The 144,179-nt window shown below is 36.7% G+C and overlaps 7 protein-coding genes and 1 non-coding gene across 9 annotated transcripts; 1 reads left to right on the top strand and 7 right to left on the bottom strand.

The window, feature by feature from the left end:
- Nucleotides 1–43: 43 nt before the first annotated feature.
- On the bottom strand, nucleotides 44–5,287 carry LOC122302494. 2 transcript variants are annotated; one of them, XM_043113787.1, is made up of 4 exons: nucleotides 4,247–5,287; nucleotides 4,027–4,034; nucleotides 3,312–3,315; nucleotides 44–2,045 (listed from the first exon to the last, which is right to left on the bottom strand). In XM_043113787.1, the coding sequence occupies exons 1-4, from the start codon at nucleotides 4,349–4,351 to the stop codon at nucleotides 84–86; spliced, it is 2,079 nt and encodes a 692-aa protein (XP_042969721.1). In that variant the 5' UTR covers nucleotides 4,352–5,287; the 3' UTR covers nucleotides 44–83. The 2 variants fall into 2 exon arrangements, with proteins under 2 accessions (XP_042969721.1, XP_042969730.1); XM_043113796.1 differs by lacking the exons at nucleotides 3,312–3,315; nucleotides 4,027–4,034 and having other exon boundaries at nucleotides 4,127–4,252.
- An 18,759-nt stretch (nucleotides 5,288–24,046) lies between these two features.
- On the bottom strand, nucleotides 24,047–26,904 carry LOC122316474. The gene has a single exon (XM_043133011.1). It carries the CDS (start codon nucleotides 26,249–26,251, stop codon nucleotides 24,230–24,232), a length of 2,022 nt encoding a protein of 673 aa, XP_042988945.1. The 5' UTR covers nucleotides 26,252–26,904; the 3' UTR covers nucleotides 24,047–24,229.
- A 3,076-nt stretch (nucleotides 26,905–29,980) lies between these two features.
- LOC122294080 lies at nucleotides 29,981–32,536 on the top strand. Its single transcript, XM_043102568.1, has one exon. The coding sequence runs from the start codon at nucleotides 29,981–29,983 to the stop codon at nucleotides 32,534–32,536; it is 2,556 nt and encodes an 851-aa protein (XP_042958502.1).
- Nucleotides 32,537–41,408: 8,872 nt separating this feature from the next.
- Nucleotides 41,409–48,790, bottom strand: LOC122293988 (UPF0481 protein At3g47200-like). The gene is made up of 3 exons (XM_043102485.1): nucleotides 48,497–48,790; nucleotides 42,577–43,845; nucleotides 41,409–42,295 (listed from the first exon to the last, which is right to left on the bottom strand). The coding sequence occupies exons 2-3, from the start codon at nucleotides 43,459–43,461 to the stop codon at nucleotides 41,768–41,770; spliced, it is 1,413 nt and encodes a 470-aa protein (XP_042958419.1). The 5' UTR covers nucleotides 43,462–43,845; nucleotides 48,497–48,790; the 3' UTR covers nucleotides 41,409–41,767.
- A 26,980-nt stretch (nucleotides 48,791–75,770) lies between these two features.
- On the bottom strand, nucleotides 75,771–75,878 carry LOC122293653. The gene has a single exon (XR_006237328.1). It is a non-coding gene; the product is annotated as a small nucleolar RNA R71 (small nucleolar RNA).
- Nucleotides 75,879–90,866: 14,988 nt separating this feature from the next.
- LOC122316458 lies at nucleotides 90,867–115,519 on the bottom strand. Its single transcript, XM_043132987.1, has 3 exons — nucleotides 115,353–115,519; nucleotides 110,402–110,708; nucleotides 90,867–92,469 (listed from the first exon to the last, which is right to left on the bottom strand). The coding sequence occupies exons 2-3, from the start codon at nucleotides 110,673–110,675 to the stop codon at nucleotides 91,457–91,459; spliced, it is 1,287 nt and encodes a 428-aa protein (XP_042988921.1). The 5' UTR covers nucleotides 110,676–110,708; nucleotides 115,353–115,519; the 3' UTR covers nucleotides 90,867–91,456.
- Nucleotides 110,763–115,359, bottom strand: LOC122316465 (UPF0481 protein At3g47200-like). The gene is given in 3 exon segments (XM_043132998.1): nucleotides 110,763–112,308; nucleotides 112,311–113,201; nucleotides 114,265–115,359. Coding segments are annotated over 3 exon segments (2,052 nt in total). The 5' UTR covers nucleotides 114,385–115,359; the 3' UTR covers nucleotides 110,763–111,267.
- Nucleotides 115,520–134,132: 18,613 nt separating the features above from the next.
- LOC122293837 lies at nucleotides 134,133–136,229 on the bottom strand. The gene is made up of 3 exons (XM_043102306.1): nucleotides 136,098–136,229; nucleotides 135,940–135,949; nucleotides 134,133–134,830 (listed from the first exon to the last, which is right to left on the bottom strand). Exons 1-3 carry the CDS (start codon nucleotides 136,227–136,229, stop codon nucleotides 134,133–134,135), a joined length of 840 nt encoding a protein of 279 aa, XP_042958240.1.
- Between the last annotated feature and the right edge of the window lie 7,950 nt (nucleotides 136,230–144,179).

Raw genomic sequence — 144,179 nt, 5'->3', positions numbered from 1 at the left:
TACATGAAAACCTAATTAATAATGGAAAATACAGTCTGTATAATTGTTAGTCCAAGCAATAAGATAGCCGCCAAAACTGAAAGCTAAGCCCAAGGACTATTGAAATAATTGTGCCTTAATGTTGCCTTCCATTCATTCCAGTCTTCGGCGCAGTGCTTGTTCATATCAATGCCATTTTGAGCATATAAAGTACTGTGGGGATAGTCTAAATCAGTGACATGGCGACAAAGCTTGTTGAACATGCTGGAAGCAACTCCATCATCACCCAACAAATTTTTGATAATTTCATTTTGACGAAGTAATTCAACATCCTTTGGAGAGTTAATGAGATCATCCATGAAGCACGCATAGTGGGTAACATAATGATAATCAGTATCAATGTCTGGACTATATTGCTCATATGCATTTAGATTTCGTAAGAAAGTCTCAGTTTCATCTTCTATTGTCAAAGGCGAAATTTCCAATACCCCGTTGCTAAAATTTATGGAAAACGTTGTATGTTGCTTTGCCTTCTGGAATTTGACTCCACCCTCTTTAAGCTTTGTAGCATTATGTATTGACTTCATCATATTTTTTGTATCCGTAAATTTCTTTGCCTTTTTTAATTCGACTTCAGACTTTTTAAGCTCTCTTCCGTCAGGAATTGAGTTCCAATATGCAATCTTGTTCAGAAAAGGTAGGCGCATAAATTTCTCTACCATCTTGAATATGGTTGGGCAAAGTTTTTTCGTGTTATCTCCATTCCTATTTCGACGAAGTAGGTTCAAAAATTCCTTTGCCTTCTTCAGTTCAATTCCAGCCTCTTGAAATGCAATGGCATCGGGTATTGACACCCAGTCTTTATTCTCCACAAATTTTTTTCTAAATTCCTCTGCCATCTCGAATTCGACTCCAGCCTCTTGAAGTTGTGTTCCATACGGTATTGAGTTCCAGTCTTCAATCCTCTTCGGACTATATGGAAGCTTAGATTTCACTAAACTTATGGCAAAAGCTAATGATTTTTTCTTACGGCCCTTCTTCATATTTTCCATTTTTGCAAGTAAAGGACTTGCAACTCTACTTATCAGGCCAAACAAATTTTTAAATCTCTCTCCCTTCTTGAATTTGACTCTAACCTCTTGACATTTTTTGGCATGATGTAGTTCCATATCAAGTACTGAAAGCCTGATACTTGTATGTATCAGATCAAGTAGATGCTTAAAATTTGCATTCTTGAATTTGTCTTCAATCTGTAGATGCTCCCATATAATTTTTGCAAGTGGAGGAGTGATAGCTTGATTCTTAGTATCTTTGATTGAATAAGAAGCTGATCCATTGACATTCCATTGAAATGGTAATGAGCCATAGAAAAAACGAAGGGCAAGATCACCAAATCGTCTGATCTGGACACTCTGATCTATGGAGGTTGAGCTTTCAAAACAGGTAATTTCATTGTTCTGCTCAATCTTGATGGGGTGCTCTCCTAAATGTTTGGGTTGGTTGGGATGTGGTGTTTGGCTACTCTCAATCATCAAGAACAATTTAGTCAGAACCAAGAATGGAAGTTGATTTTCAAATAACAGTAGATCGCGAGCTATTTTAGGAAGCATCCAATCCAGTTGAAAGATTGGATCGTGATCATCCCTTAGACTCAACTCGTCCCACTTGCGGACCAGCTCAATGATGAAACAACCATCAAGTAGCATCATTTCTACAAACTCATCTTTGTTCTGGCTAATGCATTCTGCATAGCATTTACGGGCTCTCCCTTCTAGTACTCTCAAGACTTTAATGTATTCTTTCACACTGCAGTCATTTCTCCTTTCACGCATTTGCTTCAGATACTGCAATTTATGCTCTTCCATAAGCCCCTGGCCAACCTTGTCGTGGTCATTGTAAGGACCGATGGCAAGCAGCACGGGGTTTGTAAGTAACTGCTCGTGCACTTTAAATATGCAATGCTCTTCAGCATTAATTAAAGTCAAGCCATCTAGCTTTTCATCAATATGAGCAGAGAGAGCATCTCCGTCCATTATTTTGTAGAGAAATATTGCAAGTCTTTGTTCCTAATACGAAGCATACAAATTCTTATTAATATTTACAGATTTATGATAAAAATGCATAAGCTTTTTTTTTAAAACAAATGAAGAGTGCATGCCTCGTATATATCCTAGAGAAATAGTACAAGATCTGTGCCAATTATTTGCATACAAATTTCATTAATTTCTATGCAAGTTTCCATAAAAAATGACATGTATCTAAGACAAATATATATATATATATATACTCACACACTCAAAATACTATGAGCTGCTTCAAGTTGCCCAAGTCCCTATGTACTGAACTTTAAAGCTTAATGGCAAGTTTTTGGTGGGGTCAGAAGCAAGATGAAAGAAAATTGAGTTGGATTAGTTGGAAGAGGATGTGTGAGTCAAAGATGGAAGGAGGTATGGGGTTTAGAAGTATTCAAATATTTAATAAGGCCCTACTAGCAAAGCAAGGGTAGAGGATTATGCATGAAGAATCTTCCCTTTTACAGAAGATTTTTAAAGCAAGATACTTTCCAACATCTAGTTTTTTTGACTCAAGATTGGGTGTGAATCCTTCTTATGTATGGAGAGGCATTTGGGATACTAAGAACAGTTTGCTAAAAGGGTGTAGATGGAGGGTTGGCAATGGTTTATCCATTAATATTTGGTCTGATTATTGGTTACCAAAACAAAAGTTGCTATCCATGGTGGTTGATATTCCTCCTGAAGCAGGGTTACAGAAAGTTTCTTCCCTGATGATGCCAGAACAGAATAGCTGGGATGTTGAGAGGGTGAGAAGTGTCTTGCCACCAAGAGAAGCTGCTGAAGTGTTATGTATTCGATTGCCCATGGATAATATACCTGATATGCTTATATGGGAGCATGAGACAAGTGGGATTTTCAGTGTTAAAAGTGCATATGAATTTTTCAAAACCATTGAGCATAATGGAGATGTGGCTGAAAGTTCAAGAGTAGAAGATGAAAAACTATTATGGAAGCATTTATGGAAGATGCATGTTCCTCAAAGAGTTAAGGTTTTTGCATGGAGAATGTGTAAGAACATTCTTCCAACCTTTCAAAACCTGAAGATTCGAAAAGTGATACAAGAAGCTACTTGTTACTGCTGCCAAACAGAAGAAGAAGATCTGCTTCATGCACTGATTTATTGTCCTGCTGTTGTTGATTGTTGGTCACAGGTATTCCCTTCTCTAATTCAAGTAACTGAAAGGAAGCAAATTATAGAATTAGTCACTGTTGTAATCAGGAGAAGAAGACTAGGAGAGTTAGAGAAGTTTTTCCTACTTGCATGGGGACTTTGGTATAGAAGGAATCAGAGTCTATATGAGGGAAACATTCTATCAATTCAGCAAGTGATGGAGCATGCTTTTACTTTATACCAGGAACATAAAGCACCAGTAGAGGCCACGAAGATCAAGCAAAATTATAAGTGTCAATGGCAGCCTCCTCCAGAAGGTGTCTTGAAGTTAAACATTGATGGTGCTCTTTTTAGTGATCAATGTAAAGCTCGTATAGGGGCTGTGTTGCGTGACAAGGAAGGGAAGGTTATATTTGCAGCAAGCAAATCTGAACCTGCTATAGCTGATCCTATGGAAATTGAACTTCTTGCTATGTTAAGGGGTTTGCAATTATGTGTGTCCCTTGGCATTACATCTCTTCAAGTGGAATCAGATTCTTTGTTAGCAGTTCAAGAGTTGGAGAAGGAAGGGTATTCTACTACCTTATGGGGTGGACTGATTCAGGAGGTTAAATCTTTGCTTCAAAGGTATCCAAATTGGTCCATTCAACATAAGGGAAGAGAAGCTAATGGAGTTGCTCATTGCTTGGCTCGGTTTGCATGGAATTTAGATGACATTTGTATTTGGTGGAACTCAATTCCAGATTGTATTTCCCAAGCTATTTGGGTTGATTCATCTTTGTAATGCTTGAGTTTGATGAATAAAAGTTATACTTTCCTATCAAAAAAAAAAAAAAAAATACTGTGAATTGATAAGAAAAATTAATAATAATTAACTAAGAATCTAGTAATAACTATTGAAACTGTAAAATCCATATACCAATTGATCTTAGTTATAACTTTTTAAAATACTTCTACATACCTTGGAGTCCTCAAATAGTTAAGCTTTAGCACCTCAGAAGATGAAAAGAACCATTTGAAAATTATTCCACCCCAATTAAAGTGAATATTGAAAAGTAAACAGTTCAGCTTTAGCACCTCATCGCGGTAAATCACTTGCTGCAGATTGCTTCTCCTGCTCTCTGAAAAAAATGCTTGAGATGAGAGTTTCCAATATGCAGATAATTATATATATTGAAGGAAACATTGACTTAGGAGGGTGGACTAGATTAGCTAGCAAAATGTTATAAATGTTTAAAAAAAAAATGGTTACAAATCAAGATACAAAGTTAAAAATAAAATAAACCAATTACAAATGTATTTCGTAGAAAAATAAAATCTCGATAAAATCTTAGAGTAATCGATAAAGGAGACATCTCCAGTCTCCTCAACATCATCTTCAGCAAGTCCAAAACATAAAAAAGGAGTCATTAATAAAGCTTAACCAAAGTCTCACTCCTAAAACTAAGCCAAATTCACAATTGAGTGAAGTTTTCCAATAGGCACAAGATTCCTATTTTTACTTTTGTGAAGATTTTTTAAAACTTTGGAAGAAGATAAGGTAAAAAATAAAAATGTAACAAAAATCAACTCACCAACAGTATTCATAAAATAGTAAAATCTGAATAAAACAATACTGATGACCAATACAAGCAGGTCATGATGAGTATTTAATTTATTTCAGGTCCACACATGAAGAGTCTACATCAATAATAGTTCATGCATGATGGTGATGATGATGATCTAGACCCTCATGCATCATGTGATGCATGCATTGTTGTTGGAAGATGAGAAATATTAATACCCCTATGCCCACTTTTCTATAATTTTGAATTAATGCTATTGTCATTTCTTTTAGGATTATTGACACAATCTCAAAATATATAGGAAACTATATAGCATAAAAAAAACGCTTTAAGGAAACGTGCCACGTTCCTCGAAATTGCCTTCTTGGGATCTTCTTCGGTTTCAGGGCCTAGGGCTTGCCAATGGCAGTGCCCCCACCCCCCATGGTGTCTCTGACATTTTCTAGGGGCATCTGATAATGGTGTTTTGGTCAAACCAACACACGCGCAAGTGATAGTGAAGCAGGATTCGTCTTCGTAAAAACTACCGATACGATATCCAGTTGATGTTAATGGTGAACTAGGGTTCATATTTACTAATTTGGAGATGACTAAGGCAGCCAAAGACTTTCATTTTGCTCTGGTATTAAAGTTTACTTGTATTCGTCCTCCAATAGAGAAAGTTTGTCATCATATAATCAAATCTTAGGGGCTATTGGAGATAGCCTTGATTAGCTTCATAGATGTCACCATGTACTTCTTCAGATGCATTCTGGACGCGATTTTGTGCATGCCTAGGTGCGAGAAGGTAGATTGATGGAAAGCTACGTGTTCTGTTTATTGAGAAGTATCACTGCCCCGATTGGTAGATTTTTTAGAAGAGAGACAACCCTACAAGTTGTGCTATACGCATGGACGGTGCACAAGTATGTGTTGAAATGGATGTCTCAAATGATCCCTTGCAAGACTTGTGGATTGGCACTCCTCAGAATCCTCAGCGTTTCTATCAAGTAATTGAATTTGAGAGAGTGAAACCCTGTATTTACGTGTATTTTTATTAAATGAGTGTTTTAATTAATTTAAATATTGGTTCTCTTATTTTAAATTTATCGGATTTCTCATTGGTTTATTTTTATGATTTTTAAGTTGTGAAATTTATTTTGATATGCTTTCTTATTATTAATTATTATTTTGTATTTAAATTTCACTTAAATTTAAATTAGTTTATTTTTGGGCTTTAAAATTATTGTGATGTTGGATTTTTACTATTAATTTATTTTAGCTAATCGTCGTGTTTAAATTATTTTACTCAACTTATTGTTTGAAGATTTCCTTCATTGGATCAATTTTGTGATCCAAGTTGTGAGGATTGGACCTCATTTCTTTCCCCTCACTTTTTCTTTTTTTCCTTCTATTTCTTTTTCCCTCTTCCTTTTCCCTCCCTTGCACCCGTCAGGCTCCCCCTCCCCCTACTCGATCCACTCCAGCACTCATGACCCAGCCGGAACGCCACCACCCACCAGTACAGCTCACCTCAACGACCTCCCCTACACCGGTCTCCACCCCCCACAGCCTTTCTCTACCGTGGTAGCCAGCCCGAAACCCACAGGTTTCCCTCCCTCCTTCGTCTGTTTTCTTCATCCTCTCCTGTGAGCTGCCAGAAGCTGGCGTGGCCAACACCGCGTCACCCATTCACTTCACCTCCGGCCGGCGTCTCTCCCCTTCCAATATCAGCCCCTCTTGTGCTGCCATTAACCACCACGAGAGAATCCAAGCCGCGGCCCTTTTGTGTTCCAACTCTGTCGTCGCGCCGTTGTTGGACACCATATCTTCACCACTTCTTTACCGGCCTCCTAGCAACTCAAACCACCCATCTCCAGCTCCGATCCTCCACCGGTGAAGCTCAACCATCACATTTTTTTATTTGAACTTTTTGGTCTTCAACCGCTGCCTACGTCGCCACCCACGGCCAACCACCTCTACCTTTAAATTCACCAACACCCCTAAGCCCTACCCTAGTTTTCCCTAGTCTTCGTCTGACCTCGTTCAAATTTGGGTATTCAAATGCACTATGGTGTTGCTTTGCCGACGCCTTTTGTAGCTCATTGATCCTCCAAAAATTATATTATAGCTCTGTAAGTATTTTTCAAATAACCTTTAAGATTTAAATAGATTTTGTATTAACAATTATTCTGTGAATTTAGTTGGTTGTGCCGGACTGAGTCCGAGAAGTCGGGGTCGGTTGGAATGGAGAACATAGTTGTTTGTGTGATTGGTTGATGTTGGGATTTGTTGGTTGTTAGATATTTGTTGTGTCATACATTGTATAGTGCACGCATGTTCATGTTTGTAAAATGAAAACTGGGTTTTCACTTAATGGCATGCATGTTCATGTGTATATTTGAAAACTGGGTTTTTATGCGATAAATGATGTTAGGTGTGTTTGAAATGAATGGATTGAACGGTTTGAGAGATAGTTACTATAGGAATGGTGATAAGCAGGGACGGTAGTAAAGTCCCACCTGTGATTCCTACCTATAGTACACGCAGTAGGGATGGTGGTAGAGTCACACCTGTGATTCCCACCTACGGTGCATGCGATAGGAATGGTAGTAAGCAGGGATGGTGGTAGAGTCCCGCCTGTTATTCCTGCCTACGATGCATGCAGTAAGGATGGTAGTAGAATCCTGCCTGAAATTCCCGCCTATAGTGTTAATTGGATAATGGGTCATTTTCTGCAAAAATTGCGAGATTTGATTATGGGCCATTTTCTAGAAAAATGATGGATGTTTTAATGGACTGGTTATGTTTTTAGGCTAAATTGGGATTTTGGCATGTGTTGGAAAATATTCATTTTTGGGAAAAATTATTTTTAGGCCTCTTGCATCTGTCATCATGTACATGCATATTGTTATTGTATGAATATATTTTTATCTTGTGGGTTGTTTGGATTATTACTTACCTGCGGTATCGTTTCTTGTTACCGTAGATTTTGTTGCAGATGTGGATGCAAGGGCATAATGCTAGGATGTGCAAATGGGAATGCAAACATAAGGCGATTAATTGGAAAGCGAGGAATGAAACTGTTAAGGCAGATCTGGTTTGGGCTAGCAAAGAAAAAGTTGTTGATCAACCTGTTGTGGAATTTCAGGAAGGCGAGCCTAGCCCGTTGAAGGAATCTAGTAAATCACTTGGGAAGGATAGGAGATCTGAGGAAATATAGAAGGTTTTGGAGGATAAGGATAATATTGATACTTCCATTTCAGGAGAAGTTAGTCATACTATTGATGCTCACAATGATGTTAGTCCTTTGGTTCCTGAACTTGTTCGGGTTGATGAGCCAATCGATGCATCAATTCTTTGTGAAGCTCTTAAATCTTAGTTGCTTTTTTTTTTTTTGTGAAAAAAATAGATCATCTACACACACTCAGAAGTCAGATGAAAACTAAAATTATAATAATTAATTAAGATCTAGTAACTATGGAAACGGTAATACCAACAAAAAAAACTAACTGTAAAATCCATATATATACCGATTTATCTTATAACTTTTCAGAATATTTCTACGTACCGTGGAGTTCTCAAATAGTTTAGCTTTAGCAGTACCTGAGAAGATGAATAGAATCATTTGAAAATTATTCCACCCTAATTAAAGTAGTGAATATTTAAAAAGTAGAGATACTACAATGCCAACCAATTTTTCTTTCAATATAAGGCTTTGCATGCTGAACAGAAAAAAAACAATGGCCAAATGTTTAAGTATATATGTTAAGAGGAAAACAATCACAAAAAGAAAGCAGAAAAGAAGAAAGGTTAATTAAAATAGATTTTCTGTCTTAATTATTGCATTTAAAGCCAAAGTTTTACACATGCATCTTAGAATACCATGAAGATCCTTGAGCACAGCATCAACAACCACTTACTTTAGTTAATGTCTCTTTCTCTAGGTAGAAAACTAATTGGCTACTGACGACCTTAAACGATGAAATAGGACAATTACATTAGTTGGTTGTAAAATAAAAACCCAAAACCTTTGGTCCTTTGTTCAGATTTTCTTTTTGCTAATAATTCCTTTGGTCAGATACAGAACATAGAAACTCCCAGCTTGTTCAAGCACGGTTTCAAACTAAAATGAACGCTCTTTTCCTTCTATTATTATATATGTAAAATTATTAAAATTATTTTTAAAATTTTTAAAAATAAATACTTAACAAGTTAAATAAATAAAAAAATATAAAGAGATTTACATAAAAAAAAAAAAAAAAAAAAAAAAAAAAAAAAAAGAAAGAAAGAAAGGAGGTGAGACTAGTGAATTAGTAAGCTAGCCACCCCCTCACCAGAGGAGGCCTCTCCCTAGCTCATGGGGTTGGGTGACCGGGATCTTCCCCCTTCGGCCACCCCCTCTATCTAGCTTCTTTTATTTATTTATTTAGTTTTAGATTTTCTTTAATTATTTTATTTTTGAAGGTTCAATAATGCAATATTCTTTTCCACTTACCATGCACTCAATTGTGTCCTAAACTTGATAGCAAGACCACCTCCAAGATGAGCTCTCCCCACCTTCCTAGTGACTCAAATCCATCCTAAGGATCTCCCAACAACCAACTCCTCCCAACCCAGAACAAGATCTCTCAAACAACACCAACCAGTCCTCCCATACAACTGCTCAGATTACACAACAACATCAAATCCTCATCAATAACACCAAACAAGTACATTTCTTATTAAACATCACCAACAAATTAACATTACAACCTAGCACTTCTATCAGAGCTTCACAATCTGTCATTCACAAGAAACCAGAAAGAAAATGATTGCTAAGGTGCTACAGATTGAGGATCTCCCAACAATCAAATCTCCCCATCTTAGAATTAATTCACTTAAACATCATCAACCACCACCATTACCCCTAGCATTGAAGCCTCACTAACCACACCAGAAACGTACAATTCCCATTAATCACCACACCCCATTTCTACCTCTATTTAGCAACTCACACTCGAACCTCTCAAGCTGCCACTCACCAGAAACCAAAAGTCCAACAACCAAACTTCCAAAAACCAAACCTCAAGCCATGACTTCCATCCCTTTTGTGTCAGTCTTCTACACCCATAACCCCAAACTAGAAATAGTTGAATCTGGAACCAGAAACTGAGTTTGCTGCCTATATCTCCAACCATGCCCTCATTGGCAAGATAGTGTCATCCAAACCTCTAAATAAGAATGCCTTACATGCTACCATCAAGGCAATCTGGAGCTTTGCAATTGCCTTAACCATTGATGACATAAACACCAAAACATTTCTATTTACCTTCTCATCTCAACAAGAGAAGAATAGAGTGATGGATCAAAGGTCGTGGAACATTAAGGGCTTTCACATGCTGATACGAGACTGGCCTCCAAGTTTGAGCCTACAGGAATTACATTTTAAAATGTCTATATTTCGAGAAAATGTGATATGGTAGCATTTGGAGAAAATGAAATAGACCAATCACAAAATCACCACTCAACTCCTGCCACAAGGTAGTTCTTTCTACAAGCTCCCAGCAAAGGCAAAGGCGATACAAGAGGAGGCCAGTCAAACAGTAAATCAGAACCTCTATTGGGGTCAAAACAATGATGCAAGGTTTCGTTCCATAAGTCTTTGTTCTGTGGTGTATAAGATTTTTTCCAAGATCATTGTTAATAGATTGACAGGCATTATTGATAAAGTGGTGTCGCATGAACAAGGTGCTTTTGTTCCAGGACGTAGTATCTTTGAAAATATTACATTGGCACAGGAAATGGTTCATTCTTTGAATAAAAAAACTGTTGGTGGAAATGTGATGTTAAAAATTGATATGGCTAAGGCTTATGATAGGGTGAATTGGGATTTCTTATTAAAGGTTTTTAGGGCCTTTGGTTTTTCTGAGAGGTTTTGCAGGTTGATTGGTAATTGCATAAAGTCTCCTTGGTTTTCTATTTTGATGAATGGAACTTTGAAAGGTTTCTTTAACTCTTCAAGGGGTTTACGTCAAGGAGATCCCCTATCCCCTTATTTATTTATTGTCATGGAGGAGATCTTAACTAGACTGTTGAGGAAAAATTTTGAGGAAGGTAGGATTGGTAAATATCATCATCCTATTGGTGCTCCTTTGGTTTCACACCTTTTCTATGCTGATGACGTCCTTATTTTTGTTAATGGAGGGAAATGTTCGATTAAAAATCTTCTGCATGTGCTTGAGTTATATGAAAAATGGTCGGGGCAGAAAATTAATAAGGAGAAGTCAGCGTTATTTGCTTCTAAGAAGATTGCATCAAATCGGAAGCGTAGTTTTCTCAGAATCACTGGTTTCAGGGAAGGTAATTTTCCGGTGACGTATTTGGGGGCCCCTTTGAACTCGGGTAGATCGACAACCAGAATTTTTGAGTATCTTGTGGAAAAAGTGAGAAAGAAAATAGCTGGATGGAAATTCCGACTCCTCTCACAAGGTGGCAGGTTGATTCTTGTTAAACATGTTTTGTCTAGCATGCCTATCCATCTGATGTCAGTGATGAATGTTCCGGTTTCTATTCTTTCCCGTATAAATTCTCTTCTTGCTAACTTTTTATGGGGGGAGACGGCGAATAAACGAAAATTACACTGGATGTCTTGGAAGAAGGTGTGCAAGCCTACAAAGGAAGGTGGTTTGGATATTCGGGATTTTAAAGAGGTGCAAAAGTCGCTTCATATGAAATTTGCTTTCCGTCTTATTGCTACTAATAATTTGTGGACTGACTTTTTCAGAGCCAAGTATTCTCGCAATGCGCATGTTTTAGCACAAAATAGGAGACCCACGGATTCCCGTTTTTGGAAATCTATTATTTTCGTATTACCAGAAGTTGTGGATAATGTGAAGGTTTTGGTAAGGGGTGGTAACGCTTCTTTTTGGTTTGACAGATGGTTATCTTCAGGATTGCTCTCTGCTAGAGCTCATGATATTGCTAATTTGAAATTACGTATTAGTGATTGTTGGACTAATAACTCTTGGAACACGGATTTGTTAAGGGAATTAGTTGATGCTGATACTGTGACAGATATTATTTTACATGTTCCGGTTGGGAAAAGGGGCGTGGATAAAATGGTATGGATGCCTTCTTCTGATGGTAATTTCTCTACTTCTATAGCTTGGGAGGTGTCTCAGAGTAAAGGGCAGTTATTACCGAGTCATGGGTGGTTTTGGCATAATTGTTTACCTACACGGATATCTATGTGTATGTGGAGGAGCTGGTTTAATTCTTTGGCAGTGGATGATTGTATTCAGCATAAAGGGGTATCGTTAGCTTCGGCTTGTGATTGTTGTTTAAGGCGTCAAACTGAAAGTATAGACCATATTTTCTCCTGGGGAGAGGTTGCGACTCAGGTTTGGGTGTTTGCTAGCACAGAAATGGGGATCCCTTCGACAAATCATTGGTCTTGGAAATCCAGAGTGTTGCATTGGTTTAATTATGCCAAGAAATCTTCCATCAAGGGAACGTTGATTGGTTTAATTCCTTGTTTAATTATGTGGTGTCTTTGGAAAAGAAGATGTAAAGCGAGAATGGAGGGGAAGACTGAAAATGCGGATCAGGTTTGGCGAGCTGTTCATGTTTGGATTAAATTGCTGGGTGACACTCTTTGCTCAGCCCGAAATTTCTCAGAACATGATAGAGCCATTTTTGAAAATTTTCAGTTACAATGTCAAAATATAAATTCTAGACCTGGAAGAATTGTTAAATGGTCTAGGCCTCCCGAGGGTTGGTTTAAACTTAATTGTGATGGGAGTTGTCGAGGCAATCCCGGTAATACAGGAGGTGGTGGCATCATAAGGGATAGTCATGGACTCGTGAAAGGGGCTTTCTCTACGTATTACGGACATGGCACCAATAATAGTGCGGAATTAAAGGCCATTGTGGAAGGAGTTCGGCTTTGTAAACGGCTTCATATGAATAATATTATTATTGAAAGCGACTCTAAAATTGTCGTCGACTGGATTCGTACAAGGAAGTGCATGCTGTGGTATCTCTGGGATTTTTGGGATGAGTTATGTGAGGAATTGAGGGGAATGACTTATATGGTTGAACACCAATTCAGGGAAAGAAATTTTGCGGCGGATTTTTTAGCTCGTGAAGGAGAAAGAGGGAGGACGGAAGTTTATGATAGCATTCAAAGAGGCCCTCGTCTCTTGAAAGGCATTGTTCGAACTGATTCTCTGGGCCTTCCTTCTTTTCGCTTCTAGCTGAGTTTGTTTTTGTTTTTTGTTTGGTGGTGTGTTGGTTTTTAGGCATGTGTAGTTTTTTGTTAGGCATGTTTAGGTTGGTCTGTGGTTTTTTTCTTGTTTTTTGGGTTGCTTTTGGGAGGTCTTTGTTTTTCTTGTTAACTCCCAGAGGCTGGTTCTGTAACCACGGTTTCCCTCCGCCATAAGTGAGGATTTTTTAATAAACTTGGGGCGGAGCCACTAATGGACATGTGGCTACCGGCTCTTTCATAAAAAAAAAAAAAAAAAAAAAAAAAAGGCCACATTGCATCCAGCTTGAAGCTCGAGGTGCACCCTTCCAAGCTTCATGGGAATTGGATTCACTGAACTGCAACCAGTAGCACGTAACAAGTATCTAGCTCAGCAAACAAACAACCAATATGCTTTTAAGAACAACAGTGACTATCACATCTGGTCTCTTAGGCAGACACAGATAGTACAAGCTGACCACCCCTTCACTCTAGTCAAGACAATCCAACCCTTTCAAGAAAAAAATGGAGATCATATGGCCAATATCAAGCCTCCTACATTAAAACTCAGCCCTAAAGTCTCCACCCCCATCACCTCATCCTCAACTAATTCACTCACTGAGTAGAACAACACCTCTAATCCCAACCTATTCAAGTAGATCATTTCTCAATTTGAGAAACTTCAAAGCCCAACAATCCTGGACCCAAAGCAACACTCAATCTCACTCCTTGTAAGTCCGTCTGGTAAATCATGCCTTGCAATCAGGCCGACTCCAAAAATCCTTAGCAACCGAGAAAGACTAGGATTTAAAAGCATAACTGACCCAACACACGAGCTCAACTTGTTCTACCCACCTAGTAACATGCATACCTTTTCCAACAAACCAACTCTCATAAACTCATTCATGAACAACCCTTTAAACACAAATATGGGATTGGTTTTGAGCCAAGAGGGACAAGGGGATTTGAGTAACCTTGGAGGGAAGGGACTTAAACTTCAAATAGAGGAAGAGGATGTGTCCATTGCTAAGCATATTCAGTTAGCAAAGCATAAGAGGAATGAGGCAAACTGTAGGAAATCCAAAAGACTCAGGTTCTCTCCTTATCAAAGAGAAGATCACCCATCTGATAATAAGACTCAGACTCAAACTTTTGAAAGGCTGGTGTGGTAGGGCGTAAATTGCCACCAAAGTAGAAATGAAGCTACTTTTTTGGAATTGCAAGGGTATAGCCTGACCCTATGCAATCAAAAGCTTGAGGGCTAACATCAGGACATACAATTTTGATGCTACCTTAATCTCAGAGACCATTTTGATGCATGTGAATATTTCTAGCAATGTAAATAGATTAGCATTCTCCATGTATATAGAATTGCCTGGCAGAAAATGGGGTCTCTTGTTTATATGGAAGCAAGGCTTAGATTTGGAACCAATTAATGTTAATAGTAATATTATGTCTTTTTTTGTGTATTCTGACCCTATTCATAATCCGTGGCTTCTTAATCTTTTTCATTGCCCTACTCAGAATAGTAAAAAATGGAAGTTTTGGGATATCGTGAACCATATTGTTAATAACTTCAATGGACCTATCTTAGATATAAGGAACCTTAACTCAATTCTAAGCCAAACTAAAAAAATTGGAGGGAGACCCTTGGCTTGCTCCTCTAATGGTAATGGACTGAGAATCTATATGGATAACATTGGAAAGATTGATCTCGAATTCCATGGTCCCAAGTACACTTGGACCAACAACAGGCAAGGTCTTGGCAACATAAGGGAAAAGCTAGACAGAGGGCTTACTAACCACCAATGGATGAACCTATTCCCTAATGCAAATCTCCAACACCTCCAAATTAATGCATCAGACCACTCCCCCATTTTGCTTGATACCTTAGGGAGAAAACAACACAAATCCTCCTCTAAATTCAAAGAATTTTGGATGAGGGATCCCTCCTATCAGATGGTAATCCAAAAGGCTTGGAACCTTCACTTCTCTGGAACACCTAGCTTCATTCTCTCAAAGAAACTGAAGGAGGTTAAAAGGGCCCTGAAAATTTGGAAAAAGAATACATTTGGTCATATCCAATCTGCCATTAGACAACTCACATTAAACCTTACAAAAATCCAATCCAAAGACCCAAACATTCAGTCCATGACCATAGAGAATGAAATCAAGAATGAAATCAAGGCTAACCTTAAGGAACAACTTAGAAGAGAAGAGGCCCTCTGGAGGTAAAAAGCCAGGCTAAGTTGGCTAACCACAAATGATCTAAACACCAAGTTCTTCCACATGTCCACCTCCATAAGGAGGCACACCAATTCCATTGAGAGCATTAAAATAAACCCTCAAACATGGACAACTGAGACCTTTGTGATCCAGGATAAATTCCTTAAGCACTTTTAGGACATTTTCACTACTTCAAATCCAATTTTGAGCACTGAATTGAATGACCTTTTCCCCAACAAAATCATTGACTTGAAGAACCAATTCCTTTGTGAAATCCCCTCTGATTTTGAGATTCTTTCAACCCTAAAGCAAACTCCCACTAACAAGGCCCCTGGTCCTGATGGCTTCACTAGTATGTTTTATAAATATTACTCGAGATACTCAAGGATGATTTCAAAGTTGACGTTAAGAGTTTCTTCATTAATGGGAAATAGCTCAAGGAATGGAACCACACACACATTGCTTTGATCCTTAAGACTAACAGTCCTAATACTGTTCATCAGTTCAGGTCAATTTGTATGTCCAATGTATGCTACAAAGTCATTACTAAGCTACTGGCCAACAGATTGAAAAAAAATCCTTCCCAAGCTCATCTCACCTTATCAAACAGCCTTTGTCCCAATGAGACTAATCCAGGAAACACCATGGCTCAAGAGATATTCCATCATATCAAGAGGAAAAAGAAAAGGAAAAAAGGGCTCATGGCTATTAAAATAAACATGGAGAAAGCCTTTGACTTCATGGAGTGGAAGTTTCTTCTTAACATTACATCCAATCTTGGATTTCATAGCAAATGGATCAACTAGACCAGAGATTGTATCTCTACAGTTTCTTACTTAGTCGTCATCAATGATAACCCTTGTGGTTATTTTAATCCCTCTAGAGGACTTAGGTAAGGGGATCCACTTTCCCCCTTCCTCTTCATTCTTGGTACTAAGGTACTTACTCAAATTATCACTAGAGAGGAAAGTCTAGGCCATCTCAGTGGGATATCCATTTATAGAAATGGACCCAAAATCTCTCATTTACTTTTTGCAGATGTTCTGATCCTCTTTGGCTGAGCATCCTAAAACAATACTCAAAAGTTCAAAAACTGCCTTGATAAATACTCTCTCTGGTCTAGCCAAAAAATTCATGCAGTAAAGTCCTCCATTCAATTCAGTTGCAGCACCCCATATCATTCTGGAAGAGAAGTGAAAGAAATCCAAGATTTCAAAACTGCCTCTTCTAACATAAAATATTTGGGTCTGCCCCTCCTTTTCAAAGCTTTGAAGAGATAACACTTTGAGGAAATGCAACAAAGGATCACTCAAAAATTGCCAAGGTGGAAGGCTAAGGTTCTCTCTCAAGTAGGTAGGACCACCTTAATAAGGTCAATAGCAAGTTCCATTCCCTCCTACCAAATGGCCACCCTCTTAATTCCAAAAATTGTCACCCATTTCATTGACAATTCTTTTATGAATTCTAGTGGGGATTTCCTACTCAAGAAACTTACAATTTCACTCCTAAGCCTTGGAAGTCCATCTGCAAACCTAAATCTATAGGAAGCCTTGGGCTCAGAAAAACCTCAGACTTTAAGGTTGCCCTCATAAGCAAATTAGGTTGGCAAATGGTCAATGAGAGTGACAACACCTGGAAGAGAATGCTTACTGCCAAATATTTGTACAATTTTTCCTTCTTCAATACCAAACCTAAACCCTTTGACTCTTGGATTTGGAAAGGGATTCTAAAGCAAAATGTCTTTTTGAAAGAAAGTATCTGTTTTCAAGTCAATAATGGAGTGAATATTAAAGTTTGGACTGATCCCTGGATCCCTACCCTCCCATCCTATCAACCTAAGACCCTGACTTTACAGTTTCTGAACTTACAATGGAGGAACCAAGAAGATGGAATACTATCATTCTTCAAGCTCTTTTTCATCATGACACTGTGAATGAGATCATGAAGATACCACTTGCACAATTTGACTACCATCATCAAAAAGATAGGATCATGCGAATGCATCATAATTCAGGGAATTTTTCTATCAAATCAGCATATGCAGCCCTTTCCATGAACCAATTCCACAAGAACTCCAATGACCATTTTGCTAACTGGAAAAAAAACTTTGGAAAATTTGAATCCAAGACAGACTCAAATTCTTCTGTTGGAAAGTAACTCACAATATCATTCCCACCAAGAATAACATGAAAAGGTTTATCCTCCTAAGTGAAGATGACACCTATTGTCCTATATACAAAACTGAAGAAGAATCCCAAAGCCATCTGTTCTTGAGCCGCCCCTTCACGAGAATTCTTTGGAAACAATCCCCATGGCCAATTGATACCACTAGCTTTGCCAATAGGGACATAAAAGACTGGATAGAATATATTATCACCCCTTATAAGAGTCTGAATTACCCACCAGTGATGAGCACCAATTCCAAATCTTTACTATCGCAGCCATGGAAAACATTTGGTTCCTTAGAAATAAGATAGTGCATGATGACATCCAACCTTGTATTAGCAGTTTAGTTAATGGTACACCGAACTTTCAATGAGCAATATTATGCATTTGGCACTAAACAGGTAAATGAATGCCACCAATGGAGAGCAACACCTAGAGACCATTGTACTCTAATTTTTGATGTGGCGGTCAGAGACTTTGGCAGTGCAGCAGCTACCATCTGTAGATCAAAAGAAGGCATACCAGTCTTTGTCCGAACAAAATTCATCCCTAGAAGCCACAGCTCTACTTATAGAAGTAAAGGAAGCAATGGAAAGAAGCATTGGAAAGGTTGTAATTGCAAGTGACTCCTTAATCACCATACAAGCAGTAAAAGAACTAGAAACCACCTCAATTTGAAAAGTCCAACCTATCATAAATGACACAAGGCAACTCCTAAGCAAATTTCAAAGTTGGCAAGTTAGGAAACTTCATCGAGATATGAATTGATGCACGCATTCTATTGCGCAATGGACAGCTTCCAACAACTTCTATGGAAGCATACCCCTCATTATTATTCCCCCTACCTCCTAGATTTCCATATTGGCAAAGACCCACCAATTTCTAATGTTGCTTCTTCTGGAATGTAATATGTTTCTAATGTTACACTTAGGATGATGAATTTTGTTGTATTATGTTTTCTAGTAATGAAGTCTATTTGCAAAAAAAAAAAAAAAGGGTGTCTGAAACTTTAACAAAGTATAACTTGCACCCCACCCAAAGTGCTAAATTGACTAAGAATTTGAAAGATCTTGAACAAAAGAGTGAAAATTCTACTCTTCCAAAGTTGCTATAAGTACTATTAGTGATGCAGAAGGTTACTTAGATTAGAATGAACCATTATGGCATTGATGATTAGAACAAAGTAGTTGGGTTAATAACTCCATGCTATAACTGATTTCGTATCGATGATCAAGAAATTAAAAGAAGGTATACCTACTTGGGTTAAATTTTGAATCGATGCAGATTGGCTTGGCAAATGATCGTTTCCTTGCTTGCCTTAATCCTAAATGTTACAGCAACTCCATATATAAGGAATATAAATTAGAGATGCAGAGTTCCAAGATGAGAGTTTCCAATATGCAGATGACTATTGAACTATATATACCAAAGGAAAAACAACCCCAATAAGAGGTCTTTTCCTTCGCTAAAGGGTAAGGTAGCTAGTCCTTTCTTGAAGGGTAAGGTAAAGTCTTTGCTTGGGCAAAGTAACGGGTGTTTTAATTGCATATATACAATGTACTAACTGAGATGGTAGATGAATCAGAAATATTATATTAATAAAAGATATAAATATTACAAAAATAACAAGAAAGATAAAAGCAAAGTAAAATGTTATAAATGTAAAATAACAAAAGGTCGAGATGCAAAGTTAAAAATAGAATAAACTAATTGCAAATATCTTTGATAGAAAAATAAAATCTATATAAAATCTTAGAGTAATCAATAAAGGAAACATCTCTACTCTCTGCAACGTCATCTTCAGCAAGTCAGAACACAATCTCAGAATATATAGGAAACAAGCAATTAAAATGATAAAAATATCCCTTTAAAATGATTGTTTTCCTCATTTAATAAAAAGCCTATACATGCTGTATTCTCATAGGAAACTATGTGCACCACGGTAGTACTGTTCTTCGGTTCTTCCTTTTTCTTTCTCTTGGACATTTCTTTCTTTTTTCTTCACAGGCATACTCCAACCATACATACCACATTTTGGGATTGGCCGCTCACACCTCTGGGGTACGGGAAGGTCAAGTCAGTATTCCTTCATTGGATCATGATTTGCGGCCCAAAGGTAGAGAATATCTACAAAAATCATTTCCAACGTCGTATTTTAAAACACTACTTTTGAATATCATCTATTTGGCATTCGATTATTAATTAGTAAAGTGCTTGAAGGCTATTAAAAGCGTTCAATATTACTTAAATTTAAACAATGATTTTTCTAATTTCAAAAAATTAATAAAAATTAAAATTATAGTAATTATGTTAATTTAAAAAATGGATTGGGCTCCTGCTGGCACATCAATGGTGCCAAGACACTATAATAGTTGAATTAAGAAGCGTAAAATAGTTTTTATCTTATGTAAAACTCATCCAACCACTATTCTCCTTCGATAGGACGTCTCCAAATCTCAAACTTCAGAGGCTCCGTTATGGAAAAGGGTGGCACTACTTGCCCCCAATTATCTATTATTATATTAATTGAAATAATATAATGGACATAATAAATAGGATTTAGTAATTCATTGGGAATGCGGCCTTTTCATAGGAGAGTGTCCCCTTCTGCTTTCTTCCCTTTATCTCTAATTCAACACTTTCCTTCACAGTAGGAAAAGAATTTCCTCCAAGTTATTTATAAAATGTCGAGCTTTAAAACAGTGAGAAAGAACATCATTCTTTATTGCCAACGAGTGAAGTTCTAAAAATATGATTCATTAACTTCTATTCCAGTAAGGTGGATTATAGAATCAATCAAAACAAATATCTTAAAGTAAATCCTACTCAAAGGAAAAAAATAAAAAAAATAAAAATCAATAAAAATAAAAAAATAAAAAAGAAGAAGAAGAAGATAAAAACTTCTTTTTAAAAAATTAGTAAAATAATAAAATTATATTATTTTATTCTATCACATTCGGATCGAGATCAGAATTTGGGTCAAACCCTTAGACTTGGTCAACTGAGTAGTCAAACCTCTGACTACTTTAGATTCAAGTCAAGTCGAGTGACCTAGTATTGTCAAGCCTATTGATTGATCGACCCAAATACCAAATGGATCAAGATCAACCCATGCATGTTTACAGGTCTTATGATATGATACGGCCCAATAAAGAAACCCAAATGGATTAAACTCGGCTAGACCCAGAAATGGGGCTAGGCCAATATTGCAAGTGCAATGCTTATATATAACCTTAATTCCAAATCAAGTTGAAGGAAACCTCACCCCAATTAGAAAATCCACAACTTGGTTCCCCTGTATATATTGAGACCCTATAGAAAAATCAGTTGCCACCGCCACTATTCTGGCCACTCTACCGACCAGCCGAACACCATTTTTCCGTAGATCACGACAAGGGGATGCTAGTGAGGACATCGTTGTCTCCTCCCTGTGCCTCCAACGACCTTTTTTTTTTATTATTAAAAACTGAAAAAGTGGTTTTCACCTCCATAAGCGGTGGTTTTGGAGAATATGCCGGCGAGCTGTAAACCGATGACCACCAAAACAACTGAGAAATAACTTTCTAACCACTCAAAAACCAAATCAAAAAATAATTTGAATGGTGAAGAGCAGCACAAATTCATAATCATATTTTACAAATATGAAACAATAGTTTCACGGGCAGAACGATTGAACGAGGAGGCTCTGATACTACTTGCTGGATTTGAAGAATCTAAATACACCAAGATTTTATATCAAATCATTGTAGAAATTCGGTGAAGAGAGCGCATATGTAGCCATTGGAGAAAAGAGTGGATCGGTTTGATCTTTCTTGGGACAGAGCTATGGTTGTATTGGTTTTGAGACTTTTTGCCTGGCCTTACTGGCAACTAGATTTTGCCAATCCTTGTTGGCAACTGGAGTTGAGAATATATGAATATTGTTTTTGGATGTGATTTTCATGGAAAATCTTGTATACTGTTCATATCTTCACCTCAATGCCTTAGTTATGTGATTTGTGAATCTTGGTTGCATTTTAAAATGCAAATATGTTGTTTTTCCCACTTCTTGTTGTACATCACCAGGATTATTAAGAGACTTTTGGCTTCATCACTTGGTATGAAACAGCTGTGATGGTTAATTCACCCTAATCCAAAGTGTTGTTGGTCTCTGGTTTTGGTGTTGAATTTGTGTGGTAAGTCTCTCATTTTACCTTGTGTTGTTCTATGTGTGGTGTTGGAAATGGGTTGTTATTAATTTTGGTCCAAAATTGTGTGTCTAAAGTGTTTGGAAAATGAATGAGATTTTTGTGGGTGTATGAGTATCACAACCCTAAGTCGAAATGAGACATTATTTCGGTGGAGCTCCTCTGGTCCCTCGAGGATGTATAATAACTAAGTGATATCGTGTGAGATTGGCTCAAGTGAGATAGTAATGCTCTCAGACTGAAGTTATTGCCTCTTTAATGGCAGAGGCTAGAGGATGTCGTGATCAAGGACGGAGCATGAAGTCAAGCATCGCTCTGATTAGTCATATGCACAGTCGCAACCTGGCATTGCGAAAGGAGCCAGGGTGTTCGAACAACCTCTTAAGGAGAGATTGTATATTAATAAACTGAGTTTTTAAAACTGTTTTATGTGCTTAGAAGGCCTGGGGTCCTCGGGCTAGGGAACCGTGCTAAGTGCTTTAAGTTTTAATTGCTCGATAAACCCTTGTGTGAAGCTTAATTGTTGCTTGGGTTTGATTTCATTTCCGTGGCCTTATTATTTTTCACGTAGGCCAGTTTAATTTCTTGTGCCCACCTTGAAAAGGTATGTTGCCCAGGGGATGCTATGCATTGCTCGAGATTATGGTGTTATTTGTATAGCTTACAGCTATTTCTTATTTCTAACTTCCTATCTTGCATACACGATGTTACGCTGCTGCCTTTGACTGGGCTTTTCCTTCTCAGGTCACATCCTTGCAACTAGCTGGAGGGCATGGCCACTCTCTGCGTGTTCTTGTCAAGGTCAAGGCACCTCATTGTGATCCTTGCTCGTGCATGTGTCACCCTTGACGGCATGGTCCTATCATTATGTGCATGGGTAGGGCGGTGTTAGGATGCCCGTCACTCTATAATTGCTTTCTTATCACCTAGGTTTTGGGCTTCTTCTCACTCAGGCCCTGGACTCTTACCCTTTGAGCAACTTGTGGGTCATTAAAGGGCCCTATAATAAACTCGGCCTAGCCTAAGAAGGAGACAAGTATCCCTCCCAATTTGGCCCAGCCCAATAGGAGATGTAACATCCCTTCCAATATCCTCCAGGCCAATCTTACCATGTTTGTAAGGACAAATACTAACCAACACGGGTCTGTCAACCTTTTCATTTACATTGCATAACTTGTGATGCAATTTGAATATATAGCACTCGAGAACAATTGGAGTCAAGCCAGCAAGCTTTTTGTCAATAGGAATGGAGAGAGCAAACCTCATTTTCAAGAGAAATAGTACAAATCTCTGTTCCAAGAACATTCTAACTGGTATTAACAAATCTCTTATATATATATATATATAAACCATGGATCTACTATATATAAGTTTCGGCTAAATTTTTTTGTTTATTTTTTTATACATGGGGGAGGGGGGATTGATCCTTGGTTCTCTTAGTAAGAAACCAAGGTGTTGCCAATTAATTCGAAACATCTTCCCAAGTTTCGACTAAATTAGATTAGAGGATTATGTTGAATTGTCGATTTAGAGGCAAACTAAATTTATTATAATAGAATAGAATCAAGGAGCTTTAGCTAAAAATCATCTACAGGTTAATTTATTGCCATTTAATTTACTTAGACAATTGGTGAGCTGGTGGTATTTTTTTTTAAAGGAAAACTATAATCATTTATTTATAAGAGAAACTTACATTCATAACCAGATATATTACAAGATGTTCTCATATCAAATATGATATTCCTTTTATACCTGAATGTGGCTAATTAGTTTCCATTTTCCGGAGTGGTCATATCTTTTATCTTTCTCTTATGTCTACAGAATAGCAGCTGAACTAAATGTAAATATATATTAGCTAGTACATTCCTTTTATATGGAAAATTACCAGAATTGACTTGGACTTTTACTATGCTAAAATAATAGTGAAAATTCTACGTACACTTGTAATCTTGCTATATATTGGGATCAATATTATTAAATTGTCCATTAATTCTTTGTGGTCACTATTTTTATATAAATGGTTTCGATCTAATAACTTAATCAGAAGGATACAGTGAATAATTAAAAAAAAATAAGGACCTAATTAATTATAAGTAGTATTGAATGGATAATGCCAAAGATAATTATTGAAACCGCAAAATTCATATTTTGCTTGATTTTAGAATTTTTTGAGAATAGTTCTTTCTCTGAGTTTTCAAATAGTTCTGCTTTATGCTTTAGCACCTGAAAAGATGAATAGTGAACCATTTGAAAATTCACAAAAGATCGAAAGCAAAACATGAGAAGAAAGGTAAAAGAACTTTTTCGTTTAGACCAGAGGGTGGCCAAATCAGGCCCCCGACACCACTGTGAGTCTATATTATAAAAGTCATGCGCTATTCATGTAAGGGAGAATTTTACAAGCTAGCTAGCTATTTCAAGGAAAGTTTATCTTTATACATTCAATTACTGGTTGTTTGGATATTTAGGGTTGACCCAAAGTTCTACTTCCATGACTATCCCCCCCATCTGTTGGTCAGTCTCAATGCAATATGAAGAATCAAGCATATGTAGTAGATGTGTCCTCCTCATTATTATTCAATGAAATGTGGTTTGTAGCTCAAACATAAGACTTGGTGAGAACCCACATGACTCATTTAATTTCTAAAATCTTATTAAATTCTACATTATAATAAATTAACTAATAGAAAAATAAGATTAAGACACTACATGAAAACCTAATGAATAATGGAAAATACGGTCTGTGTAATTGCAAGTCCAAGCAATAAGATAGCTGCCAAAACTGAAAGTAAAGCCCAAGGACTATTGAAATAATTGTGCCTCAATTTTGCCATCCATACGTTCCAACGTTTGGCGCAGTGCTTGTTCATTTCAATCGAAGTTTTAACATAAATGGAGTTGCTAGGTGAAGAGCCGACATGGTGACCAAGCTTGTTAAACATGGTAGAAACAACTGCATCTTTACCCAACCGATTTTCAATAATTCCTTTTCGACGGAGTAATTCGACATCCTTTGGAGAGTCAATGAGATCATCCATGAAGCACATATAGTCGATGACGTAACTTGAAACCATGTTTGGATCATATTGCTCATATGCAATTAAATTTCGCAAGAAAGTCTCAGTTTCATCTTCTATTGTCAGAGGTGAAATTTCCAATTCCCCATTGCTAAACTGTATGGCAAACGTGGTATGTTGCTTTGCCTTCTTGAATTTGACCCCACCCTCTTTAAGCTCTCTTGCATTAGGTATTGGCTTTATCACATTTTTTGTATCCCTAAATTTCTTTGCCTTCTTGAAGTTGACTCCAGCCTCTTTAAACTCTCTGCCGTTCGGAATTGATTTCCAGTTTTCAATCTTGTTCAGAAAAGGTAGGCGCATAAATTTCTCTACCATCTTGGATGTGATTGGGCAAAGTTCTTTCTCGTCTTCTTCATTCCTATTTCGACGAGGTAGATCCAAAAATTCCTTTGCCTTCTCCAATTCAATTTCAGCCTCTTGAAATGCAATGGCATCAGGTGTTGTTAACTTCCAGACAAAATTCTCCACAAATTTGTCCCTAAATTTCTCTGCCATCTCGAATTTGACACCAGCTTCTTGAAGTTGCGCTCCATAAGGTACTGAATTCCAGTCTTCAAATGTATATGGAAGCTTAGATTTCTCTAGCTCTATGGCATAACGTCTTGACTTTTTCTTACAGCCCAGCTTCATATTTGCCATTTTTCCAAGTAAAGGACTTGCAACTCCACTTATCAAGCCAAACAAAATTTTAAATATCTCTCCTTTCTTGAATTTGACTCCAACCTCTTGACATTTTTTGGCACGGTGTAGTTCCATATCAAGTACTGAAAGCCTGATAATTGTATGTATCAGATCAAGTAGATGTTTAAAATTTGCATTCTTGAATTTGTCTCCAACCTGTAGATGCTCATATACAATGTTTGCAACTAGAGGAGTGATAGCTTTATGCGGCCGAGAAAGTAGATGCTTAGTATCTTTGATTGAATAAGAACTTGATCCATTGACATTCCATTGAAATGGTAATGAGCCATAGAAAAAACTAAGGGCAAGATCAACAAATCGTCTGATCTGGACACTTTGTTCTATGGAGGTTGAGCTTTCAAGACAAGTAATTTCATTTTTCTGCTTAATCTCGATGGTGTGTTCTCCTAAATGTTCGGATTGGTTGGGAAGTGGTGTTTGGCTACTCTCAATCATCAAGGACAATTTAGTCAGAATGAAGAATGGAAGTTGATTTTCAAATAGCAATAGATCACGAGCTATTTTAGGAAGCATCCAATCCAGTTGAAAGATTGGATCAAGTTGATCGTCTCTTAGATCTAGCGTCTCCCATTTGCGGAACAGCTCAATGATGAAACAACCATCAAGTAGCATCATTTCTACAAACTCATCTTTGGTCTTGCTAATGCATTCTGCATAGCAATTCCGGGCTCTTTCTTCCAAATCCCTCAAGGCAATGATGTATTCTTTCACACTACGTTCACTTCTCCTTTGAAGCATTTGCTTGAGATACCGCAGCTTATGCTCTTCCATAAGCCCCTGGCCAACCTTGCCATGGTCGTTATAAGGACCGATGGCAAGCAGCACGGGTTTATAAGCCTTCTTATTTACCTCAAGTAACTGCTCATGCACTTTAAATATGCAATGCTCTTCAGCATTAATTGAAGTCAAGCCGTCTAGCTTTTCGTCAATATGAGCAGTGAGAGCATCTCCATCCATTATTTTGTAGAGAAATATTGCAAGTCTTTGTTCCTAATACAAAGCATACAAATTCTCACTAATATTTACAGATTTCTGATAAAAATGCAGAAACTTTTTTTTGTTTAAACAAATGAAGGGTGCATGCCTCGTATATATCCTAGAGAAATAGTACTAGATCTGTGCCAATTATTTGCATACAAATTTCATTAATTTTTATGCAAATTTCCATAAAAAATTACATGTATCTAAGACAAATTTTTCTAACTCATATAATATGATCAAGGTGGTTAAGCAAAAACATCCATCTGTTTATCTCGTTGTTTCTTCCTTTCCATTTACTTTGCTTAGAAAATAAAATTGAACAGTGATATTTTTAGTACGTACTGTAGCTTAGCTTTGATTTTTCATCTTGGGAATTATTTTTTATCTTTCTATTTTGGCTTTCGGAAGGGAAATAATAGGCAATTCCTTTGCTAGTGGAAAATTAAGCACCTTGATTGGGTGGAAAAGAGGCCAATGAATTGGGTGTGAAAAATCTATTATTGCTAATGGCACTACAAAAAAAGTTAGTATTTGCGGCTGAAAACATTTCCGGCGGGTAAAATTCAGCCGGAAATAGACCATTTCCATTTTTCCACGTTTATTATCTGTCCATTGTGAAGTGCCGCCGGAACAAGTACTTTTAGCGGCGTTTTATGTCGCTGTAATAAGTTTCGACGCAATAAGTTTTTTATTGTGGCAGAAGAATGCTTATTACGGCGACCTATATACTGCCGCAACAAGTCTTTAATCTGTTAAATGGTGGGAAAACTCCCAACCGGCCCGCGCGTTTTTCCTTTCCCCTAATCCTTTACCGATAGTGAGACTCAGTTCTCTCCGTCGTCTCTCTGCCGTGTGCCGGTTGCGTACGCCGTCGATTCAGCTGCTGTGCCCTCTCGACGCCGGTGAGTCTCTCTCATGTTTCTCTTACTCTCCGAGCTGTCTCAACGATGTTTCTCTCTTGGTACTTAGGGCTTTGTCGGTCTGTTGATTTTGAAATGGCAAAATATTCTGTTAAAGCACTTCTAATTTTTGAAATCGTCCTCTTGATTGTAATGCATTTTTGTATAATATGTAATCGTATAGCCTTTTGATTGTAATTTCTGAAATCGTATAGCCTCTTGGTTTGAGTTTCTTCTTTTTAATGTTATTCTTCTGGTATTTGCTTCATTTACTTTTTAATGTTAGTCAGAGTGACCTGTTTACAACATTGAGAGTGATTGGTGTGGTGAATGTTAAGAAATCAAGGGGGATGAGCGCATACCAGTCTTGTTATGCATATGAGAGTATTTGCCCTTCAAGATGGGTTAGTTGCACATATCATTATTCAACTTCTTTAATGGGCAGATCATTTTCTTTTTGATAAAAGCTATGGCCATAGCTATTAGGTCTCTGAAGACACTGTAATTCTTCAGAACTGTGATAAAAAATAAATGTGCACTTGGGCTATGCCTATTATATTAATACAATTGTTTACTTATCAAAAAAAAAAAAAAAATCCTAGAAGGTCTATATCTAATTTATAATGTAAATGCACGAACTTCATCATCTCTTTTTTCAAAGGATTTGAACTCTTTAAGATGCACCCATGGAGTTCCTTTCAAAGTAAATGTGTATTTAGATTCATGCTTTAAGCCACCCAGTTGTTCACTTATGCTAACTTTCCAAGGTCAGGAATTTCACTTGTTTTGATCATTCTCCAGAAATTCGTGCTGTTTCTGTCCTTTACTCATGTCAGTCCTATGTAAGGTGGATTTTTTCATTTCTGTTGCCAATTCTAGATATTTGAATGTTTCCATTTTAACCTTGTAGTGTTTGCTTTTTAGCAATATATGCATTGTGTTTCGTTGCTCTATGAAATTGGCAGACTACATGTTCTTTCGTTTTATCTGTTTTATCTGTTTCTTCTATTTTTATTTTATTTTAATTTTTTTGTGCTGAGTTTTTTTCTCCTCGATTAATTTTGTTGGAGAGTATGATTTCTACGGGATAGTTTTCTTGACAAATGACCTTAAAAAAGTTTTATTTTTTTTTAACTTCCTTTCTTTTATATCAATAAAGGGATTCTTGAGAAGAACCATTTAATGAGACAAGTTCAGTCTGCTAAAGTATGGCCTGTGCTGATGTTTTGGGAAGAGTCTCAGAATGAGGTAGATCAAATTTGCTCACTGTCATGGAAAGCAATAACTCACTTGTTTAAGTGCGGTTCCTTACCGGATTTCTCTCTAGGTTTTCTAGGAAAATGCAGTTTAAAGAGTGGGAATTTAGGGTGTTTCCCTCGGCTACCTGACTCCTCGTGTCTCTCTCATTTGTGTTAAGTTAAGTATGCACTACATTACAATGGGGTGGAGACGGTAGGTGGGCCCCCTTGGGAGGGGGGGGGTGGGGAGGGTGGTGGTTAGAGTCGGTTTTAATGTGGCTGTATGATTTCTTGGACCTAGAGGAGATCACTTCTTGTTTGAAATGGGCTACAAAAGGTGGTGCCTAAGCTACTGCAACAGGTAGTATGAGTGTATTGAGCTCTAGCTCTGGACTTGCAGCATATAACATCAAGAGATTAGATTTGTGGATCGTTGAATATATCCTACACTAATAGCAATGGGTGTGCAGACTTACTACAAAGTTGGGAGCACACTCTCAAAAGACTTCAGTTAGATGATTGCTGACTGGGACAGAATGCTTCCTCATTTGCAGATGTAATAGGGATTGCTTTTTCCTCTAATGTTGCTTGCTACACTCTAGGAGAGAGACTGGTCAAACTGCTTTGTTAATTAAGCTGTTTCAGTTGAGCCTGTCACTTTCATCTGTTCGTTTCCTTTCCGCTAATTTGAATGAAGCTCCTTTTTATGGTAAAAAAAGAAGCTAAACAAACTAGCAATATGCTTTTTTTTTTTTTTTTTTGTATCTTTTTGTTTTATTTCTTACATTCAAAAGATTCAGCAGTGGATTGGGCAGCTAGTCAGAGTGACCCGTAGATCCAATAGTTTAGACAGTTTCCTATTGAAAACCTTGCATTTCCTTATTTCCTACCACTACTCTACCACCTGCCATTGCCATTGTACAAGTAGGTAAACTTGATAGATGTTTTTCCCATTGTACAGGTTTTAAGCATTCAAATGCTGAAAACACATGCGCCTTCTAACATTACATATCATTCCAACAATTGAACAGGGGATTCTATACTAGAAACTGAAAACATTTCCCTAAACACAGATGTTGGGAATTAGTTTTTTATGCGAATCTTCACCACTCTTTTTTATCTGTGTGGTTAGCAGGTTCTTTTTCTTACTGCATTGACATCATATATGCTCTGTTTTTACTAAATAAAAAATAAAAAGTCAATTTTGTTTGTGGGCTATTGTTTTTTCTCAGGACTAATTCCCAATTCTGTTCATAGGCTATTGTTAATTCTTAGTGAAAATATTATTAATACTAGATGCAGTTATATTGTTTTTCTGTTTGCTACCAATACCAAACTCTTTGATCATTATTAAATAATGATATACCACACTGAAGAGCGATGACCAATAACACTTACCCACACGATATTAGATCGCTATAAAACTAAGTATTCTTCTTCAAAATCTCTTCAAGTGGAACATAAATGGCTGTTGGTTTTATAGGACCATATATGGGTAGAATGGAATGATTCTTTAAAGGATCTTTTTCCCAATTTACCAATTTTTAACCTTTAGGTATTTTTCGTAGATGGACAAGAGTTGGATGAAAATCACTGATAGATTTCGATCCAGTGAATATGCGACAGGCGTTAAAGATTTCATTACTTTGGCTCGATCTCATTCTACAAGTGATGAAATTCGGTGTCCATGTACCCTTTGTTCAAATAATTATTTCCTACCTATAAATCAGGTAGAGAGACATCTGTTCATTAAAGGTATTGAACCAACTTATACGACATGGATATTTCACGGCGAGGAGGAAGATTTACCTTTTATTGATGATGATGACCTTCATGATCCCGAACAAGCTGATCCTTACATTGATGACATTGATGTTATGTTACAAGACATTCGGGCAGGGAATTTCCCTAATGTTCCTTCACCCGAGTCATTCTATGCTGGGGGTTCAACCTCAGTCGGAAGTGAATCAACCATGAATTTTGACCAGTTGTTGGTTGATTCACAGCGTCCTCTTTATGAAGGTTGTTCTAAGTATTCTAAACTTTCATTTTCAGTTAAGTTGCTACACATTAAAACACTTGGTGGCTGGAGTATAAAGTCATTTGACATGCTTCTTCAAATACTACAGTCAGCTTTTCCGAATGCTCTTTTACCGAAATCATATCAAGAGGCACGGAACTTAGAGCGAGGCCTGGGATTTTCTTACACAAAAATACATGCTTGTCCAAATGATTGCATACTTTATTGGAGGGAAAATGCAAAGAAACAAGAGTGCCCTAAATGTAAGTCATCAAGATGGATATTTAGTAACAATAAGCAACGACAAATTCCTCAAAAGGTTCTACGACATTTTCCATTAAAGCCAAGGTTGCAGAGATTGTTTATGTCACGTAAAACAACAGCTAATATGAGGTGGCATAGGGATCAGCGTGTCAATGAGGAAGGTATTCAAAGGCATCCTGCTGACTCTGAGGTCTGGAAGGCATTTGATCAACAACACACTTGGTTTGTGGAAGATCCTCGAAATGTACGGCTTGGTTTAGCCAGTGACGGCTTCAACCCTTTCAATAATTTGGCAAAACCTTTCAGCATATGGCCAGTGATTTTGGTGCCTTACAACTTGCCCCCGTGGCTATGCATGAAAGATCCATTTTTCATCACCTCATTGTTGATTCCAGGACCAAGATCCCCTGGCCTTGGCATCGATGTTTATTTGCAGCCTCTAATAGACGAACTATTAGATCTATGGGAAAATGGTGTCGATACATACGATGCCAAGGCCAAAGAGACTTTTCGATTGCATGCAGCTTTAATGTGGACAATTAACGACTTTCCTGCTTACGGAAATCTCTCTGGGTGGAGCACTAAGGGGAAGATGGCATGTCCATCGTGTGAGCAAGAAACAGATTCTTTGTGGTTGAAATACAGTCGAAAACATTGTTACATGGGTCATCGCCGATTCTTGCCCCTAGGTCACATTTGGAGAAAGAAAAAGAGTATTTTTAATGGCAGCACAGAGCATCATGGCCCACCTCAGCAGTTGTCAGGAGAAGATATACTTAATCAACTGCAGAATATTCCAGATATTGATTTTGGAAAATCTACAAAGAAGAGAAAGCGTACCACTGATGAGTTAAATTGGACCAAAAGAAGTATCTTTTTCCAATTGCCGTATTGGTCAACTCTAAAGCTTAGACATAACCTTGATGTAATGCACATTGAGAAGAACATATGTGATAACATCTTAGGAACTTTGATGAATATTGCTGGGAAAACTAAAGATCATGTCAATGCACGTCGTGACCTTTCCAATCTCAATATAAAAAAAGAATTACACTTGATCCAGGATGGACAACGCGTGAGTATGCCACATGCATGTTACACCTTGTATGGAGCTGAGAGGGCAGGTTTTTGTAAATGGTTGAATGATGTCAAGTTTCCAGATGGCTTCGCTTCTAATATTGCGAGATGTGTGAGTGTTGTCGATTGCAAAATCTCTGGCATGAAAAGTCATGATTGTCATATTTTTATGCAAAGATTATTACCTGTTGCAATTTGTGGATACTTACGACAAGATATACGATTAGCATTGACTGAGTTGAGCACATATTTCAAAGAGCTTTGTGCAAGAACTATCAAGGTTGATGTGTTAGAACGGCTTCAGTCTGATATAGCCGTCATTTTGTGCAAGCTAGAGATGATATTTCCACCTACATTCTTTGATGTAATGGTCCACCTAGCCTATCATTTGCCACATGAGGCGCTGCTTGCAGGGCCAGTTCAATATAGGTGGATGTACCCTTTCGAACGGTATCTTGGAAAATTTAAGAGATACGTTAAGAATAAGGCCCGTCCGGAAGGTTCAATTGCGGAGGCCTGTATTCATGTAGAATGTTTGAATTTTTGTTCCATGTACCTCCATGATGTCGAATCTAGATTCAATCCTCAAGAACGGAACTTTGATGGAGGAGAAGATGGTGTAGGAGAAGGACTAAGTATTTTTAGACAGAAGGTGAGGCCCATGGGTTTCGCATCACGTCATCGACTAGACGATGACCTGTTTCTAAAAGTAAAATGGTACGTGCTTAATAATTGCAGAGAGATCGGACAATACCTGAAGTAAGTGCCTTCAACTAGACATTGACATTATTGTTTTCCTTTGTTGAATTACTTAAATAGATTGTATATATCATATTTAATCACCAATGATGGTCTGTTGTCCAGTGAGCACTACATGCATGTCAGTGAAGAGTACCCTGATAATGTCGACAATTTGCATGCCACAAATTTTCCAAATTGGTTCAAGTCACACGTATGTATTTTACTGTTACATACCTCATTCACACCTTGTGGTTTTACAGCTTTACAACAAATAATTGTTTTGGTTAATGCAATTGTGACAGATTCAAAATCTACGTGTTAATTAGTCCCCCTAAATATTGCTCTTCTTTTTATCATATCACAGAATTGCATTTTTTTGTGATTTTCTAAGTATCTCAATAATTAATATTGCAGTTTAATTATACTTCTTAATTAAGCAACATTTAAGAATAAATCATATTATAGAACACTGAGCTCATGTCACAAGTGAAGAAAAGCATGCATGCACCCATTTTCTTTTGGTTTATAATGGTTTTTAGGTTTTCTAATTTTGTAGTTGCAATTTAAATTTTTGTTGGGCTTTGGAAACTAAAGAAAAATTTGTGAATCTAAATTTTTGCAGCTTTGAGATCAATGAAAGAGGCTTCCAATTTTCAGATGAAGAGATATAACTTTCGGTTTTGAGATGAAGAAGGCAGCTTCCATGATGATCAAGACTTGCTTAGGAAATCCTTGTTACACAATAAAGATGAGGAGTACACATGTAAACTTACATTGATCTATTAATATGGGATGTTGGGGTGAATTTCAAATAGTCATTTTTATGATGAATGAATGATATATTGATATATACATGTTGGGAGAATTTGAAACATCTATATCATGTAAACGATTAGTTCATGATATTGTATGTTTATTAGGGAATATGTTGATTTATTAAAAATTTACATGCGTTGGCTATTGTATTTAATGGGGGACTACAGGTGTTTAAAAAAAGAGAGGCCGAAATGGTAAATCTGAATTCAGAAGGAAAACTTTAAGTCGCAGCTAATAGGCATATCAGAAGATATTGCGGCGACAAATTGTCGCCGCAAAATGCTAAGCTTACTCTTATATCAACAGGTTACTAAAATCTTATTCCGACGCACAATTCGAGTTTTAGCGGCCACATTTTGTCGCCGCAAAAAAAAACTATTTCCGGCTATGACAACTCGCGCCGTGATCTTTTTTTCCTCACTCAACAATTGCGACACAAGAGCGGCGGGGAAATAATAGTCGCAAAGAAGTATTTGCGGCGATGTAGAGACTTTTTGCGGCGATTTATAATCGCCGGAAATAATAATATTTCTTGTAGTGTGGGATGAGGACGGTAATTTATATTATATATGAATTCTTTGCGAAGCTCTTAAATCTTGCATTTATATATATATATATACTCACACACTCAGAAGTCGGAAAAATACTGTGAATTGATAAAAATAAAATAATAATAATAATAATAATAATAATAATAATTAACTAAGAATCTAGTAATAACAATTGAAACTGTAAAATCTATAAACCGATTGATCTTAATGATAACTTTTTAAAATACTTCTACATACCTTGGAGTTCTCAACTAGTTCAGCTTTAACACCTCAGAAGATGAATAATAACCATTTGAAAATTATTCCACCCCAATTAAAGTGAATATTGAAATGTAAAGAGCTAAGCGATGTAAACTATTTTTTTTTTTTCTTTCTTTAGGCTTTGCAGAACAGAGAAAAAAAAATGGCCAAATGTTTTAGTATGTTAGAGGGAAAAAACCAATCACAAAAGAAATCAGAAAAGAAGAAAGGTTAATTAGATGGCCTAGCTGTCTGAGTGTTTTTTAATAAGCAAAAGGAAATGGACTTGCTCAATAATTCGGGGTAAATTGCCAGCTACAGATTGCATCTCCTGCTCTCTGATAAAAAAAGCTTGAGATGAGAGTTTCCAATATGCAGATAATTATATATATTGAAGGAAACATTGACTTAGGAGGGTGGACTAGATTAGCTATTAAAATGTTATAAATTTAATATATATATATATAATAAATTACATAAGGCAACTCCTAAGCAAGTTTCAAAGTTGGAAAGTTAGGAGAATTCCATCAAGATATAAATTGATACGTGCATTCTATTGCACAATGGGCAGCTTCTAACAACCTCTATGAAAGCATACCCCGCATTACTATTCCCCCTACCTCCTAGATTTCTATAGTGGCAAAGACCCACCAATTTCTAATGTTGCTTCTTCCAGGATGTAATATGTTTGTAATGTTGCACTTAGGATGATGAACTTTGTTCTATTCTGGTTTCTAGTAATGAAGTCTATTTGCAGGAAAAAAAATGTGTCCTAAATTTTAACAAAGTATAACTTGCACCCCACCCAAAGTGCTGAATTGACTGGGAATTTGAAAGATCTAGAACAAAAGAGTGAAAATTCTACTCTTCCGAAGTTGTTATAAGTACTATTAGTCATGCAGAAGGTTACATAGATTAGAATGAACCATTAAGGAATTGATGATTAGAATAAAGTAGTTGGAATAATAACTCCATGCTATAACTAACTTCATATCAATGATCAGGAAATTAAAAGAAGGTATACCTACTTGGGTTAAATCCTGGATCGATGCAGAATAGCCACGCAGATGATCCTTTCCTTGCTTGCCTTAATCCAAAATGTTACAGCAACTCCATATATAATGAATATAAATTAGAGATGCAGAGTTTCGAGATGAGAGTTTCCAATATGCAGATGACTACTAGTTATATATACCGAAGGAAGAACAGCCCCAATAAGAGGTCCTTTCCTTCACTGAAGGGTAAGGCAGTTCGTCCTTTCCTTTGCTGAAGGGTAAGGTAAAGTCTTTGCTTGGGCAAAGTAATGGGTGTTTCGATTGCACGCATACAGGGTACTAGCTGAGATGGCAGATGAATCAGGAATATTATAATAAAAAAAACAAATATTAAACAAATAACAAGAAAGAGAAAGCAAAGTAAAATGTAATAAATGTGAAAAAAAAAAGTTGAGATGCAAAGTTAAAAATAAAATAAACTAATTACAAATTTCTGTGGTAGAAAAATAAAATCTCTATAAAATCTTAGAGTAATCAATAAATGAGACATCTCTAGTCTCCGCAACGTCGTCTTCAGCAAGTCCAAAACACAATCTCAGAACATATTGGAAACTATTTGTGCACCACGGCAGTATTGTTCTTCGGTTCTTCCTTTTTCTTTCTCTTGGACATTTCTTTCTATTTTCTTCACAGGCATACTCCAACCATACGTACCACATTTTAGGATGGCCGCTCACACCTCTGGGGTACGTCAAGGTCAAGCCAGTATTCCTTCATTGGATCATGATTTGCGGCCCAAAGGCAGAGAATATTTATGAAAATCATTCCCAAGGTCATATTTTTAAAACATTACTTTTGAATTTCATCTATTTGACATTCGATTATTAATTAGTAAAGCACTTGAAGGCTATTAAAAGCGTTCAATATTACTAAAAAGTAAACAATGATTTTTCTAATTTAAAAAAAATTAAAATTAAAATTATAGTAATTATGTTTATTTAAAAAATGGACTGGGCTCCTGGTGCCACATCAATTGTGCCAAGACACTATAGTTGAATTAAGAAGCGTAAAATACTTTTTATCTTATGTAAAACTCATCCAACCACTATTCTCCTTCGATAGGACGTGTCCAAATCTTTGGAGGCTCCGTTATGGAAAAGGGTGGCACTACTTGCCCCCAATTATCTATTATTATATTAATTGAAATAATATAATGGACATCTCATATCTGCTTCTTTAATATTCAAAAAATCCTTTATCGAGTGAGATGACCAATAGATCTTATCATCATAAATAGGATTTGGTAATTCATTGGGAATGCGGCCTTTTCATAGGAGATTGTCCCCTTCTGCTTTCTGCCCTTTATCTCTAAGAGGGCTTCTAAGTTCTTCTACGTACAGTCGGGTGTTGCAAGCGGCAGGGAGTCGCCTGACATCATTTCGGAAAAACAAAATAATAATAATAAAAAAAGAGATCTAAAAGCAAAAATAATAAATGATGAAAAGTAGATGGACAGGCTGCAGCTAGGATAGGTAAGTGTAATAAAAATAAAGGTAAGAGGGAGCAGGAATGGATGGATGGATGGATGATGCCGGATGGATGATGCCATAAATGTTCGACGGTGCAGAATGCTAGAGGGTGTGGGTACTTGATACAACTCAGAAAGAAAAAAAAAAAAAAAAAAAAAAAGCGAAACGCTGAAATACGGAAAAGGAAACCAAAACAGAGCATGCTTATCGGAGAGAAATTTCATTTCTTTTACAGTTTCGTCCATCATCCGATTCATCTCTTCGGATAGTTTCTTTTGCAAATTTTATCTATCGTCCATCATTCCTTCCATCACAAAAAAACCCACTGATCAAGCTATTTACAGAGCTCGTCCGATCTCTACAGGTATTTTCGTGGGTCACAAACTCCATGTGGTTCATTTTGCAAGAAGCCGTAAGCAGCCGCTGAGCTGGTTTTTTTCTTCATGTGAGTATTTTTGTGGATATTTTCTACTGGTTCATCTTTGTGGGGGTGTGGGTCATCTTCGCATAAGAAAAACTATGAAGGATTGCTGAAGAAGGATTGTATGTAGAAGGATTGCTGAAAAAAAACTCTGAAAAAAATCAGTATTTTCTACTGGTTCATCTTCGTAGAGGAGTATTTTCGATTGTATGTAGAAGGATTGCTGAAGAAAAACTCTGAAGAAAAATCAATATTTTCTACTGGTTCATCTTTGTGGGGGTGTGGGTCATCTTTGCTGGGGTCATTTTCATGGTGAGGACTTACGAACATAGTGAAAATGGTTATAAGCTTCGTAGTCTGAAAACGAAATAACGAAAGGGTTAAAAGTTAAAACGGTGCGTTGCAATTTTTGACACATCAGTAAAGCCGATTGTGCGCCGTTTGCATTAGGCAACTGCATTTAGAGTTTTTCTATCTCTAATTCGACGCTTTCCTTCACAGTAGGATAAAGAATTTCCTCCAAATTATTTATAAAATGTCGAGCCTTAAAACAGCGAGAAAGAATATTATTCTTTATTGCCAACGGGTGAAGTTCTAAAAGGTGATTCATTAACTTCTATTTAAGTAAGGTGGATTATAGAATCAATCAAAACGAATATCTTAAAGTAAATCCTACTCAAAGGAAGAAAAAAAAATCTTTTCAAAAATTTAGTAAAATAGCAAAATTATATTATTTTATTCTATCACATTCAGGTCGAGATCAGAATTTGGGTCAAACTATTAGACTTGGTCAACCGAGTAGTCAAACCTCTGACTGCTTTAGATTCAAGTCAAGTCGAGTGATCAAGTATTGTCAAGCCTATTGATTGATCGACCCGAATACCAAATGGATCAATATCAATCCATGCATGTTTACAGGTCTTATGATATGATACGGCCCAATAAAGAAACCCAAATGGATTAAACTTGGCTAGACCCAAAAATGGGGCTGGACCCAAAAATGGGGCTAGACCAATATTGCAAGTGCAATGCTTATATATAACCTTTATTCCAACTCAAGTTAAAGGAAACCTCACCCCAATTAGAAAATCCACGACTTGATTCCCATGTATATATTGAGACCCAATCTCCTATAGAAAAATCAATTGCCACCGCCACTGTTCTGGCCACTCTACCGACCAGCCGAATACCATTTTTCCGTAGATCACGACAAGGGGATGCTAGTGAGGACATCGTTGTCTCCTCCCTGTGCCTCCAACGACCTTTTTTTTCTTTTATTAAAAACTGAAAAAGTGGTTTTCACCTCCATAAGCGGTGGTTTTGAAGAATATGCCGGCGAGCTGTAAACCGATGACCACCAAAACAATTGTGAAATAACTTTCTAACCACTCAGAAACAAAATCAAAAAATAATTTGAATGGTGATGAGCAGCACAAATTCATAATCATATTTTACAAATATGAAACAATAGTTTCACGGGCAGAACGATTGAACGAGGAGGCTCTGATACTACTTGCTGGATTTGAAGAATCTAAATACACCAAGATTTTATATCAAATCATTGTAGAAATTCGGTAAAGAGAGCGCATATGGAGCCATTGGAGAAAAGAGTGGATCGGTTTGATCTTTCTTGGGACAGAGCTATGGTTGTATTGGTTTTGAGACTTTTTGCTTGGCCTTACTGGCAACTGGATTTTGCCAATCCTTGTTGGCAACTGGATTTGAGAATATATGAATATTGTTTTTGGATGTGATTTTCATGGAAAATCTTGTATACTGTTCATATCTTCACCTCAATGCCTTAGTTATGCGATTTGTGAATCTTGGTTGCATTTTAAAATGCAAATATGTTGTTTTTCCCACTTCCTGTTGTACATCACCAGGATTATTAAGAGACTTTTGGCTTCATCACTTGGTATGAAACACCTGTGATGGTTAATTCACCTAATCCAAAGTGTTGTTGGTCTCTGGTTTTGGTGTTGAATTTGTGTGGTAAGTCTATCCTTTTACCTTGTGTTGTTCTATGTGTGGTGTTGGAAATGGGTTGTTATTAATTTTGGTCCAAAATTGTGTGTCTAAAGTGTTTGGAAAATGAATGAGATTTTTGTGGGTGTATGAGTATCACAACCCTAAGTTGAAATGAGGCAGTATTTCGGTGGAACTCCTCTTGTCTCTCGAGGATGTATAATAACTAAGTGATATCGCATGAGATTGGCTCAAGTGAGATAGTAATGCTCTCAGGCTGAAGTTATTGCCTCTTTATTGGCAGAGGCTGGAGGATGTCGTGATCAAGGACGAAGCATGAAGTCAAGCGTCGCTCTGATTAGTCATATGCACAGTCGCAACCCGGCATTGCAAAAGGAGCCAAGGTGTTCGAACAACCTCTTAAGGAGAGATTGTATATTAATAAACTGAGTTTTTAAAACTGTTTTATGTGCTTAGAAGGCCTGGGGCCCTCGGGCTAGGGAACCGTGCTAAGTGCTTTAAGTTTTAATTGCTCGATAAACCCTTGTGTGAAGCTTAATTGTTGCTTGGGTTTGATTTCATTTCCGTGGCCTTATTATTTTTCACGTAGGCCAGTTTAATTTCTTGTGCCCACCTTGAAAAGGTATGTTGCCCAAGGGATGCTATGCATTGCTCGGGATTATGGTGTTATTTGTATAGCTTATAGCTATTTCTTATTTGCACGAAGTTAGGTGCCTATCTTGCATACAAGATATTACACTACCGCCTTTGACTGGGCTTTTCCTTCTCAGGTCACATCCTTGCAACTAGCTAGAGGGCATGGCCACTCTCTGCGTGTTCTTGTCAAGGTCAGGGCACCTCATTGTGATCCTTGCTCATCCATGTGTCAGTCCCTTGACGGCATGGTCTTATCATTATGTGCATGGGTAGGGTGGGGTTAGGGATGCCCGTCACTCCATAATTGCTTCCTTATCGCCTAGGTTTTGGGCTTCTTCTCACTCGGGCCCTGGGTCTCTTACCCTTTGAGCAACTCATGGGTCATTAAAGGGCCCTAGAATAAACTCGGCCTAGCCTAAGAGGGAGACAAGTATCCCTCGCAATTTGGCCCAGCCCAACAGGAGATGTAACATCCCTTCCAATATCCTCCAGGACAATCTTACCATGTTTGTAAGGACAAATACCAACCAACACGGGTTTGTCATCCTTTTCATTTACATTGCACAACTTATGATGCAATTTGAATATATAGGACTCGAGAACAATTGGAGTCAAGCCAGCAAGCTTTTTGTCAATAGGAATGGAGAGAACAAACCTCATTTTCAAGAGAAATAGTACAAATCTCTGTTCCAAGAACATTCTAACTGGTATTAACAAATCTCTTATATATATATATATATATATAAACCGTGGATCTACTCTATATAAGTTTCAGCTAAATTTTTTTGTTTATTTTTTTATTCATGGGGGAGGGGGGATTGATCCTTGGTTCTCTTAGTGAGAAACCAAGGTGTTGCCAATTAATTCGAAACATCTTGCCAAGTTTCGACTAAATTAGATTAGAGGATTATGTTGAATTGTCGATTTAGAGGCAAACTAAATTTATTATAATATAATAGAATCAAGGAGCTTTAGCTAAAAATCATCTACAGGTTAATTTATTGCCATTTAATTTACTTAGACAATTGGTGGGCTGGTGGTATTTTTTTTTAAAGGAAAACTATAATCATTTATTTATAAGAGAAACATACATTCATAACCAGATATATTACAAGATGTTCTCATATCAAATATGATATTCCTTTTATACCTGAATGTGGCTAATTAGTATCCATTTTCCGGAGTGGTCATATCTTTTATCTTTCTCTTATGTCTACAGAATAGCAGCTAAACTGGATGTAAATATATATTAGCTAGCTAGTACATTCCTTTTATATGGAAAAGTAGCAGAATTGACTTGGACTTTTACTATGCTAAAATAATAGTGAAAATTCTACGTACACTTGTAATCTGCTATATATTGGGATCAATATTATTAAATTGTCCATTAATTCTTTGTGGTCACTATTTTTAAATAAATGGTTTCGATCTAATAACTTAATCAGAAGGATACAGTGAATAATTAAAAAAAATAAGGACCTAATTAATTATAAGTAGTATTGAATGGGTAATACCAAAGATAATTATTGAAACTGTAAAATTCATATTTCGCTTGATTTTAGTACTTTTGAGAATACTTCTTTCTCTTAGTTATCAAATTGTTCAGCTTTAGCACTTGAAAAGATGAATAGTGAACCATTTGAAAATTCACAAAAGATCGAAAGCAAAACATGAGAAGAAAGGTAAAAGAACTTTTTCGCTTAGACTAGGGGTGGCCAAATCACGCCGCTGACACCACTGTAAGTCTTATTATATATTAAAGTCATGCGTTATTCATGTAGGGGAGAATTCTACGAGCTAGCTTGCTATTTCAAGGAAAGTTTATCATTATACATTCAATTATTGGTTGTTTCGATATTTAGGGTTGGCTCAAAGTTCTACTTCCATGACTATACCCCCATCTATTAGTCAGACTAGTTCTCACGCAATATGAGAATCAAGCATATGTACGTGGTAGATGTGTCCTCCACATTATTATTCAATGAAAGGGGGTTTGTAGCTCAAACAAAAGACTTATTAAATTCAACATTATATTACATCAACTAAGAGAAAAATAAGATTAAGACACTACATGAAAACCTAATTAATAATAGAAAACACGGTTTGTGTAATTGCAAGTCCGAGCAACAAGATAGCCGCCAAAACTGAAAGCAAAGCCCATGGACTATTGAAATAATTGTGCCTCAATTTTGCCATCCAAACATTCCAGCGTTTGGCGCAGTGTTTGTTCATATCAATGGAAGTTTTAACATAAATGGACTTACTGGGTGAAAGGGAGACATGGTGACCAAGCTTGTTAACCATGGTAGAAACAATTTTATCTTCGCCCAACCAATTTTCAATAATTCCTTTTTGACGGAGTAATTCGACATCCTTTGGAGAGTCAATGAGATCATCCATGAAGCACATATAGTTGGTGACGTAACTCGAATCCTTGTTTGGATCATATTGCTCATATGCAATTAGATTTCGCAAGAAAGTCTCAGTTTCATCTTCTATTCTCAGAGGCGAAATTTCCAATTCCCCATTGCTAAACTGTATGGCAAACGTGGTACGTTGCTTTGCCTTCTTGAATTTGACCACTCTCTTTAAGCTCTGTTGCAGTAGGTATTGGATTTATCATATTTTTTGTATTCCTAAATTTCTTTGCCTTCTTGAATTCGACTCCGGCCTCTTTAAGCTCTCTGCCGCTAGGAATTGAGTTCTAGTCTTCAATCTTGTTCAGAAAAGCTAGGTGCATAAATTTCTCTACCATCTTGAATGTGGTTGGGCAAAGTTCTTTCTTGTTGTCTTCATTACTACTTCGAAAAAGTGGAAACAAAAATGCCAATGCCTGGTCGAGTTCAATTTCAGCCTCTTGAAATGCAATGGCATCAGGTATTATTGACTTCCATAATAAATTCTCCATACGGTATTGAGTTCCAGTCTTTAAATTTCTCTGCCATTTCGAATTCGACTCCAGCCTCTCGAAGTTGCGTTCCATACGGTATTGAGTTCCAGTCTTCAATCCTCTTCCGACTATATGGAAGCTTAGATTCCTCTAACTCTATGGCATAACTTCTTGACTTTTTCTTACGGCCCTTCTTCATATTTTCCATTTTTGCAAGTAAAGGACTTGCAACTCTACTTATCAGGCCAAACAAATTTTTAAATATGTCTCCCTTCTTGAATTTGACTCCAACCTCTTGACATTTTTTGGCACGGTGTAGTTCCATATCAAGTACTGAAAGCCTGATAATTGTATGTATCAGATCAAGTAGATGCTTAAAATTTGCGTTCTTGAATTTGTCTCCAACCTGTAGATGCTCATATACAATTTTTGCAACTGGAGGAGTGATAGCTTTATGCGGCCGAGAAAGTAGATGCTTGGTATCTTTGATTGAATAAGAACTTGATCCATTGACATTCCATTGAAATGGTAATGAACCATGGAAAAAAAGAAGGGCAAGATCACCAAATCGTCTGATCTGGACACTCTGATCTATGGAGGTTGAGCTTTCAAAAGAGGTAATTTCATTGTTCTGCTCAATCTCGATGGGGTGTTCTCCTAAATGTTCGGATTGGTTGGGAAGTGGTGTTTGGCTACTCTCAATCATCAAGAATAATTTACTCAGAACAAAGAATGGAAGTTGATTTTCAAATAACAGTAGATCGCGAGCTATTTTAGGAAGCATCCAATCCAGTTCGAAGATTGGATCATGTCCATCCCTTGGACTCGACCCATCCCACTTGCGGAACAGCTCAATTATGAAACAACCATCAAGTAGCATCATTTCTACAAACTCATCTTTGTTCTGGCTAATGCATTCTACATAGCATTTACGGGCTCTCCCTTCTAGTTCTCACAAGACTTTAATGTATTCTTTCACACTGCGGTCATTTCTCGTTTCACGCATTTGCTTCAGATACCACAGTTTATGCTCTTCCATAAGCCCTTGGCCAACCTTGCTATGGTCGTTGTAAGGACCGATGGCAAGCAGCATGGGTTTGTAAGCCTTCTCGTTTACCTTAAGTAACTGCTCATGCACTTTAAATATGCAATGATCTTCAGCATTAATTGGAGTCAAGCCATCTAGCTTTTCGTCAAAAGCTTTAATATAAGCAGAGAGAGCATCTCCATCCATTATTTTGTAGCGAAATAGTGCAAGTCTCCGTTTCTAATACAAAGCATACAAAATTCACACTAGGATTAACAAATTTCTGATAAAAATGCAAAAGCGTTTTTTTTTAAACGAATGGACAGTGTACGTAGGCTCATATATATTCTAAAGAAATAGTACAAGATCTGTTCCAAGTATTTGCATACAAATTTCACTAGCTGATTTATTAAAGTCTACATTAAAAAAATGAAATGTCTGTTAGACAGACCTTTCCACTAATATAATATAATCAAGGTGCTTAAGCTAGAAATCATCCATCCATCTATCTTCTTGTTTCTTCCTTTCCATTTATTTTGCTTAGGCAATACAATAGGCGAGTGATATTTTTAGTACTGTGGCTTAGGTTCCATTTTTCATTGGGGGTGATTATTATTTATCTTTCTATTCTGGCTTTCAAAATGGAAAAAGCAGCTGAATTGAATGGAAATAGTAGGCAATTCCTTTGCTAGTGGAAAAGCACCTAGATTGGGTGATCATATATTAAGAAGTCGATGAATTGAGTGCGAATTTTACTCTGGTAAAAGGAGAATGAAAATTCTAATATTGCTATTGGGATCAGGCGGGTAATTTTGGTTATGTATTAGTTCTTTGTGAAGCTCTTAAATCTTACTTGCTTTTTAAAAAATAAAACATAAATAAAAATAGATCTACTCACACACTTAGAAGTCAGAAGAATACTAAAATAATAAAAATTAATTAAGATATAGTAACTATTGAAACCGCAATGCCAAAAATAACTATCAAAACTGTTGGGAATGGACCGAACAAACAAAGGCTAAGTTGAAGCAAACAATAGCGGAAGCAACAAAAGAAATGACAATCACACAAAGAACACCAAGATTTAAGTGGTTCAGCTCAATGTGAGCCTACGTCCACTGTCGGGGTCGGTTTCAAACAACTTCACTATGAAAAAAAGATGGAGTACAAGAGCATTGATCACAAAAAATCCTTAATCCTAAAGCCCCAATACACTCAATGGACTCTTAGGATTGTATACAAAAGGATTCTCAAAACTCTCTCAAGCTGGCTGCTGAAGGGCTCTTCAAAATGAAGAGAAAATGATGTATTTATAGCACAAGGCGCTAGTCAGAACATTCGCTCGAGCGGACGTCGAGCGGAGTGTCGAGCGCACGTTAGGGTTGCATTCTCGCTCGAGCAGACAGTCGAGCGGAGGTCGAGCGAAACTCTCTGGAAGATTTCGCTCGAGCGGACTGTCGAGCGGAGGTCGAGCGGAACTCTCTGGATGAGTTCGCTCAAGCGTCGCTCGAGCGGAGGTCGAGCGGCACTGTAGCGGAACTGTAGCAAACCCCAAAAAACACATCTTTCAGCAGGAAATCAAGCCAAAACTCAACAAATCTCCACCTTGGCTTGAATTCCGTCAAGCCTAAACAAAAAACCATTAACCAAGAAACCGATTCCCACCAACAAATCACCAAAGGGAATCACAAAACCCCGAACACAACGTCTATCCTTGAAGAACTCAATTTCCACCCAAAAGTCTTCAACACCATAGACAATCTTGACCAAATCACAAGCTTGGTCCTAATGAAGAATCAACATCTTCACACAAAAGGCAACGCACCACTGAACAGACTGCTTACTTGAGCAACGGCTTTTGAATACACACAGAGGCTAACAACAAATATTCTCTGCCAAAGTAAGAACACCCCAAAGTCTGCACGAGCATATCCCAAAGGTGACTAAACTGTCTCCTCTATCTACCAGATGAAACTGTAGACTTGCTCTCACTGTACGCCAATGCCAATATCAAAATCATACTTAATTTCAATAGCATGATCTAGAGTACCACCTGCACTCTGTTGTGAAACTCTCCCAGCAACTCCACCTTCTTGCTATAACCATGCTCTCCTTTCCTGTGGAAACAACAACTGAAAAACAAGTTGTAAAGAAGAGAAGGTTCACCCAATAGCAAGTTGTGTTGACCGCTTCACCCAAATCTGTAGACAAGCCTGGCAAATCCAAAAGCATACTACGGGCTCTCACACAAGAGTCCGTCTCATTCCATTCAACTACTCCATTTCTGTGGAGTGGACCCAATTGTATGGTATGAACAACGCTCTACCTTCTTGTCTGTAGATCACTAGCCTTCACAAATGCTTGAACACATCAAACACATCACAAAACAAAGATGAACAAATCCAGACTCTTCTTCAAATGGTCATCAACAAATATGAGTACAAACAGGGCACCACATCACACTAGATGTACCCCCAAAAAATCACAAAGACAAACTCCAGAAAACCTGATTCAGCACTGCTTTACAAGAATACAATGCAAACAAACAAATCAAGTTTTTCTGTCTTCTGATTACACTAAGCAAAAAATTGCCTACTCATAAATGACCATACTCATTCATCCATATGGCACAATCACATGCGCCATAAATGAGTAATACCTGAATCTGGAACATCTGAAGGTGCTCCACCAATCACTGTACTGCCCTGAAGAAAATAAAGACCATCTATCTTCTTCCCTGTCATTACCACCGAAGAGCCCTTGTAGACTCGAATGACTCCACCTCCAGCTGAATATTGGTAACCAAAGGAGTCAAGAATGCCCAAAGATATAAGATTTTTCTTCAAAGATGGAATATGCCGAACGTTAGACAAGGTTCTAACGATTCCATCATACATCTTAATCTCAACCGAACCAATCCCAACAATATCACAAGCCATATCATTTCCAACCAAAACGAAGTTACCGTTGATTGATTCATAGGTAGTGAACCAATCTATCCTGGAACACATATGGAATGTACAAGCTGAATCCATGACCCACTTGTTACCAAAGTGACCACTAGAGCTGCTGACTGCTAGGACAATATCAGAGTTGTTAGATTGTTCAACGCTAACAACATTGGAGGAACTTTTACTTTCCTCCTTCAACCTGGGACACTCATTCCTGTAATGACCAAATCTATGACAGTAGTGACATTTAACATTTTTCTTGTTAAATTTAGAGCTACCACTGGAACTACTCCCACCATAATCCGAACCTCTTCCATTAGATCTACCACCAGAGGAATATTTCACAAACAAACCATTGGCTTGATTGTCCATGCCTTGTACACACAATTTTGTTCTCAACTCCTTAGAATTCAAAGCAGATTTTACATCTACCAAGGAGATGGTATCTCTACCATACAACATTGAGCTCACAAAACTTTCAAACGATACCGGCAACGAACACAACAAAATTAACGCTTGATCCTCATCATCAAGCTTAATATCAATATTCCTTAGATCCATAATAGTTTTATTAAATTCATCTAGATGATCGGAAATAGGAGTACCTTCCCTCATCTTGAGAGTGTATAGTCTCTGCTTCAAATACAAACGGTTGGTGAGCGACTTTTTCATATACAAGCTCTCAAGCTTGGACCAAAGACCGAAAGTGGTCTCCTCATCAGCAACCTCCCTCAAAACTCCATCTGATAGTGACAACAAAATGGCACTATGTGCCTTCTCATCTTCTTCTCTTGACGATGCAGGAGAATCCTCGGATACCTTCCCCTCCAAAGCTTTCGACAAGCCTTGTTGTCGTAACAAAGCCTTCATCTTGATGCGCCATAAGCTAAAGCTGTTTTGACCGTCGAATTTCTCCACTTCAAACTTTGCCATAGCCATTCCTCAAGATTTCAAAGAGCTTAACGCTCTGATACCAGTTTGTTGGGAATGGACCGAACAAACAAAGGCTAAGTTGAAGCAAACAATAGCGGAAGCAACAAAAGAAATGACAATCACACAAAGAACACCAAGATTTAAGTGGTTCAGCTTAATGTGAGCCTACGTCCACTGTCGGGGTCGGTTTCAAACAACTTCACTATGAAAAAAAGATGGAGTACAAGAGCATTGATCACAAAAAATCCTTAATCCTAAAGCCCCAATACACTCAATGGACTCTTAGGATTGTATACAAAAGGATTCTCAAAACTCTCTCAAGCTGGCTGCTGAAGGGCTCTTCAAAATGAAGAGAAAATGATGTATTTATAGCACAAGGCGTTAGTCAGAACATTCGCTCGAGCGGACGTCGAGCGGAGTGTCGAGTGCACGTTAGGGTTGCATTCTCGCTCGAGCGGACAGTCGAGCGGAGGTCGAGCGAAACTCTCTGGAAGATTTCGCTCGAGCGGACTGTCGAGCGGAGGTCGAGCGGAACTCTCTGGATGAGTTCGCTCGAGCGTCGCTCGAGCGGAGGTCGAGCGGCACTGTAGCGGAACTGTAGCGGAACTGTAGCAAACCCCAAAAAACACATCTTTCAGCAGGAAATCAAGCCAAAACTCAACAAAAACTGTAAAATCCATGCATATACCGATTGATCTTATAACTGTAAAATAACTATCCATGCATATAGAATAGTACAGCTTCTACCATGGAGTTCCCAGATAGTTCAGCTTTAGCACCTCAGAATATGAATAGAACCATTTAAAGTGAATATTAAAAAGAAGAGATGCTAAGCAATGTAAACTATTGTTTTCTTTCATTAGGCTTTGCAGAACAGAAAAAACTGGCCAAATGTTTTAGTATGTTAGAGGAAGAAAATCACAAAAGAAAGCAGAAAAGAAGAAAGGTTAATTAAATGGCCTTGCTGTCTTAAGTGTTTTTTAACTAGTGAAGGGAAATGGACTCACTTGCTTAATAATTCGGGATAAATCTCCTGCTGCAAATTGCTGCTCCTGCTCTCTCTGAAAAGGCTCGAGATGAGAGTTTCCGATATGCAAATAACTATATGTATATGTATGTATATACAGAAGGAAACGTTGACTTGGGAGGGTGGACTAGACTAGTGATCATCATGAGCCTTGTGCATGCTGCCGCAGCTATGAGTCAAATACCCCATCTACCTATCTGGGATGATTGCCGCAGCTTTGATCTCTGAAATTTTCTCATATTGCTGCCATTTCTATATATCAGTATATTTGTGATTTGCGAATAGGAAAGTGATAAAATTACTACTAACTAACCATTTGTATAGAATTATATATAAAATAAAATAATATTATTTTACATTTATTTTTTATTTTTACTTTTGATTTGATGTTTTTAAATATAATAAAAAAATATTATTATATTAAAAATTGTGAATGAGTGGTTAGCCTATCACAATATTTTAAAAAATAAAATTTGTGAAAGCAATGTTGACATGGACAATTTAATATAAAATAGGGTATAGAAAAATGCTACTTAACTCCTTAATATTAAGTTTAAAGTTACATTATTTTAATTTTTTTATTTTACTTAGTCCCCTTTTATTTTTAATATACTAATAAAAATTAAATTGTTTTATTAAATATTTAAATATTATAAAATTAAAATATTATTAAAATAAATTTCTTTAATATTATTTTTATTTTAAATTTTGAAAAAGTTCAATTATTTTTTATATATTTTTTAAAGTTTATAAAAATTATAATGATTAAGTAATAATTAGGAAAAAAATTAAATTTTAAAATTAAAAAATTTTTATATTTATAAAATTTAAATATTAAGAAAAAAAAAGATATAATGAAATAAGACAACGAGAAATGCGTTCATTATTCAAGATTCGAAACCAGACCTTAATAATTCATAGATTTTTAACTATTGAGGCGAGATAATGATCGAAGATAATGATTGACAGTGTGATTTAACATTTTCTTATAAACTATCTTGAATTGTATGACCACATTTATCTAGTCGTCAAATGCATAGTGTCAGCATAGTATTGGCATAGTGAATGGCCGACATATGCACAGTGTATAGTGTCAGCATAGTACTGGCATAGTGAATGGCCGACATATACACAGTGCATAGTGTTAGCATAGTGCCAGCATAGTACTAGCATAGTAAATGGCCGACATATGCATAGTGCATAGTGTCAGCATAGTACTAACATAGTAAGCTAGTATAGTTTCCTTTGTATGCCTATATATATCGTTGAATTCTTTAAGAAATTCATAAGTTTCATAACTTCTCTGAGCTCTATCTCTCTATCTCTCTCTCCTTTAAGAAAGTTTTATAACACGTTATCAGCACGAAAGTTCTGACGATTTTGAAGCTAGTAGTCCTCTACTTCAAGTAAGTTTTTCAATATATTTTTATATTCCTGATTTATATATGTAAAAAATGTCAAATCTTACAAAATTGGAATTCGTTGCTCTTGACATTTCTGGAAAAAATTATTTATCTTGGATCCTTGATGCTGAGATCCATCTGGATACGATGAACCTGGGAAATACAATTAAAGAAGGAAATCAAGGGTTCCTGCAGGACCGTGCTAAGGCAATGATTTTCCTTCGGCACCATCTTCATGAAGAATTAAAAACTGAGTATCTAACGGTGAAAGATCCACTTATTTTGTGGAATGATTTAAGGGAGAGATATGAATACCAGAAAACTGTAATCCTCCCAAAAGCTTGTCATGATTGGATGCACCTGAGGTTGCAAGACTTCAAGAGTGTTAGTGAGTATAACTCTGCACTCTTTAAAATTAGCTCGCTATTGAAATTATGTGGTGAAAAAGTCACTGATGATGACTTGTTAGAGAAGACATATACTACTTTTCATGCCTCGAATGTGCTCCTGCAGCAGCAGTATCGAGAGCGAAAGTTTAAAAAATATTCTGAACTTATATCTTGTCTTCTATTAGCTGAGCAAAATAATGAGCTTTTATTAAGAAATCACCAGTCACGTCCTACTGGTTCTATATCATTTCCTGAAGTGAATGGTACTAGATTTATATCATTCTCAGAAGCGAATGGTGCATCTTTTCAAAGAAAACGAGGGCGTGGACGTGGTAGGAAAAACTATGAAAGTGGAGGTCCTAGAAGTGACCACACTAAAAGGGACAATAATAGATATACACCGTACCACCAGAAGTGGTTCAACTCAGAGAAGGGCAATGGTCCCCAAAACAAATTTTTAAAGAAAGATGAAGATGGATGCCATAGATGTGGTATGACTGGACATTGGGCTCGTATCTGTCGTACAAATAAGCACTTGGTTGACTTATACCAATCTTCTATAAAAGAAAAAACAAAGAAATTTGAAACAAATTTTACTGAACCATCATATGCTTTAGATTCTATAGATGGAGAAGATATTATAAGTCTTGATGTTTCTGATTTCTTTGAGGATTCTAGTGGTAGAGTTGATCATGAAAGTGTTCCTTTTTAATTAATGTATTTCCTTTATCTTATTATAAAATATTTTTATATTCTGCAATATTTTGTAGTAATGAAAGTTTTATTTATTCTTTTATACTTGTTATAAATTATTGATGATATGATTTATCTGAGAATGGAAATGGAGCATCCCTGAAGGATCGCTCTAAATCAATAATTTTATTGAGTATCTCATATGAGTGATACTTGTACCAAAAGCTCATTATGATTTATACACCTGAAGTTGCATAATTGAAATTGTGGAAAAATATATATTTGAATGAACGTCTCGAATGTGCTCCTGAAGTAGCAATATCGAGTATGCTCCTGAAGTAGCAATATAAAATGTAAACGTTCACAATATATTATAAATTTGTATCAGGTCTTTCAGTGACTGAACAAAATAATGAGTTTTTAATAAGAATCATTAGTCACGTCTTACTAGATCTATATCATTCCCTGAAGTGAATGATAATGAATTTATATCATTCTATTCCCTGAAGTGAAAAGAATAATGCGTTTCATTCAAAGAAACTAAGAGATTGGACGTGATAATGAATATCTTTTCGGGCCAGAAGCTCGTATTGGAAAAGCTGTAAGCTTTCTCTTTGAGATGATATTATACAAATTATTGAATCAAATATTATGATGCATCAAAAGGTGATATGATTCAAAATATTTATATCTTTTCATGGTTATCTTGATCATCCAAAATCAATTACGATAAGTCGAATGATTTTCATATGGACGTCCATAAAAGAACCAGAAAATTCTTTTACTATAAAGTCTTACCACCAGAAGTGGAAAGAAAAATTTGCTTGAAGCAAATAAGATGAAATTATTCAACGTTATCTTGATTATCATATGTGAACCAGAAGTTCAGATGATAATTAAATTTTGGATGCAATAAGATAAAAATGTCTCATATTCTAGCTGCTAAAATCCCAGCAAGGATTGAAGTCCCTGTAGGACAATTAAGAAATTCAGCAGTCTAAAGACATATTTAAAGGCATGTAAGACATATTGATACAAAAGATAGAGCATCTCAAAAGAGAAAAGCACAAATAATTTGGTGCTCCTGAAAAGGCCATACCCACAGAACAAGCAATAAAATCCATCCAAATTTTCTGTATAAAATTCTCCTATATAAACTCTTGAAGAGTATAAATCTCCTGAAGAGTGCCTCCTGAAGAGGTTTTTCATGAAAATGTCTTCCCTTGAAGAGGGACAGGTACCTGAAAATAACGAGATCTCGTTACATTTCATGAATAATGGAGAAATTATGGATAGAAATGAAATCGTTGTCGACAACGTATTTCCATATGAGATGGCAATTGATATTACCAGAAGTAATGATGAAAGTGAATCAAGAATCATCGAAGAATACGACGTAAAATATTGGCCAAATTTGAAAGAAACAATTTCTGCAGAATTGATTCACTAGTAAAATATGATGCATCGGGACTTATAGTCCAAACACCTAAAGAGGTGATGCTTGTTGAATGTTAGTGGGTATTTATGGAAAGGAAATAAAAATGTGATATATATAAATCACGAGTCAGTTTCTCAATTCCTGCAGAATTGATATCACTAAGTAAAATGTGATAAATATGGACTTGAAATCCAAACACCTAAAGAAGTGATTTTTGTTAAATATCAGTGGATATTTATATACATGATATAAAAAAGCCTGAAGCTTTTAATATGAAAATGTGATATAGAAATCACAAGTTAGTTTCTCGAAGAAACAATATTGATATGATTTTAAAGTGGTTGAAATCATATTGAGATTTTTATTAGCTTGAAAGTTACCGAGAGTATGGATATGCATGATTAACTGCATATTTATATGGATCATTGGTTCATGATATATATATATATATGAAAATCCCTGAATGATAGAAAATGTCTGAAGCTTTTAATATGAATACATCTGGAAATATGTATTCTATCAAGTTTCAAAGATCCTTATATGATCTAAAGCAATCTAAACGCAAATGGAAACAAGCTATTATTGCAGTTTATATATATGATTTAAATGTCATTGAGGTTCCAGAAGAGCTCATGAAAACTGCACATATTTGAAATACAAATCTGAAACCCTTGCGGCTTCAAGGGGAAGATGGATGATGTTATTAGTCATGAAATACCATCTTTTAATACAATTAGTATTTCAGATTCATATTATGGGTTTGATATGAAGTGTGCATTATTAAAGAAGAAATAAAAATGAGCGCACAGAAATCTACCAGATGATAGATACACAAATATGAATATTTGTGAAAGATTATTTTATTATCTTGAAGCAAGAATTACAGAAATTTGAGGCACTTTGCCTCATTCTTTAAATGCTCTTGTTCTTCAAGAATCTGCATGGCATCCCTATCTAAAGGGGTGGGCAATCGAAAAGAAGATTTAAGCAAGGATTTTAAATTCCTATTCTCTTGCTTTATTGATTTTATCTTCATGTTGGACTCCAGAAGAAGTCGCTGAAGTATAGCAATATTCTCGTGGAGATTGTCAACTCCACAAGTTCTGGATTGCAGTCGCTGAGAAAATGCGACAATGGATGATGAGTATCGGGTACCGAGACTCACAAGCTCATAGATAGCTTCATTATCTAACCTATGAGTCATATCATTATATTGTATGATAGCACCTGTGGTAGAAGCAGGAACAGCTGATGAACGAGGTGCAAAGTACCTCATATATTGGCCATGAGAAGATCGCTGAGCCATTACAGAGTAAGAATACAGAGAGAGATTGCAGGATAAGAATGCAGAAAGAGATTGCAGAGTAAAATTACAGTATGATTACAGAAAATTGAAGAAAATGAGATGCGAATGAAGATGAGCTGAATATCTCTTTTATAGAGAAAATTATGATACAGCATCTCTCGTGAAGCAAGAGAAAAGAGACGAAATATAACTTCATAGCTCTGCGGCGGCGCCTGACAGCACGCCTGACACCTACAGAGGAGTTGAAAATCCGCGGTGCTTGTCTGATCTTAAAAGGCTGGCCACCGTTTTTATTAAAAAATGAGGTTAGCGGTTTAATGTTGATGAATTCTCCACTAACTGTGTTATTTACAAGAACTCCAGAAGAGTACAACTCCAGAAGAGTAGTGATGAGCAGAAAGATCCAGTTGTGATTATTTTATCACCATGGATCAAGTCCACAGTTAGTTGGATGTACAGATACGAGTTATCTTTCAGATACACACAAGAAGATCATTGCAATTCATGAGAAGAAAGTTGAAATTGATATCAAGAAGGTATGGTCAAGTAAAAATCTGGCAGATTTATTCACTAAAGCATTACCAACTGTAACATTTAAGAAGATTATGCAGAACATTGGAATGCGGAGGTTTGAAGATCTGTTATCATGCACTTTTCAGGGGAAGTAATGTCTTGAAGACTTGTGCTGATTGTACTCTTTTTCATTCGCTAAGGTTTTATCCCACTGGGTTTTCCTTTGCAAGGTTTTAATGAGGCAATCCTAAAGCACTCGGCGATACACATGAATACTGTACTCTTTTTCCTTCGCCATTGGTTTTTTCCCACAGGGTTTTTCCTTGGCAAGGTTTTAACGAGGCATATTCTTTAAATATGGTCATCCAAAGGGGAAGTGTTATAAACTATCTTGAATTGTATGACCACATTTATATAGTTGTCAAATGCATAGTACCAACATAGTACTGGCATAGTGAATGGCCGACATATGCACAGTGTATAGTGTCAGCATAGTGTCAGCATAGTGCTAGCATAGTACTAGCATAGTGAATGGTCGACATATGCACAGTGCATAGTGCTAGCATAGTGCCAGCATAGTACTGGCATAGTAAATAGCCGACATATGCACAGTGCATAGTGTTAGCATAGTACTAATATAGTAAGCTAGCATAGTTCCCTTTGTAAGCGCATATATATCGTTGAATTCTTTAAGAAATTCATAAGTTTCATAACTTCTCTGAACTCTATCTCTCTATCTCTCTCTCCAAGAAAGTTTTATAACATTTCTAACTTTATTGACAATTCTTAAAAAAAGAAAGAACAAAAAGTCTGCCATCTGTCCTGCCAACTAGCTGGCTGGCTAGCTATAACCTTCATGATTAGTCCATCCAATAACGACGTGTCTTATTTTTATCATTTTGTGTAGACATATATATGGACGTTGCTACGTCCACATAAACTTTTCACTAAAATTCCTACCGATCAGTTCATTTCTTTTCTTTTCTTTTTTCTCTTTTTTTTTAACCATTTTTTAAACTATTTAGATATTTTTTAAAAATAAAAAAAATCACATATTTATTTTAAAACACTTATTTAATCACTAAATAAATAAATGAATAATTTAAAAAAAAATTCGGCAAAGACTTTCGGTACAAATCATATGTCGTACTAGCATTTTCCCATATATTATCGTGTAAATAAAACGTAGTATTCTAAATTTGTTTGGATTGTAACTTGTTGAATATAAATATATGTTCGTAGAGCAGCAGCACTCGCATGCGTATCATTTACAATATTATGAAAAGGCACTCTTTGATTCCTCCATCTTATAGCATTGTTAATGGATTATACATGTATAAAAAATATTTTTAATAAATATAAAATAAATTTAAATTTTAACTATTTTATTTGTATTAATCTCCATATTGAAATAGCTATTTTTTTTATTATATAATAATAAAATAATATAAGATAAATTTTACTTTAACTATTCACATTAAATCTCTACATTGAATTATCTATTTATTCATTATATAGTAATGAGTAAATATTTTTTTAATTATTAATTTATTTTATTTTATCATATTTTACTATTCTATCTATTATATATTAATTAGTAATCATATTCTAATTAAATTATGGGTTAAAAAATTATATTTTTCAATTATATGTACTTTATTTTTCAATCCAATCATATTTTATTCTACCAAGTATTTTGAAAATATTTAAAAGAGAGAGGGAGAGTTACAGAAAAATAATTAAATAATGATTTGCTCCTTATACAATAACTATCAAATGTGATTATAACTTTATATTTACTGTAGTTAAAAGTTAAAAAATTTGAAATTGACTAAATTATATTTATCTTTAACAATTAAAATGTTATTGTATTTTTAAATATGGCTATTTCGGTAACAATACTCTTATATATGTAAGTCAAGGCTTAATTAATTTATTGGCCACAAGAGTCTACATCATTTATAATAATGCATCATGATCTAGATCAGCTTCATTCACGTGATGCACACAATCATGTGGTTAAATAATTGATGGATAATATGGGAAAGCAATATGAATGAGTTGTTATGAATTATGAATGAGTTGTTAGCCTATCATAATATTTAAAAAAATATTTTGTGAAAGCAATATTAAGATAAAAAAAGATATAATAAAATATGAGATGTGCTTTCATTATTCAAGATTCGAAACCTGACCTTATAAATAATTCAAAGCTAGATTTTTAGCTATTGTGAGGCGAGATAATGATTGACAGGATGATTTAACATTTTCTTTCCAACTTTATTGACATTTCCTTAGAAGAAACAAAACCGTCTGTCCTGCCAACTAGCTAGCTAGCTATAACCTTCATTATTAGCCCATCCAATAACTACGTGTCCTATTTTCTTCATCTTCTGTAGACATATATCATCACGTATAAAAAACGTAGTATTTTAAATTTGTTTAGATCGTAACTTGTTGAATATAAATGTTCACATAACCGCAGCACTCGCATGCGTATCATTTACAATATTATGGAAAGGCATTCTTCGATTGCTCCATCTTATGCAAGTCAAGGCTTACTTAATTTATTGGCCACATGAGTCTACCTCATTTATAATGCATCATGATCTAGATCAGCCTCATCCATGTGATGCACACAATGTGGTTAATTAATTGATGGACAATATAGTACTGCATATATCTAATCCGAATGACTAATTCCAGGAGGTTTCATCCGCTTAATTGACCACTATATTTTGTGTTATAAATAACTTATCATTTGAGTGTCTAGTTTTTGTGAGTATTTTGGTTAATTAATTGACTCAAATGTTGTCATGATCGATATATATCATCATATATAGTCTGTGTTGATGCGTCGATGAGTTGTAAGTTTCAACCAACTTGTGTAAAAATTACCTAGGCATGCATGCACTAACTAGACAACAAAATGAACCAATCGAAGACAATCTTTACATGTTAGTATTCTTTTTAATAAATAGCTTTTATTCATAATTTATTTTAATTTGATTAAGTTGGAGGAAGACTTGTAGGTGTTATTCTTTTTTGTATAATTTTACCAACAATACAATTACCAAATTCTTAAAAAAGCAACAATGATTTTTAATACACAGGTAACTATTCACATGATCCTAAACTAATGTCCTACGTGAATGGTTGGTAATGTCTACTATATGCGCGCGCGCGCGCGCGCATGGGTGCGTATTTGAGTATTGTTATTCTACAATACTATTTAATGTGACATAATTAGATTTAAATTTTAAAACTTATTTTTGAAATTAAGTTATAATATGTAAATAGTGTGTGGTATAGAAATCTTAAAATAGAGTTATTCTATTATACATACATACATACATATATACATATATGAGCATTAAGGACTTGGTAGCTGAGACTTAGTCACATTTGGTTATAAAATTCACTTAAGATCAACTCATTTCAGTTTAATTTTAAGTTGAGTCTAGTATCAAAACACCCAACTCTCAAATTATTAAACTCATCTCAACTCAAAACTTCCTTACACATGGAGTCCACAATAATTTTCAATTGAATACATCTTTATACGTATAAGTTGTACCCACAACCTTTTTCAATTTTTCATAAATAGTACTAAACTCATTTTAACATCCAAACACATCTAAACTCATTTTAAATGAATTTCACATAACTCACTCCACCTACTCAACTTGCTACTATTCATAAAGAATTAAGATCTACTTAGCTCTACTCAACATCTAAACACAGTCTTAATTGTCTAAAGACTTTCCCAAGTCATCCAAAAATATATCTTTGGTCCATAATTCCATCCCAACATGGCATCATGCTGGTCATGATGAGTACTATATATAATTTATTATAAACTAATGTTACATATAGTTGTGAAGTGCGTAAATGTAATATAGTTATTTTGAAAAAAATTAGCCAAGATCTACTATTAAAAAATTAATTTACTTTTACATAAATATCGTATTTATTCACTTTTCTTAAAATAGTTATATAGAGCGCTTGTTGAACATGTTTAAAACAACCTTGTCATCACTAGGGCTGGGTGGCGGGGTAGCTCCAATCCCCCTGGCCAGCACGGGGTGCCCCGCAAACAGCATTTAAAAAAAAAAAATTGGAGACAACCAAATGCCGTAATAATTCAAATTAGACTTTTCTGAGTGCTAAGTCTCACTTGTACAGCTGGTTACAACTAAGTCAGATGCAATTTATGAAAACAATCGCCAAATTTCTTGTCCAAGTGGTATAATACTTCTAATATAAACGACAAGATTGCAAACAGGGTTGTAAATGAAAGCTGGTAGAAAACCTTTCCTCTAATTAGAACTGTAATTAATATCTTACATATGGTGCTTTGTGACTTTTGCACCGACAGAGAGAATTTGTTATGGGATTTTACACTGGATACTTCTAAAAAAAAAAAAAAAAACAATTATCCAGGGAAAAAAAAATAAAAATAAAAATAAAATAAGGCAACAAAATCAGAGTATCCATGTTCAAATCATGCCTGGTGTTGACAGAAGACAATTTCATGGAGAGGAACTGCATCAACACATACAGAGTACAAAACCCAATTAGCAAGAAACATCCCCTGTACTCCTGGTACTGCCTTTGGCTTCCTCCTCTGCTTTAACAGGGTCATTTTCCTTTCCGTTACCCTCATTCGGCTTGCATCGCTTCGCATTCGAATTACCATTAGCTTCAGCCACCTGAAATCAAAGCGCAAACCTATCTGAAACCTATATTAAATTGTCCATTAATTCTTTCTGGTCACTATTTTTAAATACATGGTTTCGATCTAATAACTTAATCAAAGAATACAGTGAATAATTAAAAAAAAATAAGGACCTAGTTAATTATGAGTAGTATTGAATGGGTAATGCCAAAGATAATTATTGAAATTGTAAAATTCATATCGCTTGATTTTAGAACTTTTGAGAATACTTCTTTCTCTGAGTTTTCAAATAGTTCGGCTTTAGCACCTTAAAAGATGAATAGTGAACCATTTGAAAATTCAAAAAAGATCGAAAGCAAAACATGAGAAAAAAGGTAAGAGAACTTTTTCGTTTAGACCAGAGGGCGGCCAAATCAGGCTGCCGACAGCACTGTAACTCTATATTATAAAAGTCATGCGTTATTCATGAAAGGGAGAATTCTACAAGCTAGCTAGCTACTTCAAGGAAAGTTTATTTTTATACATTCAATTACTGGTTGTTTTGATATTTAGGGTCGACCCAAAGTTCTACTTCCATGAGTATCCCCAATCTGTTGGTCAGAATAGCTAGTTCTCATGCAATATGAAGAATCAAGCATATGTACTAGATGTGTCCTCCACATTATCATTCAATGAAAGGTGGTTTGCAGCTCAAACAAAAGGTTTGGTGAGAACCCGCATGGCTCATTTAATTTTTTAAAATCTTATTAAATTCTAGGGTGTTGAGACTATCTCAACACTTCTCAACATACTTCACTACTATTATTACATTTAACTTACTTTTTACTACTATTCAATATTCTATTATTACTTTTTACCTACTTTTTCATTACTATTCACAATATATCTCAACACTTCTCAATGCCCAAACCCAAACTTGAAAACCTAATGAAAAATGGAAAATACGGTTTGTGTAATTGCAAGTCCAAGCAATATGATAGGTGCCAAAACTGAAAGCAAAGCCCAAGGACTATTGAAATATTTGTGCCTCAATTTCGCCATCCTTACATTCCAGCGTTTGGCGCAGTGCTTGTTCATATCGATGGAAGTTTTAACATAAATGGACTTGCTGGGTGAAAAGACGACATGGTGACCAAGCTTGTTAAACATGGTAGAAACAACTTCATCTTCCCCCAACCAATTTCAATAATTCCTTTTTGACAGAGTAATTCATCATCCTTTGGAGAGTCAATAAGATCATCCATGAAGCACATATGGTTGGTGATGTAATTCAAAACCTTGTACGGATCATTTTGCTCATATGCAATTAGATTTCGCAAGAAAGTCTTAGTTTCATCTTCTATTCGCAGAGGTGAAATTTCCAATACCCCATTGCTAAACTATATAATGGTACGTTGCTTTGCCTTCTTGAATTTGACCTCACCCTCTTTAAGCTTTGTTGCATTATGTATTGGCTTTAGCATATTTTTTGTATCCCTAAATTTCTTTGCCTTCTTGAATTCGACTCCAGCCACTTTAAACTCTCTGCCGTTAGGAATTGAGTTCCAGTTTTCAATCTTGTTCAGAGAAGGTGGGCACATAAATTTCTCTACCATCTTGAATGTGGTTTGGCAAAGTTCTTTTTTGTCGTCTTCATTCATATTTCGATGAAGTAGATTAAAAAGTTCCATTCCCTTCTCAAGTTCAATTTCAGCCTCTTGAAATGCATTGGCATCAAATGTTATTGACTTCCAGATTTTATTCTCCACAAATTTATCCTTAAATTCCTCTGCCATCTCGAATTCGACTCCAGCCTCTTGAAGTTGCGTTCCATACGGTTTTGAGTTCCAGTCTTCAATCCTCTTCGGACTATATGGAAGCTTAGCCTCTAGCTCTATAGCATAACTTATTGACTTTTTCTTACGGCCCTTCTTCATATTTTCCATTTTTGCTAGTAAAGGACTTGCAACTCTACTTATCAGGCCAAACAAATTTTTAAATATCTCTCCCTTCTTGAATATGACTCCAACCTCTTGACATTTTTTGGCACAACGTAGTTCCATATCAAGTACTGAAAGCCTGATAATTGTATGTATTAGATCAAGTAGATGCTTAATTAAAATTTGCATTCTTGAATTTGAATCCAACCTGTAGATGCTCATGTACCATTTTCGCAAGTGGAGGAGTGATAGCTTTATGCGGCCAAGAAAGTAGATGCTTTGTATCTTTGATTGAATAAGAACTTGATGCATTGACATTCCATTGAAATGGTAATGAGCCATAGAAAAAGTAGATGCTTAAGCTAGAAATTATCCATCCATCTCGTTGTTTCTTCCTTTCCATTTATTTTGCTTAGGCAATACAATAGGCGAGTGATATTTTTAGTATTGTGGCTTAGGTTCCATTTTTCATCGGGAGAATTATTATAAATTATTTATCTTTTCTATTTTGGCTTTCGAAATGGAAAAAGCAGCACAACTGAATGGAAATACTAGGCAATTCCTTTGTTAGTGGAAAAGCACCATGGCCAATATTGAATTAGTGGAAAAGCATCATTAAGAAGCTGATGAATTGAGTAGTGGGAATTTAACTATGGTAAAAGGAGAATGATAATTCTAATATTGCTATTGGGATCAGGCGGGTAATTTAGGTTATGTATCAATTCTTTGTGAAGCTCTTAAATCTTAGTTGCTATTTTCGTTTTCTTTTTTTTCTTTTTTGAAAAAAAAAAGATCTACTCACACACTCAGAAGTCAGAAGAATACTAAAATAATAATAATTAATTAAGATCTAGTAACTATTGAAATGGTAATGCCAAAAATAATTATCGAAATTGTAAAATCCATGCATATACCGATTGATCTTATAACTTTTCAGAATACTTCTAGGTACTATGGAGTTCTCAAATAGTTCAGCTTTGGCAGTACCTCAGAAGATCAATAGAACTACTTGAAAGTTATTCCACCCTAATTAAAGTACTGAATATTTAAAAGTAGAAATGCCAAGCAATGTAAACTAGTTTTTCTAACTTCGGTGAAATTCCCAACGTACTCCTGTAAAATTATGAAATTATCTATCAATTTCCTTGAACAAATTGATTAGATCTCAATATTACAATTATTATACGAATCAAATTCTTAAAAAAAAAAAAAAAAGCAAACTTGCATAACACAACGATTGGTTACGAAGGGAAATCATTTAAAAAACTCTTTAAAAGTAAAACCATACGGGACAGCTAAATCCAGAAAAGTCAATCTTATTCTTTGAAAATAAATTACAAGTAATTCTCAATTACAAAATCTTTGTAACTTGACTCTCTTACTTGTCCAGACAAATGACCCATTTATTTTCTACCGTAGTAGCAGCCAAAACCTCTAGTGATCATCAAACTATTGACTTCCATTCTAGAACTCCAGTGACTGAAATCCAATCAACGATCGTTCACATTTGAAGCACGATCACACTCAACGAGAGATAAATATATAAAAATTCACTAAGTAATTTTCTCACCAAAATATGCACTAGAAAGTGCTCTAGAAAATATATAGATCTGAATCTCTGCCGATTCTAAACAATTGGATCTCATAAATAAATAATCTGGAAAGTGTTTCAGTTGAAGTAGGATTTTGCTGACAGGTAGATACTGTCGCGACGACGTCTCTTGACATATTGTTGACATTTCGCGATAACTCTTCACTGTAGTGACTAATTTATGTTCAACTTCTGTTCTAGATAAATGCAGATCGTTATGGACTCGAATTTTATCTAAATGACTTATATAAACAATCTCTAAGATTTCTAGATAAACTCAATGTTGTTTAGAGATAAAGTCGATAATTATTTTACATTTATCAAAAAATTACAAATATAATGATGAAATAAACCTTATCATTTAGTCATCTAATCCTAACCAACTTTTGCCTTTACAATCTCCCCCTTTGGCGGATTGGTGACAAAATCAACTTGATGAATGTAACATAAAATCTGTCAAAAGTACAAATAACAAACCAAGAAACTGAGTAGAAATTCTAAACAAATAATCAAGAATAAAACAATAATGACATAGAACAATATTCTAGTCCAACATCAAATTTATGTCAAGCAAAAACAAACAAATATCATTCAACCCTCCCTCGACAAATTCATTTAAGCAAATTCATTAAACTCTCCTAAATTTCACATTACCAAAATATTTCAACATATTTCAATTTGCTCTTCCAATATTCTCCGTTTTTGTCATGAATCTGATGAAACTCACAAGAGAATAAATATTACTTATGTATGCCAAGATGAAAGACATGATGAATAACTTCCATGTGTCTCAACTTTTCATGGATTAAATGCACCTGATGTATAAGCATGAATGTTTATCAAATAGTGAGCAAATGATTTAGGTAACTGGTTAAGACATAAAACCAAACACTTGGTGGGCACTACTGAAACATAGAGATGAGCAATGTCGTAACCCAGCTAACAACCATCCTTGGTACACACAAATCAAAATATAGTCACTACACGAGTAAAAGTACACAATCCAACTACCATCAAAATCCAATCCAAAACCCCAACAACACCAATACACAATCAAAATCCAAATCTCCCCATTTCATGTGCACCAACCCTAAGTAACAAAAAAATAATAATAATTAAAAAAAAAAGGGAGGAGGAGATATAGCATTTACCGATTGGGCTGAGCAAAAATTCGAAAATCCGACTCCGGCTCCGACTCCGACGAATCGGAGTCAGAGTCGGAGTTTTTTCTCCCTTGGAAGTCAGAGTCGGAGTCGGAGTCAGAGTCAGAGGTGGAGGTGTCCCGACTCCGACTCCGCTCCGATCCGACGCCGACACACCGACTCTGACTCCGACTCCGACTTCCCATCCGACTCTAACCCCGACTTCCACTCCGACTCCGACTCTGACTTCCACTCCAACTCCGACTCCGATATTGTGCATATTTTATAAAAATATGTGTTATCAATATATTAACATCTAATAAATAATAATGTATAAACATTATAATGAATAATATAAGTTAATATAGTTAGTATAAGTTAATTTACATTACTAATTTACTATAAGTTACTATAAGTTAATATAGTTATTAGTTACACTATAAGTTACTAATTACTATACCTTATATAGTTAATTTACATTACTAATTTACTATAAGTTACTATATAAGTTACTATAGCTTATTTTATATTTTACATTACTAGTTTACTATAAGTTAATATATAATATATAGTTATATATATACTATATATATTAAGGGCTTATATAGTATATAGTTACTGTAATATGTATTTTTTATGCATTAATCATATATATTTATATGTTTTATATAACTATACCTTATATAGTTAATTGACATTACTAATTTACTATAAGTTACTATATAATAATATAGTTACTATATAAGTTACTATACCTTATTTAGTTAATTTACATTACTAATTTACTATAAGTTACTATATAAGTTACTATAGCTTATTTTATATTTTACAATTTACATTACTAGTTTACTATAAGTTAATATATAATATATAGTTATATTATATATAATTATAGATTATATATATACTATATATATTAAGGGATTATATAATATATAGTTACTATACTATTTATTTTTTATACATTAATCATATATATTTACATATTTTATATAACTATACCTTATATAGTTAATTTACATTACTAATTAACTATAAGTTACTATATAAGTTACTATATAGTATATATAGTAACTTATATAGTATATATAATATATATACTATAATATATATAGTTATACTTATATAATATAATATATATAGTTATATATTAACTTACTAATTAACTATACTTATATAATATATATATATAGTTATACTTATATAATATAGTGTTATATTATATATAATAGTATAGTTAATATATATAGTATTAAAACAAAATTAATATTTGATTTAGAGTTAAAAAAAAAAGGGGGCTGAAAATACCAAAACAGAGCCCAAACGGCGTCGTTGGACTCTGTTTTGGTTGCCAAAACAGAGTAATTTTAGTAAAACGGCGCCGTTTACTTCAGTCAGGACTAAAGAGTGAAGTCTGGCCATTTATTCCCCCCCCCCCCCCCCGATACTGAAGTCTGGCCGTTTTGATTAGGGACCTAGGGTTTATACTTTATACTTCAACCTTTAAACTCAGCCACTCAGCAGTCAGCCCCCACGGAAGTTGAAACGGCGCAGCGACAGCCCCAGCCTTCGACCCCCTCAGCCACCACGAAACGGCGCAGCCCTAGCCTCCGACAGCTTCTCCGGTATCTCCTATCTCTCTCTCTCTCTAACAGAAATCGTTCGATTCGTTCTTGGGTTTGAAACTTTGAAATCTGTTTTAGTTGTTTTGAGTCTTTGATTTCTCTTTTATCTGTTATGGTTTTGGACCTTTTGGTTGTTGATTTGTTTTTTGGTTTTTTTGAAGCTCTGTTTTTAGGTGCCCCAGTCGGTACTCGGCAGTCCTCGTCGGCCATCGCCCTGAGTCCCCACGCCGTCGCAAATCTGGGTCATCGCACGGTGCCCACTGCCCTCCCACGGTCTCACCGACTCCATCCTGACTCCGCTCTGACAAGTTGGAGTCGGAGCCGGAACGGAGCATATAGCCTTCGGAGCCGGAGTCGGAGGTCGGAGTCGGAGTCGGAGGACCCAGATACCGACTCCGATCTGTTGGTGCTCAGCCCTAGATAGAGAAGTGTTGATTAGGATGAATTGAGCTTGCTCATTATCACGAGAAACTTGATTGTGATATGAGTGAGGTGAGATGCGGCTAAGACTCAAGAGCACAATGCCATGAGTGAGTGGGTACTTGATGAGTGGGTGAAAGTGCACTCTAAATACCCTATTATTGGATTAAAATGCAAAAATGTGAATATAAATCATAAGAATTAATGTGTATTCTTGAATTGAGTTTCTATTTACGTTGGGATACTCCTAAATAGTCTTTTTATGTTTAATTTCAGAGTTTGTAAAAGAGCAAGTCAAACCCCACTCAAATTCAAAGGAGGAACTTCATGGGGTTTGAGAGTAATTTGGATCAAGAAAAAAAAGAAAAAAAAATTACAAAATGAGACTGCAAGAAGTCTAAATCAGAAATTTGGTAGGAGACATTCTGGACACACTTTAGTATTTTGACCGTAACATTTTACTAGGGGTGGCAATATGTTACACGACCCGTTAACCCAACACGAATACGATACGATAATAGCGGGTTAAGGTTTAGTCTTAACAGGTTCGGATAAAAATGGGTTGCCCCGTTAAGACACGATTGCTTAACGGGTTGATAACGGGTCAACCCGTTATGACACTTTAAGAAAGTTAAAATTACAATTATACCCTTATACCTAAAAGTAAAATTGTTAGAATTTTAATTTCGATATTTTATTGTTTGGATTGTAATTTTCGACTTATAGTTAGCTTTATAGTTTTTATAAATATTATGATTTTCAAATTTATATAAAATTATACTAAATTTAATCAGTTCAAACTGGTTAATTTCAGACTTATTCAACCCATTTACATAAATAGTTTGAAACGAGTCGTATTTTATCATATTAACCTATTTCATAATATTCACTAATGGGTTAAAACGGGTTGACACGATACGACCCGTTATATTGATTTAGTTTTTTCTGCAATATCGCTCACTAAGTATATTGTCGTCGTTAGATCTTCTCAATAGGGAGAGTAATTTACGTATTTTAAAAGTGGTGAATGATTTTTCAAAGGGTTACATTTGATTTAATTTATTCCGATTGGAAATTTCAGGAATTGAGTTCCTAATTGAGTTATCCAATGATTTAAGAATAATTAAAATACCGGATTTGTGCAAGGGATTCCCGACCCTCTACTGTTCGTCAAATTTGAGTACTTCTTCCGTTAGTCACTTTGCTTCACTTAATTTATAGTTAAAATCAATATTTTTTTCCATTACTTATTTAATATTTTTTTTAGTGTCTCTGTTCTTTATGCTATTCTTTTAATTTGTCTCCCTATGAAATCGACATTCCAAATCTGTACTACAACTACTGTGTTATTCTTTAGGTGTAACCAGATTTTGGCGCTGTTGCCGGGGATGTGACGCCCCCAAATCCCCAGGTACGGACACGGGAAAATCGAGACGTCCGGATTGTGACATCACGGGTCACCATCCTATAGACGAGTGCCAAGTGTGTGTATAAAAGCAACAAATGTGCACAAAGAGACACGCAGCGGATAGCAAAGTCATAAACTAAGTACCAGAATTTTTCTCTTGCTTAAATACAAAACTGTTCAAATCATACATAATAAAATATTACAAATACAAATATCGTTTCAAACCAACTATAAAGCATAAACTTCAACTCAAAACTCCAGTGGAGCCGCATCCTCGGGCTCAGCCTCCTCCTCCTCCTCGATCTCTGCACCAAAACTACGGTACCAAAAATGGTGCCGCAGGTAAGTAAAATCCAAACATCACTAGATAAAAACATATTAAAACTCAAACAATATGCATGATGTAATGCCAATGCACATAACCCGTGAAAAACCATATATTTTCCACGCACGCCAAAAGAATCCCATTTGGCCCCAAAAACATATTATTTAAGCAAAAGCTCACCATTATCCCCGATAATGGCCCAAAAACATAACCTTTCCAACTCACGCCAAAAGTCTCATTTGGCCCATATCCAACTCAATCCATTAACCAATTAATCCGTATGCACCATGACCTCCCCTAGGGGTCATCCGCACACCCTGGCTCCTGTGCCACACCGCAGGTAACGACCACGCGTGTGACACCTAAACAAGTGATGTCCAGTTCCATGCCCCGCGCGTTCGTAGCCAAGCATGCTCTAGCCCTCGCCAGCGAAGGGCCACGGAGTCGGTACGTACAGCATTACCATCCCGCTCGCTCCCGTTGTCGCCCAGCAACAACTCAGGGGACATCACTCAGTATATTACGCTCCCGAGTAAACAGAGGAGCTCCACCGAGATAATAACCCATCCCGGCTTGGGCTCGTGAGACACACACACCCGAAAATCCATTTACGCCAATAAAACAGGATTTTTCTCAATTAAATAAAATGCACATGTATGCTCCATGTAATGCACGCCTCAAGGCACAAATAACCAACCAATCACAAAATCAACCAAAACAAGCAACTCTGTCCTCAATCCATCCGACTCCCAAACTCCTCGGACTCAGTCCGGAATCAACCAACCAACCAGATAATTTATTGTATGAGCAAAATATATTTAAATCTAAAAGTAGAGTTTGGAAAATACTTACAGCGCTATACGGTATTTTTTGAAAGCTCGAGGCATTGCAAACGGCGGAGGAAAAGCAACGTAACAGTGTATTTTACACTGTGGCCATGGGTAATAAATTACCCATTTTCGAACGGGGACAAACCAAGACACGAAATTGATAGGGAATGGCCTTGAGATGATTATGAAGCTAAAGGAAGTGAGTTTTGGCCGTGGGTGGCGGTGGAAGGCCAAAAAGGGGCTAAACAGAGTTGAGCTCGTGGGAGCTGTTCCGGCAACGGATCGGGGCCGAAATTAGGTGTGTTAGGTCGGCAAGAGGTAGAGGAAGAAGCTGTGAAGAGGTGGTGGCCAGAGGTGGAACGACGGCGCCATAAAAGCTCAAAAACCGTGTGGCTTGGAAGAGCTCGTGGCGGCTAACGGTGGCTCGGATGGAGGTGAAACTTGGTGGGGATGTTCACCAGTGAGAGGGGAAGAAAACTAGGTGGGTGGTGTAGGCCACGTCACCGGCGAGCGGCGGTTCTGGGTTGAGAAAGCAACCGGCGACAGAGGGAGAAAGGAGAGCTGGGCCGTGACTTCCAGCCATGCATGGCGGCTAACGGCTGGACGGATGGCCCTGAAAATTGGTGGGGGTGATCACCGGTCGGAAGGGAGTCGACCGGTGGGGGCGGTGCATTGGACGACGGCGGGTTCGGCGGCCGAAGTTGGAAGGCGAAGGGGAGAGGAAGAGAGAGAATCGGGCGCACGGGAGGAGAAGAAGGAAAAAGAAGAAGACAAAAAGAAAGAAAAAGGAAAAAAGGGAAAGAAAAAGCAAAGAAAAAAGAAAAAAAGGGAAAAAGAAAAGATGAAGGAAAAGAACAGAGATCCAGTCCTCACTCCGAAAACCAAAAACTGATCCGCCAAAAACGATTTTAAAAATATAAAACGACTAAAAGAAATTAAACACCACATCAAATAAAATAAAATCAATTAAAATACAATAATTTAAAATAAAAGAACTAATATATTAATTAAATTAAAAACACTCATTCAGTGAAAATACACGTAAAAACGGGTCATCACATCCTCCCCCCTTAAAAATAAATTTCGTTCTCGAAATTTGCAAGATCAAACACCAGCGCCAAAAAGATACAGGATACAACTCTGAACATAATAGAGAGATACATATCATCGATAACTCCCAACAAATCCAATGGTTATTATCTTCACACCATAAATTACTAATATCAACGACGTCTCTGATTTACCTTCCAAACTTTCATCCCATGCCAACTTTGGTAACCTAATAGCCACTTCCAAAGTTAACCATCCATAAACCAAATTGAATAACTAAATGATTAATCTCCCATTAAAACTTCGAATCACTACTAATTCCTTAAAATCAACACAAAATTTGAATTTCTAAAGTATCTCCAAAAATCATGCTTTCGCACGCACTCTGATAACTCGCCAAAATACATAAGGGTTATATCCTCATAAATTAACATCTTCAAGTACAAGCTCAATCCACACCTAATCACAAGAAAACTTTTACCACATTTCCATAGAAAATCATATACCTCCAAAAACCACAAATCTCCACTCATTCCTCAGTTGGCCATCGCTGCCCTAAACAAAAACCAACATTCCGCAAAAATACATCCATTGATTGATGACAGAAACTAGTACTAATCAACCTCCAGGCCCCAATTTGAAAATACATAACATCATCCCAAAATACACCTGTCTCTTCTAAAGATAAGGAACATATCCAAAAGGCCCAAGTCCTTCCCGGCCAACCAACAAGAGCGCCTATAACTTCTATCCGATATCCCACACTTCAAGCTCATTACCTATATTTGAATAACATCTAATCTTGCAATAACTAACTCACTATAAACTACCATTGACTTCACCTAGACATAATCGAAACGCTCTTGGTAACTCACCCACCTACTTGTACTTTCAAAAACTCTAGTTTTTGCCCAACTAATTCCTTCAATAGCACTTCACAAATAAATCTCAAGACAGGCCATACTGTTTAAATCTACAATCCATCAAAAACTATTAAACAACACTCATGGATCCTAATGCTTTATTACTTCATACTTATGATTATGCTACCCATCGTTGATGCATAAGTTTCATACACCACCCATGGTGACCTAACAATCTCTTTTCAAGTTAATTAACAATATCCCTAATTCTCCAAACTGGATACTTGATCTCCAAAGAAAAGTATAGCCTCACAAATTTAAATTCCTATGACTTCAAGTCGCAAACAATTCTCAAGATAAACACAACAGTCGTTTCAAACCATCATCCCAATGGGTAACCCGCTCCGACTGCACATTCCGTTCAACTTATCAAACGACTCAAAGCCAAAATCTCTTGAATTTAATATTATCACACAGATTCCTCTTCGACTCCTACCAAGCCAAAAATCGATGAGACTAGGACCAGCACTCTCCGAAATCCATACGCACGTACCATTACTACTCACCGATCTCATGCACTCTTAGCCAACACCAAAAATCATTCAAACGTACAAGTGATCCATTATCACATTTCCATCACTTGGACTTATATCCTCAACTCAACCAGAATCATTCCTGAATCTACTCAACTTATATCCTTAAATCAGCAACTAGCCATTGCTTAAAGTTTGGTACCGAGAATGACCTAAAACCTGCTAAGAATCTATTCCCTAAAGTCTACGGATCATATAGCCTCAAATTTAATCATATTCAATACCAACACAAAATCTACTATTTCCAACACCCTGATGGACCTATATCTTTCGAATCGATAGAATCATTTCCTAAAATCTGCCACTACAACCTCGAGTTAACAATAATTATTTTCTAAACTAGCTCGATATCTTCAATCCTCAAAGAAATACACAAACTAGATCATTACCTCCAATCTTCAAAGAAATCTACTCTAGAAAAATTTTCATATCAATAACTCAACTCTAATCAACCCCATTTTAATGGTTACACACTAATCACTCACTAGAGTTGATCAAGCTACAGCACTAAGTCTGTAAAACTAAGAACTCAACTCTTATTATAAATCAGTCCTTCAACTCTGCAATTCTAAAACCTTAAATCAAATAAGAATCATCTTCCGGAATTTCTTATATCAAAGAACTTACATCCCATAATGGAACAATCGACTCCCAAATCTTTCAAATTCTAAAACATTAATAGATAATAAATCATTTTCTAAAATTCTCAAGATTGGTGGCTTTAATCCAAAACATTCACCTTAAAAGCTTGTAAAATCTAAAGCCCCAATTGCCACCAAATTACTCATCCGAATCACGAAATCTAAAACTCGAAATTTAATTATCCCCCCCCAAAGCTTGTCGAACCTAACACCTTAATTACCATAAACTTATTTCCTAAAATCTATAAGGCCCCAAACTTTAAAACTTTGCTGAAACTTCATAAAATCAATCATTGAAATTTGTTGAACTTACAACCTACTACGTTATAGACCATTTCATAAACTCCACGGAACCAAAGAACTCAATTATTCTACTTCCCTAAAAGATCACCCAGATCATGCCATTCTCTCCAAGCCTCGATAATATATAAAAAAAAAAACAAACCACACAAGGCATTCATCACAAAAGATTAGATTAGACCCATACCTGCCATGACTCCAGCATTCTGAGTCTCCGTAACCTCGCCTCCAACGGTACCAAGAGTCACTGCGTACATTCGAGCCCGAGCTAATTGCCTCTGGTTAGTTCTACCACTGCGACGAGCTCCACGGCTTTCTTGAACTCGACTAGGGCACTCACGAGCAAAATGCCCCGTCTGACCGCATTCAAAACATTGGCTACTACCCAGACGACACTCGCCTCCGAGAGCTCTATTACATCTTCCACAAATTGGCACTCGTCCTCCCATACGCACTCCCGAGGCTGCTTGTGGTCGAGTCCCGATCCGCTGAACAAACTTCTGAGGCGAACCCGAACTACTTCATTCACCAGAAAAACTCCGCCTCTTATGTCCTAGAGGGGAGCCCGTACTCAAATTAGTCTCTCGCTCCACAAGAGTGGCCACATCCACTAAATCCTGAAAGGTGGATATCCGGTGGCTGACCACCATTTTACATATATCTGGTCGCAAACCTTAAATAAAATTCCCTTAAACACGTCCTTAAAGTTCGCTGAACCTACACTCTCCTATCCTATAGCCTCGCTACATAAATTCTACAAAACCTTGACCTCAATCATCTTAAGCGACTTAAAGCTAATTCCTCTCCTCATTGCTACGTGGGTTCCCACCTTACAAAGATTGCCTAAACCATGACATTCCCTTCAAACCTCAACATCATACAAGCAAACCACCTCGCTAAAAATTCAAACCTACTACACTAAATGTTCCTGCCTAATAATAGTATCCTCGATTATACCGCCTTCCTGCCAAAACACAACCCTTGACCCCCTTTAAGAAAAACGAATAAAACCAACAACATAAAACCAAAACCACATAACAAGAAACAAAAAGAACCAGCATGCAATAACATAACTAAATAAATAAAAACAAGCAAACAAGCTCAAACAAATAAAACATGTCAAATAGCAACTTTACTTAAAATAAATTTTAAAACACAACTTTAAAAACTTTTTGGTACTACACCTACGGGACATGTGGTTTTACCCAGAGCCAAACCGCTCTGATACCACCTGTGACGCCCCCAAATCCCCACATACGGACACGGGAAAATCGAGACGTCCGGATGGTGACATCACGGGTCACCATCCTATCGACGAGTGCCAAGTGTGTGTATAAAAGCAACAAATGTGCACGAAGAGACACGCAGCGGATAGCAAAGTCATAAACTAAGTACCAGAATTTTTCTCTTGCTTAAATACAAAGCTGTTCAAATCATACATAATAAAATATTACAAATACAAATATCGTTTCAAACCAACTATAAAAGCATAAACTTCAACTCAAAACTCCGGCGGAGCCTCATCCTCGAGCTCAGCCTCCTCCTCCTCTTCGATCTCTGCACCAAAATCTACGGTACCAAAAATGGTGCCGCAGGTAAGTAAAATCCAAACATCACTAGATAAAAATATATTAAAACTCAAACAATATGCATGATGTAATGCCAATGCACATAACCCGTGAAAAACCATATTTTTCCACGCACGCCAAAAGAATCCCATTTGGCCCCAAAAACATATTATTTAAGCAAAAGCTCGCCATTATCCCCGATAATGGCCCAAAAACATAATCTTTCCAACTCACGCCAAAAGTCTCATTTGGCCCATATCCAACTCAATCCAGTAACCAATTAATCCGTATGCACCATGACCTCCCCTAGGGGTCATCCGCACACCCTGGCTCCTGTGCCACACCGCAGGTAACGACCACGCGTGTGGCACCTAAACGAGCGATGCTCAGTTCCATGCCCCGCGCGTTTGTAGCCAAGCATGCTCTAGCCCTCGCCAGCGAAGGGCCACGGAGTCGGTACGTACAGCGTTACCATCCCGCCCGCTCCCGTTGTCGCCCAGCAACAACTCAGGGGACATCACTTAGTATATTATGCTCCCGAGTAAACAGAGGAGCTCCACCGAGATAATAACCCATCTCGGCTTGGGCTCGTGAGACACACGCACCCGAAAATCCATTTATGCCAATAAAACAGGATTTTTCTCAATTAAATAAAATGCACATGTATGGTCCATGTAATGCACGCCTCAAGGCACAAATAACCAACCAATCACAAAATCAACCAAAACAAGCAACTTTGTCCTCAATCCATCCGACCCCCAAACTCCTCGGACTCAGTCTGGAATCAACCAACCAACCAAATAATTTATTGTATGAGCAAAATATATTTAAATCTAAAAGTAGAGTTTGGAAAATACTTACAGCGCTATACGGTATTTTTTGAAAGCTCGCGGCGTTGCAAACGGCGGAGGAAAAGCAATGTAACAGTGTATTTTACACTGTGGCCATGGGTAATAAATTACCCACTTTCGAACGGGGACAAACCAAGACAGGAAATTGATAGGGATTGGCCTTGAGATGATTATGAAGCTAAAAGAAGTGAGTTTTGGCCGTGGGTGGCTGTGGAAACGGTGGTGGAAGGCCAAAAAGGGGCTAAACAGAGTTGAGCTCGTGGGAGCTGTTCCGGCAACGGATCGGGGCCAAAATTAGGTGGGTTAGGTCGGCAAAAGGTAGAGGAAGAAGCTGTGAAGAGGTGGTGGCCGGAGGTGGAATGACGGCGCCGGAAAAGCTCAAAAACCGTGTGGCTTGAAAGAGCTCTTGGCGGCTAACGGTGGCTCGGATGGAGGTGAAACTTGGTGGGGATGTTCACCGGTGAGAGGGGAAGAAAACTAGGTATGTGGTGTAGGCCACGTCGCCGGCGAGCGGCGATTCTGGGCTGGGAAAGCAACCGGTGATAGAGGGAGAAAGGAAAGCTGGGCCGTGACTTCCAGTCGTGCGTGGCGGCTAACGGCTGGACGGATGACCCTGAAAATTGGTGGGGGTGATCACCGGTCGGAAGGGAGTCGACCGGTGGGGGCGGTGCACTGCATGGTGGCGGATTGGGCGGCCGAAGTTGGAAGGCGAAGGGGAGAGGAAGAGATAGAATCGGGCGCACGGGAGGAGAAGAAGGAAAAAGAAGAAGAAGAAAAGAAAGAAAAAGGAAAAAAGGGAAAGAAAAGGAAAAGAAAAAAGAAAAAAGGGAAAAAGAAAAGATGAAGGAAAAGAACTGAGGTCCAGTCCTCACTCCGGAAACCAAAAACTGATCCGCCGAAAACGATTTTAAAAACATAAAACGACTAAAATAAATTAAACACCACATCAAATAAAATAAAACCAATTAAAATACAATAATTTAAAATAAAAGAACTAATATATTAATTAAATTAAAAACACTCCTTCAGTGAAAATATACGTAAAAACGGGTCATCATAGGGGAGACGGTAGAAGAATTGTGAGATAGTTTTTTTTTTCAACAATTTGTAAATGCAGTAACTTTGTTTCCTATTTTAGCTTGCTGCATCTTTATTTTATTTTCTTTTTCTTTTTGTAGTTTTTTTTTTAGTGTTGCATTTTTCTCTACCTTGCATGCACAGGTATAGAGATGCGTTTGGTCGGTTTGCTTGTAGACCTGTGTTAGAGTTAGAGTCAGTCTAATTTTTCTAATAATTTGTTTGATAATTTTTCTAATTCTGAAAAAATGAGTGAACACGAAAATCAACCCACTAGGACCCTTCAGGATTTCCTCCACCCTACACGCACAGCCACACCATCATGCATCATATTTCCAGCTAATGCTCACCAATTGGATTTTAAAATAGGGATGATACAGTTACTCTCTACTTTTCATGGCTTGGAAAATGAAAATCTATATGTGCACATTAGGGAGTTTGAGGAAATAGTAGTTGCGACTTTTTATAGTCAAAATGCAACTGATGATATTGTGAGACTTAAGTTCTTTCCTTTCTCTTTAAAGGATAGAGCTAAGAGTTGGTTATACTCGCTGAGACCACGATCTATTGGGTCATGGAATGAGATGACTCAGGTTTTCTTTAATAAGTATTTTCCCCAACATAAGACCAATGCTTTAAAAAGGTAAATCTCCACCTTTGCACAAAAGGACAATGAGACTTTGTATCAGTCTTGGGAGAGATTTAAGGAGCTATTGAGTATGTGTCCTCATCATGGGTATGAGAATTGGCGCTTAGTGAGCTATTTCTATTAGGTACTTATACCTAGAGAGCGTCAATTTGTGGAGATGATATGCAATAATGAGTTCTTACAAAAAGATCCTGATGAGGCTATAGAATACCTTAATGAGCTTGTTGAAAAAGCTCACACTTGGATTGGGCCTAGTGTTATTGAGAGCACAAATAGGTCACGACCTGTAAGAAACCTAAATGGTGGTGGAATTTACCATCTCAGCTAAGAGGATAACCTAAATGCTAAGGTTGAGATGCTCACTAGGGAGTTATAGGTTTTAAAGACTAAGGACTTAAAGCCAACACACGTGGCTAATCATGCAGAGTCTTTTGGACCATGTTTTGTGGGTGGTGGGGTAGATCATCTTGCCCAAGACTGTACCATATTTGCTGAGATGAGAGGGATGTATGAGGAATAATATAATTCCTTAGGTATGTATATGAAGCCTGTTGCACCTTTTTCTGATACCTACAATTCTGCGTGGCGTAATCACCCCAATTTTAGTTGGAAATCTGAAAACCAGCAGCCTGCATAACTCCCTAGATCATATCTTGCACCTTCATCTTCTAGGTGCCCTTAGAAGATACTTTACATGCTTTTATTGAGACACAGAGTAAAACTAATCAAAAATTTGAATATTTGATTATGTAGGTTGTTGAAAAAAACAAAGAGATAAATAGTCATATATCTAAGATAATGAACTCCTTGAGTGTGAATAAGCTTGGCAAGTTTCCTTCTCAAGCTCAATCCGCACCCCAAGGTCAGCATATGGCACATAAAAATTTGAAAGAGGTCAATGCCATTATGACAAGAAGTGGTAAGTCCTTACACATCCCAACAATTGATAAGCTAAAGGATGTTGAAGAGGAACAAAGCAATGATAGTACCGAGTTCTCCAAGAAAGCTGAGGTAATCAAGAGTCCAGTTAAGGTACCATTTCCTTAAGTTTTAAAATCTGGTATGCGAACTTTGGATTCTAGTAATGAAATCTTGGAGAACCTCAGGCAGGTAAAGAATAACCTTCCTCTTTTGCATGTTATTAAACAAGTTCCCACTCATGCAAAAGTTCTTAAAGATTTGTCTACAGTTAAGAGGAAGCACTATGTTAAGAAGACATCATTTCTGACAGAGCAAGTTAGTACTCTAATTGAGCAGCGAACTCCTCCTAAGTATAAGGATCCTGGTTGTCCAACGATTGCATGCAGTATTGGGAATCATGAGTTTGGACAAGCCTTGCTAGATTTAGGAGCTAGTGTTAATTTGATGCCTTATTCCATTTATTTGTAACTTGGTTTGGGTGAAATTAAGCTTACTTCTATTGTGCTTCAGTTGGCTAATCGTTCAGTTAAGAAACCGAGAGGGATAGTTGAAGATGCTGTAATCCAAATTGACAAGTTTTATTATCCTGTTGATTTCTAAATTTTGGACTCTCAATCAGTTGTTGAGTCTAACTCTAAGGTTCCTCTCATATCAGGTAGACCTTTCCTTATTACGGCTAATGTATTTATAAATTGGGTTGATGAAGCTATCTTTTGGAAACATGACCATGGAGGTCAACAAATGACGAGTGCCACCAAACGTACATGATTGACGCAGTCATAGACAAGGATTATGACACACAGGCTTGGCAACAGAAATTTGAGGAGTTGCCTAAGAAATGTAGAAAACAGATTCCTGTAAGTATGAAAGCACCAAGAGTTAAATTGAAACATTTGCTTAAGTCTAAAGTCTATAAGATTAAAATGAAAGTGTTTCATAATAAAAATATTCTTAGGAAGAGGTTTGAACCTAAAGACCAAATATACTTATATGATTTTGGATTTTACAAGCATCCAGGAAAACTTCGGTCTAGGTGAATTGGCCCTTTTGTAGTAAAGAATGTTTTTGTAAATGGGGCAGCAGAAATAGAAGATCCTAAGGATGATTGGATCTTTAAAGTAAATGGTCAACGCCTTAAAGTATTAATTGATAAGCAAGTTCCGAAAGTGGAAGACATTCCACTTGTGGATTCAGTCTATCAACCTTGACCACACCACCCAGGTATGTTTTTCTTTATTTATTTTGTTTTGCTTTGTTTTATTTTATTTTTATTTTCTCTTATTTTCTTTCTTTTTCTCTTTGTTCGCTGTTTTTTTTTTTTTTTTTTTTTTTTTTTTTTTGTCTTTGTTTGTAGGTTAGTTTTATTTTGTTAGTTCAGGTTACCATCTTTGGTGCCTACCCACGTCACTCATCAAGTGTATTATACTATTTTTAGTTACTCCCCATTCAATTTTGATTCTTAAACATTGAGGATAATGTTTCATTTAAATTGGAAGGTGGTGGTGCAAATTCAGTATTTAAAATACTTGTTGGAACTCTATGGCATATTTTCATGTGTCAATTTTTTTTTTTAATTTGCATCACACGTGCATCATTTTCACATGTGTACTCATTCTCATTCATAGCCATTTTCGTGAATTCACCAAACTCACTATAATCATTTTTGCTGAAACATTCACAGAACCCTTAATGCACTCATCTAAGTTTTGTGGTAAGATGGTTGTTTGACACATGTAGCTACAGAACCCTTTTGCTTAAGTATTCATGTCAGTTAAGAGAAGATTGAGAGTCTACAAATGCAGTAAATTGTGATAAGCGTTCATTGATATGTTGAATTGGGCACAACTTTTGAGCATATCATTACCTAGTTTGTGGTAAGATGGTGGATATACTAGGGATATAACGAATGTCAACTTAGGATCAACGTTTGAACCTTTCAAGTTAACCATTTCCATCATAGACCCCTAGTAGCCAACTTTGAGCTAATAAACACATGTAGCTTTTTCTTTTCATATGCCCATATCATCCATACCTCTCCACATTGGAGTATAACCTATACATTAATTTTCTACCCTTTTTACTTCCAAGTGTATACTAGGTGTGAAATTTGCATTTTCTTTCTTTTATTTTATCATTTTCAATTAAAAAAAAGAAGAAGAAGAAGATAGAAAAAAATAAAAGAGTACAAGTTGCAAAGTGTTCAATTGAGTGAGCTCCAAAAGGAAAAAAAAAATACCAAAGTGGCATGTGTTTGTCTATCAAATTGTTGAAAAAAAAAAAGAGAAGAGGAAGAAGAAGAAAAAACATTATTATTTGATGATCTGAAAAGTTGGAGAGTACATCAAGTGAGAAGTGTGGTCTATTGAGATATTTAATAAAATTCTCTTTTTATGTACTTGGAAGTTTTTGAATCTCTTTTATCCTTTTTTTCATATAGCCCTGAACCCAAGCCACGTTACAACCTTTTGTATTGACCGTTCTGATCCTAAGTAAGCTGTTGGAAAGACTGGTGGAAGTCTCATTTGTTAGTGTTCCTATCATAAGATCAATGTTTGCTTGTTGCTTGTACATAATTGCCTAATTTTTCAAGAGAGTGTGTATACATCAATTGTCAACTCCATAGAGAGAGCCCTAACATGAAACACTATTATACCCGTAAGTTATGGAGTTAAACATTTTTCTTGAGACATTCTTGATGTTGCATGTGTCAAAGTTAGTGGTAAGATGGTTATGGCTTGGAGAACACACATACACTCTATGGATTGCTATAGGTGGATTGATCTTGATGGGTTATTAGATTCCTTAAATTGTTTTGATGTGTGAATCTGGAAAGTGTGACTTAGTGGCCTTTTATGTGTGATTTTCTTTGGTCTCTTTCGTTGTTTTGACATGAAAATTGCTATAGACTAGAAATGAGTAAGTTGGGGGATGTGGTGAGTGCGTGAAAGTGCACTCTAAACACCCTATTATTAGATTAAAATGCTAAAATGTAGATAAAAATCATAGGAATTAATGTGTATTCTTAAATTGTGTTTCTATTTACGTTGGGATACTCCTAAGCAATTTTTTTTTATGTTTAATTTCAGAATTTGTAAAAGAGCAAGTCAAAGCCCACTCAAATTCAAAGGAAGAACTTCATGGGGTTTGAGAGCAATTTGGATCAAGAAAAAGAAATCACAAAAGGAGATTGCAAGAAGTCCAAATCTGAAATTTTCTAGGAGACAGTCTAGACATATTTTAGTATTTTGATTGTAACATTTTACTCATGTATCGGATTGATGCAATTCTTGATGCATTAGAAATCTATCTTAAAGGGATATAAATTTGTCTCTAATAAAGATTTTCAAATTCAAACTCTTGAAGTGTGTAAATGGCTTCTAAAATGAGTCCTAAAATTTAGGTAATTTTTTTATACGGAAATTAAGAAGACATTAGGGTTTCTTTCCAACCCTATATAAGCATATCATTAGCACGAAATAGAGGAGGAGAGGGGCACAAGAGGCAGATTTGAAGAGAGAAAAAAATCACTTTCATGGCCGCCATTTGCTTCATCTTTATCTGGAGATTCTTGTTGTCCATTATATTTATGGGTAACTAAATTCTCAAGTAGGGTTAGGGATGAACTTGCATATTAGATGGTATTTCTAATTTATTTTTAATTCATGTATTTGATTTTCAATTGCTAAAACTCTTTTGTTTTATCATTGTCAATTCATTGTTGATGATTTCTTCTCCGAATAATCATAGAATTTATTCTGTTTATGGATTCAGTCATGCTTTTTCTATTGAATGAATTAGTTCCTTGATTATGTTTAGATCAATTATTTATCTATATTGATTTAGTTTTTTACTGCAATATCGTTCCCTGAGTATATTGTCATCGTTAGATTTTCTCAATAGGGATAGTAATTTACGTATTTTAAAAGTGGTGAATGATTTTTCAAATGATTACATTTGATTTAATTTCTTCCGATTGAGAATTTCAGGAATTGAGTTCCAAATTGAGTTATCCAATGAATTAAGAATAATTAAAATACCGGATTTGTGCAAGGGATTCTCGACGCTCTACTGTTCGTCAAATTTGAGTATTTCTTTCGTTAATCATTTTGCTTCATTTTAATTTACAATTAAAATTAATCTTTGTTCTCCATTACTTATTTAATATTTTTTTTAGTTTCTTTGTTCTTTCTATTATTCTTTTTATTTGTCTCATTGTGGAATCGACACATCAAGCTGTGCTACAACTACTGTATTACTCTTTGGGTATAATCAGTAATAGACAGTATCGGGGAGGGACAATGAGTTAAGTCACTTAAGTGGCCAGCGTGCTAAGCACGGGCCTTCCCTTTTCACGTTTAAGTCCCTATTGCCTACTGGGACTCAACCACTTCTCCCATTCAGTTACAGAGTCTCACTGACTTAAACCATTGAAACAGAGACCCACTCCCAAATAAACAACCACCAGTTCTAGACTTATGCACAAGAAGGTAAAATAAACAAAACTTGAGATAGACTAGATAGCCCAATGAGAAAAAAAATATATTTTATGTTTTCATATTTATTTTATATAAGCCAAAATAAATAGAGATTTGAAAATAATAAAAGATTTTAAAACAATTTTTTTCTTTTAATATATATATATATATATATTTATATAAGCAATGAGTCAAGTAACATGTTTAGATGCATCTTAATTCAAACATAATGTAACTCATAAAACAAATTCAATAGATTACACTCTCTTATTTGCAACAATCGCCATGGATGTTTACTCCTAATAAGATCACATAAGCTTGCCATTTATTTTGCTTAGATGATTGGTGGGTGGGTGGTATTTTTTTTAAGGAAAGTTTTCATCATTCATTTATCAGAAAAACTTACATATATAATCAGATACATTCCGGAATGTCCCCACAACAAACGTGACTTCATTTTATACAGAATGTGGCTAACTAGTTTCCATTTTCCGGAGTGGTCATATCTTTTATCTTTCTCTTATGTCTACAGAACAGCAGCTGCATTGACTGTAAATATATATTAGGACGTTCCTTTTATACGAAAAGGTAGCAGAATTGACTCGGACTTTTACTATGCTAAAAAACTCGTGAAAACTCTACGTACACTTGTAATCTTGCTATATATATTAGGATCAATATTATTAAATTGTCCATTAATTCTTTGTGGTTACTATTTTTAAATAAATGGTTTCGATTTAATAACTTGATCAAAAGAATACAGTGAATAATATGGACCTAATTAATTGTAAGTAGTATTGAATGGGTAATGCCAAAGATAATTATTGAAACTGTAAAATCCATATTTCGCTTGATTTTAGAACTTTTGAGAATATTTTTTTCTCTGAATTTTCAAATAGTTCAGCTTTAGCACCTGAAAAGATGAATAGTGAACCATTTGAAAATTCACAAAAGATCGAAAGCAAAACATGAGAAGAAAGGTAAAAGAACTTTTTCGTTTAGACCAGTGGCCAAATCAAGATGCCGACACCACTGTAAGTCTATATTATAAAAGTCATGCATTATTCATGTAAGGGAGAATTCTACAAGCCAGCTAGCTATTCCAAGGAAGGTTTATCTTTATACGTTCAATTACTGGTTGTTTCAATAGTTAGGGTTGACCCAAAGTTCTACTTCCATAACTATCCCCCCCTTCTGTTGGTCAGAGTAGCTAGTTGTCATGCAATATGAAGAATCAAGCATATGTAGTAGATGTGTCCTCCACTTTATTATTCAATGAAAGGTGGTTTTTAGCTCAAACAAAAGACTTGATGAGAACCCACATGGCTCATTTAATTTCTAAAATCTTATTAAATTCTACATTATAATACATTAACTAAGAGAAAAATAAGAACATGAAAACCTAATGAATAATGGAAAATGCGGTCTGTGCAATTGCAAGTCCAAGCAATATGATAGCTGCCAAAACTGAAAGCAAAGCCTAAGGACTATTGAAATATTTGTGCCTCAATTTTGCCATCCATACATTCCAGCGTTTGGCGTAGTGCTTGTTCATATCAATGGAAGTTTTAGCATAAATGGAGTTGTTGGGTGAAAAGAAGACATGGTGACCAAGCTTGTTAACCATGGTAGAAACAACTTCATCTTCACCCAACCAATTTTCAATAATTCCTTTTCGACGGAGCAATTCAACATTCTTGGGAGAGTCAATGAGATCATCCATAAGCACATGTAGTCGGTGACGTTATTCGAAACCTTGTATGGATCATTTTGCTCATATGCAATTAGATTTTGCAAGAAAGTCTCTGTTTCATGTCCTATTTGCAGAGGTGAAATTTCCAATACCCCATTGCTAAACTATATGGCAAACGTGGCACGTTGCTTTGCCTTCTTGAATTTGACCCCACCCTCTTTAAGCTCTGTTGCATTAGGTATTTGCTTTATCATATTTTTTGTATCCCTAAATTTCTTTGCCTTCTTGAATTCAACTCCAGCCACATTAAGCTCTCTGCCATTAGGAATTGAGTTCCAGCCTTCAATCTTGTTCAGAAAAGGTAGTCGCATAAATTTCTCTACCATCTTGTGGGCAAAGTTCTTTCTTGTGGTCTTCATTCCTATTTCGACGAAGTAGATCCAAAAATTCCTTTGCCTTCTCCAGTTCAATTTCAGCCTCTTGAAATGCAATGGCATCATGTATTATTAACTTCCAAACAAAATTGTCCACAATTTTATCCTTAAATTTCTCTACCATCTCGAATTCGAATCCAGCCTCTTGAAGTTCTGTTCGATACGGTACTGAATTCCAGTGTTCAATCCTATATGGAAGCTTAGATTTCTCTAGCTCTTTGGCATAACGTATTGACTTTTTATTACGGCCCTTCTTCATATTTTCCATTTTTGCAAGTAAAGGACTTGCAACTCTACTTATCAGGCCAAACAAATTTTTAAATATCTCTCCCTTCTTGAATTTGACTCCAACCCCTTGACATTTTTTGGCACGATGTAGTTCCATATCAAGTACTGAAAGCCTGTAATTGTATGTATCAGATCAAGTAGATGCTTAAACTTTGCATTCTTGAATTTGTCACCAACCTGTAGATGCTCATATTCAATTTTTGCAAGTGGAGGAGTGATAGCTTTATGCGGCCGAGAAAGTAGATGCCTAGTATCTTTCAGTGAATAAGAACTTGATCCATTGACATTCCATTGAAATGGTAATGAGCCATAGAAAAAAAGAAGGGCAAGATCACCAAATCGTCTGATCTGGACACTCTGATCTATGGAGGTTGAGCTTTCAAAACAGGTAATTTCATTGTTCGGCTCAATCTTGATGGGGTGTTCTCCTAAATGTTTGGATTGGCTGGGAAGTGGTGTTTGGCTACTTTCAATCATCAAGAACAATCTAGTCCGAACAAAGAATGGAAGTTGATTTTCAAATAACAGTAGATCGCGAGTTATTTTAGGAAGCATCCAATCCAGTTGGAAGATTGGATCATGATCATCCATTGGACTCGACCACTCGCACTTGCGGAACAGCTCAATGATGAAATAGCCATCAAGTAGCATCATTTCCACGAACTCATATTTTTTTAGGCTAATGCATCCTGCATAGCAATTCTGGGCTCTTTCTTTCAAATCCCTCAAGGCAATGATGTAATCTTTCACACTACGTTCATTTCTCCTTCGAAGCATTTGCTTCAGTTACCGCAGTTTATGCTCTTCCATAAGCCCCTGGCCAACCTTGCCATGGTCGTTGTAGGGACAGATCGCAAGCAGCACGGGTTTGTAAGCCTTCTCATTTACCTTGAGTAACTGCTCGTGCACTTTAAATATAGAACGCTCTTCAGCATTAATTGGAGTCTCAGCTAGCTTTTTGTCAATAGCCTTAATAAGAGTGGAGACTGAGAGAGCAACTCTACCCATTATGTTGTAGAGAAGAAGTGCAAGTCTCTGTTCCTAATACAAAGTATTCAAAATGTCACTAATATTATAAACAAATTTAGGATAAAAATGCATAAGCCTTTTTTAGCTTTTTTTTTTTTTTTTAAACAAATGGCGGAGATCAGTACTGCAAGCCTCGTATATATTATATATAGAGAAATAGTACAAGATCCGTTCCAACTATTTGCATACAAATTTTTATTAAAGTCATTTCTTAAAAAAATGACATGTCTGTAAGACAAACCTTTCCACTAATATAATATAATCAAGGTGCTTAAGCTACAAATCCTCCATCCGTTTATCTTGTTGTTTCTTCCTTTTCATTTATTTTGCTTCGGTAATACAATTTATAGGCGAGTGATATTTTTAGTTCTGTGGCTATGTTCCATTTTTCATCGGGGATATTATTATTTATCTTTCTATTCTGGCTTTCAAAATGGAAAAAGCAACTGAACTGAATGGAAATAGTAGGTAATTCCTTTGCTAGTAGAAAAGCACCTAGATTGGGTGATCATAAATTAAGAAGCTGATGAATTGAGTTCGAATTTTACTCAGGTAAAAGGAGAATAAGAAATATAAAATTGCTATAGGGATCAGGCGGGTAATTTAGGTTATGCATCAATTCTACGTGAAGCTCTTAAATCTTATAAAAAAATAAAAAAATAAAAAATAGATCTACTCACACTCTCAGAAGTCAGAAGAATACTAAAATAATAATAATTAATTGTTGAGGGAAAAATGAGCGTGTTGGCATATTCTTGTGAAAACCTGTGTAAAATAGTGTTGTAACAAGTGTTGTTGCGGAAAGCTTGAAGTGTGCTCATTATTGGTCAAAGGAAGCGACTTCGCTCGACCCTCACTCGACAGAGCGCTCGAGCGAACTTGGGCAGATTGCACCGCTCAACTCTCGCTCGACATGCAGCTCGAGCGAACTCAGGCAGATTCAACCGCTCAACCCTCGCTCGACATATAGCTCGAGCGAACCCAGGCAGAGTGTGTCGCTCGACCCTCGCTCGACACTTAGCTCGAGCGAACTTAGGCAGATTTCGGCGCTCGACCTTCGCTCGACACTTCGCTCGAGCCAATGTTCCAGATCACTTACAATGTAGGGTTTTGAACGCCTCATTTTGATGGGAACTATAAATAGAACAGCTTAGCTTCTGTTCTAGTGTGGAGAATCAGAGCAAAAACCCTAAGGGCCTTCAAGAACTTCTTAGAGCAACCTCTCCCCCATTTGGTTGATTCTCTCTTGGATAAACACGTCTCCACCACAACATACACAAAATCAACTCTTACTTGAGTCCATTGAAGTGGACATTTCTGTTGGCCGGAAGAGTCCGGAGCTGCCGTTGATGCAGAGATCGAGAGGTTCTCGTGGGAAGCTATAGAAAGGTCGGAGTTCCGACACTACATGCGTGTAGAGATCGAGTGGGTCACTCGTGGTGTTGCAAGCCAAGTTTAGCTACTACAAAGGTTTTGTGAGTGTTTCTAAATTGGTTGTAACAAACTAAAGTTTCTATAGTGGATTTGAGGTGGTGTCTTACACCCGGAGTGGTTTTAGATTTTGAAGAGGTTCTTCAAATAAGTTTCCACTTCGTGAACAAAATCATGTGTTGATTATTTGTGTTATTTGATTCATTTATTAACTGCTTGTTTGATTAATTTTCAAAAGGCCATAAAAATTAGATTACACCTATTCACCCCCCCTCTAGGTGTAGTGTTGTGTAAAACCACTGCTTTTTCATTAATTAATTAAGATATAGTAACTATGGAAACGGTAATATCAAAAGTAATTATCGAAACTATAAAATCCATGCATGTACTGACTGATCTTATAACTTTACATAATAGTACATCTTCTACCATACGTTGAGTTCCCAGATCGTTCAACTTTAGCACCTCAAAAGATTAATAGAACCATTTAAAGTATATATTAAAAAGTAGAGATGCTAAGCAATGTAAACTATTGTTTTCTTTCATTAGGCATTTTAGAACAGAAAAAACTGGCCAAATATTTTATTATGATAGAGGAAGAAATCACAAAAGAAAGCAGAAAAGAAGAAAGGTTAATTAAATGACCTTGCTGTCTTAGTGTTTTTTAACAAGCGAAGGGCAATGGACTTTACTTTACTTGCTCTTGTTCCTATCATTGTGACTTGGTCTCTTTGGGTTTGGAGATGTAAAGCACGTATGGAAGGTAAAAGGTCCTCCATGGGATCTTTGTGGGGTGCAATACTGGCAGGCATTGCCTGGGTGGGTCTTCGATTGCGTGCTACAAAAAAGATAAAGGATGGAGATGAAGAAGTTCTAAAATTTTTCTCTATTCCGATTAAGCCTATTAGGAGACAAAGACCCTGTCTTGTGAAATGGATGAAACCGGTCTCAGGTTGGTTTAAGCTAAATGTGGATGGGAGTTCATTGGGAAATCCGGGTCGTATGGGTGCAGGTGGTTTAATTAGAAATGATGAGGGGAATATTATCTGGGCCTTTGCAAAAGAACTGGGGAATGGTTCCAATAATGAAGCGGAGCTCAGTGCACTCTTCTATGGTCTTCAATATTGTAAGGACTTGGCAATTCAAAGAGTGGAGATTGAATTAGACTCTTTGTTAGTGGTTCATTGGCTAGAAAAAGGGCGATGTGGTATATGGTATCTTGAAGATTATTGGGAAAAGATACAAAACATTCTTGCTACCTTGGAAGTCAAGGTTCGACATATTTATAGGGAAGGCAATGCAGGAGCAGACTTCTTAGCACGCTGGGCTTCAGATCAGAAGAATGGTACATGGAATACTTATAGCGAAGTGCCGCACTTACTCAAAGGGATTCTCAAAATAGATAAAATCGGCCTACCTGCTATTCGTCTTTAAGCGTTTGGGTGGCTGGAAAGGATATACTAGGATGGCTACAGAAAACAAACTTGAAGGAAAACAAAAAAAAGCTCGTTCCTCCTCAAAAAAAAAAAAAAAAAAAAAGAGGCAAGAGGCGTGTAAAGCATATTTGAGAGTGAAAAAAACACTAGAGAGAGAAAGAGAGTTGATATTGTGTGAGTAGAGTAAAACTCTTGTAACTCATTGAGTGTTGTAATCTCTCATCTGGAATAAAATTCTCTATAGTTCTGTAAAAAAAAAAAAAAAACAAAAGAAGGGCAATGGACTTACTTGCTTAATAATTCAGGGTAAATCGCCTTTTGCAAATTGCTTCTCCTACTCTCTGTAAAAAGGCTCGAGATGAGAGTTTCCCATATGCGGATAACTATATGTATATGTACATATATACCGAAGGAAATGTTGACTTGGGAGGGTGGACTAGACTAGTGATCATCATGAGCGTTGTGCATGCTGCCGCAGCTGTGAGTCAAATACCCCATCTACCTATCTGGGATGAATGCCGCAGCTTTGATCTCTGAAATTTTCTCATATCGCTGCCATTTCTATATATGATTATATTTGAGATTTGCGAATAGGAAAATGATAGTCATAAAATTACTGCTGACTAACAAGTATACAACTATATATGTAACTTTTTGAATATAAATGTTCACAGAACAACAGGACTCGCATGCATATCATTTACAATATTATGAAAGCTGGCACTCTTTGATTGGTCCATCTTATGCAAGTCAAGGGTTAATTAATTTATTGGCCATATGAGTGATCTACATCATTTATAATACATCATGATCTAGAGCCTCATCCACGTGATGCACACAATGTGGTTAATTAATGCCGGATGGACAATATGCTGCATACACTACAAGAAATTAGGGTTTTTTTCAGCGATTTTTATTCTGTTGCAAGTATTAGAAGCGATTTAATTTTCGTCGCTGCATATAAACCCCGACTTTACAATTAATAAGGAGCGGCTGTTTTTGCAGTCATTGCAATATCGTCTTGGGCACCGAAACACACGAATTTTTTTATTTTCCCCCGTTGAACCTTCGTCATTCCGATTACTTTCTCTCTCAGTGAATCTCTCTCTTCATCCCCATCCCCAAGTATGTACTATCGTTGTGATACCCACCCCCGCACGCAAGTATGTACCATCGTTGTGATACCCACCCCCGCACGGCTTGACCAGCATCTTCAATCCCCACCCAAGCTTGTATTCCTCCATTTCGTTAGCCTTCCCTGAGGAAGCTACAGTACGTCGTCTTCTCCTCCCCTTACAAATGGGTGCCCTGCAGCGATTGGGGATTTGAAGCATTTGGTTTTTCAACCATTTTGAGCAAATCGAAGGTGGGGATTTATGAGTCGAGACTCTTGTTTACCTTCCATCATCACAAGTATGGTTGCAACGATTTATCGTATCTCTTCCCCTTCATTCATTCTTGTTGCAGTGTAAAAAATTGCCATTTTTTTGTAGATTAATTTCTAGGTTTTTGAGTCTGAAATCATGAATTTTTTGGCACAAGATTTTGATTATATACTTGCATTTTGTGGACGTGTTGGTGTGGGTTTAGATTTCTAGGTATCCTTAAGTAATTTGTTTGGCATATTGTGGGTTCTGAGTGGCCCAGGTCGAATGTATACAATCATGTATGGAAGCTTTCGATTGCCATGGGATTGGGGCGTTTGCATCATGTGGCTTATTAGATATCACACTCTCAATATCAAGTCTATCACACAGCAGACCAACAACGCACGCACAGCACAACAATCATGTCTACTAGAATATGCACTACAGAGAACATATGAGATTGCTACTCTCTGTTGTGCCCTATAACCAATAATATTCTTTTCGATTCTTCTATAAAGTCTATATATAGACTTTGATTCTATAAGGAACTTGAATGGAAGAATCCTTGTCCAATTCCATTATCTTCACACAACTCTCAATTAATAGTTATTTTATTTTATTTTATTTATTTATTTATTTTTTTTTTTGAGAAAAAAGAAGAAGAAGAGTGGTCATGAAGATTTAAGGGTATAGGTTGACTTGACTATAAGCTAAAATGCAAGCTGAGGCTCTCAGCCTCTCTGCACAACTCACATTAATTTAAATACATTTAAACCAGTTGTTTTTGAAGGTACATAACCATGCAACCTCCATTGACTTGGAAATTATTCTTGAGAGCAACGTTGTGGATCAGTCTTCTTATCATTTGGATAAAGTCAGACCCTTGATCAATTCCAGACACACCCATATACATAGTTACTTTTACTTGCAGCGATTTACCTGAAAAATGATGAGCATATCAATATTATAAACATCATCCAGCGATTTTTAGACTTTTTGCAACGATTGTAAGTACTGGAAAGGCCTGATTTCTTGTAGTGATATATCTAATCCAAAATCAATGTGGATTATGTTAAAAGTGATTTATTTAAAGAACATATTGTGATTAAATTTTATTAATAGTGTCTTATTTATGACGGAGAAATATGTTTTATAGTAGATAGTTTGAGGGTTATAAAAAATATAAAAACCAAACTCTTAAAAAACTGATCTAATGTACTAATCAAAACCCTCAAGACCTTCCATGTTCACTAAGATTAAATACAATAAAACTTCCCATCAATATTAAATTCTGCATGACCAATTTCAAGAGATTTGATCCACTTAATTGACCACTATATATATTTTGTGTTATAAATAACCTGCAATTTGAGTTTCTAGTTTTTGTGAGTATTTTAGTTAATTAATTGATTCAGATCAGGTTGTCATGATCGATCTATATGTATCACCATATATATTCAGTGTTGATGCGTCATTGAGTTGTAAGTTTCAACCAAACTGTACGTATATAGCTAGGGACCACCCATGCATGCACGGATTAGACGTACAACAAAATGAACCAATCGAACTGAATTCCTCACAAATTCTTAGAAAAGCAGCAATGGTTTTGAATGCACAGATAACTACTTCACACGATCCTATAAGCCATCTTTATTATTTATTTACTGGTGTTTTTAGATAAGAAAATCAGCTTTGAAATATTCCTTCCTACAAATCACAAATATCACCAGGTAAACGTTTGGGATGATTATTATATAAATTAATAGATTCCACAAAAAAAGAAAAAGATTGTTTGATTATAACTTCTCTATAAATATGGTTTAGGCATGCTTGATAGAAATTTCGAGCATACAAAAAAAAAAAAAAAAACAGAAAGATTCACAAGAGAGTTATATCTGTAAATTGAAGTTAGGAAAAGTAAGCAAATGGCATAAACAGAAGCCTCCAAGTTGGTTGCCATAACAATAAGCATTCCGATTTTCAACAAAAGAAGATCATCCGTAGTTAAACCAAAAAAACATTTCATGATGAGCCACGCAAGTAATTTATTTGGTAAAATGCGATTATTCGAAATTATACAGTTGTACAATCAAGAGAGGGACAAGTAGAAGCAATGAGACAACTACCAATTATTATTTGTAAGAAAGAATGGCAAATATGGTCTGTGTAATTGAAACCCCGAGCAATACGACAGCCGCCAGAAATGATAACAGTGACCAAGGACTGTTGAAATATTCGAGCCATAATTTTGCCATCCATTGATTCCTGCGTATACGGCAATGCTTGTTAATAGCAATCCGAGTTTGAGCGTAAGTATGGTGAGGGTCTGGCGTAATGATATTGTCACCAAGCTTGTTAATCATGGTAGAAACAACTTCATCATCACCCAACCAATTGTCAATAATTCCTTCTCGACGGAGTAATTCAACATCCTTTGGAGAGTCAATGAGATCATCCATAAATATCACATAGTCGGTGACGTAATTCGAAATCTCGTTTAGACTATATTGCTCATATGCAAGTAGGTTTCGCAAGAAAGTCTCAGTTGAATCTGCTATTCTCCAATATGGAATTTCCAATACCCCATTGGTAAACTACATGGCAAATGCGGTGCCTTTCTTTGCCTTCTTGAATTTGACTCCACGATCTTGAAGATCTGTTGCATTAGGTATTACCTTATTGAATCCGTACCCATACTCATGTTGCTTTTTGGTGTCACTTGTTGACTTCTTGTTAACGCCCTTCTTGATCTTTTCCATTTCTGCAACTGAAGGACTAACAAAACTACGCATCAGCCCAGATAAATGCTTAAATATCACTCCCTTCTTTTCCATTTCTGCAACTGAAGGACTAACAAAACTACGCATCAAGCCAAATAAATGCTTAAATATCACTCCCTTCTTGAATTTGACTCCAACCTCTTGACTTTCTTTGACATGATTTAGTTCTGTATCAAGTGCTAAGAACTTGATTATTGTATGCATCATATAATCAAGTAGATGCTTAAAATCTGCGTTGCTTAATTTGCTTCGCACCCTTTCATACTCATCATGAAGCACCTTTTCATTCTCAACATGAAGCACCTTTCCATGCTCATCGAGTGGAACATTGATAAACGTATCAAGAAGTGGAATCTTACTCTTTTCGGTTAAACGATGACTTGAGTGTCCAACATTCAATTCCGATAATCTTATGTTGTCAGGGAAAACATGAATGGCAATATCGTGAAGTCGTATAACTTGATCTGTAGAGGTTGAACTTTTATAACGACTAATTTCATATTTCTGTTCAATATCGCCAATTTGTTCTCCAGAATGTCCTGATCGGTTGGGGATTGGCGTCTGGCTACTGATCTCAAACAATTTATCAAGAACAAAGTATGGAAGTTGATTTTCAAATAACAGTAGATCGACTTCTACTGCGTTAAGCATCCAATCGATTTGGAAGATTGGATCATGATCATCCCTTGGACTCAACCCCTTGCACTTACGGAACAGCTCAATGATGAAACAACCATCAAGTAACATCATTTCTACAAATTCATCTTTGGTCTGGCCAATGCATTCTGCATAGCATTTACGGGCTCTCCCTTCTAGTTCTCTCAAGACTTTTGAAAAAGCAGTGGTTTTACACAACACTACACCTAGAGGGGGGGTGAATAGGTGTAATCTAATTTTTAAGGTCTTTTGAAAATAAATCAAATAAGCAGTTAATAAAAGAATTAAATAACACAAATAATCAACACATGATTTTGTTCACGGAGTGGAAACTCATTTGAAGAACGTCTTCAAAATCTAAAACCACTCCGGGTGTAAGACACCACCTCAAATCCACTATAGAAATTTTAGTTTGTTACAACCAATTTAGAGACACTCACAAAACCTTTGTAGTAGCTAAACTCGGCTTGCAACACCACGAGTGACCCACTCGATCTCTACACGCATGTAGTGTCGGAACTCCGACCTTCCTATAGCTTCCCACGAGAACCTCTCGATCTCTGCATCAACGGCAGCTCTGGACTCTTCCGGCCAACAAAAATGTCCACTTCAATGGACTCAAGTAAGAGTTGATTTTGTGTATGTTGTGGTGGAGACGTGTTTATCCAAGAGAGAATCAACCAAATGGAGGAGAGGTTGCTCTAAGAAGTTCTTGGAGGCCCTTAGGGTTTTTGCTCTGATTCTCCACACTAGAACAGAAACTAAGCTGTTCTATTTATAGTTCCCATCAAAATGAGGCGTTCAAAACCCTACATTGTAAGTGATCTGGAACATTGGCTCGAGCGAAGGTCGAGCGCCGAAATCTACCTAAGTTCGCTCGAGCTAAGTGTCGAGCGAGGGTCGAGCGACACACTCTGCCTGGGTTCGCTCGAGCTGTATGTCGAGCGAGGGTCGAGCGGTTGAACCTGCCTGAGTTCGCTCGAGCTAAGTGTTGAGCGAGGGTCGAGCGACACACTTTGCCTGGGTTCGCGCTTGCTGTATGTCGAGCGAGGGTCGAGCGGTTGAATCTGCCTGAGTTCGCTCGAGCTGCATGTCGAGCGAGGATCGAGCGGTGCAATCTGCCCAAGTTCGCTCGAGCGCTCTGTCGAGCGAAGTCGCTTCCTTTGACCAATAATGAGCACACTTCAAGCTTTCCGCAACAACACTTGTTACAACACTATTTTACACAGGTTTTCACAAGAATATGCCAATACGCTCATTTTTCCCTCAACAATCTCCCCCTTTGGCATTTCTGTGACAAAACCTCTAACCTATACACATGACCTAATCCTAGCACACCCAACTAGATCCATATTCTTGAACATGTTGAAATATTTCTGCACACGCTTAGCAAACGGTTAAACATACCCATTCACATATGCACAAAAACGTATTTGCAATTCTCAAATCATAATTCTCAAATCAAATCATAATTAGAAAAGAAATACTTCATTAAGCAACAAATCAGGAGTTCAAGAAACATTAGTCAAACAATCAGTAGCTAACAAGAAATATAAACCAACAAAAATAACCAAAAGCTGCTGTTCCCCCAAAACAAAAAGATGTTTGTACAAGTAACACTCCCCCTGAGTTAGTACTACCGTACTACTCCCCCTCAACCCCTCAACAATATCTCCCCCTTTTTGTCACAAGAGGCCAAGGGTCTCAATCATCACCATCGGTATCCTCATCATCCTCATTGAGCTGCCTCTCGATGTCGTTGAAGCGTTGAGTCACAAGTTGTTGTAGGTTATCAACTTTCACCTCAAGGTTGTCGAACCGGGCGTCAAGGCGAGCTAGATACTCAAGTACCTGCTGAAGACTGGGCTCCGACGAACCGGGGGCCGAGAAAGATGGCTGAGAGCTAGATGGAGCCGAGGGAGACGGCTGAGAACTGGATGGTCGGGAGCTCGAACGCTGAGAGGAGGGAGCGGGAGGATGCTCAACACGGAGAGGGTGTGGAGTGGTGTGAGCACGACTCAGCTGGACCGTCCTACGACCAATAGGGGCCTTAAGTGCAATTCTAGGCTCCTGAGGATGGAACTCAACAGATTGGGAGAGAGCTAGTCGGGTGATTAGACACGGCAAGGGCAAACCAGTTCGTGTTTTGGAGGACCGATGCGCCTTAATGATAACCCGACACAAAAGACTTCCTAGATCAATGGAGACACCATTGATCAAGGCATACAGCAGAAGGGCACTGATTGAGCTGGAATATTGCACATTTTTACTATTTAAAACCAATGTATTTTAAATTCATCATGACATTATTATTGGTTTTAAATGGAAAAATGATTAATAAGAATAAATGCAAGTTATGATTTAAATTGATTAATAGCATGAGTTTATGCTTAATTTTATAACTTGAGATATAATTGGATAATGTTTATTCATATGCATATTTTATTTAGAAAGCTTAGTATGAGATAAATTTTGTGTGTGATCCATATGTTAAATTTTTTTGTCATTAACGCATGCATGACTCAAAACAATGAATTTTGGCTTGTAGGTCCTATACACATGGCATGGAAAGATATATTGAATTGTTGACCACCTCTTGAAGAGTGCCATATGCACTTCATCCCACCAACTCAACTCAAGTCACTCTCATCAATCATCCACTCGGCAACCTCTCACCAAGAACCAGCCCTACTCATCTTGCCTTTTTCTTTAACAATTCGGCATTTGAATTTTCTGGAGGTGTGAATGCAAGAGATAGCTAGTGAACATGAAGACATGTGGGGCTGGAAAAGAAAAATAAAAATAAAAGTAAAAGGTGCTTGGTTTGAATTGAATAAGATGAGAGAAATCGGTGGAAATTCATTGAGGCTTGTCATGTATAAAGAATGAAGAAACATGTGTGGAAATTGAAAGGAAGTAGCCGTGTAAATCAATGAAGAACATGTGATGAATTTCGGCTGAAATTGATTGGAGGAATGAATTTGCAACTTGGGGCAGCTATTTATATATATATATTGCTGGATGAAGAAATCAAGAGAAGAAGCCGTGCCTAACCATGAAGAAATCAAGAGAAGAAGCCGTGCCTAACCATGAAGAAATCAAAGGAAGAAGCCGTGCCTAACCATGAAATCAAAGGAAGGAGCCGTGTAGGTGAATGAATGAGACATGTGCTGGAATGAATTGTGAGGGAATTTGGACCGGTCAAAGCAGTAGGTGAATGAAGAAACATGTGCTGAAATTGAATAACAAATTGAAGAAATAAAATGAGGAAGTCGGCAATGAAGAAATTGAACAAAGAGTTAGGCAAAAGTTAGGCAAGAGTTAGGCAAGAGTTAGGCATGTTGGACTTTGTTGTTTGGTTTGAATTACTAAACCAATTGAATAAAATAATTGAAGAGGAATGGAATGGAAGACACGGAAAAAGGAAGAGGAATGCAATGCAGGACACAAAATAAAGAAAGAGGAAGCAAGTGGCCGAAAATGAATGTGAAAGCATGATTGAAGACTTGGTTGTTGGGTGTGAATGCAAAACCAATTGAATGAGAGATGAAGTAGCCAAGATTTTTGGCTATAAAAGGAGGTGCACAACCGAAACTTAGAAAAAACATTGGAGAGTACAATTGAGTACAATTGAGGACAACTCAATCTTAGAAAAACACTTGTCAACACATAATTTTCTGCTATTTACTTGAAAGAATTAGCTCCTTTTTGTTTTAAGAAATTTTGTTTCTTCTTTTAAGTTTCAAAGCTTTGTTCTTTTATCATTTTTTTTTAGTGCATTAATATTTGTTCTAGAATTGTATTTCATTGAGTGTAATACCTTAATTTCCATTAAGTTACTAGTTTGTTTTAATTCTAGTTTGTTTCATCACTAGTTTGTTTCATTATTAGTTTGTTTCATTTCTAGTTTGTTTCATTACTAGTTTGTTTCATACAATAAAAGGAATTGTTTTAGAAGTTCTAAATTAATTGTGTTACTTTAATTTATTGCAAGAAAGATTTGATTTTAAGCTTTTGTTTTTGTTTTTGATTTTTCTGAATATCATACCTGAAGAGTAGAGGAATTGTTATAGAGTTTTTATTAAAGGTTTAGAGATTAATTTTCAAGAGTGATACGTAAGAAATTGTTCCTTTTCGATTCGAATTTCAATCGAATCGTGAAAGGACGTTTTTGTTTAGATTTTTCGTTCCCTATTTTATTTAACTTCAGTTTAAAGTTTATAGAATACTTTTAAGTTTTTGTTTACTTATTTCGTGTTATTTATTTTTCTTACTTCTTTAAGTTTTCATTTAATAGTAATTACAACTGTTATATGTTATTTTGAGAATTCGTAATTTAATTACAAAGATGAATTCTAGAATATTAGTTTTGGGCATTTTAAATTTTCCGTTCATGTTTTGTCGATTACTTTCTAATTTAGTTTAATGCTTAATTTAGTTTTATTAATTTCTGAGTTTAATTTATAAGTCCTATACATTCCAATCCCACAAAATTCAAAAGACATGAATCTAGTCCATGACTAGTACCCTATTTCATCCATTGCATATACCATCATATTATTTTCTCTTTGTGAAGTTTTTCACATTTTTTCAACAAGTTTAATTTTAAGCAACTTTTCCCTGAGGAGACAATCTAGGAATTTATTCCTAATTATTACACGACATCCTCCTGCACTTGGGATAGCATTAGTGCTACTCATTTTTGAGTGAGTCAAGTTTTTGGCGCCGTTGCCGGGGATAAGTTGTCTAACTTAAATTTAAACTTGTTATTTTATTTTATTTTTTTATCATATTATCTCTGGTTACTCATCTCATCTGCATCAACCACTCATCTCTACCATATTAGATTGATGTTTCATGTCATGGGTAAGAGACACTTCAAATAGGTTGTTTAGAGTCACATCGAGTGTTGAGAGTAGTATACACAGCTTGGAGATCGATAGCTCGTCTGTCTTTTCTTTGAGTGAGCCAGGTGACGAAATTGAAATTGAATCAGAAAACATGGCTGCACCTGCACCACGCACGCTTAAGGACTATCTGCAACCCACTCGTACCACTACACCTTCATGCATAATTTTACCTGAAAATGCACCTAATTTCTCTATCAAGTATGGCATGATGTCGGTGATACCTCAGTTCCACGGGATGGATTCTGAGAGTCCTTACCAGCACTTGACGGATTTTGAGCTGGCTTGTGCTACTTTTATCACTAGGGTTGTTACTGATGAATTCATTAGACTTCGTTTATTTCCTTTTTCTTTAAAGGATAAAGCGAAGATATGGTTTAACTCTTTGAGACCTAATTCCATTTCTAGTTGGTCTGACATGCAACGTGAATTCTTACAGAAATTTTTTCCTTTTCAGAGAACTCAATTTTTGCAGGAGCAGATCAGCCAGTTCAATCAAAGACCTGATGAGACCTTTCAGGCCAGTTGGGAGAAATTTAAGGATTTGGTGAACATTTGTCCACATCATGGTTTTGAATTCTGGAGGCTGGTGAGCTACTTTTACACTGGTCTCACTCCGGAATGCAAGCAATTTGTTCAAACAATGTGCAATGGGGAGTTCTTCAGCAAAGAACCTGATGAAGCATTATCATTTTTTGACTACCTTGCTGAGAGCGCACAACAATGGAATACTCGTACTGATCGAGTTCCATTAACAGCACAGCCACTGAGGGCTATTTCTGGAGGGGGCAGATATGAGCTCAAAGGAGACACGGATGTTCAAGCCCGAATATCTGCATTGACTAGAAGAATGGAGGTCATGGAGATGGAAAAGGTAAAGGCTTCGAAAGTAGCAGAGGCATGTTCTATATGTGCTGATTCAAACCATAAGACCCAAGACTGCCCGATTATGCCAGTATTTCAAGAAGGTGTGTCTGAGCCAATACAATCAACCAACTGGGTCAATCGAGCACAGAATCAACCTTTCTCCAACACATATAATCCGGGGTGGAGAAATCACCCAAATTTCTCATGGAGAAATGATCAGCCTGGTCGGTCCCCACCACCTCAGCAGCAGCCATTTAATCAAGGTGCTCCTCAGCACCAGTATCCGCCATATCAAAATCCTCAGAGCTATCCTTATGTAGCTCCTCCTGGATTTCAGCCTCAAGTAGCTGCACAAGGTCCTCAGCCTTCATCATCTGCAAAGAAGACTCTAGATGACAGTATGGCACAGATAGCCAATACACTTCAGCAATTCATGCAGATTCAAGCCACCACAAATAATCAAAATACTCAGGCCATAAATGAGTTGCGTGGCACTGTTAATAAGATGAGCACAACCTTGAGCACCCTAGAGAAAGGGAAATTTCCTGCACAGCCTCAGCCTGATCCTCAAGCATACAGACAACAACAACATCAAGTGCATAATGTCTCAGGAGACGTTATTGAGACAACAAAAGTTGTTCTTACTTTGAGAAGTGGGAAGGAAATTTCCCGACCTGAGATGACCATAGACACAGAGGTAATTGCTCCTATACCTAAAGATGCAGAAGAGACAGATGAAGCTGAAAAAGAACCAGAGGTGGCGAGACCAGAACAGAAGAAGCCTGTGAGTGCAGATGCTGAAACTAGTAAGGGATACCAACCTGTGGTACCCTATCCTCAAAGATTGGCAGCTGGCAAAAAGAATAAGTATCACACGGAGATTCAAAAGATTTTCAAGCAAGTGAAAATCAATATTCCACTCTTGGATGCCATACAACAAGTGGCTTCATATGCAAAATTTTTTAAGGACTTGTGCACGGTGAAGAGGAAGCTGAATGTGAAGAATAAAGCCTTCCTAACGGAGCAAGTTAGTGCATTGATATTGAGCGAGACTCCTCAGAAGTTTGGAGATCCCGGCTCTCCCAACATCTCCATTATGATTGGTGAATCACGAATTGGGAGAGCTTTACTTGATTTGGGGAGTAGTGTGAACTTGCTACCGTTCTCAGTCTATGAGCAGTTGAGATTGGGTGAGCTGAAAAAGACCTCCATCATGCTACAGCTGGCCGACAGATCAGTTAAGGTACCGAGGGGTATTGTAGAAGACGTGTTGGTCCAGGTGGACAAATTCTACCCAGTAGATTTTGTGGTTCTTGACATGCAGCAGCCGGTCTCCACTATTTACCAAGCTCCTGTCATCCTAGGAAGACCATTTCTAGCTACATCAAATGCTTTGATCAATTGCAGAAGTGGAGTTTTGAAGCTTACCTTTGGGAACATGGCACTTGAGTTGAACGTTTTCAATGCTTGCAAGATGCCAGCACATTTGGATGACACAAGTGATTTGAATGCTGTGGAGAGTTTGACACCAACAGATTTTATTTGCTCAACTTCTCCTTTTTCTGATGATGATTATATTTTTCAGACACCTGAATTTTTACTTGATGAGAAAATTGATCATATTGATGAAGATGACTATGATTTTTTTGATTGTTTTGCAGATTCATCTTTACCACTTGAAGTACAATTTGCGGGAGCAAGATGGAAACCCCAGTTTGAAGCTTTACCACCACCAGACATACTTAGATCTTCAGAGGAAGAAGTTCCTCAGTTGGAACTGAAACCACTTCCTCAAGATTTAAAGTATGCGTTTCTTGGACCTGAAGAAGGAACTTTTCCGGTGGTGATTTCCTCAAAGCTAAATCAGAAGGATGAAGCCCAGTTGATTGAAGTATTAAGAAAGTATCGAGGCGCAATTGGTTGGACAATAGCCGACATCAAAGGCATTGATGCCGCTGTATGTACCCATAGAATCCATCTTGAAGACGATGCTAAACCAGTTCGTGATGCTCAACGTAGGCTCAATCCTACCATGAAGGAAGTCGTGAAAAAGGAAGTGCTTAAGCTACTCGCAGTGGGAATCATTTATCCCATCTCAGACAGTAAGTGGGTAAGTCCAACTCAAGTGGTACCAAAGAAATCTGGTTTGACTGTCATAAAAAATGAAAAAAATGAGTTGATTCCAACTAGAATGGTTACTGGCTGGAGAATGTGCATTGATTATAGAAAACTTAATTCAGCCAGTAGGAAGGATCATTTTCCTTTACCATTCTTGAATCAAATTTTGGAAAGAGTAGCTGGTAATGCATATTATTGTTTATTGGATGGCTATTCTGGTTATTATCAAATTGCTGTAGCACCTGAGGATCAGGAGAAAACCACTTTCACCTGTCCTTTTGGCACTTTTGCTTTTACTAGAATGCCTTTTGGTTTGTGTAATGCTCCAGCTACTTTTCAGAGATGCATGATGAGTATTTTTTCTGACATGATTGATGATATTTGTGAAATATTCATGGATGATTTCTCTGTTTTTGGAAAATCCTTTGAGAGTTGTTTGCATAATTTGGCACGTATTCTCCAGAGATGTGAAGAAAAAAATCTTTTACTTAATTGGGAGAAATGCCAATTTATGGTTACTCAGGGCATTGTATTAGGGCATATTGTTTCTTCTGAGGGTATAAAGGTCGACAAGGCAAAGATTGAATTAATATCTAAACTTCCTATCCCTAGGACAGTTAGGGATATTCGTTCTTTTCTTGGTCATGCTGGCTTTTATAGGCGGTTTATTCAAGGGTTTAGTTCCATTGCAAAACCTTTGTGCACTCTTTTACAAAATGATATTGAATTTGTTTGGAGTGATGAGTGCCAAAAAGCTTTTGATACCTTGAAAAAGTCGCTTACCACTGCTCCTATTGTGCAACCTCCGCAGTGGGACCTTCCCTTTGAGATTATGACAGATGCTAGTGACTATGCCTTAGGAGCTGTTTTGGGGCAGCGAGTGGATAACAGACCATTTGTGATTTATTATGCCAGTAGAACCTTGAATGATGCCCAGAAAAATTATACCACTACTGAAAAAGAATTGCTTGCAGTTGTTTTTGCACTTGATAAATTCCGGGCTTATATTCTTGGTTCTCCTGTTACTATTTTCACTGACCACTCTGCTCTTAAGTATTTTTTGGCCAAGAAAGATGCAAAACCACCTTGATTCGATGGATTCTATTACTTCAAGAGTTCAACATCAACATAAAGGATAAAAAAGGAGTTGAAAATGTGGTAGCTGACCACCTCTCTAGATTGTCATCATTTCCTTCTTCAAATGTCAGCCTTCCTCTTGATGATAGTTTCCGGGATGAGCAGCTGTTTGTGGTTGATGGAGCTCCCTGGTATGCTGATATAGTCAATTATCTAGTGACTGAGCGAATGCCTTCTGAATGGTCAACCCAAGATAAGCGTCGGTTTCTATCTGAGGTAAAACATTTCTACTTTGATGACCCTTATCTTTTCAAGTATTGTTCGGATCAGTTGATTCGGAGATGCATTCCTAATGATGAGTTTTCTTCAGTATTGAGATTTTGTCATACGGGTGCATGTGGTGGTCATTTTTCAGCAAACAAAACAGTGGCAAAAATTTTGTAAAGCGGTTTTTATTGGCCTTCCATGTTTAAGGATGCTTATAATTTTTGTAAAGCATGTGAGTCTTGTCAAAAATTGGGAGCCATAAGCAAGACCCACATCACTATTATGGCCTGTAGGATCTAAGTTCGTAAGAACAATCCTACTGAGAATGAGATGATCAGGGGTAAAACGAGCAGTTGAAATAGGGGTTGTCCCTTCCCAACTACTAGGCCGACCACAAAGACAACTAGCAATGACTTGTGGACTGGGAGGTGATGTCCGCGAGTAAGGAAACTCGGGATAGTGCTCACGAGGGGCATTTAGCAGAGTCGCTATCATGCCCGGAGTGACTCTGAAAACAACATTCCTGAGACTGACTTCAAATGAGTCATCAACAGATATGTCATGAATATTTGAGTAAAACTCCCTAACCATCTCCACAGAAGGAGTGGGATGACCAGTGGTCAATGCTTGCCACTGACGAGACTCAAAAATGCGAGGAATGATAGTCTCGGTAAGCTCACCTAATGTCACTTCACGCTCGACTATGGGAGTACGATGCGAGAAGTTATGAGAGTATAACTCTTGGGCTCGGGCACTATGGAAGTGAGCTTGAACGGGTGCAGGGGGGTTTTGACGAGGACGAACACGTCGAGACATGGTGTCGGCTGTAGACAGAGTCAAAGACGTTAGACAAGGCTAAGGCAATGCAAAAACGGGATGAATGCATGCATGCTGACGCAACAATGCCAACCGACAATGCAAGACTTGGTGCATGCCCGATGTCACTCTTCATTTTTCAAAACAATGCCAACCATTTGCAAGCCAATTCATGTGCATGACTCATGTGAATGACCAACATGCATTGACCAACATTGCCAATGCCAATCCAAGTGCAAACCAATTCCAAGCAATTTTCAAGCCAATGCAAACTCATGTGCATGCCAATGCCATTTCTAAACTAAAACACCCTCAAAACATAATGCAATCCTAATTAAACGATGTCCCAAACCTAGGATAGACATGAAAGAGATATGTGAACAATGCTATGCCAATGCATGATGAAAAACCAAATACAAACTTCATTTAGGCATTTTATCGAACACTTGGAGTGCATCCAAGTGTGAAACTCGGGCATAAGCCCATGGGAGTTTCAAAAACCTCCTAAATACAACCAAAAACCCAACAATGGCTGCACAAATGCCTCAACAACCCAAAAGAATTGGAAAACAATCGAAAAGGAATCTCAAAAACCAAATCCGAAACCCATATGCATAACATTCGGAAAAATACCCAAAATAAATACACTAAATCATGAGAAAACTAAAGAGAAAGGGATTTACCTTGGTTTGGAGAAGATTTCGGAAGGAAGAAACTTGATTAAACGAAGAAATTTGAGAAAAAGTGGAAGGAAAAACGCACGGGAGGAAAAACTGGAAGAGAAAGCACTGTGCTCGAGCGGCGCTGGCTTTTATAACAGACGTTCGCTCGAGCGAACTTAAAACCCTCGAGCGGCTGTTGAGCGGTTTTCGCTCGAGCGAGGGTCGAGCGAGACCTCCAGAAAAACACATTTTGCCCAGTTTTGAAGCACACAACACTCACATGACTTGGACAAATACTGGGAATGTCAATTTTCACACCAAGAGTACATATCAAATGTAGAGAAGCATCATATTCCCATACAACACGCAGTTTAAAACAAAGTATCACAAGTAATATAGACGTGCGTGTTTAAAGCGGTCCTTGCTCAATCAAGAAATTTCAACCGTAAGGCGTGAGCAGGGTTGGGCTGAACATGAAACCATAAGTGCTTGGGAAGCTCATTCAAGACACAGAAAGTCAAACCTAATGCTGCTAGGACCTGAATCTTTCTGTTTAAATACTTGTCTCAGTATGTTCAAGAAAACAGAAAACTTATTCTGTTTTTCACCCCCCCTTTTTTTTTATTATTTTTTTTTTCAACTTCACTTTTTCTTTTCCTTTTGAGATATATATCTTTTTCCACAAACGAACCATGATGAGGTCATCTAGCCCGTGGTCAATTCTGTATGAAGATAGAGCTTCCTACCACTTTTGATTGCCTCCCCAATAAACTCACAAGTGGTGAAATGTCAATTGACCGAGTTTGGAGTGAGGTGTGTGATGCCAGTCACAGATTACACGAGATACTCATGTTCCAAACCTTTGTAAAATATAGGTATATGATACAAATCTCAAAAGACACATGCACTTAGATTTTAGAATTAACAACCCCACTATTATATAGCGCAATCATAGAGTGCATGTAGGGGCAACAAACAATGACAGTGAAACTAAACAGCTAACAAATGCAACCCAAAAATCAACAACAAAAAAAATTGAAAGTGCATGAAAAGCATGTAATGTATGTTATGCATGTTTCAGGCTTATGTCAAAGCACAAACCCCAATAGCCTTTCTAAGAAGTTCAAACCGAAGCTTATCCAAGGGTTTTGTAAAAAGGTCGGCTAGTTGGTGTTCGGTGGGAACATAATCAAGAGTCACAACCTTCGTTTCCACAAGCTCCCGAATGAGATGGTGCCTAATGTCAATGTGCTTGGTCCTAGAGTGTTGGACAGGATTTTTTGAAATGTTAATAGCACTGGTATTGTCACAATAGACGCTCATCACACCTTGGGCAATGCCATAGTCACATAGCATTTGCTTCATCCACAACAATTGCGTACAACAACTCCCTGCAGCAATGTATTCAGCTTCAGCCGTAGACATGGAAATTGAGTTTTGTTTCTTACTCATCCAGGCTACCAAATTCGTCCCAACATAGAAACACCCACCAGAGGTGCTTTTCCTATCATCTGCATTACCTGCCCAATCAGCATCCGAATAGCCTGCAAGTTCAGTGTTAGAGTCTCTAGAATACCAAATCCCATAGTTAATCGTCTCATTCACATAGCGAAGTATGCGTTTGACAGCTATCAAGTGTGATTCTTTTGGATTGGCTTGAAATATAGCACATACCCCAACACTAAAAGCAATGTCTGGTCTACTTGCAGTGAGATACAGCAAACTCCCAATCATGCTCCTATACAAGGATTGCTCAACATCCTTGCCTGACAGATCAGCGCTTAGCTTAACACTAGTGCTCATGGGAGTTCTAGCATGGCTCTTGCCATCTAATCCAAATTTTGTGATAAGATCTTTTGCATATTTGGATTGAGATATGAATAACCCATCATTCAACTGTTTTACTTGGAGTCCCAAGAAAAAGGTTAATTCACCTACCATGCTCATCTCAAATTCATTCTTCATTTCATCAGCAAAATCAAGAGCCAGAGTGTCAATAGAAGATCCAAAAACAATGTCATCCACATAGATTTGAGCAATTGTTATGTCTTCTCCAACTTTTCTGATGAATAATGTCCTATCAACACTTCCTCTCAAAAACTTGTGGTTCTCCAAATAGGAAGTTAGTCTTTCATACCAAGCTTTGGGAGCCTGTTTTAGGCCATAAAGAGCTTTCTTCAGCCTGTAGACATGACTAGGATATTTTGGATCCTTGAAACCCTTTGGTTGTTCAACATATACTTTTTCTTGGAGAACTCCATTTAGAAAAGCACTCTTGACGTCCATTTGATAGAGCTTGAAGCACATATGACAAGCGATGCTCAACAAAATTCGAATTGACTCAAGTCTGGCAACCAGAGCGAAAGTCTCATCGAAGTCTATACCCTCCATCTGGGCATACCCTTGAGCAACCAGTCTTGCTTTATTTCGCACAACGATTCCATTCTCATCAGACTTGTTCTTGAAAATCCATTTTGTGCCTACCACATTGTGACTTTCTGGTCTTGGCACCAAATACCACACATCACAAATTGATTTATTTCATCATGCATAGCATTTAACCAATTCTCGTCACTTAAAGCTTCTTCGACCCTTTTTGGCTCAATTTGTGAAATGTAGCTTGAGTGAGCCAATTGATTTATCACCTTCCTTCTTAGTCTCATCCCTTCATCTATGTTTCCTATAATATTTTCTTGGGGATGATTCAACTTTACTCTTGAAGAAGGTTCCTTTTGGCTTCTTATCTTTTCATTTGATGCGGACTCCAAGTTTTCCCTTACTGCATCACTATCTTCTCTTTCAGTTCCACTTGGTAAGTGAGATGGCTCATCTTTATTCAATTTCTCTTCAGGAGCATCATTCACTACCACATTTATGGATTCTATTACAGTTCTGGTGTGCAGATTGTAGCATCTATACGCACGACTGTTTCTAGAGTATCCAAGAAAAATCCCTTCATCACTTTTGGGGTCAAACTTAGCTAAGTTTTCCCTGTCTCTCAAAATGTAGCATTGACTTCCAAACACCTTAAAGTACTTCACATTTGGTTTCTTTCCTTTCCACAGTTCATATGGTGTTTTGGAAGTGTTTGGTCTCGGATAGACTCTATTCACAATATGACATACCGTGTTCATAGCTTCTCCCCAGAAATGGGTAGGAACATTCTTGCTATGTATTATGGCTCGAGCCATTTCTTGAATCACCCAGTTCTTTCTTTCAACCACTCCATTTTGCTGTGGAGTGATAGGGGCAGAAAATTCTTGACTGATGCCCTCTTCATCACAGAAACTCTCAAGATTTGAATTGTCAAATTCTCTTCCATGATCGCTCCTGATTCTGACTATTACCTTTCCTTGCTCATTTTGAAGTTTCTTGCACAATATTTTAATCACATTAGGAGCTTCAGCTTTCTCTCTCAGAAATTCCACCCATGAATATCTGGTGAAGTCATCCACCATTACCAGTATGTATCTCTTTCCCCCCAAGCTTTCAGTTCTAGAGGGTCCCATAAGATCTATGTGCAATAACTCCAAAGGTTGTTCAGTTAGGATAGCCGTAGTTTTCTTGTGAGCTATTCTGACTTGTTTTCCCAATTGACATGACCCACACACAGGAGTCTCCACTTTACCCAGCTCAGACAATCCTATCACCATATCTTTCTTGGCAATCTTGGACAGATTTTTATGATTCACGTGTCCAAGTCTTTGGTGCCACAGGTCTGTTGCCTCACTCTTAGCACTGTTGCAACTATGTTGAAAATTAGGAGTGATGCCATAACAATTGTCAGATGTCCTCGTTCCCTGCATCATGCAATTTCCATCATTATCTGAAACAATGCATTTTTCTTTTGAAAAGCGAACCTCAGCACCATTGTCACACATTTGACTTATGCTGAGAAGATTTGCTTTTAATCCATCAACAAACAGTACTTCCCTCAAGATGGGTAGTCCAGGTATATCAATTTCACCTTTTCCAGCTATATCAGCTTTTCCACCATCTCCAAAAGTTACCGTTCCACACTTGTATTCCTCAACAGTTTTAAACAAACTCTTATCACCTGACATGTGACGTGAGCATCCACTATCAAGGTACCACACATATGTGTCTCTAGTCTTTAGAGCAATATGTGCCACATGACATGTGTTTCTTTCTCCAGTTCTGACCCACATCTTTCTAACTTTTGGAGAGCCACCCTTTTTGGTAGTTGACAGTTGGTCTATCTTGACATTCAGCATCTCATTTTGCCTAGTTAAGGCCATCACTTGACTCCAAAGATTCAGATGCCCTTTTCTTGGTTGTCTATCTCCATTTTTCATGTGATTCTTCCTAAGCTCATAGCAATTTGGTCGGATGTGGCCAGCCCTACCACAATTATGACACACATAGTTTTCTTTGCTATCTCTTTGTTTCCTGAATGAAGAAGTATACTTAGGAGCAGTTATGAGACGTTTACCCATGTTTGGAGGGTGCACACTTTTGCTTTGAGAAGGTGTATGTTCATACGTGATGTATCTTTTCAGCTTAAAACACTCCATTACAACATGACCTGTTTTACCACAGTGGTGACAAATAGGTCTTGCATTTCTAGTTCTTGGTTTCACATGAGACAGAACACCCATTTGGACATGAGATTTGCCCTTGTCAGATGGGTTAGTCTTTCCATTGACAGCTGATTCATGAACAAACACAGTCTTCTTCTCATTTTTGTGGGAGACCTTTGAGGTGGTTGCAGTCTCAGATTTTACTGCACCATATCCCAGACCACTCTTGTCACTATGGGGCTTTCCAAAGTTTAGAATTTCATCCAACTTTTGTTTCCCGCTGGAGAAGGATTTCAGCTTTTCCTTCAGCAAGCTTATTTCACTTTCCTGAGCTTTTAACTCATCTTCCAAACCAACCTTCTTTATTTTAAAGTGATCAGCTAGAACAATGGCATCAGTTAATTTGCCTTGAAGCTCTTCATTTTCTCTTTTAATGAAGTCTATCTCTTCAATGTGCACTTTGTTGAGTTTTCTCAATTTAACACATTCCTTGTATAACTTCTCATAAACTTCTTGCAGCTCATCTTCATATTCAGATTCATTTCCAGACTTGCTCTCATCATCCGACACATTTTCACTGTGTTGACTTTTGCTATCTACCGAGACAGTGAATGCCATGTAATTCAGATTTCTTTTTGGGGAAGAGTTCCCTGATGAATCACTTGACTCCGATTCACTCTCACTTAGGGATGCAATTTTTGCTCTTTCTTTTGCCTTTTTGTAGTTTGGACATTCCAGGCGAATGTGTCCAAAACCATGGCATTCATGACACTGCACACTTGACTGACCCTTGTCTCTATTTGTTCTAGTGTGCTTCTCAAAGCTTCTATCCTTGTTTCCTGAACTCGAGCCTCTGTTGTATCTTTCAAACTTTTTCTTCTCTAGGCTCTGATTCTTTTTATTTCTAGCGACAAACATTTTCCTGAATTTCTTAACATAGAATGCTATTTCTTTGTCACTCATAGCCAAATCATCGGATGACTCATCCGACTCCTCTCTAACAGTATTGAGGGCTATGGACTTGTGCTTCTTGTCCATTGGAAGAGTATGTTCATATGTTTGGAGGGAGCCCACCAATTCTTCAATTCTCATAGTATCCACATCTTTGCTTTCCTCAATAGCCGTAACCTTAGGACGAAATCTCTCAGGAAGAGATCTGAGAACTTTTCTCACAACTCTATTCTCAGGAATTCTATCTCCTAGATTAAAACGAGAGTTGACGATGTCATTTAGTTTGGCATAGAAAGCATCAAATGTTTCATCATCCTTCATTCTCAACTCTTCAAAACTAGTAGTCAACATTTGAAGCTTTGAATTCTTTACAGCCTTGGTACCTTCATAGGTAATCTCAAGAATATCCCAAGCTTCCTTGCAATTTTGACACACTGATATTCTTTTGAATTCTTCCTGGGATACAACCATAAAGATCGCATTAAGCCCTTTGCTATTCCAACCGCACTCATTTATTTCATCCCTAGAATAATTCTCCACACCTTTGGGAGTTCGAACTCCGTCAACAAGAACTTCTGGTTCTATCCAACCATTTGTTATGGAAACCCATACTCGTTCATCCACAGATTTTAAGAAAGCTCTCATTCTCACTTTCCAATAGGCATAGTTGTTTCCATCAAAATATGGTGGAGATGTGAGTGATTGAGACCTATCCATTTAAACCACTACAGCAGGATCACACTCAGGAACTAAATCTTAGCGGAATGAACCCGCTCTGATACCAATTGAAAAAGCAGTGGTTCTACACAACACTACACCTAGAGGGGGGGTGAATGGGTGTAATCTAATTTTTAAGGTCTTTTGAAAATAAATCAAATAAGCAGTTAATAAAAGAATCAAATAACACAAATAATCAACACATGATTTTGTTCACGGAGTGGAAACTCATTTGAAGAACGTCTTCAAAATCTAAAACCACTCCGGGTGTAAGACACCACCTCAAATCCACTATAGAAATTTTAGTTTGTTACAACCAATTTAGAGACACTCACAAAACCTTTGTAGTAGCTAAACTCGGCTTGCAACACCACGAGTGACCCACTCGATCTCTACACGCATGTAGTGTCGGAACTCCGACCTTCCTATAGCTTCCCACGAGAGCCTCTCGATCTCTGCATCAACGGCAGCTCCGGACTCTTCCGGCCAACAAAAATGTCCACTTCAATGGACTCAAGTAAGAGTTGATTTTGTGTATGTTGTGGTGGAGACGTGTTTATCCAAGAGAGAATCAACCAAATGGAGGAAAGGTTGCTCTAAGAAGTTCTTGGAGGCCCTTAGGGTTTTTGCTCTGATTCTCCACACTAGAACAGAAACTAAGCTGTTCTATTTATAGTTCCCATCAAAATGAGGCGTTCAAAACCCTACATTGTAAGTGATCTGGAACATTGGCTCGAGCGAAGGTCGAGCGCCGAAATCTGCCTAAGTTCGCTCGAGCTAAGTGTCGAGCGAGGGTCGAGCGACACACTCTGCCTGGGTTCGCTCGAGCTGTATGTCGAGCGAGGGTCGAGCGCCGAAATCTGCCTAAGTTCGCTCGAGCTAAGTGTCGAGCGAGGGTCGAGCGACACACTTTGCCTGGGTTCGCTCGAGCTGTATGTCGAGCGAGAGTCGAGCGGTTGAATCTGCCTGAGTTCGCTCGAGCTGCATGTCGAGCGAGGATCAAGCGGTGCAATCTACCCAAGTTCGCTCGAGCGCTCTGTCGAGCGAGGGTCGAGCGAAGTCGCTTCCTTTGACCAATAATGAGCACACTTCAAGCTTTCCGCAACAACACTTGTTACAACACTATTTTACACAGGTTTTCACAAGAATATGCCAATACGCTCATTTTTCCCTCAACAACTTTAAAGTATTCTTTCACACTGCGGTCATTTCTCGTATCACGCATTTGTTTCAGATACCGCAATTTATGCTCTTCCATAAGCCCCCGGCAAACCTTGCCGTGGTCGTTGTAAGGACCGATGGCAAGCAGCGTGGGTTTGTAAGCCTTCTCATTTACCTGAAGTAACTCCTCATGCACTTTAAATATGAATTTCTCTTCAGCATTAATTGGAGTCAAGCCATCTAGCTTTTCGTCAATAGCTTTAATACGAGTAGAGAGAGCATCTCCATCCATTATTTTGTAGAGATATAGTGTAAGTCTCTGTTTCTAATACAAAGCATACAAATTCACACTAATATTAACAAATTTCTGATAAAAGCGTTTTGTTTTTAAACGAATGGACAGTGTAGGCCTCATATATATTCTAAAGAAATAGTACAAGATCTGTTCCAAGTATTTGCATACAAATTTCACTAATTTATTGAAGTCTACATTAAAAAAATGACATGTACGTCTGTAAGACAAACCTTTCCACTAATATAATATAATCAAGGTGCTTAAGCTACAAATCATCCATCCATCTATCTCGTTATTTCTTCCTTTCCATTTATTTTGCTTAGGCAGTACAATTTATAGGCGAGTGATGTTTTTAGTACTGTGGCTTAAAAGGTTCCATTTTTCATCGAGGGAAATTATTTTTTATCTTTCTATTCTGGCTTTCAAAATGAAAAAACAGCTGAACTGAATGGAAATAGTAGGCAATTCCTTTGCTAGTGGAAAAGCACCTTGATTGGGTGATCATTTCGAAAATCTTACTAAATTCAACATTATATTACATTAACTAAGACAACAATGAGATTAATTAAGACGTACACTACATGAAAACCTAATTAATAATGGAAAATACAGTCTGTATAATTGTAAGTCCAAGCAATAAGATAGCTGCCAAAACTGAAAGCAAAGCCCAAGGACTATTGAAATGATTGTGCCTTAATGTTGCCATCCATTCATTCCAGTCTTCGGCGCAGTGCTTGTTCATATTAATGCAAGTTTGAGCATATAAAGTACTGGGGGGATAGTCTGAAACAGTGACATGGCGACCAAGCTTGTTGAACATGCGGGAAGCAACTCCATCATCACCCAACCAATTTTCGATAATTTCATTATGACGAAGTAAATCAACATCCTTGGGAGAGTTAATGAGATCATCCATGAAGCACGCATAGAGGGTAACATAATGATAATCGGTATCAATGTCTGGACTATATTGCTCATATGCAATTAGATTTCGTAAGAAAGTCTCAGTTTCATCTTCTATTCTCAAAGGCGAAATTTCCAATACCCCATTGCTAAAATTTATGGAAAACAATGTATCCTGCTTTGCCTTCTGGAACTTGACTCCACCCTCTTTAAGCTTCGTAGCATTATGTATTGACCTCATCATTTTTTTTGTATCCGTAAATTTCTTTGCCTTTTTGAATTCGACTCCAGCCTCTTTAAGCTCTGTTCCGTCAGGAATTGAGTTCCAGTCTTCAGTCTTGTTCAGAAAAGGTAGGCGCATAAATTTCTCTGCCATCTTGAATCTGGCTCCGCAAAGGTTTTTCTTGACATCTTTATTCCTATTTTGTTGAAGTAGATTCAAAAATTTCTCTGCCTTGTCCAACTCAACTCCAGCCTCTTGGAATGCAATGGCATCAGGTATTCTCTCCCAGCGGTTATCAGTCCAGTCATCATAGTCATTCATTTCCTTACATCCCTTCTTCATATTTTTTATTTTTGCAAGTAAAGAACTCACAACACATGGTATCAGGCCAAATCTCTTTTCGAGTACTCCAACCTGATCTTGACGTTCTATGGCACGATCTACTTCCATATCAAGTACTGAAAGCTTGATACTTGTATATATCAGATCAAGTAGATGTTTAAATTCTAACTTTTTGAATTTGTCTCCAACATTTTGACGCTCATTTTCCAGTCTTGCCAGTGTAGGAGAGATAGTTGTATGCGGCAGACCAAGTAGATGCTCAATATTTTCGGCTGAATAAGAACTTGATCCACTGACGTCTTTCCATTGAAATGGTAATAAGCCATGGAAAAAACGAAGGGCAAGATCACCAAATAGTCTGATCTGGGCCTCTGATCTATGGTGGTTGAGCTTTCAGGACAGGTAATTTCATTGCTCTGCTCATTCTTGATAGGGTGTTCTCCTAAATGTTCGGATTGGTTGGGAAGTGGTGTTTGGCTACTCTCAATCATCAAGAACAATCTAGTCAGAACGAAGAATGGAAGTTGATTTTCAAATAACAGTAGATCGCGAGCTATTTTAGGAAGCATCCAATCCAGTTGGAAGATTGGATCATGTGGATCGTCTCTTATATTTGGCTTCTCCCACTTGCGGAACAGCTCAATGATGAAACACCCATCAAGTAGCATCATTTCCACAAACTCATGTGTGGTCAGCCTAATGCGTTCTGCATAGCAATTACGGGCGGTTTCTTCCAATTCTGTCAAGGCACTGATGTATGCTTCCACACTGCTTTCATTTTTCCTTTTAAGCATTTGCTTCAGATACCGCAGTTTATGCTCTTCCATAAGCCCACGGCCAACTTTTTTATGGTCGTTGTAAGGACCGATCGCAAGCAGCACGGGTTTGTAAGCCTTCTCATTTACCTTAAGCAACTGCTCGTGCACTTTAAATATGCAATGCTCTTCAGCATTAATGGGAGTCAAGTCATCTAGCTTTCTGTCAATAGCCCTAATACGAGTTGAGAGAGCATCTCTGTCCATGATTTTGTAAAGAAATAGTGCAACTCTCTGATCCTAATACAAAGCATACGAATTCTCACTAATATTAACAAATTTGTGATAAAAATATAGAATCTTTTTTTTCTTTTTAACGAATGGAGAATGCAGGCGTCGTATATATTCTAGAGACATAGTACAAGATCTGTTCCAAGTATTTGCAATCAAATTTCACTAATTTTATAAAAGCTCCCATTAAAAAAATGACATGCATATATCTAAGACAAACCTTTCCACTAATATATATAATATAATCAAGGTGCTTAAGCTAGAAATCATCCATCCCTTTATCTCATTGTTTCTTTCCATTTATTTTGCTTAGAAAATTAGCGAGTGATATTATTAGTACTGCGGCTCAGGTTCCATTTTTCATAGTGGGAATTATTATTTATTTTTCTATTCTGGCTTTCAAAATGGGAAAAGCAGCTGACCTTACGGAAATACTAGTCAATTCCTTTGCTAGTGGAAAAGCACCTAGCTAGATTGGGTGGAAAAGAAGCCGCTGAATTGGGTGGGAATTTTACTCTGGTAAAAGCAGAGTGAAAAATATATCCTTTCTAATGGGATGAGGCTGGTAATTTAGATTATGTATCAATTCTTTGCGAAGCTATTAAATCTTGCATTTTTTATAATATTTATATACATATATATACTCACACACTCAGAAGTCAGAAAAATACTGTAAATTGATAAAAATAAAATAATAATAATTAACTAAGAATGTAGTAATAACTATTGAAACTGTAAAATCCATATACCGATTGATCTTAATTATAACTTTTTAGAATACTTCTACATACATTGGAATTCTCAAATAGTTCAGCTTTAGCACCTCAGACGATGAATATATAGAATCATTTGTAAATTATTCCACGCCCAGTTAAAGTGAATATTGAAAAGTAAAGAGCTAAGCAATGTAAACTATTTTTTTCGTTTAGGCTTTGCAGAACAGAAAAAAATGGCCAAATGTTTTAGTATGTTAGAGGAAAAAAATCAAGAAAGAAAGCAGAAAAGAAGAAAGGTGAATTTGATGGCCTAGCTGTGTGAGTGTTTTTTAATAAGCGAAAGGAAAAGGACTTACTTGCTTAACGTCAATTCGGGGTAAATCGCCTGCTGCAGATTGCTTCTCCTGCTCTCTGAAAAAAATGCTTGAGATGAGAGTTTCCAATATGCAGATAATTATATATACCGAAGGAAACATTGACTTAGGAGGGTGGACCAGATTAGCTAGTAAAATGTTATAAATGTGAAAAAAAAAAAAGAAGAAAAAAATAGTAGTTACAAAACAAGATGCAAAGTTAAAAATGAAATAAACCAATTACAAATGTCTTTGGTAGAAAAATAAAATCTCTATAAAATCTTAAGAGTAATCAATAAATGAGACATCTCCAGTCTCCTTAACATCATCTTCAGCAAGTCCAAAACATTAAAAAATTAATCATCAAGGTACCATTTTTCATCAGGGGAATTATTATTTATCTTTTCTATCCTGGCTTTCAAAATGGAAAAAGCAGCTGAACTGAATGGAAATAGTAGGGAATTCCTTTGCTAGTGGAAAAGCACCTTGATTGGGTGATCATAAATTAAGAAGTCGATGAATTGAGTGCGAATTTAACTATGGTAAAAGGAGAATGAAAATTCTAATATTGCTATTGGGATCAGGCGGGTAATTTTGGTTATGTATCAATTCTTTGTGAATCTCTTAAATCTTAGTTGTTTTTTTTTTTTTTTGAAAATAAAAATAGATCTACTCACACACTTAAAAGTCAGAAGAATACTAAAATAATAAAAATTAATTAAGATCTAGTAACTATTGAAACCGTAATGCCAAAAATAACTATCAAAACTGTAAAATCCATGCATATTATACCGATTGATCTTATAACTTTTCAGAATAGTACAGCTTCTACCGGGGAGTTCCCAGATAGTTCAGCTTTAGCACCTCAGAAGATGAATAGAACCATTTAAAGTGAATATTAAAAAGAAGAGATGCTAAGCAATGTAAACTATTGTTTTCTTTCATTAGGCTTTGCAGAACAGAAAAAACTGGCCAAATGTTTTAGTATGTTAGAGGAAGAAAATCACAAAAGAAAGCAGAAAAGAAGAAAGGTTAATTAAATGGCCTTGCTGTCTTAGTGTTTTTTAACAAGCGAAGGGCAATGGACTCACTTGCTTAATAATTCGGAGTAAATCGCCTGCTGCAAATTTCTTCTCCTACTCTCTGTAAAAAGGCTCGAGATGAGAGTTTCCGATATACAGATAACTATATGTATATGTATATATATACAGAAGGAAAGTTGACTTGGGAGTGTGGACTAGACTAGTGATCATCATGAGCCTTGTGCATGCCATCAAATTTTCTCATATTGGTGCCATTTCTATATATCATTATATTTGTGATTTGCGAATAGGAAAATGATAAATCATAAAATTACTGCTGACTAACAAGTATACAACTATATAATAAAATAATATTATTTTAAATTTATTTTTTATTTTTACTTTTGATTTGATGTTTTTAAATATAATAAAAAAATATTATTATATTTAAAGTTGTCTATCAATTGTAAAGTTGTTAGCCTATCATAATATTTAAAAAAATATTTTGTTAAAGCAATCTCTGATACGAGCAGGTTTCTTTTTTTTTTTTTTTAATAACAAATCACATCTATTCATTAAAGAAGACATACAACTTTGACTTAAACAACAAGCCAGTTATAAACGTTAATAGCTTCTCAACACATTAATATGATTGACATTGTAATTTATTTTGTGTCTTGTCTTTTCTGATACGAGCATCTTGATATAACATAAGGCATAGGAAAATGCTACTTAACCTCTTAATAATGTTATGTTCAAAGTTACCGTTAGATTATTTTAATGTTTGGATTGTAACTTTTTGAATATATTTGTTCATAGAACACTAGTACTCACATGCGTATCATTTACAATATTATATAGGGACCACCCATGTCTGCACGGATTTGACTTACAACAAAATGAACCAATCGAAGGCATTCCTCACAAATTCATAGAAAAGCAACAATGGTTTTTAATGCACAGATAACTACTTCACACAATCCTAAATTAATGCAAGCATTCTGAACATGGACATGGTATTTGTAGCCTTAATTGTCGAAAAGACTTAATTTCTTAAGTCATCCAAAAATCTAATATTAAACATTTCATCACCTCAAAGCGAGTATCTCATATATAGCAAGTAAACATATCGAAGTAGTCTGCTTAATTTGCCTAAACTTCTCATAGACAGCTTCGACCAATCAAGCGGTACTAGTAAAAGTGGGATATTTGGAATATTTGAAAACATTAATGGCTCGGCGTAGTGGTTTTCAAGTATAATTTGATTTGTAGGAAAATTTTGAAATTAAATTTTACCATGTCAATGTTACAAAGAGTGATTCATTACTTCGCTAGTACCTATTTATATATCTACATATATAAACACTGAAAGATTATCAAGACAAATGTACGTAGCAGTGTGTGTATCAGCGTATGTATGTGTGTGTGTGTATATATAGATTACTTTTGAATATCATCTATTTGGCATTCGATTATTAATTAGTAAAGTGCTTGAAGGCTATTAAAAGCGTTCAATATTACTTAAATGTAAACAATGATTTTTTTAATTAATTTCAAAAAATAAATAAAAATAAAAATTATAGTAATTATGTTTATTTAAAAAATGGATTGGAGTACTCCTGCTGCACATCAATTTTGCCGAGACACTATAGTTGAATTAAGAAGCGTAAAATAGTTTTTATCTTATATGGTAAGACTCATCCAATCACCATTCTCCTTCGACAATCGACAGGACGACTTCAAATCTGGAACTTTGGAAAGCTCCGTATCTGCTTATTTAATTTTCTATATTCTCCAAGCTCTTCAACAAAATCCTTTATCGAGGGAGATGACCAATAGATCTTATAATCATACATAGAATTTGGTAATTCATTGAGGATGCGGCCTTTTCATAGGAGATTGTCCCCCTCTGCTTTCTCCGCTTTTCTTCTAATTCGACACTTGCTTTTAGAGCATGATAAAGAACTTCCTCCAAGTTATTTATAAAATGTCAAGCATTAAAACAGTGAGAAAGAACATCATTCTTTATTGGTGACGTTCTAAAAAATTAGATCATATTAATATTGTTTTTTTTATTCTTTGCACTTCGGCCCTGAGAATGCCACGCGCGTCAAGATACAATTTATAACTTGTAATGGCAATCCTTTAATAAAATTAGATCATATTAGTATTGTTTTTTTATTTTTTTTTAATTGATCTCCGTTAGTATAAAAACATGCATGAAGTTGTTTCGAGCGTTCAAACAGGCCTAGATTATTTCCTTATCTTTTTTTTTTTTTTAATAACCTACATAGTTTATTACTTTCCTATACATCTTATGAGATATTATATTTTTCTTAAGGAAAATACTAAGGCCACCCCTGGTGGCTCTTGCTGGGGGCCACCGCTAGGCCTGCAACCTGGCTGGAATAGTCGGTTTTTTATCCGATCCGATCCGAATCATGCTCAGTTATGTTGGCAACCCGATCCGATTCAATCCGATCAAAATGAAATTGGGTCGAACCCGTATGACCCGACATAAAAACCAGATGAAGAAAGAAACAGGCACCGTCTTCCTTCTTCCCACCGAGCACCCACGTGGAGATTGTCTCCCACGCTTCATTAGACAACAACTTTTTTTGCACAAAATATAAAACCAAACTCAGTCTCAAATCTTGGTCTTCCACCTAAGACCCTCTCATCGACACATCCTTCACATTTTTTCCCAGAAAATCCCATCAACTTTCCTCTCAATTTCTTTGCAGCTGACTCTATCTCTCTCCCTCCCTTCAGTTAATTATTCACTTCACTATCGCATTGTAAGAAATCAAGTTTGGTCTAGGAGCAATGGAGAGAGCGAACAAAATAAGTCCTGATCGTTGACCTCTGATTTGTGTATTCCTCTCACTTCACTGACTCTGATTGTTCACCTCGATTATTCACTTCGCTGACCTCTATATCCCTCAAGCCTAAGAAATCCACAGCCCTTCCCACACCTTCACCAAGACCAAGATTTGTGACCGTTTGATTCCACACAAAGAGAGAGAGAGAGAGAGAGAGAGAGAGAGAGAGAGAGAGAGAGAGAGAGATGTTGGAGCTATTATCGCCTTGCACATAAGAAAGAGAAAAAAAAAAGAACAAAAAATAAAGCCAACCATCTCTACAAAGCAAAACTTGCTCTTTTTTACTTTTCTAACCGTTTCTTATCTACCAAACAAAAACTGAAACAAAAAGTGATCGAATATGCATATAATCGAGCATATTTGGACTTTCTTACATTTGTGTTGCTTTCATCGGTGGTGAGAAATCAAAAGAATGGTCTTCAGTATTTGAAGAAGAAGTTTGTGAAGAAGAAAATGGTAGAGATCTCGGGAGAAGGCTTGGAGTCTTGGAGCCTGGAGTCTAGGGTTTGAGAGAACTAAAGGGTATCTGGGTAAGAGTAATTTATATGTCGGTCGGTGTAAGATGAGAAATCCAAACCCGTTGTTTATCAGGTTGGTAAACCGATTGTCTAGTAACCCGGCATTTGCCAGTTTGGGTCGGATCGAATCTCACGGGTCACTCGATTTGACCAGTTATTTGCACAGGCCTAGCCACCGCTGGCCAATTTTTATTCTTTTTCTTTTTCTTAATGATTAAGAACTTTTTTTACTATTAATATAAATTTTTTATATTTTTTTAAAATATTTAAAAGTATTAAAAAATGATTTGAAAAAAAATACAAAAAAAAAAAAACTTTTTTTAAGCCTAACGTTGGCTCCCAGCGGGAGCCACCAACGGTAAGTGTAGCATCGTCCTTTTCTTAAAAACCAATTATACTCATCATCCTCGCAATTAGGGATATACATTTGGACCGCTCAGCCAACCCGACCCAGACGTTCCGAATAAAGCGACCCGATTTACCCGACCCGAAACAAACACAAACGGAACCGAAACATTTTCGGATTATTTCGATACGGGTCGGTTAATAACCGTTAACCCGTTTGGATTTAACACCAAGCACATCTTGTGTGAATTCGCGCTGTCGTCTGCCGACACCTGCTTCGCTATCACCGGCGACCTCAGCCCCAACTCCTGAATCTCATTCGGAGCCAACAGAGTCTCCAACTTGTACACCACCTCAAGCATGGAGACCCGGCGGATCGATTACGACGACGTTTGGGTGTTTGACCAAGAACTGGTGCTGCGGTGCAGCTGCTGATTCCAGTCGCATCCGTACATCTTGTGGCTGATGCAATCGAAGGGTCCCTGTTCGGTGATGGTCTTGGTGGGATGGATGCAGATGAGATCGACGCCACGCTGGTTAGTGTGATCGATGAGAGTCCTAGATGAAGCTTAGTTCCTTCTTGGGGTCCTATGCAGTACCTTGGAGATGGATCGGACATTTTTTGTTTGAGAAGTGAGAAAGTTGAGGAGGAAAATTCTTGAACGGGTCGGGTCAGAATACCCGAACCAAGCAACTTATGGAACTCAGAAATTCAGAACGGAAGCCCATTCGGAAGATGCCATTTCTGGTAGGTTCGGAATAGCGTATATCGGGTCAAATGGAACGGGTGAACAGTCCTACTCACAGTAGTAAACACTATCTATAATTTTTTAATTTTTTAATTTTTTTTTTCATATCAATTGTGTGATGTAAAAATGATGAATAGAAGAATTCAATTAATTTAGAAAGAATAAAATAAAAAAATTAAAATTAAATAAATGTGATGTATAGTATATAGGAATGATGAGCAGCAAAACTCATTTCTAACTTCATAATAGGTGACTTCCCATTCTCTACTTCAAATTATTCTCCTACTTTTCCTCTAAAGAGAAAAATAGTGACTAGACCGTTAGGTGTGGTATTTTAAATAGTGAGTTGAGATTAGATGAATTGAGATAAAAATTAAAAATTGAATAAAATAATATTAAAATATTATTTTTTAATATTATTATTTTAAAATTTAAAAAATTAAATTATGTATTATATTTAATATAAAATTTTAAAAAATTATAATTATAAAATATTTCATATATCCAAACCGGGCTTAACGATTTTCTTCTCTCAAATCCTCCTCTAGAGGCTTTTGTGTCAAATCACTTAAAAGATGTTAGTCTTGCATCCTCCCTTAATTAAGTCTCTTCAATCAACTTTTTTCTTCGTTAAAAGCCACTTTTTAATGTTGATAAAATTGCTTGTTATAAATGGATATCAAATGGATCAATTGTATCTACCAACTAGGGGTGCTACCCGCACCATATGGTGCGGGGTAGACCACCCCCCCCCCCCCCCGGCCCCCCGCCCCCGCATGGGGCGGATGGGGAAAATCTCCCCCGTCCCCCGCCCCTGGTGTGCGGGGGCGGGGCCGCATGACGGGGTACGGGGTGGGGGGACAATCCGTCCGCCCCCCCGCACCCCCCTTCTGGGCCTTGGGCCTAGGAGCAATTTCTGGGCCTTGGGCCCAAGAGCAATTTCTGGCCCGAAAATGGCCCAGAAGCAATTTCTGGGCCATTTTGGGCCCATAAACCTTAGCAATGGGTCAAAATGGCCCACAAGTATGTATTTTTTGCCCAAAAAAAGCGTGTAGGCCATTTTCATTTTTCAGCCCATAAAATTATAAGTAAAAAAGAAAAAAAAAATTTAAAACCCAGATTAAAAGAAAAAAAAAAGTGTTATGTCTAAGAGTCTAATTCGTAATAAACTAATAATTATAACTAAGCTATTACAAAATTGAAAGGCTAAACAATTACAAAATTACAAACATAAAAGTGTCCAAGGGACATTGTATCAACATTACAAATTATTGAATACAAAATTTGAACAAATAATTAAAAATTGATCATTCTAAAGAGGCTTGTCAGCTGTGGCTTGTCAGCTGTGGCTTGTCTTTGAGTCAAGGGGTGTGACAGTTGGGGTGGCCCGGGCTTGAGCACATTTTTATGTTGCAGAGGTGCTAGACATCTCATGTGTTACTACAAAAATTAATATTAAAATTAATAACGATGAAATGGAAATGAATATAAATAAATTAAAATAATAAAATAAAAAACAATTACCAGGTGGTCCAAATCCAAACTGATCACCACCCTTAAAATCTAAAATATCCGGAACATGAATATCATTTCCTATCGTCCAACTCTGAGTGCATATCAATACCTCTACAGTTGTAGGAGACAATGAACTACGGAAAGGATCCAATATACGACCTCCGGTACTAAAGGCTGACTCTGAGGCAACGGTGCTAATAGGGATGGCCAAAATACAGCGGGCAATCTCAGAAATGATGGGATATTTCTTTGAGGCATTCTTCCACCATCCTAATATATCGAAATGATCATCATCATCTTGAACCATATCCGCTGACAAATAGTTGTCTAACTCAGAAACGACCTCCGTAGATTGATGGACTAGTGTGGGATTCTGCGCTTCTTTGTAGGAGGCCCGGTCACGGTGTCTGTAGAAGGCGTTGGGGTCGGTATATGTGTCTTCGATGTAGTACCACCCTTATTTGCCATAAACTCGTCATACAATTTTTTCAGGGTATCTCGGGCCAATTCACCAATAATTTCAGTCCATACCTGATCGTGAACAAGTCCCAACCCATATAACAAGCCTAAAACTTTCAGACGGGGATCAAGAATAACAACCACATATAAGAAAATATTCATTCTAGTCAAATCTCCCCAATACTTGTCGTATTTTAGCATCATGGTCACTGACATCCCCCTCATCCTTTCATTGGAACCCCTACGCATATCTTCTAATTTTTCTTTTACCCTATATATTTGTTGACAAAACCCATGAGATGTAAGGTACAAAGAACCAGATATATTCAATGAGACATCATAAAATAATCCAAGAAAATCAACGAAAGTATAAACTACCACCCAATCATCATCAATAGGCTTTCGTGATCCCCTGTGCTCATCAAAGTATTTGACATATTGGATGTCTTCATCACCCAATAATTGAAAGGCTGCCTTATATTCTTGGGCCGCCTCCAACATCAATAAGGTTGAGTTCCATCTGGTAGAAACATCAGTACAAAGACCCTTATTTGATGTTATGCCCGCAGCCTTTGCAGCAACTTTGAATTTCTTCAATCTAGAAGGAGAAGACCTCACCCATTTCACAGCCATTCTAACTCATGCAACCGAGTCATCAACATCTTTCAACCCCTCAGTCACAATTAAATTCAAAATATGTGCAGCACATCTAACATGCAAGTATTCACCACCCAAGAATGTCTTATTTGCATCTTTAAGATAATTCTTTAGATATCCCAATGCGACATCATTAGACGACGCATTATCAACTGACACAGACAAAACCTTTTCCAACCCCCACTCCTTTATTGCGGCCTCCAATGCCTTCCCAATTGCTCTAAAGTGAACCTCATGTAAGTCATAAGTTCTTGACTTGATTCTAAATCCTTCCATAATTGATTTTAATAGTACCGACACTGGTATTATTTTTTTACCCCTGGATTAGATATGAATTTTTTTACAAGAATAATAATAAATTATGAATGAAGGCCATTATTGAAGATTGCTCGAGTTTGTTCATGTGAGCCTTTGCATTCCATGGTTGGGTTTTAGAAGTAGCCATGCTTTTATTTAGAGTGACAATGACCTGGAGACAGCTCTCAAGATATACAATTCTGAGCTTAGTCATTGCATAATATTTTTAAAAGATTGATATGTTGGGTTAGATTGCAGAATTTCTCTGCAAACTCAAGTCCCTTCAGATGTGTATCTTTATTATTTATTATTTTTATTTTTTCTAATGCCAGCTCTAGTCTTTAAATTTTAGAATTTAAATAAACAAAATTTAATATATATTTTCATGAAGTGGAATCAAAGGTTGTAGAACAACTCAGGAAAATAGGTTATAAAATAACTATATGAATATCAATCGACATGTTATAAAATAATTTGGATCGGGAAGTACGTGGTTTTGGATGATTGCAGTGGTTAGGAAGATACTTTTTCATTGGATGTCCCCGAGTATAATATATTTATATATATGTATATAAATAATTTCTTTCTTAATTAATTGGTAGGTCTTTTTCTTATTCTTTACAATTTTTGTATTCAATAATTTTGTAAACAAAATTTGTAGGTTGAAAGTAGGGGTGGGCACTGGGAAATTAATGAGTTTAGGGTTTCGGATTGCGGTTTCAATCCATGAAACCCCTAAATCAATTTAGGGTTTCGGATTGGGAAAAAAAAATTAGGGTTTCGGATTGGAACCCTAATTTAATTTAGGGTCCCAATCCGAAACCCTAACCCCTAAATTGATTTAGGGGTTTCAATCATGACAACCAAATGTCTTAAGACAACCAAATGTCTTAATAATTCAAATTAGACTTTTCTGAGTGCTAAGTCTCACTTGTACAGCTACTTACAACCAAGTCAGAATCAAATCTACCAGAACGTCACCATCTGGAGGCAACCAAATGTCGTAACAATTCAAATTAGACTTTTTGAGTGCTAAGTCTCACTTGTACAGCTGGTTACAACCAAGTCAGAATTAAATCTACCAGATTTATATGATTTAATTGTAAACAATGTACAATCGACGTGACCCAGATGCAATTTATGAAAACAATCGCCAAATTTCTTGACCAAGTGCTATAATACTTCTAATATAAACGACAAGATTGCAAACAGGGTTGTAAATGAAAGCTGGTAGAAAACCTTTTCTCTAATTAGAACTGTAATTAGTATCTTACATATGGTGCTTTGTGACTTTTGCACCGAAAAACAGAATTTGTTATGGGATTTTATATTGGGTACTTCTAAAGAAAAAAAAAAAAAAAATTCAGGAAAATAAGACAACAAAATCAGAGTATCCATGTTCAAATCATGCCTGGTATTGACAGAAGACACTTTCATGGAGAGGAATTGCGTCAACACATACAGAGTACAAAACACAACTAGCAAGAAACATCCCCTGAACTGCTAGTACTGCCTTTGGCTTCCTGCTCTGCATTAACAGGGTCATTTTCCTTGCCGTTAGCCTCCTTCGGCTTGCATCGCTTCGCATTTGAATTACCATTAGCTTCAGCCACCTGAAATCAAAGCGCAAACATATCTGAAAGGAACCAAACAACATGACCAAATTGATTCCTGCATTTCAAGATAAGTGCCCAATATTCTCCAAATTATTTCAGTCAGTGGAAAACATTGAAAATGAGTTTCAAAGGTAGTATTTTAAAAAAATAAAAAATACTAACATACCATTTTAAAAAAATTGAATATCGGCGAAATCGAAACTGATATATTCTATCAACTGATAAAAATAAAGAACCTGATTTATTATAATATAATAGAATCAAGGTGCTTTAGCTAAAAATCATCTATAGATTAATTTGTTGCTGTTATGAATCTAAAAGAGAAATGATATTGCAAGAAAAAGTGTTGTTATTCAATAATGAAAACCTTTAACTTATACAAGTGAATGATACCCATATATATAAGAGTACAAAGGCAATTTATGTATAGCTTAAGTCATAATTGAAGGCTAAGGGCGGTCATAATTGACGGCTAAAAATGGTCTTAATTGATGGTTAAATATGGTCATACAAATTGATTTATAATACTCCCCATTTGGATGACCATACATAAAGAATATATCTCGTTAAAGTATTGCCAAGAAAAGTGCATTATGATAGGTTTTGAAATCTTCGCATTCTAATGTTCTGCACAATCTTCTTAAATGTTGTAGTTGGTAATGCCTTAGTGAATAAATCTGCCAAATTATCACTTGACCATATCTGTTTGACAAATCTTCATGATATAGTAGAATTTCCATAAGTAAATACATATCCAGTTTAAGATCTACTTCTGTGTGGATCTAAAAGATAACATGCATCCGCATATCCAACTAATTATAGACTCGATTCATGTTGATAAAATAATCACATATCAATCGTACCTCGGAGGTAACAAATGACATGTTTAATACCATTCCAATGTCTTCGAGTTGGTGCGTAACTATATCTTGCAAGTAAATTAACTCAAAATGTAATATCAGACTGAGTGCAATTTGCAAGATACACCAGGGCTCCAATTGCACTGAGATAAGATACTTTAGGGTCAAGAATTTCTTCATCATCTTCACAAGGACGAAATGGATCTTTATGCACATCAAGTGATCAAACAACCATTGGAGTACTCAGAAGATGGGTTTTGTCTATATAAAAGTGCTTCAAGACTTTATAATGAAAGGTCTTTGCGTTGATGCATCTCAATATTGTGTACTGACACTTTAAATAATGCAGTTGGTAATGTTTTAATAAATAGATTCGCCATATTGATTCAATATCGTTTTAACATTAAATTCAATACTCTTCTGGAGTTGTGCTCTTCTGGAGTTCTTGTGAATAATATAGTTAGTGGAGAAGTCATCAAAGTTAAGCTGCCAACTTCCATATTCAACAAAAACGGTAGCACCGTAGGATTTTACAGCTCTTCTGGAGCTGTCAGGCGTCGCAGGGCTATGATGCTACATCTCTTGTCTCTTGTAAAGAAAAGCTTCACGAGAGACACTGTGAAGCAATAGAGATGCTTTGTCCTTCCTTTTACTCACCTGAGGATGTTGCTCGTATGATAGAAGTAGAGATTCATTTTTCTAGAAATGGGTTATTCTAATGTCGTTTCAGAATCAATATTTCTTAGTGCTCAATATTCTGCTTCTATTACGGCCATGTTTCGGAGGTTATTAGTTAAAGTGAATGAGGTCAACAAACTCAATAATCAAATATCTTAATTAGCTAAAGTGAATGAGGTATGCGAAGAGTCTTAAGAACAGAAAACTGAATGAGGAGCATAAGGCGCTAAAACAGTATGCTCATGATCTTCAGCCACGTATAGAGGATCTGGAAAGAGAATGGGCTCAAATACAAGATCAGCAACAATAGATATTTGAAGAAATCCAAAGATTTAGAGAATAAAAACAAGTTGCATTTAATCTCACCGCGAATATCTGAAAAAGTCTAACTTCTAACAGAGTAGGGGTAAGCTGCTTTTAATTTTACAACCTAGTAAATAACTGTAGGATATCTGTGTTTAGCATATCCTCTATCTATATATGTAATTTTGTCTTACTTTCATAATTTTCTCTATAAAAGAAATATTCAGCTCATCTTTATTCGCATCCCTTCTTCTTCACTTTTTTGTAATTACTCTGCATTCTTACTCTGTAATATCTCTCTGTATTCTTACTCTGCAATGACCTAGCAATTTTCTCGTGATCAATATATGAGATATTCTACACCTCATTCACCAGTTGTTTCTGTTTCTACCATAAGTGCTATAATGCAATACAAATATGATCTGACTAATAAGTCAGATGATGATGTTATCTACGAGCTTGTGAGTCTCGGTACCTGATACTCATCAACCATCGTCGCATTTTCTCAGCAACTACAATCCAAAACTTATGAGGTTGACAAACTCAATGAGAAAATTTCTATCCTTCAGCGACTTCTTCTAGAGTCCAACATGAAGGTAGGGGCAATAAAGCAAGAGAATAAGAACTTAAAATTCTTGCTTGACTCTTCTTTTTAATTGCCTACTCCTTTAGACAGGGATGCCATACAAATTTATGAAGAGCAAGATCGTTTAAAGAATGAGGCGAAGAGTCTCAAATTTCTATAATTTTGTTTCGAGATAATAAAATAATATTTCACAAATATTCACGTTGTGTTTCTATCTTTTAGTAGATGTTCTGTATGCTCCACTTTATTTCTCCTTTAGTCATGCACATTTCTTACAAAACCGTAATATGAATCTGAAATACTAATTGCATTTAAGAGATGGTATTTCAAAATTAATAATTTCATTTATCTCCTCATCAAAGCCGAAAGAGTTTCTGATTTATATTTCAAATATTTGCAGTTTTCATGAGCTCTTCTGGAGTCTCAATAACATTTAAATCATTTATATAAACTGCAATAAAAGCTAATCTAGATACTAAAACTATATGGAAAATAGCTTGTTCCATATGCGTTTGGATTGTTTTAGATCATATAAGCATTTTTGAAACTTGATAAAATAAGTACTTCAGGAATATATGCTTCATGCATTTCATATCTAGCGATACATATAAATATGCAGTTAATCATGCATACCCAAACTCTCGGTAACTATCAAACTAATAAAAACCACAATATAATTTCATTTACTTCAAAAGCATATCAATATTATTTCTGCGAAAAACCGATTCATGATTTATATACCACATTTTCATTTCATTTATACAAAAAGCCACAAATATTCAACAAGCATCACCTCTTATGTGTTTAGACTACAAGTCCATATGTATCGCATTTTACTAGTGATATCAATTTTGCAGGATTCATTTCTTTCTATTTTGGCCAATATTTTTATGTCGGTATTTTTCGACGGTTCTTGGCTCACTTTCTTCATTACTTCTGGTAATGTCAAGTGCTATCTTATATGAAAATATATTGTCGACAACAGTTTTATTTCTATTCAGAATTTCTCCAATACTCTAAAATGTATCAAGATCTCGTTATTTTCAGGTACCTGTCCCTCTTCAACAGAAGACATTTTATGAAAAACCTCTTCAGGAAGCACTCTTCCGTAGTTTTCTCTTCAAGAGAATTATTCTTCAGGAGATACTTTTCAGGGGGATTATACTTTTCAGGAGTTTTTATTATGAGAGAATTTTGTACAGAAAGTTTGAATGGTTCTTATTGCTTGTTTTGTAGATACGACTTCTTCAGGAGCACCAATTTCTTTTCTTTGTGTTTTTCTCTTTCAGGATGATTTATCTTTTGTATCAATAGGTCTCCCACGCTTTTGGACATGTCTTATGTTCAGTAGACTGTTAAATTTCTTATTTTTCCTACGAGGACTTCAATTCTCGCTAGAATTTTAGCAGCTAGAATATGAGACATTTTTATCTTATTGCATCCATAAATTAAGTATCATCTGAACTTCTATTTCACCTATGATAATCAAGATAACGCCAAATTATTTCATTTTATTTGATTCAAGCAAATTTTTCTTTTCGCTCATGGTGGGAAGACTTTATAGTAAAAGAATCTCCTGGTTCTTTTATAGACGTCCATATGAAAATTATTCGACTTATCGTAATTGATTTCGGATGATCAATTTAATTATGAAAAACATACAAATATTTTAAATCATACCACTTTTGATGCATCATAATATTTGATTCAATAGTTATATAATATCATTTCAAAAAGAAAGCTGGTAGTTTTTCCAATACGAGTTTCTGACCTGAAATCATAGAAGTACTATAAAGCTGGTAGTTATATAATATCTTTGCCTTCTTGAATTCTACTTCAGCCTCTTTAAGCTCTCTGCCGTTAGGAATTGAGTTCCAGTCTTCAATCTTTTTCCGAAAATGTAGGCACATAAATTTCTCTACCATCTTTAATGTGGTTGCACTGGTTGGGCAAAGTTCTTTCTTGCTGTCTTCATTCCTATTTTGACGAAGTAGATACATAAATTCCATTGCCTGGGCGAGTTCAATTCCAGCCTCTTGAAATGCAATGGCGTCGTGTATTGACTCCCAGTCTTTATTCTCCACAAATTGTTTTCTAAATTCCTCTGCCATCTCGAATTCGACTCCAGCCTCTTGAAGTTGCGTTCCATACGGTATTGAGTTCCAGTCTTCAATCCTCTTCGGACTGTATGGAAGCTTAGATTTCTCTAAATTTATGGCAAAAGCTATTGATTTTTTCTTACGGCCCTTCTTCATATTTTCCATTTTTGATTTTTGCAAGTGAAGGACTTTCAACTCTACTTATCAGGCCAAACAAATTTTTAAATATCTCTCCCTTCTTGAATTTGACTCCAACCTCTTGACATTTTTTGGCATGGTGTAGTTCCATATCAAGTACTAAAAGCCTGATAATTGTATGTATCAGATCAAGTAGATGCTTAAAATTTGCATTCTTGAATTTGTCTCCAACCTGTAGATGCTCATATACAATTTTTGCAACTGGAGGAGTGATAGCTTTATGAGAAAGTAGATGCTTAGTATCTTTGATTGAATAAGAACTTGATCCATTGACATTCCATTGAAATGGTAATGAACCATGGAAAAAAAGAAGGGCAAGATCACCAAATCGTCTGATCTGGACACTCTGATCTATGGAGGTTGAGCTTTCAAAAGAGGTAATTTCATTGTTCTGCTCAATCTCGATGGGGTGTTCTCCCAAATGTTCGGATTGGTTGGGAAGTGGTGTTTGGCTACTCTCAATCATCAAGAATAATTTAGTCAGAACAAAGAATGGAAGTTGATTTTCAAAAATCAGTAGATCGCGAGCTATTTTAGGAAGCATCCAATCCAGTTCGAAGATTGGATCATGTTCATCCTGTTGGGATCTACCCTTTGCAGGAATAACAAGAAAAATAGAGAAATAATAACAACACAAGAAATTTACGTGGAAACTCCAAAACAGGAGAAAAAACCACCAGACCCAGAGAAGAAAATTCACTATGTGAAAAATTGTTACAATCACACAATTTTTCTCCTCACCACACCCACAAAGCTACCCCACTAGTAAAACTTTAACTTTACACCTCTTTCCTTTTTACAAAAAGCTAATAGAGGAATTTAACTAAAGTCAAAAGTTACTAGATAAGCTTTCAACTGGTGCACTTAAACTAAGAGGCTAAGCCTCTTATTTATAACTTTAAGATTTGCTCTTCACTTACTAACCCACCGATGTGGGACTAAAAAGTGCAAAATTCAACAATCTCCACCTTGCGACTTTGACTGGTCCCACAGCCAAGCTCCACCTCAATGAAGATCTTCATAGCTTCTACTATCATGCTTCACCATAAAAGCATACCCACTCAGAATAAACCAATTCCAAGCATTTCACTTCGGCCCATGTCGAAAACAACCTTGCTGAAAATTATGGTGTAACTTCCACGTTTGGCTTTCCTGAAAGTTCATCAGCCATCGACATGAATTTCCACCACACACCCTGCATTAATGCCAAACCAATGCCTGTGTGCAAACTTGCGGACCTGCTAATATTAACACATCTTCTATCATGGCAACTTTGGGAATTAGCAGCATGCCATAAGGATGTACATGTCTCTTTTTAAAGAGCAAAATCTTCCATGGAGAGAGACACAATATTAGCATCATTTCCAGTATCTCCATTTACTGACTTGGAGCCCCTTGCCGAACCTGCTCCAGCTCTTGGACAATTTTTCTTGACGTGCCCAGATTGTCCACACTCCCAGCAGACTACTTTCTTCTTCATGGAGTTCTTCATCTTCCCATTTCCAGCTGCTACCATCGCTAAGTTCTCAAGTGGAACATTACTTCCACTACTTAGTCTTCTCTCTTCAGAAAAGCTTTTACTGGTAACTTCTGAAAAAATTATTTTCTCCTTCCCATGTATCAAAATAGGTTTCATGTGCTCATAGGAAGGTGGAAGAGACCAGATGAGTCTCAAGGCTTGATCCTCATCATCAATTTTAACTCCAATAGCTTCTAGCTCAGCGACAATGCCATTGAGAACGCTTAAATGATCTGAAATAGTTGTACCTTCACTCATTCGCAGTGTATGAAACTGCTCCTTCAGGTACACGCGATTTGAGACGCCCTTCGTCTGATACAACTCTTCAAGTTTTTCCCAGAGTTCCTTTGCCGTAGATATTCCATGCACATTTGCAAGAACATTTTTGGCCAGGCACAGACGTATCGCACTTGCTGTTCTCAAATCCAAATCCTCCCAATCTTCATCGCTCATTTTAGATCTGCTCCTTTCACCAGTCACACTAGTACCAGTGCTGACTTCAGGTGTTGGTCTGCCCTTCAATGCCTTGTGTAATCCTGATTGAATCAAGACATCCTTGACTTGTACTTGCCACAAGCCAAAATTGATTCTCCCATCAAATTTCTCCACCTCCAATTTTACAAGATTTGAAGGCCTACTTCCTGACATTGCTTTGATGAATTTACTGTAGAAATGAATAGTACCTCACTAAGTCAGTTCCCAGGAAAGATTGGAGGGTCACAATGGACACACTTAAAATTTCCAATCTCCTAGACAGAACCTCCTTAGACTGTACGTATCCACACTACCACACCAAAGCTCCACCCCACAAAAAAAGCCTAGTGGCTCTGATACCAATTGTTGGAAATTTGGACCTTTCAAATTCGCCCCCCCTAGGATCTACCCTTTGCAGGAATAACAAGAAAAATAGAGAAATAATAACAACACAAGAAATTTACGTGGAAACTCCAAAACAGGAGAAAAAACCATCAGACCCAGAGAAGAAAATTCACTATGTGAAAAATTGTTACAATCACACAATTTTTCTCCTCACCACACCCACAAAGCTACCCCACTAGTAAAACTTTAACTTTACACCTCTTTCCTTTTTACAAAAAGCTAATAGAGGAATTTAACTAAAGTCAAAAGTTACTAGATAAGCTTTCAACTGGTGCACTTAAACTAAGAGGCTAAGGCTCTTATTTATAACTTTAAGATTTGCTCTTCACTTACTAACCCACTGATGTGGGACTAAAAAGTGCAAAATTCAACACATCCCTTGGACTCGACCCCCCGCACTTGCGGAACAGCTCAATGATGAAATAGCCATCAAGTAGCATCATTTCTACAAACTCATCTTTGTTCTTTCAAGACTTTAATGTGTTCCTTCACACTATGGTCATTTCTCGTTTCACGCATTTGCTTCAGATACCGCATTTTATGCTCTTCCATAGGCCCCTGGCCAACCTTGCTATGGTCGTTGTAAGGACAGATGGCAAGCACCATGGGTTTGTAACCCTTCTCGTTTACCTTAAGTAACTGCTCGTGCACTTTAAATATGCAATGATCTTCAGCATTAATTGGAGTCAAGCCATCTAGCTTTTCGTCAAAAGCTTTAATATAAGCAGAGAGAGCATCTCCATCCATTATTTTGTAGAGAAATAGTGCAAGTCTCTGTTTCTAATATAAAGCATACAAATTCACACTAATATTAACAAATTTTTGATAAAAAAGAAAAAGCGTTTTTTTTTTTTAAACGAATGGACAGTGTAGGCCTCATATATATTCTAAAGAAATGGTACAAGATCTTGTCCAAGTATTTGCATACAAATTTCACTAGCTAATTTATTAAAGTCTGCATTAAAAAAATGACATGTCTGTAAGACAAACCTTTCCACTAATATAATATAATCATGGTGCTTAAACTACAAATCATCCATCCATCTATCTTGTTGTTTCTTCCTTTCCGTTTATTTTGCTTAGAGCATTCTCACCGGATTAGCCGTTTCTAAAATTTATTGTACTTTTTGACTATTAGGTGTAAAACACAGCTGCAATGGATTATCTATAAACAAAATTTATGGCTTTTAGCTACAGTATTGTTAAAGAAAAACTCAAATTTGGTCTACACTGTACATATAGCAAATCTTATTTTATTATTTTTTTTATAACACTCTCCCTCTTCTCTCTATCTACATCTATAAACTTTGACAAGTTTCTTTAAATTAAATAACAAAATGTGATAAAATAAAATAAACTAATAATTAATAATTAAAATATGATAAAATTAAATAAATTAATAATTAAAAAAATTAAATATTTTTTAAATTATTAATTACTTATTACTATATAATAAATAAATGGATATCCAATGTGGAGATTTGATGTGAATAGCTAAAGTTAAATTTATCTTATATTATTTTGTTGTTATATAATAAAAAAAATAGCTATTCCAATGTGGAGACTTATATAAATAGAACAGTCAAAATCTAAATCTATCTTATATTCATAAAAAATGTCCTTTAACTTTAGGTAATCCATTGAAAATGCTCTTAGGCAATACAATAGGCGAGTGATATTTTTAGTACTGTGGCTTAGGTTCCATATTTCATCAGGGGGAATTATTATTTATCTTTCTATTCTGGCTTTTAAAATGGAAAAAAGGAGCTGAACTGAATGGAAATAGTAGGCAATTCCTTTGCTAGTGGAAAAGCACCTAGATTGGGTGATCATAAAGAAGCTGATGAATTGGGTGCGAATTTTAGTCTGGTAAAAGGAGAATGAAAATTCTAATATTGCTAATGGGATCAGGCAGGTAATTTAGGTTATGTATCAAATCTTTTTTAAGCTCTTAAATCTTAGTTGCTATTTTCTTTTTTTTTTTTCTTTTTTTGAAGGAAAAAAAAAGATCTACTCACACACAATCAGAAGTCAGAAGAATACTAAAATAATAATAATTAATTAATTAAGATCTACTAACTATGGAAACGGTAATGCCAAAAATAATTATCGAAACTGTAAAATCCATGCATATAACGATTGATCTTGAAACTTTTCACAATAGTACTTCTACCGTGGAGTTCCCAGATAGTTCAGCTTTAGCACCTCAGAAGATGAATAGAACCATTTAAAGTGAACAGTAAAAAGTAAAGATGCTAAGCAATGTAAACTGTTGTTTTCTTTCATTAGGCTTTGCTGAAAGGAAAAAACTGGCCCAATGTTTTAGTATGTTAGAGGAAGAAAATCACAAAAGAAAGCATAAAAGAAGAAAGGTCAATTAAATGGCCATGCTGTCTTAGTGTTTTTTAACAAGCGAAGGGCAATGGACTTACTTGCTTAATGATTCGGGCTAAATCGCCTGCTGCAAATTGCTTCTCATGGTTTCTGTAAAAAGGCTCGAGATGAGAGTTTCCGATATGCAGATAGAGTATCCCTTTTTTTTTTTATAGGAAAATCACTTTCATTCATAATCAAAATAGTATTACAAAACTAAATCAGTCCATAGGACTTGCTCAACACTAGGGGGAACAGACTCCCACCAAACACTTGTGTCAGTTACATTTCTTGCAAACCTTGCTAGTTTATGTGCTTATTCATTTGCTTCCCTATTAACATGCACAATCGAGCAAATTGGTATTCTAGTTTGCAGCTGCTTTATATCTGTCACTATATTTCTAAACATAGCATTGGCCAGCTTAGGTTTTGATAACTCTTGAGCTAAAATCAAAGAATCTGTCTCAATGGTTAAAGCCTGCAATCCAAGAGGGATGCAGAATTGTAGTCCTCTGAGTATAGCTATTAGTTCGATCTCTAAAGGCTCCATCACTGCTGCCTCTTTTTTACTTACAGCCAGTATCACCTTTCCTTCCCAATCTCTGAGAATAAGACCAACCCCAGCACTGCCATCAGCATGAAATATTGCTCCATCCACATTAAGCTTTGTCGTCCCTTGTGGAGACAATTGCCACTTGGTCACTCTCTGAATGCCATTATGATTAGTGTGTTTAGTTGCCTTATAAGCCATAAGCAAGCAAAGAGCATGGTTGATTACCTCTGCTGATTCCAATTGTTTTTCCTCAAACACCCACTGATTTCTTCTATACCAGCATGCCCAAGCAATCATAAACAATCGCTCCAACTCCTCTTGACAGTGATTACCTTGTACTCGAACTACCATCTCTCTAAAGTCCTCATGTGGTCCTGCATTCATGACTTGAGGAAACTGTTGATACCAGATTTCAGTAAGCATCTGACATTGTTTAAGAGCATGTGCAGTGTTTTCACTACCTGCAGAACACAATTGGCAGGTGACATCTTCAACTATCTTTCTCCTTTTCAGGTTGCATCTTGAAATTCCCAATGTACCCCTATAAAACTACGAAATTGTCTACCAATTTCCTTGAACAAATTAGTTAGATCTCAATTATAAAGATTATGAAATGAATCAAATACTTTAAAATAAATAATCAAACTTGCAAGACGCAACGATTGGTTACGAAAGGAAACCCTTTAAAGAACTCTTTAAAGGTAAAACCCTACGGGGCAGTCAAACCCAGGAAAGTCAATCTCATTATTTGAAGAACAATTACAAGTAATAATCAATTACAAAACCTTTGCAATTCGACTCTCTTACTTGCCTAGACAAACGACCCGTTTGTCTTCTACCACAGTAGCAGCCAGAACCTCTGGCGATCTTCAAATGTTGACCTCCCTTCTGGAACTCCAAAGGCTGAAACCCAATCGATGTTGCTTCACACTCAAAGCACGATCACACTCAAGAAGATATGAAAAATCCCATGAAAATTCTCAACTGAATTTTCTCTCATAAACACACAGAATCTCCTCTGTAAAATTCGTGGCTTGAAGTCCTTAAAGAGATACAAAACCGAATCCCCTTTAAATAGAAGATCTAAAAAGAATTCTAGTTGCAGTAGGACTCTGCTGACGGTTAGCAACATATGCGAAAACGCGTCCCGACGGACTGCTAACATTTCGTGATAACTTCTTCTGATATAGACTAAACTCTGATCAGATTTCTTCTGGATAAGTGTAATGCTACCAGAACTCGATTTTGACTTCAGGGACTTATCTAAACAACTCCTAACATTTCTAGATAGACTCAACATTGTTTAGATATAAATTAATAATTATTTTTACATTCATCCAACAATAATAAATAATATGATAAGATAAGCCTTATCATTCACTCATCTAATCCTAGCCAACTTTTTGCCTTTACAATCTCCCCCTTTGGCGGATTGATGACGAAACCAGTTTGATGAATGTAAATTCCCTGAAAATATGTCAACTATCAAATCACAAAAAGTATAGAAGATTATAAAGAGTTGTGATTTAATAAAACCAGAATGGTCAGTTAGCCTAATCAAAATACATGCCAAATTGTATCTGCATTACAGCAAAAAAAATAACATGATAAGTTTTTCAAATGTACTCCCCTTTGATGCTGCTGCTCCCCCTCAAACTTTTCTCCCCCTTTTTGTCAACAATCAGCCATAGAGGTCTATATTTCCTCGTCAGAATCTGCTACGCTTGCCATAATGTGTTGGACATCCAAGGACAGTTGAACTAGTCGATCATTTGCTTGTACACAATCAGAGCGTACTGCAGCCAATTGTTGCTCCAACTTGGACTGACTGGCCTCCCACTTAGCTGTGAAGCTATCCATCTTTTGAGATAACAAAGAGATTTGCTCAAGAAGTTGAGAGGTGGGGATGGATGGTTCAGGTGGAGAGGATGCTGACTCAGTAGTGAGGGGGCGCTTCTTGGTGATGACAGCTGCTGATTTAACCACGGTTTAGGCAGAAATAGGCCCTGGCAGCTTCATGGTGGGTTCATTTGCTCGAAGTGGCACTTTTGCAATCATGGCCAATTGAGTAATTAGACTTCCAAAGGGGAGATTTAACTCTTTTTCCACATGTGAACGATGAATAATATCAATGACATGTCGTGGAAAATCAATAGACACACCAGTAGCAAGAGCATACATAAAATAAGCTCTTTTGAGAGAAATTTCAGTGTGACGACTGATAGGCCAGAGATTGGTCAAGACTATTTTGGCCAGGAGCCGATACTGAGGAAGCATATTGTGAAGAGGCAGTCTGTGTGTCTTGGCAGTCCATTTGGGGCCAATGAGACCAACAAACAGATTGCGCATTGCAGTCTTGGTTGGGGCTCCCATGCCCTTATATGGGTATAGAGGGGATTCCACCTCAGGAAGAGTAAATAGATTACGGAGAATAGCAGGAGATACCTCAATTTGAATCCCGCGAACAGTAGAGATGATGCTATGATCATCTAAATTGAAGTGGGCTATATTGGAATAAAATTCCCGGACCACCTCAACACAAGGTGTAGGAAGGGCATGAGTGAGCTTCTCCCATCCCCTTTCAATGAATATATGGCGGATAATTTGGAAGTCATCCGAAGGAAAGTCATGGATACTTACCTCCCGTTCACCCAAGACGGGTCTCTTGGAAAAGGTATTCCTATAGGCAGAGTCTCGGCTTCAATGGAGGTGAAGCGATCAGTAGGTGCTTCTGTGGGCACAGGCACAGATTGTGATGGAGATGGAGGAGGGGCGGAAGTGTTGCCTAATTGCATTGGTTCAAGTGAAGGGACATCCTCACTTGAAGAGTGCTCGGATGGCACCGGAGTAGTGAACTTTTTGCGTTTGGCCCGTTCTTTGAATCTCATCTGAATCAGCACAAGAATCAAGTTTAGAAAGGAAATTCTCAAACTTTTTAGAGGATAAGAATAGATAAAACAAAACATGATATTAAAGGGTGGTTTGGTTTTTTTTTATTATTATAAGGTTGAACATTGATAATAACCCAAAAACAATATGTGCATAAAACCTTACTATGTATAGATAAGAAAGAGCCATCCTAACAAGTGCCCAAAACAAAATAGAGATGAGTCAGGAAAAAACACAAACACTTGGTGTGCACCCGTGGAGAAAAAAAACAGAGAATCCGTGTGCAATAGAGCTTTGTCCTCAATACATGTATATAATGGGTAGAATCAATACAACAAACCCATTTACGAGTAGTGCAGCTCAACCAAACATCCAAGATTTCAAAAAAAATAAAACCCTTCACAGAAACTGTAGATATCAACATACCGAAACTTGAGAGAAGAAAAGAATAGAAAAAAAAACAGAGGATCCGAAAATACTTACCTTGAAGATGGAATGAGGAGGAATGAGAGTGAAAAGAGCACCGTGTATGGAGGATTGGGGAAAGGAAGCAAGCTGCCGTGAAAATGGGTAAGGGGATGCTTATGAGGATCGGACTGAGTGGAGGGAACAAAGGCCAAGAGGTATGCTCAAGGGTTTTAAAAGAAGACCCTCCCCGTGCACGTGCTGGACCAAAGAGTCCTATTAGGACTTCTACACTTAGGCATAAAAGACCTGATACATGTATGCAACACACTGGGAACCCTTTTTTTTTTTTAATTATTATTATTATTTTTTTTTTAAAAAAAACAAAAACAGAACAAAGCAACAGAAAAAGAAAACTATATTTTTTTTTATTAGAAAAAGATTTTGTTTTTTTTTTTTTGTTTTGTTTAAAAAAAAAACAAAGATAACATGCCTAAAATCATCTTAGTTTGATCAAGTCAGAATATACCAAAAAAAATTCAATAATCCTTAGCCCACTCATGTTTGTAACAGTCCCTTTTTGGTTGTTCACTCCTCATAGAATCAGTAATGCCAAAGTTCAGGTGAGTGTGTGAGTGAGTATACTTATATCATAGCATGTTATGAGCTTTCCCCCTTTTTTTTTTGTTTGTTGCTCTCTTTTGTGTTATATTTTTGATACCTTTGTTCAAAGAAAGGTAATATTTTTTTTTATAAAGATGCTCTCTAGAGTTTGTTTCTTGACCTTAAAAGTCAAACTTTATGCTAGGGCCTAGATACATAGGCATCTCCTCCAAACACTAGTTTGTACACCTCCTTTGTTCATGTTGGTTGCTCATCTTTTTCCACAATGATTGGAGCAACGATTTTTTCTGTAAGAACTCAAGGTGATAGATCCGTGTAGGGTGTTTGTCTTTTTTCCGCAATGAATAGACACCGACTTTTTCTATATGGATCACTCTTTGTGTTTGGCAAGAAGAGAGCTCTTTAAAGAAGTACTAGGTTCAACTAGTATTAGTCAATTCAAGGCATGAACTCCCTCTTTGATGAGCATTTTTTTTTTAAAAGGATTAATTATAGAATGCTTACATATAGGTTCCTCACAGTGCATATAGATGAACTTTGCCAAAAAGACCTATAGGGTTAGTACACTTAAGGAGAGCTGCACAAAGAGGAGTAATACATAAGATCAGAAAATTTTTGAAAGCAATTCCATACATGCTCAACCTGTGATGTAATAAACATGTACCTTAAAGAAAATACACAACCCAGTTTTTTTTTATAAGTTTTTTTTATTTAAACAAAAAAAAAAAAAACTGAAACATTTATGCTTTTAAAGAAAGGAAAAAAAAACTGGAAGAAAATATCCTAAACTAGTAGGATAGAAAACTCTCACTTGGGATCACATATACCAATGGCTTTTCGTAAAAACTCAAATCTAAGTCCATCCAAAGGTTTAGTAAACAAGTCAGCCAGTTGATGTTCAGTAGGCACATGTTCCAAGGATATTATTTTAGACTCAACCAAGTCTCTTATAAAATGATGTCGAATATCAATGTGCTTGGTTCGAGAATGCTGGACAGGATTTTTGGAAATACTTATAGCACTTGAATTATCACAATATATTGTCATAGTGTCTTGAGAAAAACCATAATCATCAAGCATTTTTTTCATCCATAATAGCTGAGTACAACAACTCCCTGCAGCTATGTATTCAGCTTCAGCAGTGGATAAAGAAATAGAATTTTGCTTTTTACTCATCCAAGCTACAAGATTTCCACCTATATAAAAACACCCACCCGTAGTACTCTTCCTATCATCAGCATTCCCAGCCCAATCAGCATCCGAATAGCCAACAAGTGTAAGATTAGTGTCTTTTGAGTACCATATCCCATAATCAACAGTGGCATTAAGGTATTTTATGATTCTTTTTACTGCAGTAAGATGGGATTCTTTAGGATTAGCTTGAAATCTAGCACATACACCAACACTGAAAGCTATATCAGGTCTACTTGCTGTAATATATAAAAGACTTCCTATCATGCTTCTATAGAGAGTGGGATCAATATTTTTACCTGTGGAGTCATTGCTGATTTTCACTGAAGTGCTCATGGGAGTCCGAGCATTGCTTTTTCCTTCCATTCCAAATTTTTTTACAAGATCTCTTGCATATTTAGATTGTGAAATAAATATTCCTTCTTTACATTGTTTTACTTGAATACCCAAGAAGAAATTTAACTCACCAATCATACTCATCTCAAATTCAGATTTCATTTCATTTGCAAAGTTATAAGCAAGAGATTCAAGTGTTGCTCCAAAAACAATATCATCAACATATATTTGAGCAATTAAGAGTTGTTTACCTGATCTTCTTATGAATAAGGTCCTATCAGCTTGTCCTCTAACAAAATCATGATCAAGTAAGTAGGTAGTTAACCTTTCATACCAAGCTCGAGGTGCTTGTTTCAGTCCATACAACGCCTTCTTCAACCTGTAGACATATTCAGGGTAGAGATGATTAACAAATCCTTTTGGTTGGTTGACATATACCTCTTCTTGTAACACTCCATTTAGGAAGGCACTCTTGACATCCATTTGATATAATTTGAAGTCTAGATGACAGGCAAGTGCTAGTAGAATGCCAACAGATTCTAACCAGGCCACAGGAGCAAATGTTTCATCAAAATCAATCCCTTCTACTTGTGTGTAACCTTGTGCAACCAGTCTTGCTTTATTTCTCACAATAGTGCCATGCTCATCAGATTTGTTCTTAAAGATCCACTTAGTCCCAATTATGTTATAATTTTCTGGTTTAGGAACTAACTCCCATACATCATTTCTAGTAAATTGATGGAGTTCTTCATGCATGGCGTTGACCCAACTTTCATCATTTAGTGCTTCATCGACTTTCTTGGGTTCAACCTGTGACAAATAACACACAAAAGAAACCTAATTTAGTACTCTTCTTCTAAGCCTCATACCTTCATCTAGCTCACCGAGAATGTTTTCTTTAGGATGATTTTGAGTGATTCTTGAAGAAGGTTCTTTGATTTGTGGATTTTGTGGTGTTTCCTCTATATTATCTTCCTCATTTTGCACTTGTGAGTCTTCTCCACTGGTCTGCCCCAGTTCCTTCATATTCTCAAGCTCCTTCATGGTAGTTTCTGCTGAAATGTCATCCACAACTACGTTAATTGATTCCATAACAGTTTGTGTATGTAAGTTGTAGACTCTATAAGCCTTACTATTGGAGGAATAGCCAAGAAACAATCCCTCATCACTTTTGCTTTCAAATTTATGATTGTTTTCTCTGTCTTTCAGAATATAACACTTGCTACCAAAAATTCTGAAATACTTTACCGTAGGCCTTTTATTTTTCCACAAACCGTAAGGTGTTTGATTGGTGCCGGGTCTTAGAACCACTCGATTCAAGATATGACTTGCTGTATTCACAGCTTCTCCCCAAAAATATAAAGCCATCTTCTTGTTGCTTAACATTGTTCGTGCCATTTCCTGGATTGCTCTATTTTTCCTTTCCACCACTCCATTTTGTTGTGGAGTGATAGGTGCAGAAAATTCTTGGTGTATTCCCTGTTCATCACAAAAAGAAGTAAAATTAGTATTCTCAAATTCTCGACCATGATCACTGCGTATTCTAGAGATAGAAACTTCCTTCTCTATTTGTAGTTTCTTGAATAGTTTTTTGGCAAGATCAAAAGCTTCAGATTTTTCTCTTAAGAGCATTATCCATGTGAATCTTGAAAAATCATCTACAATCACCATGATATACTTCTTTCCTCCAAGACTCTCAGTTTGTGTTGGACCCATCAAATCCATATGCAATAGCTCAAGAGGCCGAGAGGTAAGAATATGAGAAATCTTCTTGTGTTGAGCTCTAGTTTGCTTTCCTTCTTGGCATGCTCCACACACTATTTTCTTCACTTTTAATACCTTGGGCAGTCCATCAATAATTTTTCTTTTTGAGATTTTTGACAAATTTTTAAAATTAATATGCCCAAGGAGACAAACCATTAACAAATAAAACATCATGCAACACAGGTAGTCCTGGTATTTCAATACTCCCTTTCCCTTCTATGACAGCCTTGCTCCCATCTCCAAAGGTCACGGTGCCTCCATGAGATGTTTCAATTTTTTTAAATAAGTTTTTGTCTCCAGACATATGCTTAGAACAGCCGCTGTCCAGGTACCACAGACAATCTTCCTTTGATTTCAGTGTTGTGTGAGCAACAAGACATACTGCATCTTTCTTTCTCACCCATTTTGTCTTGAGTATTGACTTGTGTTTTTCTTTGTTTTGAAGGCAAATATCTGCTAGTTCCCCAAGCTTAAGATTTATGAGACTGATTTGTTGACTTATGTCATCAACTTGAGTCTGTAGGCTCTTCTCTTTTCTTTTTCCTTCAAATTTCTGCACTTGATTTATGTTAAAACAATGTGGTCTTATATGACCTATTACTCCACACTTATGACATGTAGGGACAAATTTATCATGCAGATTTTTTGAATAAACTGGCTTAAGTTCAGCATGATTTTGAAAACTCTTACCTTGACTTCCTTTAACAAAAACAATACCTTTGGAGGTTGTAGCAGCGGATGATGAGGCAGATTTTTCTTTTCCTTTAGAAGTCGTGTACCCTAGACCAGTTCTGTCACTATTCATTTTTTGAAGACTCAACATTTCTTCTAATTTTTGTGTTGCTGTTTTTTCTTCAACCTTTTTCAATTCCTTTTCTAGTGCAGTATTTTGATTTTCTAACCTAGCTATTTCATTCTCAGAGACTTTTAAAGCTTCAGACAGGTTGTTTTTCTCACTTTCCATATCAGTGAACTTCTTATACAACTTCTTGTTGAGTTTCTTTAATTTGATCACTTCTTCACACACATCATTGTAAGCCTCCTGTAAACTCAGTTCTTGATCAGCCTCAACAACTGATACATTTGAATCACTGTATTCACAACTACTTTCAGATTTTGTCAGTGTAATATCAGGAAAATCATTCACAATAGTAGAAAAAGCCATAAAAGATTTTTCATCATCAGAGGATGAATTTTCAGAATCTGAACTATCACTAAGTGTGACATTCAAAGCTTTCCCTTTGTTTTTCTTGAAGTTTGGACATTCAACTCTTATATGACCATACCCAGAACATTCATGACACTGAACTTTATCCTTTTTCTCAGTTTTTTCTTTTTTCCAATTTTCAGTTTCATTTTTCTTAGCAAAAACATTTTTTCCTCGTTTTTGTTTACCATTTTCTTTATTAAACATGAACTTTCTGAATTTTCTAGCAAGTAAAGCAATCTCTTCATCATTCAGACTTTCTTCATCAGAAATATTTTTATAGTTTTCTTCTATAGTCTTTAAAGCAATGGACTTACCTTTTCTTGTTTGAGGAAGTGAAGATTCATATGTTTGCAAAGAACCCACCAGTTCTTCTACCTTTATTGCATCCAGATCTTTACTTTCTTCAATTGCAGTAACTTTGGGTCGAAATCTTTCAGGTAAAGACCTTAGAATCTTTCTTACAACTCTTGAATCTTCCACCTTTTCTCCAAGATTGAACCTGGAATTCACAATATCATTTAGTTTAGAATAAAAATCATCAAAACTTTCCTCTTCCAGCATTTTAATCTCCTCAAATTTAGAAGTTAGCAATTGTAATTTTGAGTTCTTCACAATTTTTGTTCCTTCATGTGTAACCTCCAGGATATCCCATGCCTCTTTAGCAATCTCACACATGGAGATTCTCTTAAATTCTTCTGGAGATACAGCCATGAATATAGCATTCAGCCCCTTGCTATTCCAATTACAGTTGGTGATTTCTTCTTTCGTCCAATCATCAATATTTGTTTCTGGTCTGATCCAACCTCGTACAACTGCGTTCCACACTCGCTCATCTAATGATTTGAGAAAGGCTCGCATGCGTACTTTCCAATATGCATAATTTTCACCATTGAAGTGCGGTGGGGCAGTCAATGATGACATATTGCAGGGGCACGGATCACACTCGAAAGAGTGAACCACGCTCTAATGCCAATTGAAATTCCCAATGTACCCCTGTAAAACCACGAAATTGTCTACCAATTTCCTTGAACAAATTAGTTAGATCTCAATTATAAAGATTATGAAATGAATCAAATACTTAAAAATAAATAATCAAACTTGCAAAACGCAACGATTGGTTACGAAAGGAAACCCTTTAAAGAACTCTTTAAAGGTAAAACCCTACGGGGCAGCCAAACCCAGGAAAGTCAATCTCATTATTTGAAGAACAATTACAAGTAATAATCAATTACAAAACCTTTGCAATTCGACTCTCTTACTTGCCTAGACAAACGACCCGTTTGTCTTCTACCACAGTAGCAGCCAGAACCTCTGGCGATCTTCAAATGTTGACCTCCCTTCTGGAACTCCAAAGGCTGAAACCCAATCGATGTTGCTTCGCACTCAAAGCA

The sequence above is a fragment of the Carya illinoinensis genome, chromosome 1 (assembly GCF_018687715.1).
Source record: "Carya illinoinensis cultivar Pawnee chromosome 1, C.illinoinensisPawnee_v1, whole genome shotgun sequence".
Taxonomy (NCBI): domain Eukaryota; kingdom Viridiplantae; phylum Streptophyta; class Magnoliopsida; order Fagales; family Juglandaceae; genus Carya; species Carya illinoinensis.
Note: the sequence above shows the minus strand (reverse complement) of the source record. Positions and strands in the feature narration are given on the sequence as shown.

What these genes read in the sequence shown, in the direction of transcription:
- LOC122302494 (XM_043113787.1), bottom strand. Translation starts at nt 4,351, where the DNA reads ATGTTTCCTTCAATATATATAATTATCTGCATATTGGAAACTCTCATC.
- LOC122316474 (XM_043133011.1), bottom strand. Translation starts at nt 26,251, where the DNA reads ATGGATGGAGATGCTCTCACTGCTCATATTGACGAAAAGCTAGACGGC.
- LOC122294080 (XM_043102568.1), top strand. Translation starts at nt 29,981, where the DNA reads ATGGACAAGAGTTGGATGAAAATCACTGATAGATTTCGATCCAGTGAA.
- LOC122293988 (XM_043102485.1), bottom strand. Translation starts at nt 43,461, where the DNA reads ATGATGCTACTTGATGGTTGTTTCATAATTGAGCTGTTCCGCAAGTGG. An exon ending in ATGGAGAATTTATTATGGAA is followed by an intron (nt 42,296 to 42,576) that starts GTCAATAATACC and finishes TAAATCCAATAC; the next exon opens with CTACTGCAACAGAGCTTAAA.
- LOC122316458 (XM_043132987.1), bottom strand. Translation starts at nt 110,675, where the DNA reads ATGGATGGAGATGCTCTCTCTACTCGTATTAAAGCTATTGACGAAAAG. An exon ending in TGTGAAAGAATACTTTAAAG is followed by an intron (nt 92,470 to 110,401) that starts TTGTTGAGGGAA and finishes CTTTTTCAAAAG; the next exon opens with TCTTGAGAGAACTAGAAGGG.
- LOC122293837 (XM_043102306.1), bottom strand. Translation starts at nt 136,229, where the DNA reads ATGGATAGCTTCACAGCTAAGTGGGAGGCCAGTCAGTCCAAGTTGGAG.